This window comes from Xenopus laevis, chromosome 6L (genome assembly GCF_017654675.1).
Source record: "Xenopus laevis strain J_2021 chromosome 6L, Xenopus_laevis_v10.1, whole genome shotgun sequence".
NCBI lineage: Eukaryota > Metazoa > Chordata > Amphibia > Anura > Pipidae > Xenopus > Xenopus laevis.
Genome location: NC_054381.1, coordinates 25,942,339 through 26,086,517, shown reverse-complemented (window position 1 = coordinate 26,086,517; position 144,179 = coordinate 25,942,339). Strand labels below are relative to the sequence as shown.

At 39.6% G+C, this 144,179-nt stretch overlaps 1 protein-coding gene across 2 annotated transcripts; it reads right to left on the bottom strand.

Moving 5' to 3' along the window:
* Positions 1 to 43,456: 43,456 nt before the first annotated feature.
* On the bottom strand, positions 43,457 to 134,206 carry pip4k2a.L (phosphatidylinositol-5-phosphate 4-kinase, type II, alpha L homeolog). Of its 2 annotated transcripts, none has more exons than XM_018267276.2 (11): positions 134,014 to 134,206; positions 132,915 to 133,525; positions 76,743 to 76,840; positions 66,230 to 66,326; positions 55,927 to 56,079; positions 55,018 to 55,164; positions 53,356 to 53,394; positions 47,556 to 47,669; positions 46,184 to 46,427; positions 45,615 to 45,718; positions 43,457 to 44,309 (listed from the first exon to the last, which is right to left on the bottom strand). In XM_018267276.2, the coding sequence occupies exons 2-11, from the start codon at positions 133,053 to 133,055 to the stop codon at positions 44,229 to 44,231; spliced, it is 1,218 nt and encodes a 405-aa protein (XP_018122765.1). In that variant the 5' UTR covers positions 133,056 to 133,525; positions 134,014 to 134,206; the 3' UTR covers positions 43,457 to 44,228. The 2 variants fall into 2 exon arrangements, with proteins under 2 accessions (XP_018122765.1, XP_018122766.1); XM_018267277.2 differs by lacking the exon at positions 134,014 to 134,206 and adding an exon at positions 97,501 to 97,618 and having other exon boundaries at positions 132,915 to 133,004.
* Positions 134,207 to 144,179: the final 9,973 nt, after the last annotated feature.

Below are 144,179 nucleotides of genomic sequence, written 5' to 3'. Positions count from 1 at the left end.
CCCCAGGTCCCAAGCATTCTGGATAACAGGTCCCATACCTGTATTACCTGCCCCCAGCAGCCACAGGGTTTCTGTTTCTATTCTTTTGCCCTTGTGGGGAGACATTGTTTTAGGTACCAGAACAACTGTATTAATAAACTAGGGAAGAAATGTTACAATTTCCAGTCATTTTCAACCTACAGGCCTCCAGTTGCTGCTATGTAGCTGTACGTGTGTGTGGGGGGTTCGCACTAGAGTCCTGCAGCAGGTCGGGTACCCGCGGGGACCTGCGAAAACCTGCGGTACCCTGCGGGTTGTGGGTAGAAGTTCTGGGTGCGGGTATAGACGCGGGTCGGAGGTTCTGCGGGTTTGCGGGTTGGGCTGCAGGTCTTCTCAATAATTTTTACTCCTTTTTTCTGATCATGTCTACTTCCAATGATGTCACTTCCGGTTTACAATAACAGCACTTCCTGTTTTACTCCTTTTTTTCTGATCACGCCTACCTCCGATGATGTCACTTCCGGTTTACAATGGCAGCACTTCCGGATTCTTGATGGTCAGCGGGTTGCGGGTCCGGATTGTGGATAAGGTACTTGCGGGTCGGGTAGAGGGTCCAATCGGGTATGAATGCGGGTTGCTGGTCAAGGTTGCGGATTGCAGGTACGGGTCGGGTACGGGTTCCAAAAAATGGACACACGCAGGACTCTAATTCGCACACTAAACATTCTTGGCATTAACAGAAATTTTGTAAAGTTAGGGCCCCAAACTTCTGATGTTACAAGGGGCCCTTTATTTCATCTGACTCATGTCCTGAATATGGATGCATTTTGGGACAAGGACTTTGGCAGAATGTATGTAACAAGAGTGCAGAAAGCAGCCAGGAGGAGATTATTATGCTGAACATAACCTTATTATGCATAACTGTAATACCTCATTCCTTGGGAGGTTCTGACCCAGAGGTTGTAGTTGAGCAACAGAGAGAAAGAATTCCGATTTGTGAAACAATAAAGTGACTGTGCACAGAAATGTAGCGAGTGTTCCAGAAGGAGTTAACTTGCTTGTGTTCATGAGACTCACGTACTGAGGAAGTGATCCAACGTGTGGGACAAGATCCAGCTCTGCTTATACTCACTGCTGCATTTCAGGATTCCAATGGCAAAAGTGACACAATGAATTTTCCCACTGGAGACAGGCCCGGACTGGCAATAAGTGGGTTCTGGCAAATGCCAGAGGGTCTGCTGTAAGTTTCCATAGACAGTAACTATTTATTGGGCTGGTGGGGGGCTGTTTGGGCCTCTGTGTTAACTGTTTGGGTCTCTGTGTACCTGAAATGCCAGTTTGATTTTCAGTCCTGGAGACTGGAGACTTTCCCATTAGGCCTTGTAACTGCACATAACTAGTGATGGGCGAATTTGACCCATTTCGCCGAAATACATTGAAGCCAATGGGAGACAAATATTTTGGACGCTCAACAATTTTTTTCACCCATTGGAGTTCATGGGAGTCATTTTCACTGGAAATTTGTCTACAATGTTGTTGATCACTACACATAGCGTTTAGTGCTGCCCAGTTGCTAAATGCCAGGGGATTTGTACCCACTAGTGAGGACTAAAGGCCCGGTCATTCCAGGGGCACCAAGCATTTGCGCAATACTGTAAGTTATTTCCTTCTGCAATGAAACCAACCAATGTGTAGCACATGCAATGGCAGCCACAATTGTAATCAACATCTACTAAGGAAACCTCGGTAATAAATGAATAATGTGTGTTTTCCAGTTGCTGCGTAGTATATCTATGAAAGGGCAAAGAGTAATCAAATCCCTCTTCCAGGTAATACAAATCTACCCTTATTTACTTAACTAAAGGAAGTATTGCAAATTATCAGGGAGAAAAATCCCCAGTTCTCTCCTCATCATGATGTTTAACAGTGTGTGTCAGTTGGAGAGAATGGTTTTGGGAAAAGATAAGAAAGAAAGAATAATGGTACCTTAATCGTTGCACTCCTTACATGCAGTAGACTGCCTTGCCTGCCAGGGGGCATGTCCCATTTAACTGATATATATATATATATATATATATATATATATATATATATATATATATATATATATATATATATATATATATTGTATATACAAATGTGGCAACTTCATTGTTAAAGATTTAAAGTATATTCAAATTTAGAAATCTATCAATCTAACAAATTTGGCAACTAAAACCTAGTAATTCTGTAGAGGTCAATAAGAGGGGTATTTTCGAGCATTCATGCTATTTTATAATTCAATTTTTTTTTTTAAAGTTGGAATTTTTAAAAAAATTTTTAAAAAAATGGAATATGTTTTCATGACAAATCAAATTTTTCTTTACAAATTAAAGCAAATTTTTCCAATTCGAGTGTTTCAGTTGAGAAAAAAGGCTTTTCTTTTTGCAATCAAATTTCACTTTTGAAAATGTATGAATTCTTCATTATAAACCAGAATTTTAAAGACTTCAAAAAAATGGGGAAATATCAACCAGTTCCTTAAGAAAAATTGGCAGTTTTTATAGGCCTAATTTTGAAGTGCTAAACATTTGTGTTTGGTCTGGAATGACACCTACCTAAATGCAGTTTTATAGTTGCCACAGGGTGCAATAAAACCATGGTTCCTTTGTGTTAAAAAAAAAAACTGTACAATAGTATCACATAAAAACAAAAGTTAATATCACGTAAAAACAAGGTTTTTACGTTTATATTTAATGAAAAGTGAGAGAGAAAGAGGTCTTTTCCTCCCCAAGTCTTATTAATACAAAAAGGTTCAGTGAATTGGGAGTTATTATGCCAGAAATAATATAATTTCAGTACAATTTTGAGTGCTAAACCTGCAGTCATTTTTACCGCTCCTTAGTGAATTTGCCCAATACTGTTTTTTCTTTTGTGCTCTGATTAGAGCGGCTAATGTGCTAAATTTCATCTGACATAATGCAGAGGCTGCAACTGAAAGAGATCCCAACTGACTGTGTGGTTAGTTAGCCTAACTGAAAGTCAATTAGCAAACTGCTGCATTATGTCGCTTCAACAAACGTCAAACAAAAAAAGCCACCTGTGTGGTTTCACCTAAGGTAACAAAAACCTGATGTGTTCTTTAACAGTCACATGCAGAAAACAGCTATTCAGGCTCAGATTAAGTCTAAGATTAAGCGCTGTCTCTCTTTGAAGAATTTGCCTTTATATATTCAATAATATATATAATATTTAATAATAATGTAATATGTAATAAATATACATATGCATTTATTTGTTACTATTGTTATGGTTTATATTTGTTTATGTGCAGTGTACTTATCAGATCATAACCAACTGGATAGTAATAATGTATTTAAAGACCCACAATAAGCATGTTAAACCTAGTGCAAGATTGTTTTACAGTTTGTATATTATTTAAAATAAATTTTGCTTTTGTACAGGAACATTGCCACTTTAATGGAATGCTGCACTTTGTAAAATGATGTTTGGTTATGTGTCTAATTCTGGCATCAAGAAGAGGCGTCGATATAGAGCTGAAGCTTTATTCATGGCTTTTTACACAACTTTGTATTTCTCTGGCACTTGATTTTGTCCCACTGACTTCAGTCTAGACTGGTGTAAAAATAACGGTGCAAATGGTGTAAAATCAATGACCTGCCTTCAGAAATATTGCAAGCACCTTTTTGCAGTATAGATTTCTGCACCTTAAACACAAGAAAAATGATATTTTCATTAAAGTGGACCTGTCACCCAGACATAAAAAGCTGTATAATAAAAGTCCTTTTCAAATTAAATATGAAATTCAAACTCTATTTTTATTAAAGCACTCATAGATGTTTTAAACTCATTTTCTCTCTTTGCCGTTTAATTGTGTAACCGGTGCATGGGGATGGAGGTCCCCCGTTCTGGTGCACAAACAAGATTCTGAGATGATCCAAGGCTTGTCTTAATAACAGTGTCCCCAAAATGGCTCCTGCCTGCTTGTTATAATTATGAAATCCCAGACTGATGAAAACAAGATTCAAATAATTTATACAGTGTAATTAAAGTTCATTTTGCTTGACTAATGTGATAAAATAGGATTTGGAATAATTTTTTTTAGGTGACAGGTCCCCCTTTAATAGGAGCTCATCATCTTATAAAAAGAGAATGTGAGAGATGTTGGGGGATAAGTAAGGCCCATGAACATCACAGGGAGAGAGCCGGTTTGTTCTTCACCACCATGAAACCATCATTCATGTACAGTTTGCAGAGCAGGAGATAATTTTTCTGGTTAGGGGTCTGTAGTAGGGATGCACTGAATCCACGATTCAGTTCAGGATTCGCCTTTTTCAGCAGGATTTGGATTCGGCCGAATCCTTCTGCCCGGCATATGCAAATTAGGATTCGGATTAGGATCGGTATTCAGCCAAATCTTTTGCAAAGGATTCAGGGGGTTCGGCCGAATCCAAAATAGTGGATTCAGGGCATCCCTAGTCTGTACTGTCATGTGATTCTGTCGATAGCAGCTGCTGATAACGTGCAGGACCTCACTGAGAGCCACCATTTTCTAAGGAGCCAACGAAAAGAACTGCTTGGAAATGTAGCTTCTCTATTGCTGCAACGCTATAAAGCGTAATTGGAGATGTATTTATCAACAGGCACACAGTACATCTGCTAGGAAATTCAGCCTAAATCGACATTTACTGATGGAAAAATATTTATTCAGCAAAAGATTTTTTTTGGAAGGAAAATTTAATTATTTTCTATCTCCTGAGGGCTCTGGGGAGACTGCTGCGATGAGAGAACCTAGTAAAAGTGCATAGCTGATGGCCAATGCCACATGTTCAATCTTTTGTGACACAAAAGCACTGACAATTTTATGGAGTAACCCTGAGTGATTTATTGCAGCCTTGGATAGGTGTTACTATATTACTTTACCACATAATATTCTGTTTCCGTTGCCAAGAACACTAGAACTTGGCATATCATTTATATGAACTTCAGCAAGTAGCTTGTCTGAAGCAAATACATCCCCTCAGATAAGAGAAAGGATGGGCCCAGTAACATCACGGTGACACCAGGGTATTTCGGGATGGCAGGAAAGCCAGTCTACGTTGGTGCGACTGTAGCCGGCCCCGCTAAAGCCAAAGACTACATTAAACAGAGCGTGTATCAAGCAACTAGCGCGCCTAACAAAGCGCCTCTTGTCATTGGGAGGAGGAAGGGAAACCAGCTTATAACCAGGCAGCGCATGCGCAGTAAACGCTTGCCTGTCACACAGCCCTCTCTTTGCTTTCCCACAATCCCCCGCCCCCCATAAATAGGAGCGATCAATCACTCGCCTCGCCTGCCTCCGTCCCACCCCCCACGGCCAATAGAAATGGGAGCAGTGAGAGGGCGGGAATATATGGGGCGGTCTATGATTCTGTGGCTTTTATAGTTCTGTTGTGTGGCTCAATGGCAGTCCTAGCGTGAATAACGTGCGGTCCACTGGCAGTGTTGAGCAGCTACAACTTTCACAACCTGGGGAGGTGTATTTCAAAGCAGTCTAAGTTAATAGTACTAACACGTGGCTTCACTAGATGATCCTGGGCCCCACTGCAAATTCATTTTAGGCCCCATCATATCCAGAGGTTGCCCTGTTTTAACAATATATGTTGAAATGGCTCATTAATTAGGGCCTCATGGGGCCCCCTGCAGCTAAATGGTCTGCTTCCTCTGTAGTTAAAGGACCGGTAACATAAAAAAAAAAATGTATTAGTATACATAGAATAAAAAACACCAAGACAAATAAAACTTTAAAATAACTTACCGAAACTCTGCTTCCGCTCCTCTTCAGAAAAGGCGTCGATCCATCGTGCGGTACTCAATTTCTCCTCCCTGGCTATCCCCTAAAGTACTCAATATTCCAAATTTATAATCTAAAGTGCAGTTTATCCCCAGCTTGTAGCGCTCCATCACAATATATATTGCACTCCTCCTCCACTACATAAGCCACATCTCATGGTACTACATTACCCAGGTCTGGACTGGGAGTCAAAATAGGCCCTAGCATTCCAAGTACAGAGAGGCCCAATCAGCTCCCTACAAGCCCACTAAATAGTGACTTTCTATGACATCTTATGGCAGCCCCTCTGGCATTTGCCAGAACCCACAGATTGCCAGTCCGGGCCTGAGACCATTATGTGCCCTAAAGTACAGGGTATGCACCAGGTTATATAGTTAATCACCCAGCCTGTACCCATATTGTACATCAATCGGCTTGCACCCATCCAGGACAGTATATCATATATTTCAAACTCCAGGCAGTAGCGTAACATGATTTATCCAGACCTTCCAGCAAAAACGTTTTTGGGGTCCCCACCACCAGTGATGACTTGCACCCTCAACTGCTTTCTGTCTACCTTCCCTCTCCCCCTTCAATTGTTGCCCCTTGTGATGCACCAATGGCATGAGCCTCTCCTACCTATACCTAGCGGCAGATTCGATTTTTCCATAAATCACAATATTCCAAATGGCATTCACATTACATTGCAATGTGCAATCAATGTGCAGTTTTATTCAAAATCCCAGCAAATGTTTCAGGGCAACCCCGACTTCAAGTGCTCTTTTTTAGTGCTCTTTTTATATTTTACCACAGAAAAATTCACCCACTGTCTATTCATTTACTATAATCCTGGCCATAGATGGAAGATTAAGTCGTATGAAACAAAGGTTTTTTTGTGGCATGGCGATTGGTTGTTTAGTGGATTGGACAGGTTAGAAGATTTCTGCTGATATCAGTGGGTAACTGTCACTACAATTTGTCGGACATAACTTTCATATGATTGCGGTTTGTTAATTCATGGCCAGAACATCATCTGATACTTTGATCCCTCTAAGAAAGCTTTGCACCAGTTGTATGCTAGCTTGGTCTCTGGGCCCCTGGTTTCCACAGGGCCAAGGCTAATGTTACCAGATGACTTTGAAAATTCAGGCAGCTTTTTGTTAACGGATCTGCACACACACAAATTTCTGCAGTGGGGAAAGTGCCCCTTCTTTATTGATTTATATCACACTGATCAATGTTTCGGGGAGTACAACCTCCCTTCATCAGCTTGTACCCACCGAAACGTTGATCAGTGTGATATAAATCAATAAAGAAGGGGCACTTTCCCCACTGCAGAAATTTGTGTGTGTGCGGATCCGTTAACAAAAAGCTGCCGTTGCTAAGGGACCGTGCCAGGTCCACGGAGAACCAGCACCACTGCTGCAGAGTGAGTAAATTCTGGACATGCAGTGTAATATTTACATTTCATTTGAAAATTCAGGGACACCTCTAATAAATGTACTAAATGTCCTAGTTAGGGATCGTCCTTCATACAGAGAAAGATGCCTATTAATCAAGGTGTGTGGTGATTCATTGTGCAAAAGCAGTGTGAAAAGTTGGGTGAAATAAGTGAATAATTTATAAGGCTGAGTTCATCATACTGATATTAACATGTTCCTTAACATATATCATAGAGAAGAAAGGAATAAACAGCTTCAGGCAGTACTTAATAAACTGCAAGTGTTCATTTATTAGCAGTGTGCAACACTACATGTTTCGGGTACAAACCCTTTTTCACTTGAAAAAGGGTTTGTACCCGAAACATGTAGTGTTGCACACTGCTAATAAATGAACACTTGCAGTTTATTAAGTACTGCCTGAAGCTGTTTATTCCTTTCTTCTCTATGATATATGTACTTCGGGAGTGTGACACAGACTCCAGGGAATCTACAGCAGTACCTTTTAATGACCAGGACACACTGGAGCCAGCAATCCTCCTTCCATGTTCCTTAACATCACCTGATAGCTATAGACATAACACCACCTCAAACATAGCATAACCCATTTAAGGAAATTACGGATGCTCCGTATCCAGGATTCGGTTCGGGATTCGGCCAGGATTCAGCCTTTTTCATCAGGATTCGGCTGAATACTTCTGCCCGGCCTAACCGAATCCAAATTCTAATTTGCATATGCAGGGCAGGGCAGGGAAAATGATGTGACAAAGAAGTAGAAAATGTTTTCCCCTTCCCATCCCTCATTTGCATATGCCAATTAGGATTCAGATTCGGTTCGGTATTTGGCCGAATATTTTGCGAAGGATTCAGGGGTTCGACCGAATCCAAAATAGTGGATTTGGTGCATCCCTAGAGGAAATGGAAAAAATTCAGACAAAAAAAGAAAAAGCAGCCACGGCGATTGCCAATTGTACACATTTCTACTCTATTTTTATTCTGCTGTTGCAATTTAAACTGGTATTTTACCCCAGGCTACACAATTGCCTAAATGAAGCCCACTGTTTGATGAATACAACATCAGCTCTTATTGGGTGATGTCTGGCCTTCAGATAGTGCCGTGTGGAGAATTTGATTTTTTAACAGCAACAGCCCCCCCCATAAAAGCAACTTGTCACGTGACAGGACCCCATTATAGAGAGCACAGACCTTTCAGAAAACTAGTGTTTATTAATTGATTAATGGGCGAGTCAATGTGTGTCACAAAGGCAAGTCACCCCATTATCCTAAACTCAGCAGCTTGACGATTGGCACATGATCAGGTCCCTTCCAAGACGTTCTGCAGCAGCTGCACGAGGTCTGCCATGGTCAGACACGTGATTAAGAGGCTCCATTTGCGCCCCTCTAACAGCTCAGCCTCAGCCCAGGCCTGATATACAGCGGCGCTCAGCAGCAGCCATTTTCTCTCAGCTCCTTCCCTACTGCTGCTGCTGCTGCTGCACAGAAATGGAGTTCCCTGGCGCACTCCCAGCAGGCATAATGGCACTCGCACTGCCCGCCCCTCATACACTCGTATTATTATTAGTTTTATTATATTCGCCGCATATCAGGCAGGACGTGTCGCTGTGATACTGGCGCTGAACTACTCGCAGCTCCTCTTACAGACAAACCCGAGTATGAACATGAGAGGGGAAAATGGCAGCAGAGAATTACATTTGTGCTGGAGCCGCAATTCTCAAACCCTCCTCCGACTTCTGCTGCTGGGTGGGAAGGAAAGCGGCGGGGAATTGTATTTTTGTTTTCATGTCATTTTTTATTCCAACACCCGTAACTGGCTGTGATCCTGCCCCGCTCTGTACCATCAATACAGTCTCATTCCTTTATCCCATTAGTCCCCCAATTTCTCCTCCCCTAGTATCCCCCTTTGTAGATCTGTAGAAATTATTAGGAAATATCTCTCTATTAATTATTATCAACCCTCTCTACTAATTATTACCCTCTCTATTGATGATTATCTACCCTCTCTATTAATGATTATCAACCCTCTCTATTAATGATGATCTACCCTCTCTATTAATGATTATTTACCCTCTCTATTAGTATCTACCCTCTCTATTAATGATTATCAACCCTCTCTATTAATGATTATCTACCCTCTCTATTAATGATTATTTACCCTCTCTAATAGGGATTATCAATCCTCTCTATTAATGATTATCTACCCTCTCTATTAGTGATTATCAACCCTCTCTATTAATGATTATCAACCCTCTCTATTAGTGATTATCAACCATCTCTATTAATGATTATCAACCCTCTCTATTAATGATTATCAACCTCTCTATTAGTGATTATCAACCATCTCTATTAATGATTATCAACCCTCTCTATTAATGATTATCAACCCTCTCTATTAGTGATTATCAACCATCTCTATTAATGATTATCAACCCTCTCTATTAGTGATTATCAACCCTCTCTATTAATGATTATCAACCATCTCTATTAATGATTATCAACCCTCTCTATTAATGATTATCAACCCTCTCTATTAGTGATTATCAACCCTCTCTATTAATGATTATCTACCCTCTCTATTAATGATTATCAACCCTCTCTATTAATGATTATCTACCCTCTCTATTAATGATTATCAACCCTCTCTATTAATGATTATCAACCCTCTCTATTAATGATTATCAACCCTCTCTATTAGTGATTATCAACCATCTCTATTAATGATTATCAACCCTCTCTATTAGTGATTATCAACCCTCTCTATTAATGATTATCAACCATCTCTATTAATGATTATCAACCCTCTCTATTAATGATTATCAACCCTCTCTATTAGTGATTATCAACCCTCTCTATTAATGATTATCTACCCTCTCTATTAATGATTATCAACCCTCTCTATTAATGATTTTCTACCCTCTCTATTAATGATTTATAACAAGAATCATCAGAAATTATAATCATGAACTAGCTGCCCAAAGAACTAAATCCCCCTAGAAAGTATTAGGAACAGCAATTAGAATCACTGCTGAGTAGAAATTATAATGAAGTAGCTGCCCAGAGAACTAAACATTCCTCTCTAGAAAGTATTAGGAACTAGCACCGTTCTCTATTAATCATTGTGAAGTTAGGAACTAACTCTCCTTTCTATTTATGATTATGAAATAGAACACCCCTTTCAAGAAAGCAGTGTGAACTAGTACTCCTCTGTATTAATCATCAACCCTCTCTATTAAAGTAGAACTAAACCCTAAAAAGAAATATGGCTAAAAATACCATATTTTATATACTGAATTTATTGCACCAGCCTAACGTTTCAGTTTCTCAATAGCAGCAATGATCCAGGACTTCAAACTTATGACAGGGGGTCACCATCTTGGAAAGTGTCTGTGACACGCACATGCTCAGTGGGCTCTTAGAGGTCGTCACTAATTATAAAGCAGAAAATGAGGTTGATCTGTAATATAAGGTGATGCTACAGGGCAGATTATTAAATTCTGATGCTAATTGCGCTGGTTTCTGTGCTGCCATGTAGTGATTTTCTGTATAAATTACTAATCAGCCTTATATTGTGACATTCCTATTCTATATGTACTGTATATTGTGAGTGGGTCCCTAAGCTCAGTAAGTGACAGCAGCACAGAGCTTGTGCAGTGAATCAGCAGACAAAAAGATGGGGAGCTACTGGGGCATCTTTGGAGACACAGATCTTTACTGCTAAAGGATTGTGGTTGCCTTGGGCTTGTACAGAATCTCAAAACACAATGTATAACATTTCTAGCCACTTCTTTAGTTAAGCTTTAGTTCTCCTTTAATGATTATGAACTAGAATCCCCCTCTCTAGAAATGATCAGCTACTAGAATCTCCACTCAGTACAAATGATCATGAACTAGAATCCCCCCTCTCTAGAACTGATCAAGAACTAGCAATCCCTCTGTAGAACTCTAGAAATTAATAGGAACTAGCTTCTCTCTCTAGAAATAAGCATGCACCTGCAATTCCTCTGTAGAACTCTAGAAACCATTAGGAACTTGCTTCCCTCTCTAGAAATAATTCCCCTACAACATAGGACTGTTCAATGAGCCAAAATCCCATCTCTTCCGTAGGAATTTTAGCAACCCCCCCCCCAAGAAATGTTTGGAAACTAGAACCCCCTCTCTAGAATTGGAGAGAAGCTGATACATGATGAGCCCGTGTCCCTTGCTGAGGACTATACCCGGAGAAGCCACACACTCGAGAGAAAGGGCAGCTGAAGATTTTCTCATTGATTTCATTCAGTTTATATTGCGAGTGCAATTCATTTCGAAAAATAAATCACGAAACCCGCGCAGAACGCGAGACAAAGGGATGAATAAATCCGAAATAAATGAAAGAAAGGGGAGCTGGAAAGAATGAAAGACACAGGGAAGATACACAGTTAATAAGATGAATTCGGGCTGCACTGGCAGAACATAATGAGAAGTGAATTGCCCCAAATATTTTATTGCTACAAAAACAGCACCCACTTACCCAGCTCTACTTTTTAATTGTATCTTCTTTGGGTCAGGTCACTAGTATGACAGCTCCCGGCAAATCGTACAGACAGAATCGCATCTGCAACTGCAGAATACAAATCGCTTTGTTCATTTGTATAGGGAAAACGCTTTTTTTTCTCCTATTTGTAAAAAATAGAAATAGGTAGAATCCATAAATGGTACTGACATAATGAGGCAGTGAAACAGTTACAGAAATATCAAATCTTGGAGACTTTTTATTTGCCGCAAAGTACAAACACTGATAAATCTTCTGCGCCCCCTGCCGGTCACTGTTGGCACAGCGCCCCGATCAAAGACGCCTTTACACCGAGATGCATTTTCGGGTGTGGAACGATTTCCTCCCAGTTTGCTTTATTCCTATCGGCCTTTGCAGGGTCACACCGAAAGCAGCAGAACGAACTGCAACGAAACTCAATGGGGCAGATGTATTAAGGGTCTAATATCGAGGGTTAATTAACCCTTGATATTCGACTGGCGAATCGAACAATTCGAAGGATTTTAATCCAACGATCGAAGGAATATCCTTCGATCAAAAAAACTTAGGAAAGCCTATGGGGACCTTCCCCATAGGCTAACATTGAGTTCGGTAGCTTTTAGATGGCGAACTAGGGGGTCAAAGTTTTTTCTTAAAGAGACAGTACTTCGACTATTGAATGGTCGAATAGTCGAACGATTTTTAGTTCGAATAGTTTGAGAATTCGAAGTCGTAGTCGATGGTCGAAGTAGCCCAAAAACACTTAGGGGCCGATTCACTAACTTCGAGTGAAGGATTCGAAGTAAAAAAACTTCGAATTTCGAAGTTTTTTTTGGGCTACTTCGACCATCGAATGGGCTACTTCGACATTCGACTACGACTACGACTTCGAATCGAAGGATTCGTAGTAAAAATCGTTCGACTATTCGACCATTCGATAGTCGAAGTACTGTCTCTTTAAAAAAAACTTCAACCCCCTAGTTCGCCATCTAAAAGCTACCGAACTCAATGTCAGCCTATGGGGAAGGTCCCCATAGGCTTTCCTAAGTTTTTTTGATCGAAGGATAGTCCTTCGATCGTTGCATTTAAATCCTTCGACCGTTCGATCGTACTATCTGCGCTAAATCCTTCGACTTTGATATTCGAAGTCGAAGGATTTCAATTCCCAGTCGAATATCGAGGGTTAATTAACCCTCGATATTCGACCCTTAGTGAATCAGCCCCTTAGAAATTCAAAGTTTTTTTTACTTCGAATCCTTCACTCGAAGTTAGTGAGTCGGCCCCTAAGTATGATGTAGAGAGTGATATTCTGAGACAATTTGCAACTGGTTTTCATTTTTTATTATATACTGTTTTTGAGTTATTTAGCTTTTTATTCAGCAGCTCTTTAGTTTGCATTTTTAAGCAATCTGATTGCTAGGGTGTAATTTATCTTAGCAACCATGCATTGATTTGAATAAGAGACTGGGATAAAAATATAAGTGGGCCTGAATAGAAAGAGGAGTAATAAAAAGTAGCAATAACAATACATTTGTAGCCTTACAGAGCATTTGCTTTTTAGAATGGGTCAGCGAAAGCTGAAAAGAGTCAGAAGAAAGAGGCAAATAACTATCAGGCTATAAAAAATAAATAATGAAAACCAATCGCTTAGAATTGGCCATTCTATAACATACTAAAATGTAACTTAAAGGTGAAGCACCCCTTTATCACAAATAAGCAACTTGTTTTAACTACAGTATAATGACATTTCAAGCGTATTGTATTTCTTTCTAGCGCCTCTGATAAACGTATAATTGCCACTGACCCATTCTCAAAAGCATGCGTTTATTTAAAGGCACAGTAACACCAAAAATGAAAGTTTTTTTTTAAAAAAGTATTTAACATATAATATGCTATTAGCAAGCACTGGTAAAAACAAAAAGCAGAAAGACAGGCTGCTGTGTAGCCATGGGGGCAGCCATTCAAGCTAGAAAAAAGTAGAAAAGGCACAGGTTACATAACAATGGTGTTTTATCTGTTACCTGCTATGTATCCTGTGCCTTTTCTTATTTTTTCCAGCTAGAATGGCTGCCCCCATGGTCACACAGCAGCTTATTTATATAAGCTATAGTAGTGTTTCTGAAGCTAAAACTCACAGCTTTTATCAGTGCAGGGCAACATTACATTATATTTTAATTTCTTTGATACACTTTTAGTTTTTGGTGTTACTGTTCACTTAGGGGCAGATGTATGAAGGGTCGAATATCGAGGGTTAATTAACCCTCGATATTCGACTAGGAACTAAAATCCTTCGACTTCGAATATCGAAGTCGAAGGATTTAACGCAAATCCTACGATCGAACGATCGAAGGATTATTCCTTCGATCGAACAATTAAATCCTTCGAACCGAACGATTCAAAGGATTTTAATTCAACGATCGAAGGAATATCCTTTGATCAAAAAAACTTAGGCTGACATTGAGTTCGGTAGCTTTTAGCTGCCGAACTAGGGGGTCGAAGTTTTTTTTTAAAGAGACAGTACTTCGACTATCGAATGGTCGAATGGTCGAACGATTTATAGTTCGAATCGTTCGATTCGTAGTCGTAGTCGTAGTCGAAGTAGCCCATTCGATGGTCGAAGTAGCCCAAAAAACACTTCGAAATTCGAAGTTTTTTTAATTCGAATCCTTCACTCGAGCTTCATGAATCGGCCCCTAAAAGTAATTATGAAGATATTGTACATCAGATATTCATATATTACATTAGAGCGACGATTCCCAACCAGTAGCTCACAAGCAACATGTTACTCTCCAACCCCTTGGATGTTGCTCTCAGTGGCCTCAAAGCAGGAGCTTATTTTTAAATTCCAGGCTTGTACTGTCACAATATGCTGGCAATCCACATAGGGTCTAACAAATAGCCAATCACAGCCCTTATTTGGCACTCCTTTTACATCAGAATTTTAAAAAAGGCTGGGGACTCCTGCATTAGAGGGAAAATGACTTCCCCTTTAACACAGAAACTTTATTCACGCAACAGCTACAGTTTCAGACGTTGCAACAGCCGAATCTGATAAAATAACAGTTTCCCATTGTATGGATCCATGAACCGCAGATGACAGTTGACCCCCTGTGGATCACCAAACATTTGTGTCAGTTACATTCATTGCAAACTGACAACTTGAGCCGTACAATAACCTGTATGGCAGCTTTCAGAGCTAAAAGGAGTTTGTATGAAATAAACAAACAGTTGTATGTGCACAGAATAAGGGGAGTGGGCATCCTTCAAACGCCAAGAGCTGAAACCTGTGATGACTAGTCCACTATTGTCACTGATCCATCTGTTGTATTATTATAACTAATTAAAGCCCCATCCTAATTGGTTGCTATGGCCAGTAACTAAAACCAGAGAGAAACCATCTCTATGTTTGTTAATTCCACCATAACGATGAGTTATCCATATCTATAAAGCCAATTACTTTTACAGTTTCACTCCTCCTCTAATTGAGATATTTTTCCCTTGCTTTTGTTGTGAGGTTTATACAGGTATGGGACTTGTTATCCAGAATGTTTGGGGTTTTCCGGATAACAGCTGTCCATTTTTTGAGCCACGCTGGACCCTTCCCAGGATGATACTGGGCCAGTAGGATACAGGGAAAGATAAATTAATAAATGTTGGTAAATGTGGGAAGGATTTGTCCCAGACATGAAACAACTTTAATAAATATGGCACATTTGCCCTGTAATAAAAGAGAGAAAGGCAGGCACATGGGTACTCTGATCCAGTGACGTAACTAGAGGGGGGTGGGCCCTGGCGCGGGACCCCCGCCCCCCTCCGTACACCCGGAAACAGCCGGGAATCGTGGCGCGTGAGCTGCCGGGGGGGCACTGAGGGGGGGCGGGCCCTGGCCCAATCGCACCCCCTGCTCCCCCGGTAGTTACGCCACTGCTCTGATCAGGATATGTGGGTAACTTTATAGGAAGACCGATTTCAGCTCTAAAGCTCTTAAAGAGCTGCAAGCCCCAAATCTGGCCAACAATTAAAAGAACAGCAACACCAACAAATGAAACTGTTTGAAAGTAATGAAAATATCATGTAGTGTTGCCCTGCACTTTTAAAACTGATCAGTTTGCTTCAGAAACTCTACTATAGTCAGCACCGAATTAAGTGGGTGGGCGACCAAAGGGCAGCTCAGTCCTGGCACCTGGCCATGTGGTCCTAGTGCCCGCATACCCCTCTCCCGTGCGAAAGTGCTCCCCGGGAAGCAGCTGGGCCTCTAATATTCTGCTGCCCTAGGCCCAGGCTTTTGTGGTCTCGCCATAAATCTGGGCCTGACTATAGTTCATATAAAGAAGCTCCTGTGTAGCAATGGCGGAAATTGAACAAGCCTATATGGCACAGGCTAAATAGTGGATAACAGATAACATTATGTTCTACAGAGCTTATCTACTATCTGCTGTGTAACCTGAGCCTTTTCACCTTTGAATGTCTGCCCCCATTGTTACACAGCAGCTTATTTATATAAACAAAAGTAGTGTTTCTGAAGCAAACACAGCAGTTTTACCAGTGCAGGGCAACACTGCATTATATTTGTATTCCTTTGAAACACTTTAATTTTTTGATGTTACTGTTCCTTTAAGTATGAGTTTTTGATCTGCATAACACTTTCTGCTAAAATAATCCCATATGTGTAATGTGCAGGCCTGTTTCTTTTATATTCCCAACCCTGGCACCTACAGGGATAAGATACCTTGGGGTATATTTATCAAAGAGTGAAGTTAGAGATCGCCACAGTCCTGTAGAGTGAAATTCCGCCACTCTCCATTAATTTCTATGGGATTTTTAAAAGAGTATTTATCAATGGGTGAAAGTGAAAGTTCATCCTTTGATACATACGCCTTTCAAAATCCCGATGTAGTTATCTCTAACTTCACTCTTTGATAAATATACCCATTGAGTGCAGGAATACAAGGCTTGGTGCTCTCTGCTTTCAAAGGGAAAGTCTTATGTCAAAACCCAAATGTGAACATTATGTAAGATGTTGTAACTCTGCGTTGCAGCACTGAAGGGATTTGTTTTCATCAAATTAAAGGGGAAATGTTTATACCGAGATGAAGCATTTATTTATTTTAGCTCAGATATACAGCTTGTAAGGATAATTATGGGCTGCACAGAGCATTCATTGTTTTTTTTGGGCATATCTGCATTAGCTCATGCAAGCGGTAGCTGACATTTTACTCACCTCATCTAAGGAATTCTGGACAAAATAGCAGCCCCTTTATTGTCATGAACACGAAGGGGTGGGATATTGTAGACTATAGCATGGGCCATACCTGAAATAGAGCCAAACAATTGGGTTTAGCTTGGTGCGTGAACAGAGGAAGGACAAACATATTCCTTATTCCATATGGGACCCCATTGCACAAAAGCACAAATAACTATTTACTGTATATGACCAATGGTAATGTTGTCCCTTTATTATTACTTTTAGGAGACATTTAGCATACACAGGGTATGGTATAAAATGCAAAAAACAGGCACAAGCCACCATGTTTTCCACACTTTGCACCCTACCTCATGGATGAGCACCCAAATGTGCAATGAGGAAACTTCGGGCGACTTCGGGAAACGAGGTGCTCCGAGTGCCATCCTGCCGGCGATTTACATCCTAGCCGGCGGGAAGGCAGGGGAGGCAGTTCGGGAAGATTAGTCGCACCGAAGAAGAGGCAGAGACACAAGCTGTGATTCGGGGAGATTAGCCGTCCTGTGACAAATCTCCTCTTCAGGGTGACTAATCTCCCCAAACTGCCTCCCCTGCCTTCCTGTATGTAAATCGCCAGCGGGAAGGCAGGGGAGGCAGTTCCAGGAGATTAGTCGCCCCGAAGAAGAGGAGATTTGTCGCAGGGTGACTAATCTCCCCGAATCGCAGCGTGTGTCTCTGCCCTAAGCAGAAAGCGTAATATTTCCCAGAGAAATCCCTCAACAGTATTATGATCAGAGTGAAGAAGCCACAGGCGTTAGATTTACTGGCCAATAAAGCTTTGTACTCATACAGCCTTCAACTTTTCCTCCCTTGTTGCACCTTGTATGGCCAGACTACAATGACACTGCCCTAAACATAGAATATTTACTTACCTGGTGGATATGGTGCACATGGCTATATTTCATTATTTGTGCGCCGTGTGTTACTAGTAAATGTGCAGTGCAGTACAGGTGAAAGAGGAATACCAAACCATAGACTTACGTACTTTATTGGCTGTATGGCGCATACTGTACATGCTGGTGTCCCAGATTCCTGACTTCATTAAAGGAACAGTAATACCCAAAAATGGAAGTGTTATAAAGGAATGACATAATATAGTGTTGCCCTGCACTTGTAAAACTGCTGTGTATGCTTTAAAAACAAACAACTATAGTTATATATTGCAGATACGTTCTGAAGAATCCTATTGTATACTACAGAGATTATCTGTTATCTGCTGTGTATCCTGAGCCTTTTCTCCTTTTTCCATCTTGAATGGCTGCCCCCATGGCTACACAGCAGCTTGTTTACATAAACTATAGTAGTGTTACTGAAGCAAACACACTAGTTTTACCAGTGCAGGGCAACATTACAGTATATTTCCATTACTTTAAACCACTTTCTTTTTTTGGTGTTACTGTTCCTTTAAGGGCAAAGTCTACCAAATAGGACTGCACAAAAACTGCATTAATAGCAACCATTGTAGGCTTCATGTACACAACAGACTTATGTAGTCAATCTAACAATCTAACAGAATTACATAGCCCTGGATGAGGGCCCGGCATTAAAGGAACAGTAATGTTCTGTTCTGTTATGTTAGACATCCAGTCACTTCAGCCTTTATACATTACATTTTTGGCTTTAACTAGATTAGAAACATTTTTTATTTTTCACAGCCTATCTAAACTTTACCCAGTTTTTATTTGTATACAGAACAATTCCTTTAAGGGCAGCTGGGATGAGATTTATGGTGTAATTGGGCTTGAACACGTACAGTATTTGCTCTCATATTCTCTGAACTATAACTGAATGACTAATATGACAATATTTCATATAATTGTTTGTGGATTTAAGGACAAAGGGCCGTTAATAAATATGGCAGGCCTGACGCAAAAAGTCCAAAAGTGGAAACAGGGCCGACACTCACGGCAAGGAATACAGAGTTTGTGATAAATGACACATTAGACATGTACCCAGTGACCCATTAGATGATGAAGAATTACACCTCCCAGCAGACGGGTCATTTATGGTATCTACAAATGAGGCTGCCAGTCACATCAGGTAGATCCTATACAATTGTACATTGTCCATGTGCCTTTCTTATCTTAATTTCTAGCCCTGGAAGGGTTGTACTGTATACACCATATATCCCTTGTCTTTGGGATCTGTCAGGCTTCCTACAGGAGCACTATGGGTGTTCTCTTATTCTGAACTGGAACATAACAATCTGCAGGCATGCATGATGTCATGTTAAGTATTAAGTAGATATTATGATGTACAGACTGTCACTGTGTCTCTGGTGAGGGCAGTTCATATTCACATACAGAAATATTTAGAAACTACACAGCTACGCATATAGTCATATCTTAATATTATCCTTTTGTACACAAAAATATCCATATAAGCACATATGCAATGGCTGCCATATTGCTGGCCCAAGCACAGACACGTTTAACGATGCATAGAATATTCTATTTATGCATTTTGGTGGCATTTTAGTCACCAAATTCACCAATACCACATTCACACACACACTACGGACAATTGCATTAGACGGTAATTAACGTCTCACCTTTGTGTATGTTTCTGTAGTGTGGGAGCCTGGGAGGAAACCAGAGTATCCATAGGAAATCCATGCAGAGAATAAATTAATTCCTTGAAGATCAGGGCCTGGCTGGAGTCGAACATAGAAAACCAATGCTACATGGCAAACCACGGTGCCACTATGCTGCTCATAACTGTAAAACCTCAGATTTTTCCTTCTCAAACTTCTGGAGTGAGATCCTCCAATTGCTTAATTCATTTTATTGCCCTTCTCTGAACTTTCCAGTTCTTGAGATGATGTGTGAGCTCACCATGTAGATGGAAATCTATGGAGACCAAAGTGTGGCCATTACAGAAACTGTAAAACTGTAAAGAGGGCACTTGTATTCATAGACAACATTTGTCTTTTGCTGTTTCAAGTAATCCTCAGTAAAGATCAGAATTCAGGGAAGAAACTTTCTGTTTTCATGAAGAGAGTCTATATGGTGTACTTTATCCTCTGATAAGTGAGCCTGCCCAGTAATATGGCAGATAAGAATCACTAACACAGTCTTCAGCCAAAGAGCAAGAACTGATCATTTTCTGAGCAGCTTGTACTGTGGGACAGAATGTGCCATTTCCCCCCAAACACACACAAGAACGGGCTCTTATTTCATTCTTGCATTTGGCATCGGAACTAGTGAGGTTTGGATGTGGAGTTTTAGGCACAATATTCATCAAGAGCCCTGATCAATAAGAGTCTTTCAAATACTTTAGATCAAAGGGTGACATTAATAAAGTATGAACATTCATTTATAATTAATTAATTGTACACTGTAGGCTTCTATACAACACAGAACAACCACACAGGTAAATATAATGGATACCATATTGTTATTATATCATAGTTTTATAATTAGCCAAGAATACAGAGGTTACTACATCATTTAATGAAATGAAGAGAACTGTCGAACCCATGGAGATTCGAGTAGCCCACTGCCTACATTGCCTTCTTTGTGTAACAGCATCATTTTAGCATAACCAATTTTTTTTTTTACTGACCTCCTACATGGAGAACGTTGCACAATTCTGCTCTAAACAATCGTTATAAAAGCTTCAAGGAGACAATGGTCCTCTTCTCTCCTAACATTATTAAGCTATTGTATAAAAAAATTAAACAATGTCTCAAGACCAAAAATGTTAGAGGACGCCACCACCTAACGCATGCTTCTCATAATTTGTGGCTAACAGGGCTTTTTATCCTCCCTCTTTCCGAAAAAAGAAATATGGGGCAAATTTATTAAAGGACGTAGTGGCTAACGCTGGTGAAAATTTGCCAGCGTGACGTCATTTCAGCAATTCGCCGACGGGAGCTGGCGTAATTACTTCGCACTCTAACGCCAGGCGTATTTTTCGATCTGGCAAAAGAGTGTTACTACGCAAATTCACTAAGTTTTTGATTTTACTGGGTGTTACCTCTATCGCCAGATTTGCCTTCACCACCTCAGACCAGGCCGAATGCAATGGAGTAGATCGGACTTACTTGAAATTTTGTTTAAAAATGTTCCCAAAAAACGCTAGCGTCTTTTCCTTTTTACAGCCTGAAAAAGATCGAATTTTTTTTTGGGGTACCCTCCTTCCCCCATACATTTGATAACATATGGCACCTAAACTATACCGTGGACACATGTGTAGGGCATTATATCAACTCTATATAATTTTATTAAGGTTCCCTGGCCTTGTGTAGTGTTATGTATTTGCTGCAGCATATACGGCCATTGTACTTAAACTGTATGCCGTATGCAAATTAGCCAACGCTAGCGTAACTTCGAACTGCTGATCGTATTTTCGATAGCGCAACTTCGCAAGCGCTCTGTACCCTGTGCGCAACTTCGGATCTTTGTGAATTAGCGTTGTCCAGACAAATTTACGCCTGTCGAAATGCGATGTTCCCGAAGCCAGCGCTGGCGAATTTTCACAGGTAAGTAAATTTGCCCAATAGGATTTACCTTTGCAAACAGGCATCCTTCACAAAGATAATGCAAAACTTGATACAGCTGTTCAATATTCAAATCTCACTGTATAATAATTAAATGACACCAATACATATATCAGGATTGCATGCTACTGTTTGCGCAGAATGAAGAAGAAAGAGCCCTATGTCTCATTGCCTAAGGCTGTTAGACCAGGTAGTTTATTGCCAAATACCGTCTGCAAGTTGGTGGCCATAAAAGACTATGGTAGGCAGGATGGGCGGTTTCAGGCATTTCCAACTGGCCTTTTGTCATATATTTCATTGTTCCTCCTTCCAGTGGTAGAAATCTGTCTGTCCCCATAGGCTGAAAATCAGCCAATCAGGAGTGGCCTTTGCAATGAGCTGGGTGCAGACACATGGAGCGGACTTCGGAGCAGAAAGCATTTTAGTGCAGCATTTTAGTGCAATTCTCAAGGTGCTGTGCATATAATATCACGTTTACAATAATAAACATTCTCCCAAGTCTGGAACTGCTTTACTTGACCAAGCAATAACTTTGTGAGCAAATGGCTTTCTTGGCAGCAAGCTGGTTAAAAGACATTTGTACATGTGCAAGACATGAGGCTGCACGAAAAGTTGGAAGAAACATCAAAGAATATAATTAAAGTGTTTCCTTTGCCTTCAAACAATGCTAAATGTTACTGAGAGAGTAACTCCGGCAGAATGGGCTGCTGCTTATGCTGTTGTACATGTTGCTTTGCTCTGTCTATTCCCGGCTCTCTGTATCATAAAATTCACACATGCAAGATACATTCAGATATTTAAAGAGCAGCATTAGGGCAAGGCTAGATGTGAAGTTTTTTCTGCGTTTTTACGTTGCGTTTTCAAAAAAGAACAGCTAGGCATAAATACGCATAAACCGCACTACCACTGAAACGAATGGAAAACTCACTATGGCAATTCACACAGGGCGCTTGCAAGCTGAAATCCGCCACAGGACGCTAGTATTGGCATTTTTAGCAGAAACGCCAATACGTCAAGAAATGCAGCGAGAACAATGAAAACAATGAGAAGTGCATGTTGGGAAAAGAATCCTACATGCTGAAAAAAGCATGAAAAATCGCATGTGGTTTCAGTGGTGTATTTACGCCTGGCTGTTCTTTTTTAAAAACGCAACGTAAAAACGCCGCAAAAACGTCATGTCTGGCCTTGCCCTTAGCATACGTGTATTTTATGTGAAAAATGTAAAAAGCAAATAAAAGGAAAAACATTCCAGAGACCCCCTCCTCTTTCTTTCATGGGATCAGTTATGGCTTTTAAGTGTGCAGCTGAAAATGATGATGTAGAGTTTGATATGCTAAGAGAACTTGCACTTGGTCTTCCTGGAATTTCAGCAGCTATCTGGCTACTAGGGTCCTTGGCTGCCATTTGAAGACTGGAAAGAGGCAGAACAGACATAATCCAAAAACTATAGAGTTAAAGATGATGGTGTTGAGACACCAGAACTGTGTTTAATGAGCTACTAATAGTGGTGACTGCACTTGCCCATAGCTCAGCAGTTGGGGGAGAGCAAGTACAGGTATGGGAGCTGCTATTCAGAATGCTTGGGACCTGGGGTTGCCCGGATAAAGTGTCTTTCCATAATTTGAATCTCCATACTTCCGTCTGCTACAAAAATTATTTAAAAGTTAATTGAACCCAATAAGATTGTTTTGCCTCCAATAAATTGTAACTATATCTTAGTTGGGATCAAGTACATGGTACTGATTTATTATTACAGAGAAAAAGGAATTAATTTTTCATGTGAATTATATTCTATGAGAGATCATGTAATTCAGAGCTTTCTGGATAGCAGGTTTTTGGATAATGGATCCAATACCTGTATAGCAGACCAAGATGACGTCAGTAGTATAAGGTGGCGAATGTGTATCAGTTTCACCCAACCTGCAGCCCTTTTAATGTAACATTCCAAAAACCACGACATCTGAAAGTCCTGGCAATTGCATTTACTGTAAGTATTACCTAAAGGGCCATAGGTGGGACCTATTTTTTAAATAAGTAATCGGGCCACAAAGTCTGTTTTAGCTGATGCCTTCCTAACAACTAAAATGTTCCTGGACACCCCCACAATTTATTCCCCAGTATCACATTTCTTCCAAAAATGCATTACTGGGTTCACTGGGCAGCTGGCATGATAGCTGCAGGTAATTTGTTCCTGCAAATGCTATTGTTAGTTCTAACCCAGTACACACTGACATGCCAACATCTGAGACTACAAAACAGAACTTGTTCTTCTATCATTTTCAGGTGGAAAATCCCCTTCTAGAACACTCCCCTGTCCTTACTGAAAATGGAGTCCTAGTCAACATCTTGAAGCATAGAATAAAAAGAAAATATTTGATATCACAAGTTGCCTTCTCACATGAAGCTCTTGTGCTGTCTATGGTTATAATTTGTACATTTATATTATTTCTTGCCTGCCGCTGCTCTTAGTTAAGCTTTGAATTTAGTTGCCTGGATCATTTGTATATATGAGTTTGGGTTAGGCAATAAACTATGGCGCAGATTCACTGAATAGCGAATAGTCGCCATCGTCAGCTTTGCAGGCACATCGCACCACTTCGCCAGGCGCAAATTCTCTACCACTACACCAATTCATATACGAAGTTGCGCCCTGGGCGCCGAAAACTGGCGACTTTTGTCTAGCGTTACTTTGGCAGTAATTTGCTAGTGATCTTGCGCTTAGGTAAATTTGCATATGGTGGGTAATTTAAAGTTGTATGGAGGTCTTTATTATAAATGTTGGTGCAAATGTTTGAAGTTACCACTTTTTCAAGTTTAAGTCAGGATTTTTGTAGGCAATTCCACTTCAAAAAAGGAAAAGTCGCCAGCGTTTTTGGAACTTTAATGCATTTTCGGCATGCAGGATATGATGTAAGTGACAGAAGATTGAGGAAGATCTAGCTTCTTTTTAGCACTTCGTCTGGTCTGAGGTGCCGAAGTCAACTCTGGACGAAAGAGGTAACGTTCAATAAAATCTGCACTTCAGTGAATTTGCGGAGTAGCGCCTGTTCGCCAGCACAAAATACGCCTGGCGTTAGGGTCCAAAATTGCGCTAGCGATGGTCTGGTATGCTAGCAAATTGGCGCATGCACCTGTTAGTGAATTGGCGACGCTACTGAATTGTCGCTAGCGTTAGCCACTTCGCTCTTTAGTAAATCTGCCCCTATATATTTTTAAGCCAATGTGCATAAAATGAAAATGTACTGGTTCCTTAAAAATATAATAAAATGAGCTTTAATAATATCTTATTTATTCTTTCACCAAAAACAATTATACTTTCTTTCTTTAAAATAACCACTTTGCTTTTCATGTCAACACCTTGTTCCTTGAGCCAGTCAATTCATCTATGTAAAGAATGATACTGAACTTTGATGGTAAGCTGTGTGCAGCAATATGGATGTATAAAGCACTACATACACTGTCCCTTTAAGATAGATACACAGGCTGGATAGGGGAAGGAGAGACAGAAAGGATTTGCCGTACATGGAGGAAGGAGAAATCAATAAACCTGATTAATTATTTTTGTCTGCCATCTCTGAATAAAACATGAAAGCATTAAAGCTCTTAGGGTAGAGGCAGACGGGCAGATTCGGGGAGATTTAGTCGCCTGGCGACTAATCGTCTCTTCTGCGTGGCAACAATCTCCCTGAACTGCCTTCCGCCTGCTTGAATGAGAAACGTGAGGCAACTTCGGGCGATTTTGGAAATTGAAGCAGTGCGAGTGCATTGCGCTGGCGTTTTCTCATTCAAGCAGGCGGAAGGCAGGAAGAAGGCAGTTCGGGGAGATTGTCATCACGCAGAAGAGGCGATTAGTGGCCAGGCGACTAAATCTCCCCGAATCTGCCCGTCTGCCCTTAGCCTTACCTTCTAAAGTGTAAACTTCCAGGGGCCCTCTGTGCATTTTGGATTTAGGATTAAACAAAATTCTTCTTTGTTAAAGGGCATGTAAAGTCTAAAATAGAATAAGGCTGGAAATGCTGTATTTTGTATACTAAATATAAACATGAACTTACTGCACCACAAGCCTAATCAAACAAATAATTTATGCTTTCAAAGAACAGGGGATCACCATCTTGTAACTTTGTTAAACATCTTTGCAAGACTAAGACTGTGCACATGCTCAGTGTGGTCTGGGCTGCTTAGGGATCGTCATAAACGAAAGCTGCTTGAGTTCTGCACGGCTGGGAAGTAAGGCGGGGGCTCCCCCTGCTGTTCATAAGTATGATTGTTTCCCTGCTCCGCAGTTAGGGACTGTCTGACAATTCCTATCCACAGGAGTAAATGAAGAGAAAATTTCACTGCATACAGTCAGGTTTCTTATAAAAACGGTACACATTTTTTAATTAAAGTATATTGGAGATATGTTTCTTTTTCATTAAAGAAAGTAAAAATGGGATTTTATTTTTTTGCCTTTACATGCGCTTTAAGGGCTGTAGAATGCGTTGGTTCAGGTATGGGAACTGTTATTCAGAATGATTGGGTCCTGGGGTTTTCTGGATAACTGTCTCTAATTTGGATCTTCATAACTTAAGTCTACTAGAAAATCATTTAAACATTAAATAAACCCAATGGTCTGGAAGGAGAGACAGAAAGGATTTGCCGTACATGGAGGAAGGAGAAATCAATAAACCTGATTAATTATTTTTGTCTGCCATCTCTGAATAAAACATGAAAGCATTAAAGCTCTTAGGGTAGAGGCAGACGGGCAGATTCGGGGAGATTTAGTCGCCTGGCGACTAATCGTCTCTTCTGCGTGGCAACAATCTCCCTGAACTGCCTTCCGCCTGCTTGAATGAGAAACGTGAGGCAACTTCGGGCGATTTTGGAAATTGAAGCAGTGCGAGTGCATTGCGCTGGCGTTTTCTCATTCAAGCAGGCGGAAGGCAGGAAGAAGGCAGTTCGGGGAGATTGTCATCACGCAGAAGAGGCGATTAGTGGCCAGGCGACTAAATCTCCCCGAATCTGCCCGTCTGCCCTTAGCCTTACCTTCTAAAGTGTAAACTTCCAGGGGCCCTCTGTGCATTTTGGATTTAGGATTAAACAAAATTCTTCTTTGTTAAAGGGCATGTAAAGTCTAAAATAGAATAAGGCTGGAAATGCTGTATTTTGTATACTAAATATAAACATGAACTTACTGCACCACAAGCCTAATCAAACAAATAATTTATGCTTTCAAAGAACAGGGGATCACCATCTTGTAACTTTGTTAAACATCTTTGCAAGACTAAGACTGTGCACATGCTCAGTGTGGTCTGGGCTGCTTAGGGATCGTCATAAACGAAAGCTGCTTGAGTTCTGCACGGCTGGGAAGTAAGGCGGGGGCTCCCCCTGCTGTTCATAAGTATGATTGTTTCCCTGCTCCGCAGTTAGGGACTGTCTGACAATTCCTATCCACAGGAGTAAATGAAGAGAAAATTTCACTGCATACAGTCAGGTTTCTTATAAAAACGGTACACATTTTTTAATTAAAGTATATTGGAGATATGTTTCTTTTTCATTAAAGAAAGTAAAAATGGGATTTTATTTTTTTGCCTTTACATGCGCTTTAAGGGCTGTAGAATGCGTTGGTTCAGGTATGGGAACTGTTATTCAGAATGATTGGGTCCTGGGGTTTTCTGGATAACTGTCTCTAATTTGGATCTTCATAACTTAAGTCTACTAGAAAATCATTTAAACATTAAATAAACCCAATGGTCTGGTTTTGCTTCCAATGAAGATTAATTATATCTTAGTTGGGATGAAATACAAGGTACTGTTTTATTATTACAGAGAAAAAGGAAATCATTTTTAAAAATTTGGATTAATTGGATAAAATGGAGTCTATGGGACTCCCATAATTCAGAGCTTTCTGGATAAGAGGTTTCTAGATAACAAATCCCATACCTTTACTTAGCAATTAAATGATCCCTTCATTATCACACAGAGTAGGAGCTTTGGCACCCAAGGCAAGGGTGGTAATCTGCACTGATGGAAAGGTATAGGTGCAGTACATGAGGAATACCAAAGGAACAATTTTTACAACATTTATAAACTCCCAATTAACATTTTCTAGAAATGGCTTCTCGGTGCCAAAATGGTTGCACCCTAGGCAGGTGCCTCTTTGTCTATGGATGCATTTAATATATCTTTTTGTTCTTTTGCCCGGCATAGCTACATAACTGTTGTTTGTGACACTAATGCCTTGTGGGTAATTAAGGGCTTTGGTGAATTGAGCTGCAGATTTCAAGAGAATTGACCTCTCGGTTAGTTACATTTAATGCAGCTTGAATGTTTTCGTTTTTCTAGAAAATATTGACTTGGCCAATCTTCCCATGTTCTACTTAATGGATATGGATAGAGAGCATCTTATGTAACTCTTCAGCCTGACCAAGGTTAATGGACTGAAATTAAAGATATTACATAAAAGTGTCCCTTTAATTTTTCTTTTTAAGGTGGATTAATGGATTTCAAGGAGCTGCTTTTGGTCTGTAATTACCTTACCAGGTTCTACATATTGGTTACTGAGATAAATGAATGTGAATGCTACTTAAATGATCCATATTGTTACCAGGAATAGAGATCACTATCCATGCATGTTGTTATGTAAATGCAGCTCAGTCATTAAGAGATGCATTAAAACATTTCTAAAGGCAATTAAAACCATTTTAGCGTTTTATCAACAGGATATGTCATACACACTCCCTTGTTTCGTAAGTAAATACTTATTGAATACATCTTTACTAAGGAGGGTTAATTATACATTGCTTTGAGCAAATTATAATCTGCTTTCTACTGTGCCTTTCAATTGCCTCTCAGAATCCAAACCTCTATGGTTGCTTAGCTTCTTGCATTTGTCTTAAAAAAGGTATATACATGTGTGCAAATTTGTTTATTACAAATATATAATTTGCTTTATCAATAAATACAAGCTCCATTTAAATTAGCCTCTAAACATGTTTCTCTCTTCTTAATGGATCTGTCTGTATATTGGTATAAACAAATTGGCCAGACATGTACCGATTGTGCCTACAAATTGCGGCTTTATAATGACATGAGCTGGGCAAGATGATCAGAATGCTGTGGACAAAAGAGATGACAAGGGAGTGACTGTCACCTTTCAGCATGATTGACGTGGCTGCTCTTTTCATGACCTGCTAGCTGCCTGATGTTAATTATTGTTGAGGCTGGCAATGAGATTTGTTTATCAGACAGTCAAAGCCTCACAACAGGGACAGAATCATTTATAAATAAAGACTGATTCCTGCAATAAATACATATAAATCAAAATATTTCAGACAAATCAGAGGCAGACATTTCACATTGTATATAATTATGGTCATTCATTAAAATTGTTGAGGGAAGTATTTAATATGAATAATACAAACCTTTACTCTAGGAGTAGACCGTGTCTGTGGGATAGCAGGTATAGTAGGGAGAGATGGTGCCTATAGTAACAGTGGATAATAGTCTCTGGAAGGGAGTGTGACTGTGGGATAGCAGGTATAGTAGGGAGAGATGGTGTCTATAGTAACAGTGGGGATAATAGTCTCTGGGAAGGGAGTGTGACTGTGGTATAGTAGGGAGAGATGGTGCCTATAGTAACAGTGGGGATAATAGTCTCTGGGAAGGGAGTGTGACTGTGGGATAGCAGGTATAGTAGGGAGAGATGGTGCCTATAGTAACAGTCGGGATAATAGTCTCTGGGAAGGGAGTGTGACTGTGGGATAGCAGGTATAGTAGGGAGCGATGGTGCCTATAATAACAGTGGGATAATAGTCTCCGGGAAGGGAGTGTGACTGTGGGATAGCAGGTATAGTAGGGAGAGATGGTGCCTATAGTAACAGTGGGATAATAGTCTCTGGGAAGGGAGTGTGACTGTGGTATAGTAGGGAGAGATGGTGCCTATAGTAACAGTGAGATAATAGTCTCTGGGAAGGGAGTGTGACTGTGGGATAGCAGGTATAGTAGGGAGAGATGGTGTCTATAGTAACAGTGGGATAATAGTCTCTGGGAAGGGAGTGTGACTGTGGGATAGCAGGTATAGTAGGGAGAGATGGTGTCTATAGTAACAGTGGGATAATAGTCTCTGGGAAGGGAGTGTGACTGTGGGATAGCAGGTATAGTAGGGAGAGATGGTGCCTATAGTAACAGTGGGATAATAGTCTCTGGGAAGGGAGTGTGACTGTGGGATAGCAGGTATAGTAGGGAGAGATGGTGCCTATAGTAACAGTGGGATAATAGTCTCTGGGAAGGGAGTGTGACTGTGGGATAGCAGGTATAGTAGGGAGAGATGGTGCCTATAGTAAGAGTGGGATAATAGTCTCTGGGAAGGGAGTGTGACTGTGGGATAGCAGGTATAGTAGGGAGAGATGGTGCCTATAGTAACAGTGGGATAATAGTCTCTGGGAAGGGACTGTGGGATAGCAGGTATAGTAGGGAGAGATGGTGCCTATAGTAACAGTGGGATAATAGTTTCCGGGAAGGGAGTGTGACTGTGGGATAGCAGGAATAGTAGGGAGAGATGGTGCCTATAGTAACAGTGGGATAATAGTCTCTGGGAAGGGAGTGTGACTGTGGGATAGCAGGTATAGTAGGGAGAGATGGTGCCTATAGTAACAGTGGGATAATAGTCTCTGGGAAGGGAGTGTGACTGTGGGATAGCAGATATAGTAGGCAGAGATGGTGCTTATAGTAGCAATGGGATAATAGTCTCTGGGAAGAGAGTGTGACTGTGGGATAGCAGGTATAGTAGGCAGAGATGGTGCTTATAGTAGCAATGGGATAATAGTCTCTGGGAAGGGACTCATGCGCTGGGACAAATTTTGTTGGTCCATATAATATCCCACTGTGGGCCTAAGCCAACAAGATTTTTTAAACCTACCCATCAATATGTGGTTGATAGCAGACAGACACAAGGTCCCTATACACAGGACAATTAGCTGCCAACTCAGTCTGGAGGGACCAGTAAAGTCGGCATTTGCCCAATGTGTAAAAACTGGCTTCAATGTGCTTCACCTGTCACTTGCCACAGGGGGTGATTTTAGCCAGAAAATACACATACAAGTCTAATGACACCCAAAATGTTTTCCCCTTTGGCAATAAACAACTGTTCATGTATACTGATGTATTGCTTTTGTTTCATGTGTGTGATATATGTCTAGTTCACACTGCAGTCTGTGTGGGGATGTTTATCAAATGGACTGACTGCTGTATGTTTGTATACAATCACTTACCTGTGTTAGTGGCAGCATTTGATCTGTCCCAGACCAAACAGTTATAGCGAAGCACTTCATTTATATAATGTTCAGAGTTGTTTCCTTAGCAGGGGGAACTGAATCTGCAATTTTTAGGGACACAGAAATTTTCATCACAGTAAGGGATTTTAATCATGCTCTGTAGTTACTTGTGCCAATCCCCACTGTAGTCCAAGGCAAGGTTACAGGGTGTCAGGCAACAGCAGAATACAATGTGAGAATTCTGTATTAAACTTGCCTGTAATTAAGAATGTATGTCAGTTATACTTGAAATATATATAAATGTGAAAGAGGTCTACATATGGACCAGAACAGGGGAGAATAACTGTATGGGACAGATATTACATGTCACACAAAGCATTTTTATGTTCTATAACCTCGCCATACTTTTCATCCCCATTAAGTTCTTTTACAGACTGTACACCAATGTCTCTACCTCTACCCATTGTAGACAATTTAGTGGCAACTAGAGCTGCTCAGCACTTATGTACAAGAGCCTAAGGGGCAAATTCACTAGGCGCTGAGAATTCGCCAGCGATGGCTTCGCAAGCAGCGCAACACTTCGCCAGGCGAAAATTCGCTCAGACAACGCTAATTCACTAACATGTGAAGTTGCATCTAGGCCTCTGAACGATGGCGAAGTTGCGCTTGTGTTAATTTGGCAAGCAGAATGAAGTTGCGCTAGCATTGGCTAATTTGCATACGGCGGGAAGTTAAAGTTGAATGGACGTATATGTTGCAGCAAATAAATTACACTACACAAGTCCAGGGAAGCTTAATAAAATAGAGTTGTTATAATGCCCTACACATGAGCCCAGTGTATAGTTTATGTGCCATATCTTAGGAAATGTAGTGGGGAAGTCAGTTACCCCAAAAAATTTGTACGCTCTTTTGCAGCCTACCACCCTGAAAAAAGTAAAAGACGCCAGCTTTTTTTGGGACTTTGGAACATTTTTCAACTAAAGTTTGAGGAAGTCCTATCTACTCTATTGCACTTCGCCTGGTCTGAGGTGGCAAAGGCAAGTCTGGCTCAGAAGGTAATGTTCAGTAAAATCCGCATCTTAGTGAATTTGCCCAGTTATGTCCCTTCGCCAGGGCACAACTTCGCCTGGTGATTGAGTGTGAATGAGCAGCTCCCAGGGAGACCCCAACTTCTTGCTGCATCCATCACTTACAGAAGAGCCCCAGGCTGCTCTTATTTCTTGATCACCGCTAGGGAAGTTACGTCTGTGCCCATTAGGAAATCGGCAAAGTACCGAAATGACCGAACTTTTGCCGATAGTCACTTCGCCCTTTAGTAAATTTGCCCCTAAGCATGATGGGGTTTGAGATTTCACCTGTGCCCTGGCAGAGGGAGGTGTTCAGTTACACCTAGTGGTAGAGTGAAAATGGTTCTTTAAATTTGGACTCCATTCCAGGAGTGGGTGGGTGTGGCTGGGAAGCAGGCCCGGACTGGTAATCTGTGGGTTCTGGCAAATGCCAGAGATGCTGCCATAAGATGCCATAGAAAGTCACTATTTCTGGTGGGGAGCTGATTGGGCCTCTCTATTATTGGAATGCCAGAGCCTATTTTGACTCCCAGTAACATATCTGTGCCATATAGGAAGAAGGACCCTTAGTGAAGTCAGGGAATGCGTCGAGACCTGTCAACATTTACAGATTTCTTGGGAGTTTCCCAGTTTTTAACCCCATGCCGCGGACACTATATGCCATTCCCCATTTTTTTCAATTTCATAAGGTGCGCACATTTGCAGTGAGCGACCATTGACGTGATCAGCCTTCACCCAGTATACATTCTGTGATGTCATTCAGAACGCTCCAGACTGACCACGCCACATCTCTCGGAGGGACCCAGTAAACAAAGATTAAGGAGTAGATATCAAATCCTGTAAAACAGTGCTGACCAATTTTTTTTTCCATGTAGATTAATTCTCATCCAGAGTGTTTGAGGACCAGATTATATTGAAATGATGATAAAGTCTATAGAGCCCTAGAGCAGACTGGGGGGCATATGAAAACCTTTGGAGGGTCACATCCAGCCCACATACCTTCAGTTGGACAGCCCTGCCTGTAAAAGAACACTCCAGGAATGTTAGATAGTTAGGGAAACTAGAACGAGCATCTCCACCGAGCAGATTTTGTGTAGTTATAGTCACCCAGTGTAGTGGATCAAGCCGGTAATTCCTTGGACCACCCATGTGGCAGCCAGTATCACTAGAGGACCTGTGGTCTGCTACATGTTTAATACATTTTTTGGTTCATAAGCTACTGGCACCCATCGTTTTGTTAAACACTGTGTGCGCTGTGAGTTACAGGTCAGGCGCATCTGATCCCTTCCCCAACTTTAAAGGGACAATATAACGATAGGGACTGGTGACCATGTGTGGTTTTTATCTGATTGCCACATGAGATTCTGCTTTGAGTGCTTCCAAGTACATGGGCTCTTGGATTGTCATTTCTTCTACCTTACTATACCTTCCAGAGTGTTCATCTGTAGGTTTAGTGGGCTTGTTCACTTTTTTCCAACCCATGAACCTGCATTGTTTTATAGCACTGAGATACACTACAGGTACTAAAGTCAAACTGAGTCAGTTCCCATTCAAACTAAATGTGACTCCCTGAACTGCACTCTGTATAGATTCACTTACAAATTTTATAAATGAAAACATCAGAAGATCCAAATTATGAACTGAATGTTCCACTAATGGCAGGGAAGGAGTTTAATGTATAGCCTGTAATTGGATTTAATCTGAAGGAAACTTTGCTAATAATAAGGCATTCAGGCCATAAACACCCAGTCATTAACTACTAGTCAATCAATAATGCTGGGATAGACAAGTACAGAAGGCAGGGAGTCCATAAACAAATATGAACTCTCTGCTGTTACAAGTTCTTGCCATAGTGTATAACATGTAATTACTTAGTGTTTTACACACTCCTGGCTGAATTCATTGACTTCTCTGCAAACTTTATTCTTTCTTTGGTAATAGAGAGAAATCACAATTTCCTGTTGCACCAGGGAAAGAATTGTCCTATAATTATTGGAATGGATTGAGATAATCATGCAGAGCTGATATTTTAGAATGCGGTGGCAGTGTAACAAATATATGTCATTATATGTCTGGTTGTCCAGCGTGTGGCCTCTTGTTGCACTACAACTCTCAACACCTACTCACAGACTATCGGGTCTGGCAATTGTAGTTTTACTGGAGGGACCCTTATTTAAATGATGTTCCCCTTACATGGTTTGGGGTGCCCTATTCTGCACAGTCTCTTCCCATTAGCTTTGTTGGGTGCAGTTTGGAATGCCATGCATTGAATCCCTTAGACAGGAGACCCAAACTTCCTACCGCTGCTTATCAAATGCAGGTGGAGAATGAAAATATTTAATGGGATATAGGGTGAGGGGGTGTGAGTGCAAGTGAGCAGAACAGAATGAATCATGTAGATTTTTCTGGGATTGTGGCCTGACATGTCAGGAATTATGGGCTTGTGTTTTTTCAGCTGCTCTTGGATATTTCCATGGGCATTCGGATCCCCTGCTCCCGACACATATAGTACTGACTGCTTGTTCTGACTTGCAAGGAGGAGAATGTTTTGTAAATTTACCGGAACTCTACCCGCACCAGCAAGGCCCTATCACATTTACTGGATGTACTGTACCCTGGCACAACTTGGCACAGGGCTCCATCCTCACAGCCTCTGATCTTGATAGAAACAGACTTGCCCAGTATGTGTTGGCATCGGCAATGTATTAGAACTATGTTCCCCTGTATAAAGCAGCATGGCTGATCGTTCCCTGACTGTGAATGTTTCTGCATGAATGGGCACAAGATGGCACAGTCCCTGCAATGCCACAATAGCATTCAACATTCAATTCTACGCCCTCATTTAAGCATTCAAGTGTTATCTTACAGCATTAAATTGCAAGCTGGAGAGAGAGGCAGTATAGGAAGGCAAATATTTCAACAACCATACAAAAAGTGTTACCGTTGCCATCTTTCTCCTGCAGTACCCGATGTCCCCGTCTCTTCTACTGGATACTTTGCCTGAAAAATATTCTTTTGGATATCTTGCAAGCCTACTGGAAGGAATACCATGTGGCCTATCCCTTGGGTTGGTTGCTGTGATCAGATGCACATAACAACAGGCTAATAAAACACCGGTACAATAAACAAGCCATTCAGATAAGGATTAATAGATTTTGTGCTTTGTCTGTTTGTTTTATGGAAAGTACAAAATGCATAATTTTTGAGGATTGGAGCGGAATCCTGGATTCAGTACAGTCCTAGTTTTTTCAGTAGCAGTAAATTGAATGTGAGCCTTAGTGCCCCGTGAATGACCTGAATGTGGGGTGATGGCAATGCAGCTGCGGACATGAGTAGCTCCCCTTACTTTCTTCTGCAAGATCAAAGTCACCTGTTTAGTCTGGAAACTGATTGGCCTCCCCCTGGGGTCCCGTTGCTCATGTAACTAAGCAATGGTTCTGGCACATCTGGTCACAGACAGGAGGGGCCACATTGTCTCTACCTGATGTGAACACATTTCATGCTGAACCATTAGCCCCCTGATTCCTAACCCTGGGTCCCCAGATGCTGAGGAACTACAACTTGACCCTGACAAGTAGAAAACAGATTGAAGCCCTCACCTACGTATCTATCTTGACCACCATGCGTTGTTGAACTACAGTCTCTAGCAAAGGTTAATAATTGCTGATGGAGCACAGGTTATTAATACAGAATATTAAATATGGCTCCAAAATCTTTTAGAACCTACCACAAGTGTTTGGTGGCAGGCTGAGGGCTTAAAAAAAATCACAGATTTTTTCTTGAACATACAGGCAGTCAGGAGAGCAGTGCAGGGACTGCTGCTCTAACTATACAGAATATATGACCTTGCTTATTTCCCTGTCTATTGCGCCATAATCTAAATATAATTCTAATATTCTAATATTCTAATTATTCTAATAAAATGCCCACATTGTACTGATGAATGCAGCTTCACAGTGCGGCCTTTGCCCCATCATATATTACTGTACATATAGGGGAACCCGATTAAAGGAACAGTAACACCAAAACATTTAAATGTTTAAAAGGATTGACAATATAATGTAGTGTTGCCCTGCACTGGAAAAACTGATTTATATGCTACATATATAAACACTACTTATAAACACTACTATAGTTAAACAAGTTGCTATGTAGCCATGGGGGCAGCCATTCAAGCACAGAATACAAAGTAGATAAGTTCTAAAGAATCCCATTGTATACTACAGAGCTCATCTGTTATCTGCTGTGTATCCTGTGCCTTTTCTCCTTTTTCAGCTTTGAATGGCTGCCCCCATGATTACACAGCACTTTGTTTATAAAAAAAAAAACTATTTTAGAGATTCTGAAGCAAACACACCAGTTTTACAGATCAGAACAACAGTACATTAAATTTTTATTATTTTAAAATACTTTAATTTTTTATTGTTACTGTTCCTTTAAGACTGGCCTGTATGGGAGGGTGACATTAAAAGCCTGATGACAGCAGGTCTGGAGTTTACCAAACTTCATTAGAGTGACACAACTGCTATGTGGGAAAAAATAAGACGTTTTTTTTGGACAAAGTTTAGAGCAATATCAGAAGTTGATGACTGAGAAGAAAGGTGGAGAAATGACCCAAAACAAAAAAAGCAAAGTGGAGCACAGAAGTGCCCAACAAGGACCCAGCCATAACAAGCTGAGAAATGCATGGTGCTATTTAGAAATGGAGCTGCACAAATATTATTCAGCTAATCTGAACAACCTGGAGAAACAGGACCAATTCACTCTCAAATGGTGTGCCAAGCTGGCAAATACCCCAATAAACTTAAATAGGCACATTTCAGTTTTGTTTTTCGTAAAAGCTTTTCCAAAAAAGGTTCAGTGTCATAAATCTCCCAAAATTTCAGTGCTGAGTTTTTCACTTAGATGATTGCACTGGACAAGGGTCTGGGCACTTTTGCAAGGCACTGTGGGTGATGGCATTGTAGTTCAACTGACCTCCCAATTGGATCTTCAATCAACAGACACTTAGGTCTCATTGACACATCGTTAAGTCTGAACTTGAAGTCATTACCCAGGCCAGCAAAGGCCATTTAACTCATTAATCCTGAACTAGGGGCCTAGGCTTGGTGTTGCATTGAGAACATCTGGCATCAAAGGCTGATAGGACCAAGCCAAGGTTTGGCTGATCTTATACCAGCAGTAAAGTGTAAGAAGGCAATATAAACTGCAGCATTAACTTATGAGAATTAAGGAAAGCAACTGGCATTTTGCAATGTACTGTAATATCATAAGGCTCACAATTGAACTGAAGATTTAAATTGCACATAGTAATGTATGGGAAAAAGCCAGTGGAGTTGATAAAATTAAACCAAAAGAACCATAAAACGTCTTTTACAATGAAAATATTTTCAATAATCTGATCCAAAAAAATAAACATTATATCCCTTCCATTAGGCTCACCACCAACCCCATTCCTAGTAACAAGCCAGCTTGCTCACCACCAAACCCACCACCCCCACGCTTGCTCACCCCTTTTGTGTTGTACAGCACTGCTTCCTGGTGCGCACACAAAACTCGAGCTAGAGAAGGCAGAAGTCCCATGTAGCTAAGGTCCTTGTATTCTCCCCTCCCAGTGGTCCCCTACCCCTGGTTTTGGCCTTGAAGGAAATGCACATTTACAATTAAATTCTTAATTCAGGTTCAGGCACGAGATCAATTATTATATATATATATAGAAAGCTTAATAACCAGAAAGCTCCAAACTACTGCATTGCCATCTCCTAGAGTGCCTTTAAGCAAACCATTCTTTTTCATTTTTAATTAATTTAGCTGTACTTTGTAAGGGTACGGGATCTCTTATCTATCTGATCTGTATTGAGTGGGACAGTTTCTATGCTGCTATGCGTGCTACATGTAGTTAGGAAAATGTATAGTTACTAGGTTCCTAAACACTTTTCCTAAAGACACCAATTTCAACTTGGCAGACTTAACTCCCCCCTACAGTTAAAGGGATCCTGTCATCAGAAACCATGTTTTTTTCAAAACGCATCAATTAATAGTGCTACTCCAGCAGAATTCTGCACTGAAATCCATTTCTCAAAAAAGCAAACAGATATTTTTTATATTCAATTTTGAAATCTGACATGGGGCTAGACATTTTGTCAATTTCCCAGCTGCCCCCAGTCATGTGACTTGTGCCTGCACTTTAGGAGAGAAATGCTTTCTGACAGGCTGCTGTTTTTCCTTCTCAATGTAACTGAATGTGTCTCAGTGGGACATGGGTTTTTACTATTGAGTGTTGTTCTTAGATCTACCAGGCAGCTGTTATCTTGTGTTAGGGAGCTGTTATCTGGTTACCTTCCCATTGTTCTTTTGTTTGGCTCCTGGGGGGGGGGGGAAAGGGAGGGGGTGATATCACTAAAACTTGCAGTACAGCAGTAAAGAGTGATTGAATTTTATCAGAGCACAAGTCACATGACCTGGGGCAGCTGGGAAATTGACAATATGTCTAGCCCCATGTCAGATTTCAAAATTGAATATAAAAAAATCTGTTTGCTCTTTTGAGAAATGGATTTCAGTGCAGAATTCTGTTGGAGCAGCACTATTAACTGATTCATTTTGGAATTTTTTTTTTCCCATGACAGTATCCCTTTAAGTTACTTTTATTATATAGCTATGTCATTCAACAATGTGTTCACTAAAACTGAGGTTGTCAGATTTTTTGGGTTCCAGACCCTGTTGGAGGTTGTACAGGTTTGACAAGGTTACAGAAAAAATTGCTGTATCAGCCCTTAGGTCATATTTCCAATAATATATATAGACCAACAAATAAATCACCCCCCTATCTGACCTTCCTGCTAGACTTTTACAAGTATCTAGCTAGCACAGCAAATAGACTTTGTCCCCAAATCCCACCATAAAGCTGGCCATATACGTGCAGATTCTTAGGCTTTATCGAACAAAGGAACTTCTGTTCCAATCTTCCGACCTGCAACTAACCATTCAGATTAATTATCTAGTTAGGCTAAGGCCACACTAGGCGATAGCGCCGCGATTTGACTCGCGGCGACTTTTCGCGGCGACTTTTAAGCCGCAATCGCTGGGGAAACTTTTGCGCTGGCGTCTATGGGGAATCGCGAAAAATCGCCAGCGTAAAAACACACACGGCGATCTTTTTTCTATTGTCGCTCGAAATCGCCTAGCGAGGCAATTTCGAGCGACAGTAGAGAAAAGATCGCCGCGTGTGTTTTTACACTGGCGATTTTTCGCGATTCCCCATAGACGATAGCGCAAAAGTTTCCCCAGCGATTACGGCTTAAAAGTCGCTGCGAAAAGTCGCCGAGAGTCAAATCGCGGCGCTATCGCCTAGTGTGGCCTTAGCCTTAAGTAGTAAAGAGAACAAATCACACAATGCTCGGGCCATTAATTGACAGACAGCAATCGTATGAAAGTTATGTCCAACAAATAGTAGTGACAGTCTCCCAATGATATCGACAGATAGGCAATATATGCAGAGATATTATCTTAAGCCAACAGAAATCTTTTAACCTGTCCGATTGACTAAACAAACGCCATGGCATGAAAAATATCAGGACACACGGTCCGAAAATTGGACAAATCTTCGTTTCATATCATAGTTTCTTTGCGTCTATGGCCTTTTCAATGTGACTTTCTTAGCATTGTACATGCTGGAGCAGTTATTTAAACATCCCACAGACAGCAACACGGCAGCTATGTGAACGTGCTCTTAGGATACTATGCCACCCCTCTTTGCCTATGGAACCACCATTATTTTCAGGGTCACATGGGTCTGACAGATGAGCACTTTGTTTCCATGAGAAATAAATGATGCAATGCAAATGCCAATATGTGTGAGTTATTGCAGTTTTCTTTTAGTTTTTTATTTATTTTTGTTTGCGTTTTACTTCAAAAATGAAACACAAATGGGCAGAATGCATATGTAAACAAGCCTGCAAGTGGGTCTGACAGAATTGCTGAACTGAACAATGCAAATCAGGAATATTGAGGAACCAGTTGTAGAGGCTATGGCTAAAGGAACGTTGCTCTTACATGAACAAAGAATTCTGGAACATAGTTTGTGGCGCAAGTAGAGATAATAAAATAGACTTGTATTATTCCCCATCTCCTATTGTAAGGCTATTGTGTATCATGGGGTTTTACTTTTCCTTAAACTACCAGAAAACTATTCCCAGTACACACAGATGTCTTTAGTTTTGCTATTGCAGTAAAAAAGGGTCCAAACGCGGCTCCTATTTTATATATTGTGATTTTAGAATGGTATGGGATCCACTACCCAAGAACTGGTTATCCATAAAGCTCAAATAGCTGTTAGCACCACGTCACCCGATGTCTTAATTAAAGGAACAAATACTTCATGATAACAGATTCTCTTTTCCTCCACTGTAATAGTAAAAATTCCAGCGTAAGTTCATATATATCAGAACAGTCTTACTGGGATTTTATCATTGAGTTTAAAATTTAGGCATACATTGCTTTTTCCTTCCCAGGAGGCTACAAGGTACAAGTATAGATAATAGACCCAGGTATACCTGGATTTACTCTTCTATAACCTGGAATTTATCCTCCTGTTCAGGATAAATGAGAACTGAACGCAATGCTAGATTTGGATCTTTTAGTTACCCTTTCTATACATGCTCTTCCTATCTCTTAGCTGAGCCAAAGTGTTAGAAAATGCCAGTGTGCTTTGGTGTCATGTTTTTCACTTACTTAAAAATGCAGCATAGGTGTGTGCTTGTCAACTCTTTTGTATTTGTTCTATTGACAGGATAGGACAAGGCCAAAAACTTGCTATTAAACGGCAGCCACCCTTCATCTGCCCAATATGTTAATGTTTTTGAAAGTATCCTAAATTGCTCCAGGGGCCCTGGAGAAGACAAATATGTTGGATTTTCCTGGTGATTATAAGGATACAGCCATTTTGGGAGATGCTTTGTTGTGTTATTGCATTTCAAACAACATATATTGGCACATAGTTATCAAAGGGTGAAAAGACACTTTCCCTGAATTTTCCAAACAGCTCTAGTCCCCTGTAAAGGACTTTGGGATTCTCTTTTGATGCATTTGGTGGCAAATTACATGTACACTCTGTAAGTATTACACCGTGTCTCCATTTTATCAATAGGTGGTGGCCCTGTTTTAAAGGAATTGTTCAGTGTAAAAATAAAAACTGGGTAAATAGATAGGTTGTGCAAAATAAAAAATGTTTCTAATATAGTTAGTTAGTCAAGAATGTAATGTATAAACGCTGGAGTGATTTGATGTATAGCATATCAGTCAGAATCCAACTTCCTGCTTTTCAGCTCTCTTGGTTTACACTGACTGGTTACCCTGGCTACCAGGCAGTAACCAATCAGAGACTTGAGGGGGGCCACATGGGTCATATCTGTTGCTTTTGAATCTGAGCTGAATGCTGAGGATCAATTGCAAACTCACTGAACAGAAATGTACCATGTGGCCCCCCTTCAGTCGCTGACTAACTCAGAGTTATAGAGCTGAAAAGCAGGAAGTTGGATTCTGGCTGTTTTATTAGACATCTGTTCACTCCAGCCTTTATACATTACATTATTGGCTAACTAACTATATTAGAAACATTCTTTATTTTGCACAGCCTATCTATTTACCCAGTTTTTATTTTCACACTGAACTGTTCCTTTAAGACACACTTTGGAGAGCACTGGCATCTACAAAAGGTCTGCATGTGACAGTGATATTAAACCGCAATATCCTACAAATAAAACATCTCCCAGAAACCCCTACCATGAATTCTCTTTTCTCTAGCATAGCCACTAACTGTCACACAGAGCAAGTAAATGGTTATTACAAAATCACTCTTTCATATAAGAGCAACATGTGCCTTAGCTATAATTTCCTTTACATCAAGGGGTGCCAGTGTTATGTACATTGTGAGGGCAATAGAGAATGTGACAGAAAAAGGCTCACAATGGTTTGTGTCTGATATCTGTTGTGTTGCAGGTGTGGCCCAGACAAAGGCAGCATGAGTTGCTTCAGATGTTGGCAAACTACAACACACCAACCAACATCCTGGAGGGCTCCAGGTTGCCCATCGCTGGTGAAATAGCAATATAGTTTAGGTTGATCTTTACCAATAACATTCCCCTTCCCAAGCATCCCTTTTACATATAAATGCATTTTAATAGCAACAGAGGGGGCTTGTTTGTGCTTTAGAATAGAACAGTTAGATACACTATCTGGGAACATGAAAAAAATGCCCTTATTCTCTTACCAATGTAAACGTAATTTGCCAAAGATTTATTTTTTATTTTTAAAGAACAGTTGCAATGAACCCTTTCACTAGCGGCGAGAAGTGCATCTGGCATTAAATGGGTTAAAGGACACACAAGCCTTTAATTAATCTCTCCCGTGGGCTCCCCAATTCTCTATACCAGGCAGCCCAGATGTATTTACCAGTGGCGTGGGTTGTTTCCAATGAAGAATGCTGCCGACCACAGCTATGTCTGCCCTTCTGCTGTTATCTAATGCAGGGAGATTACTGAGCATGTCTGGCTGCCAATAATAAACTATAATGAAACATCCAATGGGCAGACATAGTGCTGTTTAGGTGTTTGGATCACAGGAGTGAAGATGAGACAGCTGGGTGTCCTCACTGGAGGAGCCTCTTGCACTAAGTGCACTGCTGGAGCTGAGGAAAGGCTTTATTAAACAGTGTTGCTTCAGTAAGACAAGGTTATGTTGCTCAGCTACAGCACCAGAATGCTTTATGGCCACATTGACACATTCCGGATTATAACAGGAATAAGTCAGTGCCTCTTTCAAAATATCCTGATATTATTCTATCCTTGCTCAGGCCAGACTGGGTTTTCTTCTTGCATGGCTGTGGGGCAAAGGCTGGAGACGTTTGTTTATTGGTGCTCCAATCTACTAGGTCTTTGCCCGACTCCCAAGTCCAAGGTTACAGCAGCAGCCGCCATGAGACAAGAGTTGTGTTGTTGTCAGACACCAATAAATAATGGGGGTAAACAAGTTTCTGTTTACCCCGTGGAGAATCTTGGGCACTGCAGCCCATCAACATTAAGGATGATGGCACGAGTGTGATTTATCACCCCCAGGAAACCTCTCTCCCAATGGGGAGACAAAGATCCAACAATACCTTGCCATTGACCTGTTTAAATCGCTGCGGGTATGTCAGTCAAATTGTGTAATTGTGCCTGCTGATACATACCTGCAGCCATTTAAATTAAAAGCAATGTGTTTTTAGGCCCTTTGTTGCCTGTGGGGAGTAAGGTTTCCAATGACTGATGCAACATCTCGCATTCCATCACCCTTAAGGCACAGCAACACTCTTTCTGAAGTTTTCTGTCCTACTTTAACAAAGAAGTGTTCTGCCACTGCCTGTTTCTAAATGGCAAATCTCAGCAGTGCACAAGGGCAGATGAAGGGCGGCTGCAAGTTTGGGGCCAAGGACCGGACACTGGAAAGTGAAAAAAGTTGTACATTTGTCTCAGGATGTCAAGCAGTTAAACCAATGATTTTTAGAATATTGCCTACAACTGTGTGTCAGCGAGAAGAGATCTTACCCGTGATATTAAACTTCATTGTACGGCAACCTGTTTAAGATAAAAATCTATCAAAAAGTGAAGTGCAGATTTTTTTTTTTGTGGCAGACAAGTATATGACATAGAGGCGGAAATATTATGGCATTACCGATTCCAAGGTGCAGATTTAAACCGGAGTCTTTTTGGGTGCCAAAGCAGAGTGCATTGCTTCTTTGGCACTCAAAGAGCATTGGAGCGACTGGGGCCTGTGACACTTGTCTATGATCCTCGCCAGCATCTCAAGTCCTGCAATGAACTGCGTCGCATTATGTTGGCTGAATATGTTCTGCTGAGAGCAACGTTTTGCAAAAATAAAAAGATAGCGCTTCTCGAGTGATTTCCATGAATACTGCCTTGCCCCACTAAGTTAAAAAATAATATTAAAATAAAAATAAACTGATCTACAGTTTACGTCTTGACGTCGCTTTAATCCGTTCCTGGCAGATGGGCAGAGAAAGCATGCAGGTTGCTTAGCCTGACTCTACCGTTCCTTAGCTGTCCATTCCTTTGTTTTGCTGGCAATAGTATCTGTGCATTATTCCTGCAGAGTGGTCAAAGCTTTCCTTCTTTACGGGGACACAAAAGAGTTAGAAAGAAAAAAAAACATATCTAGGGCGATGCCAGGCAGCGAGTGAAGACTGTGATCCCCAGGCGTACCATCTTTGCCAGAAGATGTCATGTTACAAGGGGTGGAGGAGTGATCACCGCAGGGGAAGCATTAAGTAACAGCAAGTCCTGTTGTTGGGGTCTCTATCCATGCTGTATCCATAGCTGTCCTCTCTTCTATGACCTTCCATTGCCGGCAGGTGAGGCTACGTCAGAATATTGTTAATAAAGTCAAAGAAACGCTTAGAATACTGTTCTGGGTTAACAGTGGAAATTTCTGCACCAGCCTGTAGGAGAGAGAATATAGTTAACACAGGGGCATTGTAACCTGCACCAATGTATTGGCCTGGTACCAGAGTGCAGCACCTGGGATTTTTGAGGAAAAAGGATTCACATAGCCCTTGTTTAAGTGGGTAGGTCAGCTCAGGTAACAGCTAGGAGTGCTCACCTCCCAACTTTTGGAATCTGTGGTTTTCTGTAATCCTTGATGTGATGCTCAAAGTCCAAATTAGAGACTGTTTTTCAATGCCCCCCCCCCCCCGGCTTATTTTCCTTCTCACCAGTTTTTTTTCTGGTTGGAGACTGCAGATTTGGCATGCAATTTCCCCACTCATGCAGCATGGAGGGAAATCCAAGGTGGACTACAGTGCCAGCCAGCAGCCCTGCCCCATTATACACTGATTTAAAGGGATACTGTCATGGGAAAAAAAATTTTTTTCCAAAATGCATCAGTTAATAGTGCTGCTGCAGCAGAATTCTGCACTGAAATCCATTTCTTAAAAGAGTATACAGATTATTTTATATTTAATTTTGAAATCTGTCATGGGGCTAGACATAGTGTCAGTTTCCCAGCTGCCCCCAGTCATGTGACTTGTGCTCCGATAAACTTCAGTCACTTTTTACTGCAGTACTGCAAGTTGGAGTGATATCACCCCCCCCCAGCAGCCAAACAACAGAACAATGGGAAGGTAACCAGATAGCAGCTCCCTAACACAAGATAACAGCTGCCTGGTAGATCTAAGAACAACACTCAATAGTACAAGCCCCACTGATTGAGATTGGCCTGAATAGCGAGGAGAGTACCCCAAAATTCCAAGTGAAAAGGAGGGGTGCTAGGCAGAAACAAAACAGGATTTAATGATAAGGGAACTTACTTTCATTAAATGAATGTTGGTTAATAATGTGATGCTTTTCTGTTTCTGGAATGTTTATATAATTTAATGTTTTTACTTTCAATGAAATTCCCTAACACAAGAGAACAGCTCCCTGGTAGATCTAAGAACAACACTCAATAGTAAAATCCAGATCCCACTGCGACACATTCAGTAGGAGAAACAACAGCCTGCCAGAAAGCAGTTCCATCCTAAAGTGCTGGCTCTTTCTGAAAGCACATGACCAGGCAAAATGACCTGAGATGGCGCCTACACACCAATATTACAACTAACAACACTTGCTGGCTCAATTATATTTTATATTGTAGAGTGAATTATTTGCTGTTTAAACAGTGTAATTTAGAAATAAAAACTACATCATAAAAACCATGACAGAATCCCTTTAAGTTTCCAACAGCAGACAGGGAATCATCTACTTACACCATGTTTAACTGTTTTCGCTGCATGAGCCGCTTTCTTTTTTGCATCATAGTGTGTTAATATGTCAATAATAGCCATGAAATACACTTCTTTCCTTGGGGCATCTGTGAACAGACAAAGGAGAGTGAAACACATGGAGCTTCATTCGGAAAATACTGGCTCATCATATACATAATAATAAGCAATGGCAAATAAGCAGTTAATTTAAAGAGGACACAATTTGGCAGCAGGCCATGAGCAAGATATATTATTGCTAATAAAAAAATTGGCAGATGAAATAACAGGGGTAGAATTTGCTCAGGGTCTGGTAACCCATAACAACCAATCAGCACACAGCATTTACCGCTCTACCGCCGTTTCTGCTGCAATACTTCGGATGGGTTGCTATGGGTTACTGGACACAAACAAAATCTTCAGACTGAATCAAGTCTTAAGAAATCCAAATCTTTTTTTTAATTTACACCAATCAGAACCCTAGTTGTGATAACACATTACAATTCTGGCTGATATGTCGGCACTACAGCTCTCAGATTTTAAGATACACGTAAAAGAAAGGAATAGATACATACTGTCATGGCATTTAATTCCGTACACATCAATCGCAGGATCGAATTCCCCAGGTGCCAGTGGCCGTGTGCTATTCAGTGTATTCCCTGGGCTGTCTGGTGGTGTGCCGACTGGATATGTCCCGTCACTCTCCCCTTCCTCTTCCCCATCATTGTCCTCACTATCCACCTCCTCCTGCTCCGCTCTCTCCACGTCATGGATCCCCACCAGTAGGCTGTAGTCCATGAGCTTTAGTTGTGCTAGAAACTGAACAGGTAAAGGAATGATTGTATTTCTCAGTGCTTGGTGTATCAATCATTTTAATTATAATGTATTTAAAGCAGAAGGAAAGGTTAAAACTAAGTAAGCTTTATCAGAAAGGTCTATATAAATGCACTAGTAAACCCTCAAAGTAATGCTGCTCTGAGTCCTCTGTCAAAATAAAGAGCATTTCTTTCCTTCTATTGTGTACACATGGGCTTCTGTATCAGACTTCCTGTTTTCATCTTAAACCTCCAGGGCAAGGGATTGAGCATGCTCAGTTTGATCCTCTCTCTCTCCCTTTTCCTACTCCCTGTTGTAATCTGAGCTCAGAGCTATGAATGAGCAGGAGAGACTCAGGCAGGAAGTGATGTCACAACAAGCTAATATGACAGCTGCTATCCTAAACAAACAGAGAGCTTTTAGAGCTGTTTACTTAGGTATGGTAAAGAATTCTACAGAATAAATATAGTCTTATAGCTTGCACTGTTGTGTCTAATCTATTGGCAATAAGCTGCCTTGTTAGCTTTCCTTCTCCTTTAATATTAAATCTAACCTACCCACTAGATATTTGGCTGGTTTTCCAGACTAGATAGGAAGTAATATAATAAAAAGCATGTTTTTAATATATGTCATATTATAAATGCAATAATGAGGTTTATTCTATATGGATACCCTCATTGTTAAGCCAAATTCTAAAGTAAGGCTTTCTACTTTTACATAGGATCGAAGCTTTGTATACTTGCAACTAAAGTTTCTCGGCTGACCCATACTACCTTGCCAAAACCTCATTTGTGTCTCAGAACAGATATGTTGGGGAGCTCATTAAGCTGATTGACACACATCTGCTATTTCTGGCAATGACTTTCCTAAGCTGCATGAATCAATATTGGGGGTAAAACAATTCTATTGGGTTTGTTTAATGTTGAATTTCTTTTTTTAGCAGACTTAACGTACAGTGATCCAAATTATAAAGCAATCCCTTATTTGTTAACCCCACAGCTGCATTGTGGGTAAAAACCATGGTGATTTACATCTGCTTGTGCTCTTTGCACTAAGGTTAGCAATGGACCCTGATGATTACAGGATGTGCAGCCATTGGTACTACATTGCTTGTATTGCAGAAGAACCCACCTCCACATCTTTTTTAAGTTTTTCACGAAACATCTTTTTATTATTTTCATCTATATAGATCTTCTGCCCGTCATTAATGAAGTCATTGTCCTTGTAGGTTGGCAGCTCTTTGGCCTTTGTGGAAAAACACAGAAAAACGCCATTATTTATTGTGGGTGGGCGAGTCACGATAAGCATAAATTCCAGCAAATACCCAGAACACATCTACGCACAGAATCAGACCCTGAGCCAATTCTATTGAACCTTCAGCATACTCTTGCCACCTGGATTTATTGCCGGCCCAAACTAGGATATAGGTGTGGATGGTTTTTGTGTCCAGTCAAGCCACTACTTACAAGGAGTTTCAATGTTCTTCCTCTGTTCACTTGGGTTTCCTCCCACACTCCAAAATCAAACAAGTAGGTTCATTGGCTCCTGATAAAATTAACCACAGTGTGAATGTGATAGAGACCTTAGATTGTAAGCTCCAGTGTGACAGGGATTCATGTGAACAATGTATAATCTCTGTAACAAGTTGTCGAATATTTTGTCGCTATATAAATAAAGGGTAACAATAAAATGAAATGTTCTCATGGTTGTGGTCTTATGTAATGCTTCGGCTGTGGGTTAAGAGGCTTTTGTTAGTTTTTCAAGGCACCAGAAGAGCCGGTGTTTGAGACACCCATTTCCCATGCTCTATAATCGCATAGGAGCAGAGGTGGAATCAGAATGTACAGACAGATATTTCTCCCAGCTGCTCTGCAGTCAATCAATATAAACGGAAACAAACTATTTCTTGTATATTGTATGTTTCCTTTTATCTGGTTTGCTCTATGCATCCCAGGCTTCTGTAATAGCCAGAGACATACCTAATCATTGCAGATATGGGCAGCATGTGCAGACACCATGACACCCGGTAGTCTAAATAAGAAATACTTGTTTGAAAGGCTTTGAATCATGGTGTTATCCGTTTAGTAAGACGTTCGCTCTTAGTGGAATCTGCTCTGTCTGCAAACAGCTTTTTTCTTCCTCCTCTGCTCCCTTCTCAATCCCCACTGGGCCACATGCTCCTCATACGCTGGCTGCCTTCCCAGACTGTCAGTAAAAGGAAAAGAAGCTGAACTATAAGCACTCATTTTATATATTGGAATTGCACCTCTGCCGAAAAGAAGGGCCACCGGGGAGCTAAATGCTTCCCTATCAAACTTTGGAGAAGGCTAATCTGTCTGAGCCATAGGGTCCTGGATGATTTCCTATCAATGAACAATAAATCTTCCTGGGGGGGGGGGAAGAAACTCAAAACAGATGCAAGAATGTGACAACTGTTGAATTTCAGTGTAGAAGGAGGAGACGCCTGCAAGGGAATGTTGTGACATGGAAATAACGGATGGAGTGAGCCAGGGAATGTGATTGGGCTGCACTGCTGCACAGGGAGTTCTTCCCTCCATAGATAAGCAGAGCTATTACATGTAATACATCACTTTATCCATGCCATCCCCTTGGTTATAAGATAAGCACAAGCCTTACAGTGCACTGGGTGGTTCTTACCTACATTGGGAAGTACTTTCTTTCTGTACATGCACATTGTATTATGACTATGAAGATTTTTATTCAAAGTAATTCTAAAAACAACTGGACTTGCTCAGTAATCATTGAAGACGTTTCACCACTCGTCCGAGCAGCTTCTTCAGTTCAACTGACTGGTGTGGGAAGTCCTCGGCACATAAACTCTTCCACTCAAGTCCAGTTGTTTTAGAATTACGTATACTAGATGTAGTATAAGTATTTTTTAATACACATTAATTTTCCATTTTTTTGTGTTTTTTGGTATATTGGCACGTTTAGACTGTTATTTCCAGGATTTAGCCTATTTCAAAGCCTTGAAAAAAGCTTTTTTTAAAAGCAAGAATAAGCTGGCTGCTAGTGGTGCACAGCTTGGCCCAAAACCCATGGGTTGGGTGGGTTAAGGCCTACAAAATCCTCAGTTGACAGGCTTAAACTTTGCAAGGGGCTTCTGTTTTGGTGATGTCGCAGTGCTGTCCCCTCTAGTGATGTCTGCTCTGTCTATGTCCAAACCCCTTGAGGAGCATGTCTGCCAAAATCCTGCCCATCTTTTATGCTCAGACATAAGGGGGGACAAAGGGGATGGGTGATGATGTTAGTGTCAGGACTCTAAAGTTGGTGATGGATGGGGCGGCCAAGTGATGTTATAGATGGGGCTATGATGTCATGCATGTCTGCCAAAATCCTGCCCATCTTTTATGCCACCAGAGGGGAAGAGCTCAGACAAAGGGGGACAAAGGGGATGGGTGATGATGTTAGTGTCAGGACTCTAAAGTTCGTGATGGTTGGGGCGGGCAAGTGATGTTATAAATGGGGCTATGATGTCATGCGGTTGGGTATTTGTCTAGGTATGACAACCCTAAAAATCAGACAGGAGGTTTGGAACTGGACAGTCCCTTGTAAAACCAGGCAGGTGACAACTCAGGGGAGCACACTGGACACATCTTAAGCTACAAATAGCTAGGAAAATATTTTTAACAGAAATTTCAATTGCCATAAAGGAGGAATCTCCTTCATTGTTAGAATTGAGGAAATAAACTTTACGTTCTGTAAAACCTCCATCTCTAAGCTGAAAGGTGATTTGTAATTTGCCCAGAGCCCATCCAACATTTTCCTTGAGAAAAGCCAGTGAGTGCTCAGAGCTCTCCAATAAACCCCCTCTGAATAATCTTCCCCTTCTGACAGATATCACATTTAATGAGCTTGAAACCAAGCTGTAAGTGACTGGATAAAGCCTCCAGTGAATGAAACCTGAAAAATGTCTGAATTAATCAATTCCAAGGAAGACATCAACATTTTATTAAGTTTCCTGGTTGAAAAGATGTCCAGAAGCATGCTGGGTAATTACACGGGGTACGGGCATGTGTAAGGGAGCACTTAAAGGATGAACCTACATGATCATTTCACAGCTTGCGGCACTAACAGCCAATCATGTGCCACTTTGGGAGCCCTGACATGATCAAGGAAAGTTCCCTACACAGTCCTGTCATTTTTCTACTGCAATAACTGTATCGTGTTTCTTACAGTAGAGACAGTTTTTTTCACCTCCATCATCTTTGTTTGCCATATATCGGGTCTCTATGATTAATAGGATACTACAAGGTACCAGAAATTGAGGATTAGAAAGGGGACTATCATAGCACTGCTTCAAGTGCTGCAGGACTGCGAGTTTCACCTGTGCTGGAGCCAGTCTAATAGAGTGAATATGGAACCTTAAAGGGATACTGTCATGGGAAAAAAAATTTTTTCAAAATGAATCAATTAATAGTGCTGCTCCAGCAGAATTCTGCACTGAAATCCATTTCTCAAAAGAGCAAACAGATTGTGTTATATTCAATTTTGAAACCTGACATGGGGTTAGACATATTGTCAATTTCCCAGCTGCCCCAAGTCATGTGTCGTGTGCTCTGATAAACTTCAATCACTCTTTACTGCTGTACTGCAAGTTGGAGTGATATCACACCCTCCCTTTTCCCCCCCAGCAGCCAAACAAAAGAACAATGGGAAGGTAACCAGATAACAGCTCCCTAACACAAGATAACAGCTGCCTGGTAGATCTAAGAACAACACTCAATAGTAAAAACCCATGTCCCACTGAGACTGATTCAGTTACATTGAGAAGGAAAAACAGCAGCCTGCCAGAAAGCATTTCTCTCCTAAAGTGCAGGCACAAGTCACATGACCAGGGGCAGCTGGGAAATTGACAAAATGTCTAGCCCCATATCAGATTTCAAAATTGAATATAAAAAAATCTGTTTGCTCTTTTGAGAAATGGATTTCAGTGCAGAATTCTGCTGGAGTAGCACTATTAACTGATTCTTTTTGAAAAAAATTTTTTCCCATGACAGTATCCTTTTAAAGCTTGTTTACCCTAATATTTTCATTATTAAAGGCCATCAAATTCCATTTGCATTTTGCTTTGAGGGAGATGCGAAGTAATTTATTTTAACACAAAATACCAAAAACATCTGGAATTGGATTTTTTATATATTTATTTATATAAAAAAATGTAAATCTCTTAAAGGGGATGTCCAGGTTTTGGGGAGATGCTCACCACAGACCCAGCTCAAAAGAGAATTCAATTTGACTTGCAGATCTCAAAGGTATGCCTGTGAATGGCTATACTGCTTAGATTAGCCAGATGATTGTTCAAAACTGTATGCGGAAATGGCCAATGAGCTGATATTATGTGACATTCATGTCTCCTCCTGATTTTTAAACTGGGATAGACTGGTGTCACTGGCCAACCCAAAATTGACAAGGTCCGGATCTCCTTGAAGTGCCAGTGGCCACCCATATACACTGATTTGTGTTCCCAGTTATATGCCTGTACATACTACACAATATATCCCTCCCCTACTCTCTACATCTCAGCAATAGTTAGTGACTTTATAATAGACGTATTTTTACAATTATAAATCATACACAATTGACATACTTTTTTTTCGTTTTCAAGATATTAGAATATTTTAATGATAAAATGAATTTGATACAACAGCACCACCTGCTGCTTTTTTTTTGCAGACTTTCTGGAGTCAGCTGAAAATGAACTGACTCAAGCCAGGTGGCCCATATGCCCAACAGATCGCACTGTTACATCAAATTCATTACATTAGCAGTTGATAAACTACTAATATCTTGAAAGATAAAAAAGACAGCTGCTTAGAAGACAGTTCCGAGAAATTTTACATTAATATTTTTGAGAGGTTACGTCTCCTTTAAATCAAAGTAAAATGAGAACCACATTTTCACTACACATTCAGGTTAGCAGACATCTGTATAATATATATAGTATATCTGTATAATCTATCTATCTATCTATCTATCTATCTATCTATCTATCTATCTATCTATCTATCTATCTATTGTATCTATTCATTTTCAATATCCATCTTTAATCAGTATCTATCTACCTACATATCTATATATAATTTCTGTCTGTCTATCTATACAGGTCTTAGCTTATTTTTAATGTCACGTATCAAAAATAAAGATTTTAAATTGTTAGACAGTACATCAGAACAAAAGAGTGAATTTTTGGAGGTAAAAACTGTTAATGTGAGTGACATAAAGGGATATAGAGATATGGAAGTTACATAGCAAGCATTCTGGACTCCTTTTCCTTGCACTCTATGTCCGTAATAGACTACGGCCATAATTGTGTGGATCAGCATATTACCCTGAAAACCAGGGGTGTTTCTGTTATGAGGCAATATATATATATATATATACTGTATATATATATATATATATATATATATATAGCCTGAGTCACTATTCCTTTAGAACATATATGTGTATTATGTGTATATGTTCACTAACTTGCCGTGAATCTGTGTTTATGGAAAAGCAACACTTGGGGGCAGATTTATCAAAGGTCTAAGTGAATTTTCGAATTTCGAAGTAATTTTTGGGTACTTCGACTAGGGAATATTCCAACTAAGATTCGAATTTGAAAAAACTTTGAAATTCGAATTTTTTTGAAGTACTGTCTCTTTAAAACGTTGACTTCGACCATTCGCCACCTAAAAGCTGCCGAAGTGCTGTTTTAGCATATGGGGGACCTCCTAGAACCTGTATGGAGGCAACTGGGGGAGTTTGGGAGATCGAAGGTCGAAGTAAAAAATACTTCGAATCAAAGTAGATCGAAGCAGTGTTCGAATTGTACGATTCGAAGTAGGCCCACTTCGACTACAAAAACCATTCGATTGGTCTTTCAATACATACGTATTGCATAACATAAAGAAAAGCACAATACCTTTTCTTTGTCACTAGCTTCTCTTGCTACAGTCGAGCCCTGGAAAACAGAAGGTTCCAATAAACCACATGATATCAATAATGCCATCATTAAGCCTAAAATCATTTATAAATAAAATTTCAAAGATGCTTAAAGAACCAGTGGGGCTCATTTATCAACACTGGGCAAATTTGCCCATTGGCTGTTACCTATAGCAACCAATCGGTGATTAGCTTTTTAAAGCCAGCTGCAAGAAGAACAATGAATTCAGCAATCTGATTGGTTGCTATATAGGTAACAGCCCATGGGCAAATTTGCCCAGTGTTGATAAATAAGCCCCACTGACTCTTGAAACTTTATAGTCTCCACCATAAAAAAATTGGTTGGTACCACAGAAGTTGGACAGCACTGGTATGATTCTATAATAGGTGGCATTTAAAGGGTTAAAATATTTGTACGTGCAGCTGTCTGAGCTTCCTACCACAGTCCAACTTCCCCTGCTAGTGGGAGAAGCATCCTGGGCTTTGACTGGGCATTCTGCCGAAAATACAGATGTTGTGAAAGAAAGGACACTGGGTCCTGGGGAGGAGACATGCTCAAGTCAAACATGCCAGAATCTATTTAAAGGGATCCTGTCAACGGAAAACATGTTTTTTTCAAAACACATCAGTTAATAATGCTGCTCCAGCAGAATTCTGCACTGAAATCCATTTCTCAAAAGAGGAAACAGATTTTTTATATTCAATTTTGAAATCTGACATAGGGCTAGACATTTTGTCAATTTCCCAGCTGCCCCTGGTCATGTGACTTGTGCCTGCACTTTAGGAGAGAAATGCTTTCTGGCAGGCTGCTGTTTTTTCTTCTCAATGTAACTGAAGGTGTCTCAGTGGGACATGGGTTTTTACTATTGAGTGTTGTTCTTAGATCTACCAGGCAGCTGTTATCTTGTGTTAGGGAGCTGTTATCTGGTTACCTTCCCATTGTTCTTTTGTTTGGCTGCTGGGAGAGAAAAGGGAGGTGGTGATATAACTCCAACTTGCAGTACAGCAATAAAGAGTGATTGAAGTTTATCAGAGCACAAGTCACATGACTTGGGGCAGCTGGGAAACTGACAATATGTCTAGCCCCATTTCAGATTTCAAAATTGAATATAAAAAAATCTGTTTGCTCTTTTGAGAAATGGATTTCAGTGCAGAATTCTACTGGAGCAGCACTATTAACTCATTCATTTTGAAAAAATGTTTTTTTTCCCATGACAGTATTCCCTTTAAGTTACTAAAGTAAAGTATTGCTTTATTCTTAGCAGTTGCTCTACATTTTTTATGTTTTCGACCAATTTGCCTTCCTATATTCTCCCAGTTTCCACCTTGCAATTTAAAATTCTAAATGGTTGTCATGGTCACTGACCCCAGCAACAGCAACAAAAAACAGATGCTCTGCAAGGCTACATTTTTATTGTTACTTTTTTTGCTTATATTTCCATAAAGAGACTTTCTCATATTCAACTTCCATTCTGACTTCCTAGCTATTCTCTGGTTGCTAAGGTAAAAGGGACTCTTAAAATTCCTAACCGAAGAGCTACAGAACAAAAAGTTAACTTAAAAAAACAGGAAAGAAATGAAGAACAACTGTCTACATCACGATCAATGTTCATTTCAAGGTAAACTTTTGAAAGAGTTTTACCTTTAAATCATATTTCCTATACACGGAGAGTCGATGGCTAAACACGTTCCTAGTAACAATCATGTATGTTTCGACGCCATCCACATTTAGCCGGTACATGCCGAGGAATTGTGGCAGAAGTGTGTTGCCATGGCATTCGACGATAAACTGAAGGCAGAGGAAAAAAAATACTATTCTTCAAAGCTTGCATACAGTATATGATAATGTGTGTGTATTGTATATTACAGTATAATACACGAGAGCCATGAATATACTGTAAATGATATCCTTATAATACACAAAAGCTATGAATATCTTGTAAATTATATCCTTATAAACGGTGAATTCTGATGTCATCAGTTATAAACGGTGAGTTCTGATGTCTTTTCTGTCACATGACTCACTGAAATTTGTGTATTATAATAAATAAAGTACCCCCAGTTGCAAAATATGAGGATATTAGAAGTTACCTGTATAAAAACACTTCCTGTATAAAAACACTTCGGCCTTGTGTATTTATATGGTCACGGAACGCCTCGGTAACTTATAATATCCTTATATTTTACAAGAGGGGGGTACTTTACTATATAAACAGTGCTTAGTGATGTCATTGGTTATAATTGGAGTGTAGTGATGTTATTTCTGTCACATGACTCACTGACACTTTTTATTATAATAAATAAAGTACCCCCTGTTGCAAAATATAAGGATATTAGAAGTCACCTTGGAGTTCCATTACCTATATAAATACACTCGGCCTTCGGCCTCGTGTTTTTATATGGTCATGGAACTCCTCGGTAACTTATAATATCCTTATATTTTACAAGAGGGGGTACTTTATTTACTATATATTTCACTATATTACTTGTTTCCTTAGTTCCCATGCTTTCCATTGCAGAACTGGCATTATGAATAAATAAATGAGATTACCTGATGGTACTTCTTTAGTATATTGTGCATCTCTGCCACATCTTCGCTGGTAATGGTTTTGATGATATACCTCTTATCGCAGGACGTATGGAATCGGGCACCACTGCGGGCCTGGGAATCATTGGCTAGGGGGGAATATCTAGTAAGAGAGTTCTGAAAAGGTAAAAAAAAAAAAACACAAGGGAATGTAAAGAAGAAAAGGGGCACAGAGGGAATATATTTATATACACATACATTTCAGTGCATGAATGCAGGAAAGGCAAAGTATTTCCAATACAGTTTCTCTGCTTGAATAAAAGTAGCCTAAAGGAGTCTCATCCATGTGAATTTCCCAAGGCAGATTAGATTTCCCCTCCAAAGAGGGAAGGAGGCACTGGAACCTCAATGCTACTTCTCACATTTGGGGTATGTTTATGTAGTGAATAAATACCCCGTGACCAGGCCAAAAAACATTATTTGCCTTATGAGCCAACAACCGGGTGCCTGTCTGTGCTTTTTCTTGTGAGTAAAACCACACGGGAGCAGTAAACAGGTTGCTAGGGGTTACTAGACCTGAAGCAAATGTGCCATCCATTATGTTAACCTTTACAATCTGTCCAGGCATATGATAAGTATGCATACAATAGGTTTTCTGTTTGATCCTGTATGAGACAAGGGTGCCTGGCAACAGCAGAACAGTGAGAACCTTTCCGAGAAAAGAGACAGCATGTGTGTGTGGGGACATTATATATACTATGTATAGGGTTGCCTTTATTTATTCTTATAAACTAGTGATACACAGAATCCAGGATTCAGTTCGGGATTCGTCCTTTTTCAGCAGGATCCGACCGACTCCTAGTGCCTGGCCAAACTGAATCTTAATTTGCATATGCATATTAGGGGTGGGAAGGGAAAATCACGAAACTTTTTGTCACAAAACAAGGAAGTAAAAAAATGTTTTCCCCACTTTTTTTTGCTCCCTGCCCCTGCATATGCAAATTAGGATTCAGATTCGGTTTGTTATTCATCTGATTCTTTCATTAAGGATTCGGGGATTCGGTGCATTCCTATTTAAAACACATTTGATCCCATGTAAACATTCACAGTAAAGGGGTGGTTCATCTTTAAGTTAACTTTTAGTATGTTACAAAATGGTCGGTTCTTTGCAACTTTTTAATTGTTCTTCATTATTTTTTATAGTTTTTAAATTGACTTCATCTTCTGATTCTTTCAAGCTTTTAAATGGGGGTCACTGGCCCCATCGAAAAACAAATGCTCTGTAATGCCACACAATTATTGTTATTGCTACATTTTATTACTCATCTTTGTATTCAGGACTCTCCTATTCATATTCCAGTCTCTTATTCAAATCAGCACATGGTTGCTAGGCCAATCTGGGCCCTAGCAACCTGATTAGTGAAATAGCAAACTGGAGAGCTGCTGAATAAAAAGCTAAATAACGCAAAAACCACAAATAATAAAAAATGAAAGCCAATTGCAAATTGTCTCAGAATATCACTCTCTACGCCCTACTAAAACACACACACAGTATCAATGTAACATATGTATATAATATGTGAATTATTGATTAGGGCCACCCAGTCTGGAGTCCCCCAACTGTTCTGCAAATCCGTTCAGTGTTCTGCTGTTACCCCCATGATGAGGGAATAGCCTTGACACCCCTGTAATGGGAAAGCATGTCACTTTCTCAGCATTTATTTAAGTAACACTTATCTTTTTAAATTCAATGGATGGGGTTTTTTTAAACAATTTTAGCAGCATGTTATTAATAACAATACTGCAAATAATGAATTGTGCAATGGGAGCTGTAGGCGGACAAGCTTAAATTAAATGCATTCATCTACTTTACAGATGTGATAGATAGCCTGCTGTAATAATAACTCACATCCACTGGTGCATTAAGCAGCATATAAATATTACTACGCAACCGCTATAGATTAGGAGACTGTGTAACTATAGCTTTAAGTGACTTGGATGTAAAATACAAGATGTCCAGTAGGTGGCAGTTGATTACACAATGTAGTGAAAAATACACATAACTGCTCCACCAGCATATGCTGCAACTCAGAATGGGATTCTGCTTCAGCTCCACTTGTCCTGAGAAAATTGTATCTCCGCATTCAGTTCCAAACTTCTCTGGACAAAAACGGAGTTTAAACCTGATGCATTGCTGCGTTTCATTTTCTTTATTGATTCTATATGGTTGTTATATACTACATGGTAATAAAAATACTAAAATGCATGTAAGGGTTAGGTGCTCTTCACAGCTATTTGTATATACAGGTATGGGATCTGTTATCCAGAATGCCCAGGACCTGGGGTTTTCCAGTTAACAGATGTTTCCGTAATTTGGATCGTTATACCTTAAAGGAGAAGGTCAGTCTTTGTGCATTAGGGGTGCCAAATTTTAGGCACCCCCAAATGATTGTACTGACTTACCTGAAACCCCGGGCCGGTGCTCCTATCAGCAGAAAACTGCACCGGCCCGGGGTTATACCAGTGAGCACCACGGGTGATCCTCTTCCATCTCTCTCTTTCTTCGCGTGGCTGCGCATGAGCAGCAGAACAAAAAGCTGAACTTTAACTAAAAAGTTGCCTATTTCGTTCAACTGCGCATGCGTCTGCCCCTGGGAAATTTGAAGAAGCCGGAAGAGGAACGCTCCGTGGTGCTCGCTGGAATAACCCCGGGCCGGTGCAGTTTTCTGCTGATAGGAGCACCGGCCCGGGATTTCATGTAAGTAAATACAATCATTTGGAGGTGTCTAACATTTGGCACCCCCAAGTGCAAGATGACTTTCCTTCTCCTTTAAGTCTACTAAAATAAAATTTAAACATGAATTAAACCCAGCAGCATTGTTTTTGCCTTCAATAAGGGTTAATTATATTTAGTTTGGATCAAGCACAAGGCACTGTTTGTCTTTGGAAGATGATATTTCTGTAATTTGGAGCTTTCTGGATAACAGGTTTCTGAATAAAGGATCCCATACCTGTACTGCAATAAATAGTTCCAGGGTCAGGACAGCAGGCACAGCGCTGAGTGTAGCAGGAGGGAGCTTACTCCACTGGATTGTTTCAGGGGCATCTCCATAAAGCGCTGCAGAATATGTCAGTGCTATATAAATCAGCCTTGGGGGGGGGGAAAATTTATGTTTTTGCCACCCCCCAGTGAATTTGCCTTTCCTTGTCCTTTAAAGGGATACTGTAATCGGAAAACATGTTTTTTTCAAAACGCATTAGTTAATAGTGTGCTACTCCAGCACAATTATGCACTGAATCCATTTCTCAAAAGAGCAAACAGAATTTTTTATATTCAATTTTGAAATCTGACATGGAGCTAGACATTTTGTAAATTTCCCAGCTGCCCCTGGTCATGTGACTTGTGCCTGCACTTTAGGAGAGAAATGCTTTCTGGCAGGCTGCTGTTTTTCCTTCTCAATGTAACGGAAGGAGTCTCAGTGGGACATGGGTTTTTACTATCGAGTGTTGTTCTTAGCTCTACCAGGCAGCTGTTATCTTGTGTTAGGGAGCTGCTATCTGGTTACCTTCCCATTGTTCTTTTGTTTGGCTGCTGGGGGGGGGGAAAGGGAGGGGTGATATCACTCCAACTTGCAGTACAGCAGTAAAGAGTGATTGAAGTTTATCAGAGCACAAGTCACATGACTTGGGGCAGCTGGGAAATTGACAATATGTCTAGCCCCATATCAGATTTCAAAATCGAATATAAAAAAATCTGTTTGCTCTTTTGAGAAATGGATTTCAGTGCAGAATTCTTCTGGAGCAGCACTATTAACTGATTCATTTTGAAAAAAAATTAAGTATCCCTTTAAGGTTGTTATGAGAAAATGTTCACACCCGAGTAATTGGCAATAAAGCAGCAGTGCGGTTCTTCTGTATGTGATGATTAAGAGCTCTATTGTACGGTTTCTAAATTTCAGGAGAAATGAGAATACGCTGTACTTGAAAACACCAACTATGATTTCACCTTAAATGAACCATTTCCTAATAGTGCGTACCCTTGGCGGAACATTCTGCGCCCCTCGAAGCATGACAAAAAAGTGTTTGTTTAATTGAAATTGATTGCAAAAAACCCAGTGAAAGCAAAGGGTTTTATTTATAGAGGTATGGGATCCGTTATCCTGAAAGCTTTGAATTACAGGAAGCCCATCTCCCATTGAGTCCAATATAAGCAAATAATTCTAATTATTAAAAATGATTTACTTTTTCTCCATAATAATAAAACAGTATGTTGTACTTGATGGTAACTAAGCAGCACAAATCCATATTGGGTTTATTTAATGGGATTTTTAGCAGATTTAAGGTATGGTGATTAAATTACAGAAAAACCCCTTATCCAGAAAAGCCCAGGTCCCAAGCATTTTTGGATAACAGATCCTATAGTCTATGACGCTTAAGGGGCACTTATGGGGGGGGGGGGTTCTATTGCATTTAAAGGTCTCTCTTGTGTGTTGAGTTGCAGAAGCAGGCAATAATGCCCCCAAAATCCTACAACAGAAAAACATACAGATTCCCATATATATCATGTTGCTTGGGAAGCAAAATACTGCAATGTGCACATAACACACAGATGACATCAAACATGAGCCAGTCTTTGTTCTGTCTGATAAGGAGACCTGCAATGCTTTAACCTTTGCTTTAAAGGCCAACTAACAAGTCTTGATATTTAGTATAGTGTTTGACATAAGCTCTGCTGTGTTCTAACCATCTTGTATGGGTTGCCGAATAGTATTAAATTAAAAGGAATACACACTAAGGGGCAGATTTATCAAGGGTCGAAGTTTCGATTTGAGTCCTTTAAAAAAATTCAAATTAGATTTTCGAGATTTATCATACACTGGCCCTTTAAGAACTCAAATTTGACTGTTCCCCACCTTAAACCTGCCGAATTGCTGTTTTAGTCAATGGAAGACGTCCTGGAATCAATTTGAAGTTGTTTGCAGCCTTCCCGACATTTGAGTTTTTTTCGAGGAAAAACTTGAATCAAATTTGATTCGAGTTTCGGGTCGATCCTATTCACCTGACTTTGCAAAATTAAATATATATATATATATATATATATATATATTTTTTTAATAAATTTCGATTGGTCGGATTCAGAGTTTTAAAAAACTTCCATGAACTTGAAATTTGACCCTTGATAAATCTGCCTCCTCATATTCATGGCCTGGCCACCAAAAGCCCTACAACTAAGGTTTCAAGAAGGAGGTGCCACATGTTCAAAAGTGCACAAAAGATGGTTATTGACATTTTCCAGGTATTTTCTCAGACTTTTGAATTTCATTTAATTAACCTTTTTCTGACATTCTGGATACTTTCCCAACTTCCCACACTGTTTTCTTTCCTATGGCAGAAATACTTTTATCACGGAACCAATTTAAGTTGCCATATTGCACTGATTTTAGTGGGAGAGGAAAGAGAATAGTTTTTATATAGGTCTTTTCTCCTGTGGGACCCAAAGCTTTACAGCAAGCACGGCAGCAATTATAGGGGATCAAACCAGGGCCTCTAACACGAGATCCCACATCAAAGGCTTATCATTAAAATGCCAGTCTGTGAAACTGATCTTTTTTTTTTCCCCAGCAATATCCATAAAAAAAAAAGGTTCCCAACCAGAAACCTAACAGTTTATTTCTGGCTAAATATGTCCACACAACACTTTATAAATAACAAAAATATACTGTACATAGATTGTGCCTGTAATTTGGTCATTTTCCAGACAAGATGGACATTAATCTGTATAGTTCTTTCTTTTACAACTTTAACACTTGTCCTAGGGCAAACCTCACAACATTTTGGAAATAGAAAGAGGGACAAAAAGATTTGCCGCGGAGCGAAAATTTGTTGGCCATGCCCCCTAATTACCATGCTCATTTTACAAAATTTTGCAGGTTACGAAAGTTTGAACACATTCCACTTTTTACAGTTTTGCTAATGAAAGTGAATTGCGAGTCTCAGTTTCCCCAACGGACCTACTTGTCTTAAATTTTCACAATTGTTTCTTTGCTTAACTTAAATTGTTACAAAAGTATCTAAGTGCACCTGCCACATGTTCTGGGCTCTCTGCCAAAAGCCAATTACGTTTTAGAAACATTGTATCTTTCTTCTGGCTGTTCAGTGCAAGAGATCAAAGAGAAAGTCAGGACATTTCAGTAACAAATCCGGGACTGCGGGCTGAGCTGTCAAAATTGGGACTGTCCCGCAAAAAATGGGACAGCTGAGAGGTATGCTAGGGCTTCTGTGCATGAATTAAAACATAGCACCACTGCCACTCAAAAGATCACCATCCCATTCCACAAGTTACCTTGTGCTCCCATTCATTTGCCACCCCCTTAATGTGAGGGCACCGTGCATATTATCCGACAGGTACATTCATCAATATGGCTTCCACGGGTCTACCGCTTCCACGTGTATTCCATATACAGATTAATAACTGAACATGTGTGCACTGCAGTTAAAAAGTAGGTTGGCCAATGACTGGAAAGGGAGAGATAAGGAGGCAGCATCAAAGGGTGCTGGGCTACACACGCATTTTGATTCTTCAAAGATGGAATGAATGTAAATGTCATGAGGATCAATCACCCTAAGTGTGGAGAACCCTGCCAGGAGTTGTAGGCAGGTGGTGAACGAGAGAAATGAACAGTGATCAGTTACATAGAAAGGGCTAATAATAAATTGAGAGCTCTGGGGAGTTGTGCAGTCACTTTATGACCAAACAAATATCCTTTATTATTTATATCCTGTGCCACTTACTGCTATAGGGTTTAACACCCAGGGGGTTATCTACTTAAACTCAATTTATCTCATATTCTATTAAACCAGGCTTGCCCAAACTCCCGTCCACGATTTTATCTTATCACTAAAATAACTCGAAAAAGTTGGATTGGGAAAAAATTCAATAAAATCAAGTGAAAACCCTAATTATACAAATTTTTGGGATTTGACGCCCGAATCACTGAATTTTTTCGGGTTATCGCCTGAAAACCCTGCATTTTTCAGATTATCGGATGAAACCCAGCACAGATCACGATATCTTCAAATTGTAAAATGGACATCTGCTATTGACTTCTACATGACCTTGACAGGTTTGAGATGGTGGATTTTCAGATTTGGACTTTTTGCAGCTTTGGGGTATAATAAATCTCTAAAAATGTGAGTTCTTTTTTTCCCACAAAAAATTAGTTTTTACCCAAAAAAACCCAACTAGAAAAAAAACCGAGGTTTAGTAAATACCCCCCCCCAGTGTCCTTTAGGAACTCTATTAGAGAGGTGTCACTTATATTGAGAGTGCTATTAGTATATAGACAGTGCTTGTTGTTTGTGATCTACCATAATATCATGTATATAGCAGCACTGTTGTCTTTATGCATGGTTTATTGAAATAATTGCTACACAGAAGGATAATCACTAGTGATGTGTGGGTTGACCTGAAACCTGTGGTAATGTATGGGTGAATTCAAGTTCAAATTTTGCCAACCATTGCAGGTTAGATCATGGGTTGGGTTTGGGTCAGACTGGGGAAGTACAATCCTCCACTGCTCCCCAAGATTCCCTGTCTTGGAACTAGAGGAGCGCACAGAAGTAGTGTACAGGGCAAGAAGATGTGGGTACGTGTTGGGCGCATGTTCTACAATTGCAACATTATGCAGCTTAGGGTCGGGAGCGGGTTAAGGTTGTGCAGCTTAGGGTCAGGTGCGGGTTAAGGTTGTGCATCTTAGGGTCGGGTGCGGGCTAATGTTGTGCAGGTTAGGGTCAGGTGCAGTTTGAGTTTGGCTTTTCAAGAGGGAGTAAGTAAATATGATGCAGACCTCATCAGAGCTCATCCAGTTCACCGTGTCCTTCCAGACGCTGCCCTCGCGAGATGCTGGCAACTCCGCGCCGGTACATTTCTTTTGCAGCAAAGACTACCGCATTAATGGGCGCTGTTCCGGAAATTCATGCAAGGACACAATCCTTATCTTCAAAAGTGGCTTCATTAAACCACACACTGTAGTACAGAGTCTCTGAGGAAGTGCCGAGCAGTTCGGCAAGAAACGTGTAAGTCCACCACACCCACCGCATAAGAATTGTACCACAGTGTGTGTTTTAATGAAGTCACTTTTGAAGATAAGGATTGTGTCCTTGCCTGGATCTCCGGAACAGCGCCCATTAGTGATAAGAGGGTTCCTGGTATTTTGTCTTTACAAGTGCCCCTACAGGATCAAATTAATGTTGGTGCTGTGGTAATGTCAAAACAGCCTCTTTGGTTTAAAGCCTTGTGTGCAAGGGTGGCCAAACATGTCCAAGAATGCTTAGGAAATTTGGTTGACTTTAGCCATACTGTCAGAATGTTTTAGCATATATTGTGCTTCAGTGGCAGCTTCACTGACCATTCTCTCCAATTCTCTCCAATCCCATCACAGATGTCTGTTGGTCAATTGGTCAGATACACCGCACTGTATATCCAACATAAGAATCATGTGCCTTGGTAGATCTAAGAACAACATTCAATAGTAAAATCCAGGTCCTACTGTGACACATTCAGTTACATTGAGTAGGTGAAACAGCAGCCTGCCAGAAAGCAGTTCCATTTAAAAGTGGCTCTTTCTGAAAGCACATGACCAGGCAAAATGAACTGAGATGGAGCCTACACACCAATATTACAACTAAAAACACTTGCTGGTTCAGGAATGAAATTGTATATTGTAGAGGGAATTATATGCAGTGTAAACAGCGTAATTTAGAAATAAAACTACATCATAAAAATCATGATAGAATCCCTTTAAATCTAGCACTTAAGCTAATTGTACAACGAGTATACTGCTGTGCAACAGGCCGGGCTATTTTCAAATGTAAAGACCTATAGCTAGAGATCCTCGAGTTTTCGTGCCAAGCTTAACCCAAAGTGCTATTACTCACCGAAACTCAAGGGGCAAAAATAACTCGTTCAGCTGTAGTCTTACAGTGCCTTAACCTTCAATATCTCCCTGGTTACCTCTATGAGATGATTATTTTTCTCCTCTGCACAATGCACACAGGAAACTTAAAGGGATACTGTCATGGGAAAACATGTTTTTTTCAAAACGCATCAGTTAATAGTGCTACTCCAGCAGAATTCTGCACTGAAATCCAATTCTCAAAAGAGCAAACAGATTTTTTTATATTTTATATTTAGTTTTGAAATCTGACATGGGGCTAGACATATTGTCAGTTTCCCAGCTGCCCCCAGTCATGTGACTTGTGCCTGCATTTAAGGATGGAACAACTTTCTGGCAGGCTATTATCTCTCTTATTTAATGTAACTGAATGTGTCTCAGTGGGACTTGGCTTTTACTATTAAGTGTTGTTCTAAGATCAACTAGGGAGCTGTTATCTTGTGTTAGGGAGCTGCTATCTGGTTACCTTACCATTGTTTTTTGTTAGGCTGCTGGGGGTAAAAGGGAAGGGGGTGATATAACTCCAACTTGCAGTAAAGAGTGACTGAAGTTTATCAGAGCACAAGTCACATGACTGGGGGCAGCTGGGAAACTGACAATATGTCTAGCCCCGTGTCAGATTTCAAAATTGAATATAAAAAAATCTGTTTGCTTTTTTGAAAAATGGATTTCAGTGCAGAATTCTGCTGGAGTAGCACTATTATCTGATGCACTTTGAAAAAAAACATGTTTTCCCATGACAGTATCCCTTTAATAAGCTCATAAGGAAACAGGAAGATAAATGAAAGCTGAAATGGTTCATAATTTCTATTTCAAGTTTATGTACTGTTTGAGGGCATCTATGACCTTACTATATATACAATGCCACATCTTTGCAACAATTCTGTATTTACTTGAAATAACAGTCAACCCAGGAACGTCCAGTTTATATTGTCCTTGTATTGTGGTGCTACAACTTCCATTGCCCCCTGCTATCTATATCATCTAGAACTTTCATGTATTTTCCATTAAGATTTTTCAGCAACATAAAGTGTGTATGCCACTTGTGAAATGGCCTAGGTTCCAACTATGTGAGGCTGCGTTACCTAGTAAAATTACACATTGGCAGTTGCCCTTGGAGAAGGATGGGAGGATGATTAAGGGCAATTAGCAATTTCTCTACTGGCTCGTTTCAGCTGGTGCCAACTAGTGACCTCCATTGGCAATTACAGATTTAGAGCTTTATCAGTTTTCTCAACTATAATATCTGTATCCATGAACAAAGGGAGTTAAATGGAGAACATGAACCAAAAGGTTTGAGACATCCTGGTTTAATGCAGTGGAAGATCCAAATATTTATCAGGAAAGCAAATAAATCAATGTAATTCTCTTACCAGAAAGTCTTGATCATCTATTCCAAACCTCTCCCTCAGATTTCGGAAAACCATCGGACAATATTCTTTGAACTTGAAATGGCTTGGCATGTTCTCTCTGTAAAAGCAAAGGGAAGATAATGTAGAGACAACCAGGTCCAGGAATAAAGGTAGGCTGCCCTTCACCTAGAAAACACCCAATGGTTTCAAAACGGTAGAGCATATGAATTGCAAGTTGAGTATTTCAGAATACAAACATTAAAATGTATCCAGAAAATCAATGTGCTTTCTGGCTACCAGGTGTCAGTGAGAGGCAAGTCCTTCATTCAACAGAAAAAGTTGGAATGAATAATCCCAGTAGGAGGGTCCTATGCTGTTGCTTGGATGGGTTTGCCTGACCGTGTTTGCTTAGGTGTGCCACTAACATAACCGCCTGCTTTATACATGTTTGTAGCCAAAATTGTAAACTACATTGTGCTCAAGGACTGCACATTCCATTCAGCCATATGCTACTATAATAACAAAGAAACCTAACACAACATCATATTGTCTGAATGTGCCACAAGGAAATGCTTGCCCTATAATAAGGAGAACTTCATATAAACCATGTACAGTACTACTGCGGAACTGCAGGTACTTTAACACCAGAAAAGGAGTTTAAGGAGTTGTTCACCTTCCAAACACTTTTTTTTCAGTTCAATAGTTTTCAGATTGTTCCCCAGAAATAAAATACTTTTTTCAATGACTTTCCATTATTTATTTTTTACAGTTTTTTTTCAAAATCTATGTTTAAAGTTTAATGTTCCTGCCTCTAACCTTTGAGTCTTGAGTAATTCAGGTACAGATTCTAAACCGTTACAAGCTGCCTTTAAAGGGGTGGTTCACCTTTAAGGTAACTTCTGGTAAATTGCAGAATGACAAATTCTAAGCAACTTTTCAATTGGTCTTCATTATTTATTTTTTATAGTTTTATAGTTATTTGCCTTTATCTTCTGAGCTTTCAAATGGACGTCGCTGACCCCTACTAAAAAGCAAATGCTCTGTAAGGCTACAAATGTATTGTTATTGCTACTTTTTTTTATTACTCATCTTTCTATTCAGGCCTCTCCTATTCATTTTCCAGTCTCTTATTCAAATCAGTGCATGGTTGCTAGGGTAACTTGGTCCATAACTACCAAATTGCTTAGAATGCAAACTGGAGAGCGGCTGAATAAAAAGCTAAATAACTCAAAAACCTTAAATAAGGTACATCCCAATTGCTCGAACTGTTCTCACACACGGACCATTATAAATTCGGTCAAGTTAAACATTTTTTCCAGAGTATGGGAGGTTCCTCTGCATTCGAATCCCTCTGCTCCACTGAGACAGCTCCTAGACACATAATTTCTATAATTTATAAACTACTACGTCAACCTCACCAATTCACATCTCCATCCTACATAGCTCGCTGGTCTACAGACCTAGATTTCCAGTTCCAGGAAGAGACCTTAGCTAACTATATGATTAAATTATTTAAAAGCTCCAGATGTTGTAGACTACAAGAAACTAACTATAAAATAATCTCCAGATGGTACTTAACTCCTTTCAGACTTAAACGCATCTTTAAACACACGAGTGACAGCTGCTGGAGATGTGGAATTGAGGAGGGAACGTTGTTACACATTTTATGGTCCTGTCCACTTATCGCTCCATTTTGAAATACCATTAGACAAACCATGAACCATATCCTACATTTTGATACTCCTGACGATCCGGCATTTGTGTTGTTGTTCCATATGGATAAATCACTTCACACTTTCACCTTTACTATTGAAGCTCTCCTGTTGAACGCAGCTAAAATGCTGATCCCGCTAAAAATGGAAACAAACTGCCTCCCCCACATTACAAGACTGGTATAATAAGATAGAAGAACTACACAAATTTGAACAATTATCGTTATTTGATACTGATCAAAACCTCAGTTACAATACTAAATGGTATAGATGGATTTCATTTAAGGAGTTGGATTACTATAAACAATCACTCCCCTAGGAGTTTATCGTAGCCTCCTTTCATTGTCATGACCATTGTATAGCCTTGCGATTCACGTTTCTTACTTATTTCACTGCTGTTAACTCAACGCATTTTTTGATGGCTTCGCTTTATGACCCTATGTTTCCATTTATTACTGTAATGGCGATACCGATGTAACATGTATCTATCATACTGTATTTCCTTCCTCCTTCCTTGCCATATCCCCCCCTCTGTTTTATCCCCCTTTTTATGTGTGTATAAAATTCTCAATAAACAGTGATTTAAAAAAAAAAAAAAAAAAAGTACATCATACTTAAAAATATCTCAAAGGTGAACCACCCCATTAATGCAGAGTTCTGACTGATGCTGGCTCCCCTAAGCAGCCCACGGAGCAAACAGTTGAATGTCTGGGTTGCACAAGTAAGGTTTTTGGTTTTTTTCATCTATGCCCTGCCAAGTATTGATCAGCAATAGACCTCCCTGCCTGGACACAAAGTGGGTAATTTTTCCACAGGGCAGAAGTGGAAGAAGACTAAAGGACGCAAGAGCTTGATCCCCTAGCGCTCATCTAAAAAGCATTTGCACTTGGGGGACTGCTGCACTCTCCTTCTCATACCACATTTAAAATTCAAGTATGAGGAGAAGACCACAGTCTCAAGAGGAGTCATTCAGGTGCTCAAGTTAGGGGGGCCTACAAGCCTTCACCTTACCACCCCTCATAAATAGAATGACGGTCAATAGCACACAGTCACATACTTTATATGGGGCAGCTGCAGGCAACTATAGTTTTTGTAAATAGGCTAGTGTGTAGCCATGGGGGCAGCCGTTCAAGTTAAAAAAATGAGAAAAGGCAGATAACAGATATGCTCTGTAATAGAATACAATGAGATTCTGCATCTCGTATCTGCTATGTAAGCTGAGCTTTGAATGGCTGCCCCCACGGCTACACAACTTGTTTATATAAACTATAGTAGTGTTTCTAAAGCAAACATGCCAGTTGTTCAAGTGCAGGGAAACCTTACATTATATTTCAATTACTATAAAACACTTGATTTTTTTTGGTGTTACTTTTCCTTTAAGTTGAGGGATTCAGTACTCTTCTTTGCTCCTTGCTCTAAATTTGCACTCTGGTGTAAGGTGCAGAGCACAAAGGTATGAACAATGTGCAGAGGCACAAGTGGTAAGTGAATAGGTTCCAAGGGGCACAACTTTGCACCTTTTAGTGCTCCAGCCCTCAGGCACCTGCTCACCCTAAGGGTAAGGCCACACTGGGCGTTTTGGGGAGATTTGGTCGCCTGGCGACTAATCGCCTCGTCTTTGCGGCGACCAATCTCCCCAAGCGCATTCCCTGACTCTGCGCCGGCTAAAATGAAAAAACCCCAGCGCTGATCACATGCTGCAATTTGTTTTCTGAAGTCGCCCGAAGCGGACAAATCTCCCCAAAACGCCCAGTGTGGCCTTACCCTAAAGGACACTGACAGATACTCCCCACTTTCTGTATTTGAGTTCCAGTGTATTTATGAATAGTGCCTCCAGTCAGCTGAATGTTAATGATTATTGCTTTGAAGTCAGACACATTAAAAACCATTCATATTTAATGATAGAGCAATTTAAAGATGAGTATACAGGAATTCAAAGAGAATATTTGAACATTTGGATGCCTCAGTAAAATGCAGTCCAAGTCCTGATTATGATAAAGTGCACTATAACAATGCACAAATTAACAAGCACTGCCAAAGTAGGTTAGAAGGAGCAGGGAGTTCTACTTTGGTAAACGACTACTGCACTGATCTATCAAAAAAGTATATTTCTATGTACAGTCTGTTACAGGGAGGTGGAATACAGCAGATAAACAAGTACATTTTGACTATTCCAATGTTTAACAGCTCTCATTACAAATAATCTAAAATCCAAGAATTTCCAGTGCATTAAACTGTAATATTAATGTAACTATAATTATTTGTTACACAGGGCTAATTGTGCTTATATTGAATTTCTAAGTCAAAGAGATGCAATAAAACCAAGCAAACAAGCTACACCATACAACTCCTCCCACAGCATACCTCTCAGAAACAAGATTTTCAGGTCTCCTAAAAAAGCTGATTTCCCCAAAAGAATCCAATTCTCAGCACAAAGATCAAATTAAAAAATGAAAGTGACATTGGGGAAAATGGAATTTCTTGTAGCATTGGGGAGCAGCACCAAATTGTTGAAAATGACCCCCCATTGCCTTGCTGGGCTTCTTGCAAAGGCCCCCCGCCGTGCGCCAGACTACTGGGGATTATGTGTACAGGAGTAGGTGTCCCCTTACATTGCGGCTGCGTGACATGCTACCCCCAAAATTTTAATCCTTTCTTTTCTTGTTGGGATAAATATTTTTATAATACCTGTCTGTATTTGTTTTGTTTAGGACAGCAAAGTTGCCAGTGATTGTAAATTGACGAAAAAAAAATCAAGAAAGTAAGTAATTCAGCTTCTTATTCTTTAAAATATGCCATGACAGGGAACTGATCTTGTTCCCCTCAAGGGCACGTCCACCCAAAAAGGTTTTGAAAGTGGTATCTGTTGAACTGACTTCTGTGACATTGCTTCAAGAGTCAGAACCAGAGAACAGAAAGGGACAGGTACTGCTTTAAATAGCAATGACATATGTAACTGTAAAATATATACAGGTATAGGATCCATAATCTGGAAACCCGTTAACCATCTCTCATAGAGCTCATTTTAAGCAATAATTATAATTTTTAAAATTGATTTCCTTATCCTCTGTAATAATAATACAGTACTGGATCCCAACTAAAATATAATGAATCCTTACAGGAGACAAAACATTCCTATTAGATTTTATAATTTGTTTTAGCAGATTTAAGATATGGTGATCCAAATTAAGGAAACATCCCCTATCCAGAAAACCCCAGGTCCTGAGCAATCTGGAAAACTGATTCTATACCTGTAATTGAAAGTTGAGATACGAGAATTACATTTGATTTCATTATAGAAATAAAGTGTCTTTTAAAAGACAGAATAACATCATTACTTACAAGTCAAAAAGGAATTGTTCTTTATTGGCAGATAAACAAAACGGAAGAATATAGGATATACAATATTTTACAAGGGGAAAAGTCCATTATTTGCACCCCTTAAGTGCTTCTGTGCTTGTGCACCTCTACAAGAACAAAAATAGGTCAACCTTAAACTGCCTACAAAACCCTTCCTGAAAGCAGTGCATATATCTCCGGATGACAATACAGGGATTACAGAAACAACTGCACTCTGACATATTCTTCTGTCAGACAGAAAGCTGTATTTTGACATTTATGTTATAAATATCTGGTTGTAATTAATATTCGTTTTACTGTGACTCACCGCAGACCTAGAATAACTAGAGACGCCAGACACATGGTGCTCTGCTCTTCAATTTACTTCTGAACAATGAATATGGTTTTATAGCACATTGACCCTCTCCTTCCCTTATGATTATTAATATTGTTTTGAATGTGATTTAGTTGTAGAAACACATTTACTTTACAGCGCTGCGAAATATGCTGGCGCTATATAAATAAATGTTAATAATAATAATAATAATACTGTACATAATGGCATCTAAGGATTATTCAGGCAAGAGAATCTGAATTGCAAATGATGCAGTTACTATACAGAATCTTGCTTCCGTCTAACTGCAAAGAAATATAAAGGGGCTTTTGAACTGTATGTACAGGTAAGGGATCTATTAGCCAGAATGATTGGTTTATTGTGTTTTCATATGGCTTTTCTGTAATATGGAGCCCAATTCTAAAAAAGAAAAAAATGTAAACACTCAAAAAAGCATGGGGTTGTTTTCCCATAAACATAGATTTATGATCGCTCTGTAACATCATGGTATAGCTATGGGATCTGTTATCAAAAAACATCAAGCATTGCCAAATGTCATGGTTTCCTATATGATTTCCTCTTTGTTCTGTAATAATAAAACAGTACCTTGTACTTGATGGTAACTAAGCTGCTAAACCTATAATGATGGCAGAACAATCATACAGGGTTTTAAAAAAATATTTAAATATCTTTAAGTAGCCTTAAAGGGATCCTGTCATCAGAAAACATGTTTTTTCCAAAACACATCAGTTAATAGTGCTACTCCAGCAGACTTCTGCACTGAAATCCATTTCTCAAAATTCTTTTTTATATTCAATTTTGAAATCTGACATGGGGCTAGACATTTTGTCAATTTCCCAGCTGCCCCTGGTCATGTGACTTGTGCCTGCACTTTAGGAGAGAAATGCTTTCTGGCAGGCTGCTGTTTTTCATTCTCAATGTAACTGAATGTGTCTCAGCGGGACATGGGTTTTTACTATTGTTCTTTTGTTTGGCTGCTGGGGGGAAAGGGAGGGGGGTGATATCACTTTCATCATGCTTATGATTAAGGGCAGCTGAGCCCGAAACGCGTCAAGCAGCGTGTGTTTTAACATGGTCGAATAAAGATGATGTTTTTTAATTGACGAGCTGGTGTGCGGAATTTACCTTCCTTTTCGTTTCTGTCTGTTTATGGCGTGGGACGCCGAAGTTCCTGCACCCGGACTTGTACAACAATTTGCCGGCTTTTGAAAACTACAGAATCTGCGGTGAGTCGGAGCGGTTAATATATTTCCCTCGTTTGTTATGAACGGTGATATCACTTTAACTTGCAGTACAGCAGTAAAGAGTGATTGAAGTTTATCAGAGCAAAAGTCACATGACTTGGGGCAGCTGGGAAATTGACAATATGTCTAGCTCCATGTCAGATTTCAAAATTGAATATAAAAAAATCTGTTTGGTCTTTGAGAAATGGATTTCAGTGCAGAATTCTGCTGGAGCACTATTAACTGATTCATTTTGAAAAAAAAAATTTTTTCATGACAGTATCCCTTTAAGGTATGGAGCTCTGCATTACATAGTTAAATCGGGTTGAAAAAAAACCAAATTCCATCAAGTTCAACCCCTCCAAACGAAACCAAGCATCCATATACACATCCCTCCCTACCCACTTTATGGGTAAAAAGGTCCCCTGCTATTTGTCTATAATGTCCTCTAATGTAAGTGTAATCATGTCCCCTATCAAGCGTATTTTTTCCAGAGAAAACAACCCCAACCTTGACAGTCTCCCCTCATAATTTAAGTCTTCCATCCCTCTAACCAGTTTAGTTGCACTTAGTCTTTGTACTCTCTCCAGCTCATTTATATCCCTCTTAAGGACTGGAGTCCAAAACTGCACTGCATACTCCAGATGAGGCCTTACCAGGGACCTATAAAGAGGCATCATTTTGTTTTCATTCCTTGAGTTAGTGCCCTTTTTTATGCAAGACAGGACTTTATTTGCTTTAGTGGCCACATAATGACACTGCCCAGAATTAGACAAATTGTTATGCACAAAAAAACCCTAGATCCTTTTCAGTTAAGGAAACTCCCAACATACTGCCATTTAGTGAATAACTTGCATGTATTTTATTTTTGCCAAAGTGCTTAACTGTGCATTTATCAACACTGAACCTTTTTTCCAGTCTGCTGTCTAGTTTTCCAATTTAGTCAAATCACTCTGCAAAGTGGCAGCGTCCTGCATGGAACTTATAGTTCTGCACAATTTTGTATCATCAGCAAAAATAGAAACAGTACTTTCAATGTCTAGTTGTATTACTAGAATTGGGACTATTAAGAAGGAAACCTTCATTAACTGGTTCCTCATTTGTGTAGACAGTTCAGAATCTCTGCTTTTTTTCTGTTCTCATCAACCAGCTGCCCCCCTCTGATATTAAGGGCCCCCTTCTTGCTTATGGGGGTTATGTAATAAAAGGCACTAAGTTGCCCAGGAGCAGTAACCCATAGCAACCAATCAGATGTTTGCTTTTAAACAGGTGACCAGTACATTTGACCTGATTGGTTGCTATGAGATACTGCTCCTGGGCAAACTTAGTGCCTTTTATTAAATTACTCCCATATAGTTTATGTGAATAGTAACCGATATGCAATTGAGGAACAATCTTGGCTACCATCTAGAGTTATGGGGCCCCATACTAGTTAGTGGAGCCCATCCTCTATGGGGCCATCTGGGGCCTGCCAAAAAGTAGAATGTGCTCAAATAATAAAAAAAATCCCACAAATGCATTGCCAAGTCTCTGATCCACCCCAGTCATGTTAAATATACTAAAACACTGTCACCAATCCATCTAAACTCTACCCACTCTCCCGTAAGCCACACCCCATAATCACACGTCTCTAGGGACCTCCTTTACCAAGGGCCCGACTACAGCACCCCTGATGGCACTGCCTAAACATACTGGTGTGATATGAATAAAAACATGCTCTTTAGATATTTAGCAGACTGCTCATTTGGTTTTAATAAAAGGTCCACTGTCCCGAAGGGAGATAAAGCATATTTTTTTCATTTCAGTCCTTAATATAAAACATATTTAATATAATTAAGGCCCCCCTTTACATTTCCAGTGACTCTTTAAGAAGAAACAGTTTTTAGCTGGATACTACCTTTCTTTTCTTTTTCATGGGACACCAGCCGCTAAAACTGCTAATTCAAGTCCTTGATATTGCACCTAAGGTGACAATTACATTCAGCTGGCATTATTACCATTATGAAACTGCAGAGGCATGGTGACAAATAATTATACTCTCATTGGCAGGAAACCGCTGTATAAAGTAACTACTTGGACATTAAAATGGAAAATGTAATACAAACCAATAGTATGACAAAATAAAGCTTAAATGTTGGGAAAGAAAATTCATGTTCCATGTTAGGATAGGTTGAATGAACAAGAGATTTAAAGTAAAAAAAAAAAAAAGCTGGGGAGGGGAATTAACATACAGCAAGCCCTGTGATCTGGGCCCTCCCGTATGGTAGCTTAACTGAAGAGAAGGAAGACAGGAATGAAAGAAAGAAAGAAATATATATATATATATATATATATATATATATATATATATATATATATATATATATATATATAAAATACAAGAGTCCTCTGCACTCAACCCATTATCAATATATTAAAGACAGAGACATTTTGTGCATACTGCTACTAAAAAATGCCTTACCCTTTAAACAAAACAGGGGTTGTTTGTCCATATATTGCAATATATTTAAGATGGCCAAATAAGTCAAAGTCATCCTATATCTGGCCAGTCCTATGCTCAGTTTTCATCTGATTCATTAAGAATTTAATTGCTTAATTATACATTTTACAAAGGGACTAAGTTTAACCTGCAACTTACTTGCTGCTTTCAAAGTAAACCTCCATACTTGGCTGCCCTTTTATTAGACACCAGTGGGATCACCTGACTATAGCTGGGAAGGGTGGGAGCTACAACATGGAGCTGGTCACTGCTCCTGTATAACTATAACAAACATTTTTATTTTGTGGTCACAGCCTCATTGCACCCCCACCTAATGGTTTTAGAAATTAGTGGTGAGCACAACTTCCCCTTGTTTATATATATATATATATATATATATATATATATATATGTATATGTATATGTATATATATATATATATATATATATATATATATATATATATATATATATATATATTATAGCAACACCAAATTTGTTGGATTAGCTAGTTAAGCCTTGAACTTCATATGCAGTGTCCAATCATGAGAAAAGGTATTTAAGGAGGCCAAGTTGTGCTTCTGTTTGACTCAGAATGACACCATGGGATCCTTAAAGCAACTCTCAAAAGATCTGAAAACAAAGATGGTTAAGTATAATGGTTTAGGGGAAGGCTACAAAAAGCTATCTCAAAGGTTTGAACCATCAGTTTCAACTGTAAGGAATATAATCAGGAAATGGATTGCTGTAAAACCCAGGTCTGGCAGGCCAAGAAAAATACAGGAGCGGCATATGCGGAGGATTGTGAGAATGGTTACAGACAACCCAAAGATCACCTCCAAAGACCTGCAAGAACATTTTGCTGCAGATGGTGTATCTGAACATTGTTCTACAATTCAGTGCAATTTACACAAAGAACATCTGTATGGCAGGGTCATGAGAAAGAAGCCCTTTCTGCACTCACGCCACAAACAGAGTCGCTTGTTGTATGCAAAAGCTCATTTAGACAAGCCACATTAATTTCGGAACAAAATTGGACTGACGAGACAAAAGTTTAGTTTTTTGGTCATAACAAAAAGCGCTTTGCATGGCGGAAGAAGAACACTGCATTCCAAGAAAAACACCTGCTACCTACTGTCAAATTTTGTGGAGGTTCCATCATGCTATGGGGCTGTGTGGCTAGTTCACGGACTGAGGCCCTTGTTAAAGGCGAGGGTCGGATACATGGGGATATAATAGCAACGAAAAAGGAAAAAGATGATCACATGAAAGAAGGGGTGAACGAACAAGAGAAGGGAAGGGGGAAAAGAAGCCTCAGATGAACAAAAAGAAGAAACAATGAATGAGCAGACAGACAAGTAAACTGGAATGAAAAGTTTGACAGATAGAGAAACCAACAAGGGCTGGTCATTACAGTGTCACCTACTTGTTAAAAAGGTGATTGTCCACCTTGATTTTAGAATAGGCTTTGAAGTCATCTGGCATCAACATGATGGGTATCTGGACATGGCTGAGTTCATTTATCTGTGGGAAGAGAGACACAAAAAAATTAAAAAATTGTATTAATCAAATGTGAAAGAATAAGCGACTATAATTCAGAGCCAAGCTGGTACTTGGGTTCCTATGTAACCTTTATATCAAGATATCTAACAGCTTTAAAATTACGGTTTAGTTGCCTTTTTATTACTCTGGTATCTCGCACGACTCTGCTTTCTATTGGGACATATATAGATGGAGCGGACTTTGTTGATATTGTTAATACAAATAGAATACATGGGCGTTGGGGTGTGCATCCCAGATGTTTCTAAACAGTCTGCTCTAATCGCACTTATGGTGAAGTAATTTTTCAGAATCTGTTTATTGACTGTAAGCTGGTCATTGCATTGTTCCTTCTCTTCTGGGCACTGAGCCACTTCATTAGGCTTATTTACTAACATAGGTTAGAGAACTTGTCAGTTGCAACGACTATGACTAAGGTTATTGCATCAGAATTACAGACCATAGAAAGTAGGCAATGAATAAAAAATAGAAAGCTAAAGAGTCAAGGGCATTTCTGTCACCCAGGGGGATAGAGCATCGTATTAAGAGCCATACAACATGTTTATAGTAAATGGGTACAATTAATCTCACTATTTCCGCTTTTCTTCTGCAAGTGTTTCACAGCTTTCTAATGTTTTACAACCTGTTTCCATGAACCTACATGGCAATGGGTTTTTTCTAAGCCACTTTTTGGTTTTAGTTGACTGTAATAGGCAAAGTAAGGAACTAGAGTCCTTAGTGGAAAAGGTCTCTTGCATGATTCAGTATAGCAGCACTGTGATATCCATAAGAGTTAATAGACAGTTCAACAGTGGGACAGAAGGTGACCTAGAGGGCTACAAGAGAACATGAGAACCGTCTCTGCTAAAGACAGCATCAAACTGGCAAGTTTCCATCAACTAATCAGCATTATTTCCTTTTCCTCTGTCAAATGAATATAGTACCTTGCCCTGAACATTCTGGATAACAGGTCTCATGCCAGTACTACTGCACTTTTTACCTGTATCTGTACAGTACAATCCTTGTTTGGATCTCATAACAATTTAAACAAAAACTAGAGGTATAATGGGTATGGTATGGGTCAAAATGATAATCTATTCGATTTAAGGGGTATATTTATGAAAGAGTGAAGTTAGAGATCACGACAATCCTCTAGAGTGAAATTCTACCACTCTCTATTCATTTCTATGGGATTTTTAAAGAAGTACTTACCAATGGGTGAAAGTGAAAGTTCACTAAATACGCCTTTCGAAATCCCATAGAAATGAATGGAGAGTGTCGGAATTTCACTCTAGCAGATTGTGGCGATCTCTAACTTCACTCTTTGATAAATATACCTCTTAGAATCTCTGGAATGAACACAATTCCCCTCACCCTTGTTACTTTTGCTGCCTGGAGCTGTAGTTGCACAGTAAATTCCAAATATTCTTTATTAATTTTCAGAAAGAAAAATAAAGCAAGTTGGGTATACAGCATACTTTCATACATCATACACATTTCTTTATGCATTACCGAGTACACCGTTGGGGAAGGGAGTGTTGTTAGTAAGGATAAGGATCCGGGTACAGGGGTAGAGAGAAAAGGGGTGGTGAAAAGACACTTGCTTCACTTAAACCAAGATGTAGTTGCACAGTAAATGGGGCTTAGTGAACTGTGCTTAGCGATGTCATCAATTAAAATAGGTGCTTAGTGATGTCATTTGTTTCACATGACTCACTATTGATGTACCGCCTGTTGTAAAATATGAGACCATAAGAAGTCACTGTGATGTTCTCATGAACTGTACGGTTACTTTATTTAATGTATATAGAAGGATGCACTGGAATGTACATGGTAATAAACTAAATGTAATCAGTGAATATGTTAACCTGGGCATACTCTATAATGCACCTGTATGGGATTTGTTTATCTTGCTACCTATCTTTGCATTGCTGTCTTGTTGCATATGTAGACCAATGTCTTGTGCTGTATGAAGACTGTCAAAGCAAACAAAGACCTATTCTGGTTGGGGAGGTTACAAATTCAGGATATTGCTATGGACATAACCAGGAAAGATGAAAACATTTTGGTGGCAATCATGGTCTAGTACATTGAGCATTAAAAATGTATTTTCATGTCTCACATGCACAAGTTCTACAATCAGTCTTATTTTATATAAACTGCAGCTTTGATTCGGGTGACAGAAGCTGAGATAACAATACTGGATGCCGTTTTTATCTATATCAAGGAAATCACTTGCAGTCTGTAAGAAGCTCTACTGCAAGATTAAATTATCAAATGTTTTAAATGTGGAGTGATCTGGGCAAAAAACAATTACTTAAACTACTTCCCTTGCACTCCATATAATGAATCAACCAGATTAAATCAGATTAGATTAGAGTGGGATCCGGCCTTGCAGACTAAAACAGTGGCATAACTGGACATTACTGGGCCCCGCAGCAAATAATTTTTCAGTCCTCCAAGTGTATAGAGGTTGACCTGTTTTACAAATATTTATTGTAACTGTATATGAATTGGGGCCTCATGGGGCCCCTATGCCTCCTGGGCCCCCCTGTCTGCTTCTTCTGTAGTTACACCCCTGTATAAAAATACAGCAAGAAGCCGCAAAATGGTTAAATCCGAATATGGGTTTTTATGAAGTTCAGTAGATTTTTGGTCTTTGCTAAATCATATAAAGTAAAATGTAAGTATAAATGATAAATAAACTGCCGAAGCAATAATAATAGCCTCTGAATGTCTTCTTTCCCCTGGCATGAAAATGAAATCCCTGCATAAAAAAAACCTATGCTGCTGCATGATACAATGGTCGAACACGAACGGAAATACAAAGTGGCACAATTTGTAGTAATTAAAAAAATTTAAGAAAGAGATCTGTTCTTTGAACAAAAGATAGTGGTGCCAGCAGGGGAAGTCTCTTCTATTTGTGCCAGAAGTTCTCAGATCTAGAATAACAAAACAAAGGCCCTAGATTATTCCATTATTCCCTGCTGGCTGGCTGGCTTTGAAACACAGCAGGCATTAGAGGCATCGGCCACACCACTTTTTCCACTAAACAGACTCTGTGGAATATATATGGAGCAGACCTGTTTCCCCAAGGACACTGTGTGATGTACAGGTATGGGATCTGTTATCCAGAAAGCTCTAAATTATGGAAAGGCCATCTCCCATAGACTCCATTTTTTCCAAGTAATCCAATTTTTTAAAAACGATTTCCTTTTTCTCTGTAATAATAAAACAGTAGCTTGTACTTGGTCCAAACTAAGATAACATTAATCCCTATTGGAAGCAAAACCAGCCTATTGGGTTTATTTAATGTTTACATGATTTTATAGTAGAATTAAGGTATGAAGATCCAAATTATGGAAAGATCCATTATCCGGAAAACCCCAGGTCCCGAGCATTCTGGATAACAGGTCCCATACCTGTATCTTTTATACATATTCAAAGAAAAGATGGCCATACCTATCCTAGTTGTATCTTTCACTAACAAGTTCCATGCAGTACAATAGTGTATTTAGCCTTCAAGCATGCAAGATAAGTCCTGCACTGGATGGTTAACAGCAAAAAAGTAGGTATAGCGGGAAGGACTAGCAGATACAAGGCCTCTATACTGCAAATATGCATCTTCTTAAATGAAATATTAAAATATTAAAGCATAACTATTTTCCATTTCCATTCATTTCCTCCACATTTTCGTAGAGTTATTAAAGGCTCATCTTGAAGGTCTTATGTGTTTTGGGCTCTTAAAACCATAGGCGTAAGAGCACAACAACCCCATCGGGAATAATTAAAACGGACTGCTAACAACCTAAACCCCATACAAGTGTGCATTGTTAACAATATCAAGGAAAGGGGGTAATGACATTCTTACATGGCTACAACTACCCCTTAATTAAAGAAACATGACCACCTGAAAACGGCATAACAAGGAAAATTACCCATGTTAACACCAACTAGGGCAAATTTCCCCACCATTTGAAATACAAGTTACAGAGTGATGGCTGCTTGAAATACCTTTGCAGGAGCACATAGAGATTACCATACCTCCCAACATTTAAATAGAAAGCGTGAATGGCGGAGAACTTTTTTGACCACGTCCATTTTTATGGTCACCCCCCCTAATTACATGTCCATTTTACAATATTTGACAGGTTATTAAAGTTTGAACACATTTGTGTAGTTTTTATGTGTTATTATAGTTTTGCTAATAAAGATGAATTGCCCTTTAAACGGAAAGTCAGTTTCCCAAGAGACTTGTTACAAAAGTATCTAAGTATTACTATTCTGAGCTCTGCCAAAAGCTAATTAAGTTATAAATTTTGTATCTTTTTCTGGCTGTTCAGTGCAGGTGATCAAATAAAAAGTCATGTAATTTCAACAAACCCAGGACTGTGGGTTGAGCTGTCAAAATCATGACTGATACAGCGGGACAAAAACGGGACAGTGTATGGGTTACTGCCACTGCAGGCAATGTGTGGGCAATTTTTGGAGATTTGGAAATGCCCCCAAGTTTCTAAAAATGTACCACTGAAATTGCAACCTTGTGCCATTGCACCTAAAGGATGATCAACCAGGAATTCTGGGACTTACACACCTGTATTAAATATAAGCCTAATCAGTTTGGCTTATGGTAAATAGGTGCATTGACATCTCGGCCTGTTGTTTTTAAATATAAAATACCTGACTTGAGAAGCAGCCAGCAGATTTCTGGGGAAGAACCAGGACTGTATTTAGTTGTTTAGGCTCCAGCAAAAGAGAGGGGTACAACCAACTCCCCTCAGCTCCCCTCAGCTGGATTTAACTGCAAGCGTCTGGTGGTGGGTTCAAGATAGTGGGTTTTTTTCTATGTAGTACCCAAAGGCCACCTGCCATGGGTGCCTCTATATAAATTTGAATATAGAAAAACTGTGTGCAGGAGAAATATGGTAAATATGCATATGGTAAATTAGCCTTCTAATCTTTGTCCTTTGGCCTGTGTAGACTAACCAGCGGAGCACTAAAATACTTCAAAGCCCCTGGCAAAGTGGAAAACAAAATGTTTTCCATTTACATGTTGTAAATAAAAATATATCCTCGTACCTATTCGAAAATGATATACAGTGCTTACCTTGACTTTAAAAACACATTTGCTTCAGATGGAAAAAGCAGAAAGTGCAGGTACATACATGCAGCCCTCACAGGAATACTAGCAGGTAAACAGACATGGCATTGTAAATAGGAAATTATAGAAGCCCAAAATATAAGCATGGCATCATAGGATAAAGAACCTTGAAGACAAATAATATATATGTTAAGGCAAAAACGACACTAGTGTTTAAATGGGATCAATAACCCCTGTATATGACTGGATGGGTAATAGAGTTCATGTGAACTTGGTTATTACCTTGTCCTACCTTGGAGGGCCAAGGTAGGGGCATGTCACTCCACGAGTTACAGATTTCAGTTTTTTAAACTGCCAAGCATGGATAAAATGTTTTAGCTCTTTACAGTATTTTAGTAACACAAAATTTACATCACTTACATCATCCCAATTTGTATCAGCTGAGTATTTTGGCAGGAGGGTTGCAAGGTGCTGTACCTGACACCAACTGTGAAGCAGTACAAACGCTCGATGCGTTCATCTATTTTATGGTTTAAGTTGTTATTGAATATGTTTTTGGTATTGGCAGTAAATATAATATACATGCGGCTAACAAATAGCCAATTACAGCCCTTTTTGATATCCCATAGCACTTTATTCTTGCTTAGGTGGCTCGCCACTCCATTAAGAGTAAAAAAAATAAAAAAAATTAAAATATAGGATGATGCATCTCCACCCACTGTATGGTATGGGATCTATTATCTGGAAACCCTTTAAACCCAGAAAGCTCTGAATTACGGGAAGGCCATTTTTCAACAGACTCCATTTTATTCAAATAATTAAAAATTTTAACAATATTATTTTTCTCCGTAATAATAAAACAGTATCTTGTACTTGATCCAAACTAAGATATAAGTAATGTTAAGTTTATGTCATGTTTAATTTATTGTTTAGTAGACTTAAGTAAAGGATATCCAAATTATGGAAAAATCCCTTATCTGGAAACACCCAGGTCCTGAGTATTCTGGATAACAGGTTCCATACCTGTATCTGAATAGTGCAATATGCCAACTCCTTCTACAAAAAAATAGAGATTCAGAGCCTTTCTCCGCAAACGCACAATTATGCCAATTTACAAACAGCTGGATCTCAGCTGGTGTTTTTTTTTTTTATTTCCTGCAAAGTGATTAATTATATTTTTGAACTGTAATTACACTAATTAGAAACACAAATAATCTTCTGTACCACAGAAGTAAAAAGTCTGTTTTACCACATTCAAAATCTTGGAAATGTATTATGGCTGTGAAAACGAGTCAAAACTTGTCAGGTTAATTATTTGGAGCCCTTTATAAAATATCTGAGATTATAAAAGAAAAAAAAAGGGAAACAAGAAAATCATATATATTTTACACAACGGGCTGTACTTGTAGTCAGATATGAGCAGCACATTTTCTGTACTTTAAGGGGCCACATACACCAATGTTAAATTTAGTTTTAATGAATAAAGGGAAGACAGACTAAAGCTGGCCATAGACGCAAAGATCTGATCGTACGAATCGCGGATTCATACGATTTTCGGATCGTGTGTGGAGAGTCCCGTCATTTTTCGTCCGCCGGAAATCGGTCGTTTGCTTGATCGGAAAGGTTAAAAGATTTCTGTTGGCTGCGGGTAATATCTCTGCGTGTATTGTCGATCGTACGATTTTCAGAGGGAGACTGCCACTAGCTTTCGTACGATTGCTGTCAGAGGCAGAACATCTGATCTGTTCTTTTGTGCTTTATTTGATCGGAATGGTTAGTGGCAGGTCGGGAGATGGGGAAGTCCGATTGTATGTTGATTCGTATGATCTGATCTTTGCGTCTGTGGCCAGTTTAAGAGATTAGTTGCCCCGCGATTAATCTTCTCTGAATCTGATCTGCAAGCCTCCACTACTCGTTGTGTCTGCACTCAGGTAGGGTTGCCAACTTCCTGTATTTTAATATTAATTCCATATAAATAAATATTCTTTATTAATAACATTGGCATCAAGCAGCAGTTATAACCAGCCAGGTGGCTACCCTACCCACAGGCACACAGTTCACCTGTCTTTGTAGCTTTAGCAAAATTAACAGCAACACAATATCAGTGTCCCCCTAAAAAATTCAATGCCACACAATGTGTTTTTCGTTTTAGGTGCCAAAACATGTGGGCCAAAATGCACAAAGTTGATCTCTACTGGCCCCTGAGATTTAACGCACCAATAGCAGAGATCCAGTAACAGAGATCTAGTTAAGTGGCCTCAGTTTTATTGCCACCACAAGATCAAAGACACTATGGGGCCTATTTATCATGCGGTGTAAAAACTGGAGGAAAACATCACCGATTGGTTGCTATGGGCAACATAACCATTGATGTTTTCCTCCAATTCTTACATAGCATGATAAACAGGGTCCTACGTGTGCAGTGGCCCTAACAGTAAGAACATTTTGCCTCTTTGAGTGTATAAAAACACTCAAAGAGAATAAAGTTGTGTCTCTGTGGTCATTTTCCTTTGCTTTCCATCTCCATTTCCCGTCTCATTTTGACACAGAACAGCACAATATTCACTGACAGGAAATAAATTCTCTGGCACATTGTCAAGTAGTGTAATCCGGGCAATGCTCACTCGCCAGGGATCACACGCTTTCTTCTTGTCATTTCACATGAACACTAATTCAGAAGACATCATCCCACAGAGAGCACTGATACGAGAAACCGAGACCTATGAGGCAACCTGAAGACAAGACTTGCACTTAAAGGGGAGGTTCACCTTTAAGTTAACTTTTAGTATGTTATAGAATGGCCAATTCTAAGCAACTTTCAGGTTGTCTTCATCATTTTTTTTAAAATTAGATGCCTTCTTCTTCTGGCTCTTTCCAGCTTTCAAATGGGGGTCACTGACCCCATCTAAAAAAGAAAATGTTCTGTAAGGCTTCATATTTTATGTTATTGCTCATTTTTATTACTCAGCTTTCCATTCAGACCCTCTCCTCTTCATATTCCAGTCCCTTTTTCAAATCAGTGCATCAATTTGGACCCTAGCAACCAGACTGCAGAAATTGCGAACTAGAGAGCTGCTGAATAAAAATCGAAATATCTCAAAAACGACAAATAATGAAAAATGAAAACCAATTGCAAATTGTCTCAGAATATAATTCTCTACATCATAGTAAAACTTATCTCAAAGGTGAGCAAACCCTTTAAATTTTGTCATTCACTTCATTTGGATTAACCAATAGGATGCCAGGGGTCAGATATAATCTCCTAAAATTGTCAATGGATTTTACTTTGCCAAGACTCTTCCATAAATTACTGTCATTTTGATAGTATTCCGCTAAAGAAGATATGTTCCATAGACACTGTAACACATTTATGACTGGTGCCAAATCTCCTTCTTTGACCTTATTGTCAGTGACGGGTCTATCAATCTATCACATGGCCCAGGTATTATTGTGGGTTGTTAGCGCCTCCACGCTCATTATAATGTGCATCTCTTTATTCCTTTTACTTAACAAGGGGAGGTAGGATTCTCTCCAGAACCTGGGGGTACACCTCCAAGTTGGGAGGCTAGCTTGTTTGAAGTTTTGCTGAGGCCCAAGGGAATCCTTAGTCCTTATATAAGTCTCGACTGGTCATATGATAAAATGGTAATTTTTCATTTTAGGGTAAAACATTATATTTCAATCACATTTTCTGTGGAGGCATGTGAAAAATGTATATGACAGACAGATGCCAATAACACCATAATTTTGAGTTATGATGTTCTAGATGTGTTTCCAAAATATTACCTTACTTACAAAGAGGTTCTACTGGGGTCAACATATTACTCAAAAAATATACATTTCCCTATATGGTAAAATACACAACAATAAAGTTGAAGCTTAACAGCCCCTTGCAGAAACATTTACAAATTCCCAATTTATGTGCACCATCACTAAAAGTAGACCTCTCAGTAGTAAAGTATGGGCACTCCAGGTCTAAGGGAAGCTGTGAGTATATTGTTGTGTATCTTATTATACAATATATATTTTTAAGCAATATGTTATACCCAGCAGAACCCTCTTTGAAAGTAACTCATGATTTTGGAAAGGATTGGAAAAATTCCCCCTCCCCCATAGGAACTTATTACCATGCCTGTGCCAATCAATCTTGATTCATTTTTTAGATGGGTTGATGTCTGGGTATTAAATGCACTAAATAAGTATGGCCTTAGCCTCAGCTGCGTTATAAGCAATGGAAACCATCATTAGATATGGTTGGTATTTCAACATCATTTAATACAAAACTATGGAATATGGTCTTTTATCTTTCTGAAACTAACAATGCATTAAAACAGGTAAAGGACTTATAATCGAAACATTCCAGTACAGGTTATGCCTACTGATCTTAAACACTGGCACAGATAGAAATGTATTTTTAGTATCAACTGAGCAGAGAAACGAGAGACAAGAACAATTAAGATTTATGCTTGATTTAAATAGCCTATTGTATGCACCAATGCTTGATGTGTATGAGTTAATGTCTATTACAGGATGCCTATTGTAATAGAATTCAGGGAATGGCATTGCTTTTCTTGAAGAGTATAAACAGAACTCAGCAAATACTAGATACATGTAGACCCTTGTATAGGGAAAGGTTAGCTACTCCAATTTACTATGGGTTTTGAGGACCAATAAGTCTCATAATATTCTGTTACAACTACATGATGTCGCATTTTGCCCAGGCTAGGCTTCTGGACAGATTTGTTTAAAGGGAAAATAATGAAAAATGTATTCTCCTTAGCTTAAGGCTTTTTTTCTTTTTTAATTCAGCCAACAGCAGCATAAAGACAAGATGAGATCAAAAGTGTTTCATTAAACCCCATCATCTTGGGTTACTTGTAGGAGTTTTGTGGTATTTTGACTGGTGTGTTTTCTAAGCTCAGACCAAAATCTCCCCAAAGGCTGCCAATGACAGCAAGAGAATCAAGTTCAAAGCCAGTATTGGTGAGTTACACAATTCTTACCTGAAAATACTCCCTCCTCTCCTTAATCTGTACCACCAAGAACACTCCTAATACCACACTTGCCAGCTAATACTTTCTGGTCTAAACATGTACATAGGTATTTGTCATGTTGGGCTGTATTGTTTGTTCCACACACCGATGAGCAAAATAATCTAATGTTTAAAAGCTTCTATCTTGTAAGCACAATTTTATTTTTGAAATAAAAATGTTTAAGCTTGTTACACTAGGGGAGTGCACCTTTCTTTTTCATTTGCTTAATAGATATTGTTGCAGATTGACCAACCATTTGAAGTGGCAGCTCCCATTCTATATCATTCTCTATGACCTACCTGGAGTCCAAACCAGAATTGTGAGATAAAATGAGGGAAAACCAACTTAAAATCCAGGAAATGCTAGCACTGAAATTCATTAGAACATGAAAGAACTGTAAAAAAACAAAACAAAAAAAACCCTACTAAAATCCAGAAAATGTAAAATCAGGGTTTTGAATGAATTTCATAATAACTTTTTCAACAACATCTACAATATTGTTGTCATACAAATTGTCTGCTTAGAGTGGTGGGTAGAAGAGAATTTGGCAATTGTTGGAGGGCTATAAGTCTGGTAGATTTAGCAAGAAGTAAACAATTACAGGAGAAGGAAAGTCGTCTTGCACTTGGGGGTGCAGAATGTTAGGCACCCCAAAATGATTGTATTTACTTACCTGAAACCCCGGGCCGGTGCTCCTATCAGCAGAAAACTACACCGGCCCCGGGTTCTTCCAGTGAGCACCATGGAGTGATACTCTTCCTTCTTCCATTGCGCGTCTGCGCAGTAGAACAAAGAGTCAAACTTAAACTAAAAAGTCAGCTATTCCGTTACTGCGCATGCATCTGCCCCGGGAACTTTGAAGAAAGAAGAAGCCGGAAGAGTATCGCTCCGTGGTGCTCACTGGAATTACCCCAGGCCAGTGCAGTTTTCTGCTGATAGGATAAGTAAATACAATTCCTTGGGGTGCCTAACATTTGGCACCCTCAAGTGCAAGATGACTTTCCTTCTCCTTTAAAGTAAAATTGAAAGTATTAAAAATGCTGGTTACCTGTATGCAGTGAGCGCTTACTATGTAATGCTCCCAGTACACATTTTATACAATCCACAACAACATGTACGATTTGTATTTTGCAACAGACATCGGATGATTCTTGGCACCAAAATGAGACACAGTATACAGGCCCCATAAATGTGAAGGAACGGTGCATCATAATGTACAAGTGCAAAGCATGAATCTCATCAGTCACCTCTGTATTCACTGTTCTCCTGCCAATATCTCTCTCTCATCACTTTCATGCCTCCTGAAAAGCTTCCACTCTCAAGGAGCACTTCAGTAGCTCATAGAAGCTTACACACACCTACGGCAAAATTCTTAAAACTCTACAAAGAGCTTGCACTATAAATACGGACCCAGCTGTGATCTCGTTTACCACCCAGTCAGAACATTCTTTAGATCTTTGGAGGAATTTTATGGATATTTAATTTGAAGTTCAAGGAAGTCACCATAAAGGAGAATTAAAATCTTGTACAGACAGCTGTACGTATCTCTCCCCTGACTCACTCTGATGACTGACATGGCACATCACCCTATGGGTGCCAACTCAGAAAATAGCTAGACAATGTATTAGTGTCTTTCAAAATAACCAACTCTGACACGAAGCTGCATGGAGAGAGATGGAGAATGCTGAGAAAGGGCTAGTGAAGAGTAACTTGATTATCTCCATTTTTTCAGCATTCCCATTTAACATTAAAGCAGAGAAAAGAAAGGCATTATTAGCTACAAGACCAGCAAATATTGTAAATGTTATGAGTAAAATACAACAGAACCCATAAGGCATTTAGCTTGGAAGTGTATCTAGACTGATTATGCAGAAGAATATTAGGGCTTCCTTCTATTATCGCTGTATCCAAACATATCAACACTATGCCACTAACAGTAGCAAGGGGGTAACTATATAGGAAGCAGACCTCAAGGCTGCAAGGGGCTCAGGGAACAGGGGGGCCCGGTCTTCTTCCTCTATAGCAGTGCTGTCCAAATGGGGGCCTGCCCCCCCCCCCGGTGCGGGTGGCGATTTAAAGAAAAAAACTACTGTAACCCCAACCAGAGTGCAGGCTCTTTTACCCCTGACCTTTGGTTGGGGATAATATTTTTGCCCAACAGGTGCCCTTTAAGTGGGTGTTAAAATCCCACCGATAATATGCAATGATTTCATGCCCCATAGCATGTCAAGCCCTGATTTTTTTTTAGCCTAATCTTGTGCTCTGAAATGGAAAATTGAGAATGATTGTCAATTTGTTTGATAAACAGGGACCTAAAAATGCTAGGTGAAAAAAAAAACATTATGCAGATCATAATTTATGAAACACCACAATTCTATATTTAGTCTACTGCTAAAACAGCACACATCCTGATTTAACAGATGTAATCATACAACTGTCAGTGAGCTACTGCCGATAATACTGATTCTTTATAGAAGAGAAGAAAGGGGGGAAAACATATTTTTGTATATTCACAATAATTACCTAATCTATTAAAGGAGCTGGCACGCAATCACATTTTACACCAGACTGGATTATAAATTCTTAAAGGAGAACTAAACGCTTAAAATGTAAAATCAAGAAGGAATCAGATAACAGCAAGATAAGAGCAAAGCTAAATTAGTATTGTAAAGAGAAGTAGATGCAGGCTGGAGTATGTAATTCATATAGGGCTTATTTACAATGCACTGTGCCAAGTGCCTGAGGCAGGTGTTAAAGGGATCCTGTCATGGGATCAACATGTTTTTTTCAAAACGCATTAGTTAATAGTTCTACTCCAGCAGACTTCTGCACTGAAATCCATTTCTCACAAGAGCAAACAGATTTTTTTATATTCAATTTTGAAATCTGACATGGGGCTAGACATTTTGTCAATTTCCCAGCTGCCCCTGGTCATGTGACTTGTGCCTGCACTTTAGGAGAGATATGCTTTCTGGCAGGCTGCTGTTTTTCCTTCTCAATGTAACTGAATGTGTGTCTCAGTGGGACATGGGTTTTTACTATTGAGTGTTGTTCTTAGATCTACCAGGCAGTTGTTATCTTGTGTTAGGGAGCTGCTATCTGGTTACCTTCCCATTTCTTCTTTTGTTTGGCTGCTGTGGGGGAAAGGGAGAGGGGTGATATCACTCCAACTTGCAGTACAGCAGTAAAGAGTGATTGAAGTTTATCAGAGCACAAGTCACATGACTGGGGGCAGCTGGGAAATTGACAATATGTTTAGCCCCATGTCAGATTTCAAAATTGAATATAAAAAAATCTGTTTGCTCTTTTGAGAAATGAATTTCAGTGCAGAATTCTGCTCGCGCAGCACTATTAACTGATTCATTAAAAAAAAAAAAAAATTCCCATGACTGAGCTGAGCTGGGCCTCCTGAATCAGTATTAAAATAAAACAAGCATAGTTTGTCACAAGTCTAGTAACCCACAGCAACTAGATGTTTCCTTTCAAATAGAAGAGCAGTAAATGCTATGTGCTGAATTATTTATGTAGGTTAGTACAGGTTGTGCAAATGTTGTGATGATTTTTTTATGATGTAGAGCAGAGATCCCGAAGCAGTAGCTCATGAGCAACATGTTGCTCACCAACCCCTTGGATGTTGCTCTCACTGGCCTCAAAGCAGGTGCTTATTTTTAAATTTCAGGCTTGGAAGAAAGTTTTAATTGCTTATAACTAAGTATAGTGCCAAGTAGAGTCTCCTGTAGGTTGCCAGGCCACATAGGGTCTACCAAATGGCCAATCACAGCCCTCATTTGGCACCACAAGGGACTTTTTCATGCCTGTTTTGCTCCCAAACTCTTTTTACATTTGATTGTGGCTCACGGTTAAAAAAGGTTGGGGACCCCTGATGTAGAGAGTGATGTTCTGAGACAAGTTGCAATTGATTTTTATTTTTTATTGTTTATGGTTTTTGAGTTATTTTGCTTTTTATTCAGCCGTTCTCCAGTTTGCAATGGCATCAGTCCAGCAACCATGCATTGATTTGAATAAGAGACTGGAATATGAATAGGAGAGGCCTGAATAGAAAGATGAGTAATAAAAAGTAACAATAACAATAAATTTGTAGCCTTACAAAGCATTTGTTTTTAGATGGGGTCAGTGACCCCCCATTTGAAAGCTGGAAAGAGTCAGAAGAAGAAGTCAAATAAATCAAAAACTTTAAAAAATAAATAAAGACCAATTAAAAAGTTGTTTAGAATTGGCTATTGCATACCATACTAAAAGCTAACTTAAAAGTGACCCGTTAAAAATCTAGCTTCAATTCCACAGATTCTTTGCTAGCATTGCAGTCTTTCGGCACAGGAGAAAAAAGGACAGTCCACAATAAGTACCCAATTAATAAATAATGTACAATTTACAGTCAAAAAGAAACTAGGCTGAGCTCTCCTAAACCGAATGATGCTGCCTTAAAGGAGAACTAACCCCTAAAAATGAATATGGCTAAAAATGCTATATTTTATTTACCAAACTTTTTGCACCAGTGATCTTGGACTTCAAACTTGTTACATGGGGTCACCATCTTGGAAAGTGTCTGTGACACTGTGGGCTCTGAGCAGCTGTTGAAAAGCTAAGTTTAGGGGTCGTCACTAATTATCAAGCAGAAAACGAGGCTGGTCTGTAATATAAGCTGATGCTACAGGGCTGATTATTAAATTCTGATGCAAATTGCACTGGTTTTTGTGCTGCCATGTAATAATTATTTGTATTAATTACTAATCAGCAGCTTTGAAAACACAGATCTTTACTCCTAAAGGGCTCTGGTTGCCTTGGGCTGGTAAAGAAACCCAAAACATAATGTACAACATTTCTAGCTACTACTTTATTTAAGCTTTACTTCTGCTTTAAATCCCAAATACAACACATCACACCATCAAATATATCATTGATAAAGAACATTTCAGCCATCTGGCTGAATATTATATTCAGAAGTAATATCATATGTTCAGAATATAGCATGAGTTGGTGGTACAGGTATGGTCTGTTATCCAGAATGCTTGGGACGTGGGGTTTTCCGGATAAGGGTTTTTCCCCCAATTTGCACCTCCGTTCCTAAGGCTACTAAAAAATCATTTATACATTAATTAAACCCAATATGATTGTTTTAGCTCCAATAAGGATTAATTTTATCTTAGTTGGGATCAAGTACAAGGCAATAATTTATTATTACAAAGTAAATGAAAATAATTTTGTAAAACTTGTATTACATGTATGGGACCCTTTTTTCCATAATGCTTGGGACCTGGGGTTTTCCGGATAACAGATCTTTATGTAATTTGGATCTTCATGCCTTAAGTCTACTAGAAAATTATGTAAACATTAAATAAACCCAATAGGTTGGTTTTGCTTCCAATAAAGATGAATTTATCTTAGTTTGGATCAAGTAGAAGTTACTGTTTTACTATAACAGAGAAAATCTTTTTTTAAAAAATTTGATTATTTGGATAAAATGGAGTCTATGGGAGACGGCCTTTCCGTAATTCTGAGCATTTAGGATATATTTTTAAGCTTTGGCACTGATCAAATGTATTGTGTGTTGTATACAGGTATGGGACCAGTTATTCAGAATGCTCGGGAGCTGGGGTTTTCCGGATAACGGATGTTTGCATAATTTGGATCTACATACCTTAAGTATACTAGAAAATCATGTAGACATTAAATAAACCCAATAGGCTGGTTTTGCTTCCAATAAGGATTAATTATATCTTAGTTGGGATAAGGTACAAGGCAATGTTATAATACTACAAAGAAAAAGTAAATAATTTTTAAAAATTTGGATTATGTGGATAAAATGGAGTCTATGGGAGACGGCCTTTCCGTAATTCGGAGCATTTTGGATAATGGGTTTCCAGATAACGGATCCCATACCTGCATTTGATTAAAATGGAGTCTATAGGAGATGGCCTTCCTGTAATTCAGAACTTTCTGGATAACGGGATTCTGAAAAATGGATCCTATACCTCTATCTTTATTGCACAGGGCAATGACATTTCCCATAGAATCAAATTTCTGGTAAACCTTTCTTTATACAGTGCCGAAATAGTCTGGGGCACTTCACAGAGATTATAAATCATTCACGGCCGGTTACTATTATTGTCAATTTAGTTTAAGGTAAAAAATTGATCCCCAGTGTGACTAATTAAACCTGCTCATAGCTCCAACACAACTATCGCCAGCGCATATAAAGACATAAGAGTCGCCTAATCCAGCATGCTATGTTGTGTACCCTGGGACAGCACATAAAAGCTCTACAATTGAAGGGAAAAATATATAAACAAAGCGTTTTGAAAAGCCTCCTGCTCCGGCCTGAAGAATAAGTACAGCGCAGCGTGCGGATTAAACTGTAAAGCTGCCTGATCACGTCGATTTCCATTTACTCAGAATTCTTGTGGAAAAAGATTCTTCCATAAATCACAGTGATGCGAAAATTGCCCTTGCCCGAGAAAATAAAAATCAGCCGAGTCAGACGCCATTCCGGATTCAATGCCCTTGAAAAATACATGCCAACAGAGTGTTTTATGTGGTTAAGATTGGCTGAAAAATTAATGAAGGAAAGGGACGGAGAAAGTGCAGTTTAGTTTAAAGGAGAAGGAAAGGTTAAAACTAAGTAAGCCTTATCAGAAAGGTCCATCTAAATATACCAGTAAACCCCCAAAGTAATGTTGCTCTGAGTACCCTGTCAAAAGAAACACAGCATTTCTTTCCTTCTATTGTGTACTCATGGGCTTCTGTATCAGACTTCCTGTTTTCAGCTTAAACCTCATTGCCCTGGGCAAGAGCATGCTCAGTTTGCTCCTCTCCCCCCACCCCTCCCTTCTCTACTGTAATCTGAGCCCAGAGCAGGGAGAGACTCAGGCAGGAAGTGATGTCACACCACATTAATACTGCAGCTCCTATTCTAAACAAACAGAGTTTCTAGAGCTTTTTACTCAGGTATGGTAAAACATTCTACAGAATAAATATAGCATTCTAGCTTGCACTATTGCAGCTAATCTATTGGCAATAAAATGGCTCTGTAGCTTTCCTTCTCCTTTAACCGCTTCAGGTTAAATCATCGCCGGTATTTATCACTAGTATTGGCTGAGGAACGATCGACTGAATACCCAGAATGCTTTGCTTTAATCATGTTCTCAAGCAGGAAAGGTGCAAATATAATCAAAGTTTCACGCCTGCTTGCTGCTACAAGTCATATGCAAAAGTTTGGGAACCCTTCTCAGCCTGCATAATAATTTACTCCACTTTCAACAAAAAATATAGCAGTGGTATGTCTTTCATTTCCCATGAATATCTGGAGTGTTTTCTAAACAAAGATTTTTAGTGAAGCAGTATTCAGCTGTATGAAATTAAATCAAATGTGAAAAACTGGCTGGGCAAAAATTTGGGTAGCCTTGTAATTTTGCTAATTTGAATGCATTTCACTGCTCAATACTGATTACTGGCAACTCTCAAAAGATCTGAAAACAAAGATTGTTCAGTATCATGGTTTAGGGGAAGGCTACAAAAAGCTATCTCAGAGGTTTAAACTGTCAGTTTCAACTATAAGGAATGTAATCAAGAATGTAATCAAGAAAATGGAAGGCCACAGGCACAGTTGCTGTAAAACCCAGGTCTGGCAGGTAAAGAAAAATACAGGCGCGGCATATGCGGAGGATTGTGAGAATGGTTACAGACAATCCAAAGATCACCTCCAAAGACCTGCAAGAACATCCTACTGCAAATGGTGTATCTGAACATCGTTCTACAATTTGCACAAAGAACATCTATCTGTATGGCAGGGTATTGAGAAAGAAGCACTTTCTGCACTCACGCCACAAACAGAGTGGCTTGTTGTATGCAAAAGCTCATTTAGACAAGCCACAGTAATTATGGAACAAAAATGTAGTTAATTGGTAATAACAAAAAGCACTTTGCATGGTGGAAGAAGAACACCACATTCCAAAAACACCTGCTGCCTACTGTCAAATTTGGTGGAGGTTCCATTATGCTGTGGGGCTTTGGGGCTAGTTCAGGAACTGGGGTCCTTGTTAAAGTCGAGGGTCAGATGAATTCAACCCATTATCAACAAATTCTTAAGGATAATGTTCAAGCATCAGTCACAAAGTTGAATTTACACAGGGGTTGGATATTCCAACAAGACAATGACCCTAAAAACACTTTTTCGAAAACTACAAAGGCATTTATGCAGAGCGAGAAGTACAATAGTCTGGAATGGCCGTCACAGTCCCCTGACTTGAATATCATCAAAAATCTATGGGATGATATGAAGCAGGCTATCCATGCTCGGCAGTCATCGCATTTAACTGAACTGGAGAGATTTTGTATGGACGAATGGTCAAAAATACGGCCATCCAGAATCCAGACACTAATCAAAGGCTATAGGAGGCGTCTAGAGGCTGTTACATCTGCAAAAGAAGGCTCAACTAAGTATTGATGTAATATCTCTGTTGGGGTGCCCACATTTATGCACCTGTCTAATTTTGTTATGATGCATATTGCAAATTTTCTAATAACCCAATAAACTTATGTCACTGCCGCATTCCATAAGCCATGTTATATATTAAAAGGAAGTTGCTACTTTGAAAGCTCAGCCAATGATAAACAAAACTCCAAAGAATTAAAAGGGGTTCCCAAACTTTTTCATATGACTGTATAAGTCACCAAAACAATATTTTTTAAATGTTGTTTTGCTATTTGGGTATGTAAAGCAGAGATGCCAAGTACTGTGTGTGAAGTCGTTACTTACTGTATATACTCAGTATAAGCCGAGTTTTTAACCTTCCAAAATGTGCTGAAAAAGTCTACCTCGGCTTATACTCGGGTCAGCGGGCAGTAGCCGAGATTGCAGTCACTTTTAATTATTCCTATACCAACAGTTCACTTTGGGAGAGACTGCAATAACACACAGCGCCCTCTGTTGGTTATATGAAAGAATAACAGTGCGCCCTCTGTTGGTTATATGAAAGAATAGGAGTGACTGCAATATCACACAGCGCTATCTGTTGGTTATATCAAAGAATAACAGTGACTGCAATATCACACAGCACCCTCTGTTGGTTATATCAAAGAATACCAGTGCGCCCTCTGTTGGTTATATCAAAGAATAACAGTGCGCCCTCTGTTGGTTATATCAAAGAATAACAGTGACTGCAATATCCCACAGCGCCATCTGTTAGTTATATGAAAGAATAACAGTGCGCCCTCTGTTGGTTATATGAAAGAATAACAGTGACTGCAATATCATACAGCGCCATCTGTTGGTTATATGAACGAATAACAGTGCGCCCTCTGTTGGTTATATGAAAGAATAACAGTGACTGCAATATCACACAGCACCCTCTGTTGGTTATATGAAAGAATAACAGTGCGCCCTCTGTTGGTTATATGAAAGAATAACAGTGACTGCAAAATCACACAGCGCCATCTGTTGGTTATATGAAAGAATAACAGTGCGCCCTCTGTTGGTTATATGAAAAAATAACAGTGACTGCAATATCACACAGCGCCCTCTGTTGGTTATATGAAGGATTAACAGTGATGGCAATATCACACAGCACCCTCTGCACATGGTAGTGGGACAGTGGGACGATGCACACAGTAATCCATTTGGCAATTCTCTGTCACCATCAACTTTGCAAAGAAGTTCGGTTGATCGCTGGAGGGTCTCTTTGGCGGAATGTGCGCTGCTGGGAAACAGGGCTGTAGTTGTGTCTAGGCTTATACTAGAGTCAATAAGTTTTCCCAGTTTTCGTAGGTAAAATTAGGTACCTCGGCTTATACTCGGATCGGCTTATACTCGAGTATATACGGTACTAAACTACAAACATGTGCCCTTCCCTAATGAGGAAAACATGTACAGCAAATCAGAGGGATAGCTTTAAATCTGAATAACAACACAGCTGAGAAATACAGTACCCATAGCTTTACAAATGCTCACAAAATTCTGTTTACCACCACATTTACCTGGTTTACAGGGAAAACCCAAACAGCTCCCACAAGTAGAGTCCTGCTCGAGGTTGGGTACACTCAGGTATCCAGTAAAGGTTGCAGGCAGCTTTAAACTTAAAGGGGTGGTTTTGATTAACTTTTAGTATGTTATAGAATAACCAATTCTAAGCAAATTTTCAATTGGGTTCATGATTTATGTTTTAAAGTTTTATAGTTATTTGCCCTTTTCTTCTTCTTCTGTAAGGCTACAAATGTATTGGTATTGTTACTTTTTATTACTCATCTTTCTATCCAGACCTCTCCTATTCATATTCCAGACTCTTATTCAAATCAATGCATGTACCCTACTTACCAGATTATTTAAAATGCAAATTGAAGGGCTGCTGAATTAAAATCTAAATAACTCAAAAACCACAAATAATAAAAAATTAAAACCAATTGTAAATTGTCTTAAAATATCAATCTCTACGTCATACTAAAAGTTATCTCAAAGGTGAACAACCCCTTTAAAAGCAAGCTTGCTGATTTGTTACCTCGATTCTTGTTCCCGAGTCAGTTCCTCCCTGAAATACTGACGTAGCCGGTTTGCAGAGACTCTGTAATGGGTTTGCTAGGATCACAGGTGTGACGCTTCACAGTATAGCGACAAATCTGAAACGAGGTTTGGTATTAGGCCATATTCTCAACATTTTTTGCAGGATGCAGGTTTGGCTGGGTCCTCGGAGTTCAACTGAATCAAATCCAAGCCAGGTGACATTAAAAGCTCTAGAGCGAATCCCACAATTTGTTGTTCACAGATAATGGAATTTTTAAATCTTTCTAAAATTTTAATATGCAAATTAGAGTTGCATTGTATGTATTACTATATTTATAAAGCACTACAAGGATACACAGTACTGTACAATCTTAACATATACAAAGGTACACAAAGAGGACAAGTATATATAATACAATAAACAAGCATAAATACACAGTGATTCAAGGAGAAGGAAAGCTACGGAGACATTTTATTGCCAATAGTTTAGCCACGATAGTGCAAGCTATATGACTACATTTATTCTGCAGAATGCTTTACCATACCTGAGTACACAGCTCTACAAGCTCTCTGTTTGTTTAGGATAGCAGCTGCCATATTAATTTGGTGTAACATCACTTCCTGCCCGAGTCTCTCCCTGTTCATAGCTCTGGGCTTAGATTACAGCAAGGAGGGGAGGAGGGAGGGGGTTTAAAGGGGCAAACTGAGCATGCTCAAGCCCTGCCCTGGAGGTTTATGCTGAAAACAGGAAGTCTGATACAGAAGTCAATGTGTACACAATCGAAGGAAAGAAATGTGGTGTTTCTTTTGACAGAGGACTCAGAGCAGCATTACTTTCAGGGTTTACAGGTGTATTTATATAGACATTTCTGATAAAGCTTACTGAATTTTAGCCTTTCCTTATCCTTTGAGTGCCTTTTGGTATGAGACACAGTAGGAAGGAGGTCCCTCTCCCAAAGAGCTTACAGTGTAGGAGGATAACAGAAAAAAATTGAAGGCATTTGGGTTGGTATGGAATATTCAGTATTTGTGATTCCAAAATAGGTATCCTGTACAGCATACACCCACAGGCTGGACCAGATTAGGTCAATACGTAACAGCTTAACAGCACTCAGATATCTATCAGGTTGGTAAGGTATTTCAGGAAGCGAAAGCACTAATGTGCAGATGCAGACTTTCCCCAATGGTATATTCTAACCTGCCTTATAGAGATGTGTTGGATTTTCTGCCAGATATCGGTCGGGGGGGGGGGGCATACACAGGCCAATAAGTTGAAAACTCAAGTCTGGGGCCGCGGAGTTGGCAGCTTTTATTGGCCCATGTATGGCCATCTTAATAGGATTGTTTGTCTTTGCAGCCACATAAGGAGGATAATGGGAATATGAAAAGACAACAGCTAATACAAGACTAAGTCTATGAAGGAGCAACACCTTTAAACAAGCTATGCCTTTTTTAAATAAAATATATTAGTTCCATTAGCTAAAGGGAACATGAAAAGCTTCATAGTCTTTTAGAATAAATGAGGTATAAACGGCAAAGACCACCGTAGATAATTCTACTCCCGGCATTTATTTTGCTTCAAAGGTCTTTGTTCCATTTCAGGCACAAGTAGAAGGTAAATAATTTTGCCTCAAGTTTATATAAATAATATTTTATCCTTTAAATTATGCACATCAATTTGCTGCATAAATGTCAGTCAGCCGGGTTCATGCACAATTAAGCAAGCTGCTTTACACTGAAAGCAAACGCATTATACGCAAACAACGCGCATTCCAAGCTACATGGCAGGTAATGAACCTCAGATAAGGGGGAAAGATCAGCCTTTAAATTCCCATTTTCTTTGCTTTTCTGTGGTTTAGAAAAAAAAAGGACAGTAACAGAGGCAGAAAGCATTGCACATCGCTCCACTGAACTGTTCTTATCCTCCCTATCTCCAGCAGGGCTGACATTTCCCTGCAAATTCTGTTGACATTTAAAATTTAGATGAGACTGTACGATTTGTGATGAGCTGGAAAAACCAAATAATGCGAAACTGCAGATTATATTTGCCAGTGATTTCACAAATGTTCCTAATTTGCTTTGCTGCAGAACATAACTCTGTGGAAGAATTTCTACGTATCTGAACTACAAACCCCACAATCCTTTTCACAATTCTGCAGTCAACAAGTTTCAAATTAATATTGAACTAATTAAAATATGGAACCATTGTATCATGCTCTAAATTCCTCAGCTTCATCAAAGTCCTCCTCTGCAAAAAAATTCTACGAGAATATTACAGTATGATGGAGCACATAATAAACAACTGAATAATTAAACATTCTTTAGCTGAAAATTAGAACTTGAATCACAGCCCTGTCCCACCTTGACCCCTTGATTGTGATCTAAGACAATTTGCAACTAGTCCTTTTTTCCCTTTATTATGTATTTTACAATTAATTTTATTCCACAGCTATCAGGCCAGGAACTTGAACTGCTACTCCGCTGCTAAGGCTTAATTACCCTAGCAATAGATTGAAAGTCAGGATAGATGGTAAAGGGCAGAGTTCTTGCATAAAAGATTGGAACTAAGAATTATCCTAAAAAGTGGGTCCGCGAAGTTTATCCGATTTTTGGTTGTCAGGCCCAGTGACCCCAACAATCAGAGATAATTTTCATCTGCTTGCTGGAAAGAGGCATAGTATGAAAGTTTAGGAGTTTAAACCCGTAACGAATTATTGAAAAGCTGCTTAGAATAGGTCATTTAAAAGTGAGCTTCCCCTTCTAACTGTTTTCCCAGGAGACCTTGATTCATGTTGGGAATCAGCTTTGTGACATGAAAAATGTATTTAAACCAGTTATGCGTTTTAATAACTAATTTCTACTGCAGCCAACATTCCACTACGTCCAAAGTGGATCCTAAAGACCCATCATAACAAATATGAAGAAAATACAGTACAGGTATAGGATACGTTATCCAGAAAGCTCCGAATTAGCTGTCACCCACAGACTCTATTTTATTGAAATAATTCAAAATTTTTAAAAATTATTTCCTTTTTCTCTGTAATAATAAAACAGTACATTGTACTTGATCCCAATTAAGATATAATTAATCATTATTAGAACTAAAACAAGCCTTTAGGTTTTATTTAATGTTTACATGATTTTCTAGTAGATCCACATTATGGAAATATCCGTCAGCTGGAAAACCCCAGGTCCCATGCATTCTGGATAACAGGTCACATACCTGTAATACTCTCAATATTGAATGTGAAACTGTATGTAATGATATGGCAAGTTGCATCGTGTACCGCCACCCTAAAGGGTCTACTACAGCACATTATAAACAAGTCTCACGAAATTAACCTAGTACGGTGTGTTTCACTTGGCACTTTATTATACATAATTAAGGGTACTGCACCATAGTACCTATTTTTGTGCTGCAGAGTTTTGTTTTGGGTTGGAGAGTCCAGCAAAGTGGACTAGTGAAAGGCAACTGCAATCAAGAAACCTAATACCAGTTGACCACAGTATAAGCACTGAATGAACTTTGTTTCTATCCCCCACCTCATCTTTAACCAGGCTCTATCAACCCTCTTGGTCTTTAACAAGGCTCTATCACACCCTGGTGTCCCCTCTAGTCCTGTAAACTTCGAAGGGAACTTGGCTCCAAAGTAAATCCCTTTTCCAAACGAAGCACTGTAAATGGACACTACATGCCCTGTTAGCATTGAAACACTGATTTGGTGGGGTAGTCTCTGCATCTTTAAAAGTTAACTCTAAGGAATCGAGTCAGTGTTTCCAAAAGGAACAGAAGGGCAAGCAAAGCCAAGACTGAACGTGAAGATGCAAGCTCAGCACATTTTTCCAGGATGCAAGGCCATGTTACTGCATTGTTTGCAATCCTGTAGAGCTGAGCTATGCCACATTCCTGAGAATGCTGTAATGCCCTTACAGAGGATCCCTAACTGTTGCACTTTTGTCTCAGTGTTATTAATATAGGCTTGTTAATCTAGCATTACTTCGGAACTGATAAACAAGATCTATTCTAATGTGGCTTCTGGAAAGTGTGTGTTGCTGCGGTGGAGACAGTTCGTTAGCAAGTACAAAGCCACGCAGACAGACTGACTCCCCGCATAGAAAGCAACAACTTCTGAGCAATAGTTTCAGTCACAGTTCTGCTGACAACAAGATTTACCAGGCCTTTAGTCTTCTGTAGTGTTATTTCAACAGCTGTAAAGCCAAAGATTTGGCATCCAAGAACTGTAATAGGGAGTTTAGATTCAGAATCAGGAGTCTAACCTTTATGGCCTTGGCCAAGTGACTCCAGCTTTTAAAGCCTCCAGCTTATAAAGATTGAAAGGGACCTCACTGTGCCTGAAAACAGAGTGTTGAGTAATTACTTCCGTCATGTATTCTTGCAATAAAATACAACCGCAAACTCACCAAAGATCATTACAAGTACATTAGAGGACATTATAGACAAATAGCAGGGGACCTTTTTACCCAGAAAAAGAGGATCACTGTACCAGAGGCCACTCCTTCAGACTAGAAGAAAAGAACTTTCATTTGAAGCAACGTAGGGGGTTCTTCACAGTCAGGACAGTGAGGTTGTGGAATGCACTGCCGGTGATGTTGTGATGCTGATTCAGTTAATGACTATAAGAATGGCTTGGATGATTTCTTGGACAGACATAATATCAAAGGCTATTGTGATACTCTATAGTTAGTATAGATATGGGTATATATAATTTATGTAAAAGTAGGGAGGGGTGTGTGTATGGATGCTGGGTTTTCATTTGGAGGGGTTGGAGTTTTTGGATTCTGGCTTTTTGCAGCTTTGGGGCTTTTCTACTGATACTACCCTTAAAAAACTCAAATTTTTCATGGGCCCAAAGATAAAATACCTTAATGGCCATCAGACCTGCCATATGAGGTCTGAGTAAGCCAAAATATACTTTACTTATACTTATTGACTTGCGGGGCATTTTCCCTCAAAGCAGTGATCCCCAACCATTGGCTAATGAGCAACATGTTGCTCATCAATTCCTTAGATGTTGCTCCCAATTACTGACTTGGAGGCACATTTTGGAGGCATATAGAACGTGTATACTGCCAAACAGAGCCTTCTGTACCCTTCCAATGGAGGGGCTATCAAACAGGAATTTTTTCATGTATGGGTTACTCCCTATTCTGTTTGTTCTTTTGAATGTGGCTCACAGGTATAAAAGGTTAAGGATCCCCAGTTGGCTCTTTTTCTGGAGCTAAGAGTTCAGGACCTATGAGCCGGTGTATAGATGTCCTAAGAGTCAAAAATGTCCCAAGAGCCGACAGTGAAGATATTAACTACAATATGTTAACGTGAAGCCACTGAGCCTTCAGTAATGTCTTTCATCCCTTTAGCCAAACAATTTAATGCCATTTGAGCAATTTCTTTGGGTAGGATATGAGTTGCTTAAATACAAACCACCATTTAATAAAGGCGTGCAACTAGATCAGCGTTTTGCTGAGTTTTTCCATTCATGGCCTACTTTGTGGTTCAATGTTTTCTGACATGAAAAGGAAACAGATCCAGATATTATACTAATCTTTAAACCCATTTGGTTACACATATATATTTAATTCTCAGGGATCAACTTAATGTACATGCAAGACACATACAAAGATGTTAGAGAAGACCACTTGCCCACAGACCAATTAAAGCACATTTCCCACACCACAAAGAAGCAACAAGTGCAGTGGCGCCCCCTGTGCTGATGTAATATTAAACAACGGAAAAAGTAAAAGCTCAAACTGCACCATAGCCTCAATATACAAAGGCACATATACAGAGGAAGATGCTTCAAAGTATTTCCACATAAGGGAAAAAGAAGTGTAGTCATGAAGTGGTAAATTGGGCCCACCGCTCATCTAAATAAGAGGGTGGGGGGAAGCACATAGACCACTAAACAAGAAGTTTAGCTAGAACCAGAAAGTAGAACTATGTGTATATTTCCCTTTTCACGCTTCCCAGAGCCGACTGTCTAACACCACAGAAGGACAGAACTGTGAAGCCTAAAATAATCATTCAAAACAATAAATGTACCTTTTACAAAAGGCACTTTCTAGCATGATAAAAAAAAAACTGCAATGCAACTGCAAACTGGAACATATAATGCTACACTGACAGGTGAAATGTGTCTTCACAGGACAATCTACCTCAAATAAGCTCCCTACTTTTTTAAAATTTTGTTTAAATTTTTGTTTAAATTGAATTGAAGTTTGTACTGATGTTAAATTCCACACGTACAATGTCTGTATTGGCATGGAATGGAGGACATATCTGGCACTGACCCTCTAGTAGCAGGCATACTTGTAATTGTAATTGTAGTTCTGTAACAGTTGATGTGTTGTATAGCGTTCACTAACACTTAGATCAATTTCTCCTTAGCTCATAACAAGGTTACAGGTATATGAATCATTGCTGTACAACCCATTCAGCCATACTGAATGGTGCTCACCCCAAATACCAATATATTCGACCTTCATGCTAAACCTCGAAGATTATCTAGAAAAGCAAATAGATACTCCCCATCCTAATCACTGATCCATTGCCAAACTGGGGGTCAGCCTGAATGTTTGGGAACCACTGAACTAGAGGGACACAAGCTGGATATTCCTAATATACCTGCCCCCCCCCCAGTTGGCCACTAGGCTGATCTGTTTGTTTGACACTCATTCCAAGCATCATATAGGGAATCCATACAGGCAATATTTTATATTTAGGTGCAAGACCCCTTTAAATGGTGCATGCATTGAAAATGTTCAAACCAAGTCTCAGCAATGGATATGTACATACATCATTTCCTACATGCTCTACAAATTTTTGTGTACAGCTCATGTAAGAATATTAATTCTCACCAAAGCAAGATCAAGTTTAGACAGGTATCAACTGGATAATTCTCAAAGCTGCAGTTCAGCAGCTAGAACCCCTGGCTATCCATCACTGGCTGCCGCCATGTCTACTACCACTACCAATCAGCAATAGGAGGAAAAGCAGACATTGTTGTTCCAATAAGTCAGCAGTTTGGTGCTGCACTAACATAAAGCAAACCTCACTTTGTTCTGATGCCTTCCCTCACCCAGCACTAATTTAGCCCAAACCGGCACATTGAACTTACATATACAGCTGTCATATGTCATAAACATGTGTCACGTGTAGCTGGCAGCTGGTTCTGAAAAGAAACAGTGCCCTTTCTGTAAGTAGTATGGATAAAAACTGTCAGAAGCACATTGTTTGATTTATGGATTGATGATGTGTTTGTGTTAAATCTCCTCTCCTTTAGCTAAAAAAAAGATGATTCAGTGCTAGTAACATAGTTCTGGAGAATGACATGCACAGATCTTGTATAAATGTGTACTCAATCATTTTTCAGCAACTTTGCTTCTAATGAAAACAAAGCTAGTTTGGCATGTCTATCTTCTTATGTCAAGGCAATTCGTTTTCCGAAATCGCCCGAAGTTTTCTCACAAGAAAACTTTGGGGCGACTTAGGAAAACAAAGCGATCCGAGGCAGCTCGGGGAGATTAGTCACAAGCGTGTGTCTCTGTGTTTAATGTTTGCTGTCCTTTCCTCAGCTATTTCAAGGTCATTAATGCACAGTGTTGCCTAAAACGGAGAGAAAACCCTATTCTGAGGGTTAGAATGCTAGTTACATGTGTAGTTTCCAGTGTTAGCAAGAGATTCTGCCTCCTATGTTAAAGAGAAATATAGAAATACAGGTATGGGACCTATTATCCAGAATGCTCTGGACCTGGGGTTTTTCCAGTTAACAGATCTTTCCATAATTTGTATCCTCATACCTTAAGCCTACTAGAAAATCATGTAAATGTTAAATAAACAAATAGGCTGGTTTTGTTTCCAATAGGAATTAATTGTATCTTAGTTGGGATCAAGTACAAGCTACTGTTTTATTATTATATTATTATTTATATTATATAAAAATTCTAATTATTTGGATGAAATGAAGTCTATGGGAAATGGCCATTCCGTAATTCTGAGCTTTTTGGATAACTGGTTTCCGGAAAATGGAGCCCATACCTGTAACACATTTGAATCATAAAAGTTGCTTTTTTAGATGATCATAACCTCTAGTAATTTCCTAAATAGGTGTGTGTGTGTGTGTGGGGGGGGGGGTTACTTTGAGAATAATTCCCACACTAAGATTGTACTGTACATGTGGATACAAATTGCCTGTACTAGTATCTTATGGTCCTGCAAAGGCTTGTACATACACAGTACTATACAACTCTTAAGCTGGCCATAGATGCAAAGATCCGATCTTACGAATCAACGTACGATCGGACTTCCTCATCTTCCGACCTGCAGCTAACCATTCAGATCAAAGTCTTAACAGTCAGATCAAATAAAGTACGTGTAGTAAAGAACAGATCAGCAATGTTCTGTCCCTGACAGCAATCGTACAATATTCTTGTCCGACAAAGCTAGTGACAGTCTCCCACTGAAAATCATACGATCGGCAATACACGCAGAGATATTATCGGCAGCCGACAGAAATTTTCTAACCTGTCCAATCGACCAAACGACCGATCTCCGCCGGACGAAAAATGTCTGGACTCTCCACACATGGGCCAAAAATCGGATCTTTGCATCTCTGGCCAGCTTTATGGAGACATGAAGGAGATCTTTTCATGTTCAGAGCCACCATATAGCGAGCCGGAACTGCCAAAAGTTGCTTGCAAAAACATACTCAAACTTCTGCTCTTGCCTATATTTACAAGGTTACAGGTAATTTTGGTTAAAAATGTTTTATTTCAAATCTTAAGAGTATCTCCCAGGATCAATGACCCGTGTTTGGGGGGGGGGGAAACACACAGAAAATTGATTGCCTTTCTTTCCCTGTGTATATATACTTAAATGTCTATATATATATATATATATATATATATATATATATATATATATATATATATATATATATATATATATATATATATATATATATATATATATATATATATATATATACACACACACACACACACACGCTGTATACACAAATATACAGACATACACACACATATAGGTTTACACATTTACGAATATACACAAAAGTACCTTTAGCCCTGGATATTTAACCTGTCAGGGAAGAGTTATGTCCCTTTGCAAGTGCAAGTCCCACTGGCTTTCCTTGTAGTTTCTTTATTCTATTCCTTCCATCAGTTTACTTACACATTTCTGCCCTTTTCCAGCCTCACTATATGGATTGATAAATAGGCAAAATTATGTTTTAAATGCCTTTTTTCTACAAGAGAGAGTAATTTATTAGCTTAATCAGAAACTGACTGACTGCCTAGAGTTGCACAGTTGCCATTCTCAATTAAGGAGACGCCCAACAAATCATTTTTGTGCAGAGCCAGTACTATTGTTTTTGCCCAAATACCTTTATCAGTACTAATGTATTCACATTTCCAATACACATTAATTACAAATATTTGTTCATTTTAAAAAGTATTTGTAAATATAACTGCTATTGAAAGCAGGGTCTTTCTGGCCCCCTTCTATTCTCTGCTCTAACAGGAAGCCATAACTTGCTTCTCATTGATGCAACCACAATTGGTTCAAAACATCTGCCTTCACCCTGTTTCCATCAACCATTTTATCTGATTCCAACGCCAATTTGCTTCATTGTTTTTTTATGCATGCTCAATTGACCTTCTACTTTTGAAATTTCAGAAGAGTTGTTGCTAACCTGAGAACGATGGCAGAATAGCCAGAAAAACAAGGCAAAGCACCAAACTTTCAGTTGAGTGACCCCCATTTGGAAAGGGAGTTCACTTTAAAACAGGGTCATTCGAGTTTAGTCCTAGGGCACCTGTTTTACTATTTTGGGAACTGCAGTTCAGCAAATACAGGAGAACAAAGGTTGGCCTAACTTTAAATTTAAAGGGCAATTATAAACCAGAAAATGTATTTGTAGTCATATGGTCATCACCCTATCCTGGGGTGATGACCATGTTGAAGAAATCTAGAGGGTAAGTGAAAGATTCTTTGATGAACTATGCCAAGAATCTTATATAAGAATGCAATGTGTCTGACCTTCCCTTCCAGCCAGGGTTTCAAGAACACCTTTGGCTTCATATAAAGACTGATCTCATAAAAAAGAAACCAAGGCCTAACTCCTCTCAGGATTTCCATAATATTTTTCTAAAGACTGAGCATGAGGCACAATCCAAGCCTGCAGCTCCAAGCTGTGTGCGCATTCCAAAATCAACAGAATTGAGGAAGTCCAATTTTCAGGCTGAGCTGAGCAATCAACATTATCATCGTGGGATATGACTGACGATGACACTGCATCAACAAACCTTGGTTTGGCAGGGGGTTCTGACAGCTAAATATGTTGCACTGCTGTGAGAGCAAGTGCAGGATATGGAAAGACATCTCGCACCGGCTTAATATAGAACACATTTCCTTTTTGCCTTTGACTTGATGCAAAGCAGCTGCTTACAGACTACTTGAAGGGGAAAAAAATATATAAGAATGCGTAAAGCACAAAAACATTCTTTATTTTATCAGTAAAGCTGCTTTTAAGCCACAGAATCTAGAATTGTAGTGCTGTACAATGAAATAGTTTATATACCAAACATACAGATTACTTGCCATTACTCATTAATACAGGAGGTAAAAGTGGCCCTGCTCAATACAGCTTACAAACTAGGAGTAGGGGTATGAGACACAAGGTTGTGCCATCTTTCCTGTGAGCATCCATGTGCAAGGCACTTTGGAACTGTAACTCTTGGGGGTTACGTTTTAAATTCCTATTCTTGGACGTTCCTGTCTCTGCTCTGTGTTTCAGATGGGACACTTTCCATTTACATGTGTTAGGAGTGATGACAGGTCGAGAGGGTCCACTGCTGTTTTCAACTACATAGAAAAGCAGACAAAATGCACCATGCCCCATAGCCCTAAAACTATAGCCTTGGTCAAATCTCTATACTAAAGAGTGCTTTATGGTGTTGGGATCCTGAGTTCCATTTTGACCAGGGCACTGTCTACATGAAGAGCAATGTTTTTATGCTCTCCCTGTGTGATTTCCCCTGGGTGCTCCAGTTTTTTTCTCTCACTTCAACACACACTGACTGGTTAATTATCTCCTAATTAAACTGACCCTAATGTGTTTCTGAGGTAGAGAAATCAACTTTCTTTCTAAAGTGATAATATTGTATGTTGGTATAATATGAATAGACTGAGCATGTATTAAGGTTCTGTGCAAGTTTGGTGGCAAAGAACCCCAATACTTCAGAGAAGTTTTTCTTCCTTTGCGAAACACCCCATTTTATTCTGCGAGCTAACTAAACATTGTGGACTCTAGTGCCGAGACATTTTCAGTGACCTAGCTACTCTGATTTAAAATTGCAAGACAGTGTTAGAGGGTTAATGTGAGGTGAACACAAGAGGGGAGTCATAGGTGATAAAACAATACATCAGGTGGGTAAGGAAAGAAAGGAATTGCTATGAATAAATTTGGCTATGGCTATACACAGGCTGACATTAGGTTCTTCAAGTCAGCAGCTTGAAGGCCCATGTATTGGGTAAAAATAACAGATTGCCTGACCAATATCTTCCCCTGGCTTGGCCAGATACCTATCTGGCAGGTTTGGAAATCCTGTTGGTCGAGGACCATGTCAAACTGCTGATGCAGCCCTCATTATTGTTGGCTTAGGGGCCCAGCTATCATATAAGTCAAGCTTGGTCCACAACTAGGGTGGCCACAGCAGGCAAACAACTGCTAATTTGGTGCCATCACCAACAAGTGGTTCTTTCCATACACATCAATTTTAAGATGATGTTGAGATGGTAGTGTGTTGGGAGGTTGATGAAACTTCCGTCAAGTAATGCTACAACTATAAACACACGTTGGCCCTCTTTACCTCTTGTATCAGTTATCTATCGCAAATAGATAAGGGGTAAAAGATACAAAGAGCTCTGTGGAACATATTGGCGCCCATTATGTTTTACCACCTGCAATTCACTTTATTGCCAAAATGGGAAAACATTTGGAGGAGGAATGCTCCTGTTCTCACTCTTTAATACACAAAAAGTCTGTACTTCTTCTATATTACAGGCTTTCTGTTTTATTTACACTCTAAGTTTAAAGATGTGCCATACTCTATGCCCTCCAACAACTGCTGAACTAAAATTTCCATCACCCTCTGCCAGTACTTGTGACAATGACAGTACAGTGCAGTTTAGCGAAATTGCCAATTGCTGTCCTGGGTACATCTAAAAGAACTGCATTAAAGGTCAATTAGGGAAGGAGCTGAGATGAACGCATAATTGCTCCTCCAGATGTTCTTGGAACCAAAGGCCGATAATACTAACTGTTTCCTGTATCTTTGACCTTGTTATGAGTCAAGGGGAGCTCTGACAAAAGGTCAGACCTTCAAGCAGGGCCTGAACAACCACTGCCCTAAAGTACAAAGTCATATATAATAGGGAACTGAACCGAGCATATTAGAAATTATTAAAATTTTTAAGGGTTTACATTAACCCCATAATGCATGAAACATGATATGAAAGGACCTACAACTAAAAACTGTTTATATTCGTATTTTCAGGATTATCATTCTACATGTAAAATATTTCGGAAGAATAAAGATTTGCCTGAGGTTAATTTTCACACCAAGGTGATTTTTAATAACTACGAAGAAGCAGGTTTTCACAGCAGAAGCGATAATCCACCAGAGGGCAATTTTTGCTCCATCCTTCAGTAAATCTAGTCTGAAAAGTTAATATTTAAATGACCTTCCAATTTTAGCCTGTGGTGCTAAACTGCATTTCCCAGGTTCCTCAGCCGGCGTCTGGCTATGAAAAGAAGCTAGGAGTGGCTGGTCAACAAACGCTGCTCAGTCACAAGCTGGAGGCTGCTTATCCTTGAGTAAATATACAGCTATAATATTGTATTCTTTTGCTAAATCTGTAAGCAGAAGTGCTTTTTCTTTAGCAGGGCTTCTGTTTGAGTGGATCAAGCAAAGAAATTATATTGTGTTTTTTACTGCCAGAGGAGAAGGCCACAGAGGACATCAACCCTTCTTTTTCAGCTGTAATAACATCTGAGCGAGGCATCTCCTAGAAACAGAATGACCATATTTTCACTCAGCAGGAAAAGCCCATCAAACAATATAATTGTTCACTGAAAGGATTAAACGGTACACAAAAGAGTTATAATGCGTAAAAGGTTACTGAATGCCCTGAAGTGTACACAGCAAAGCAAATACTATTCAGCACGAGGTGACACACCTAAATAGTCCTTTTATTGTGTCCACCCACAATCCATAGAATCAAACGGATCTGTGAGTCCTAAGTATATGGATACAACCTAAATGTATGCATCATACACTGCAGTGGTTCCCAAATCATGGGGTTGGCCCTTTCTGGAATAAAATACTGGCCTTCCTATATGTTTGTAAAGCACAATTTCTACCAGTCAGGTGGCAATTCTAGATGGTCCACCTAGGGAGACCCTGAAAAGTGTCTGATGGGAGCCTTGGATGAAGATTACTTAGGGTAAGATTTAAGGAAAATGCTTGTTTGTGTCCATAGACGGTCTTAGAAACTTAGCCTGAAGGTCAGTTAGGGTGACATTGATGATTTGATCACTGATGATTTGTTTTGATTGTGCTTCTATGAGCATGAAATAGAGGAAAATTAAAATATCAAAAACCATATATATTTCAGAATTAAAGCAATAGGCTTTAAGTATCTTCAGCACATTATCCTTAGTCAGACCGTGTGACAGCAAGGTTTTGAACTTACCAATAAAAGTAAATTTTTAGTGCCATAATTGCATGAAGTTACAATTACACAGTTACAGGGCTGTTGCCATTCATATCAGAGATACTATAGTGCAACAGTGAAAGTGACTAGTCGAGTGGACCATTTAGTTTTCTCTAAAATGCTGATTTTATTTTTATAGAATTTTCCTGAGTTTATACTTGTCTAGAAAAAAAAAAGGGTTTGGTCACTTTTCACAGTATTACTGTTGGCACTGGCAGTAGACAAGGTTAATCCTTCCTTCCTAATTTTTTATAGTGTTTGCACCAAAAATAACATTTAACAAATAACAGAACAGTGTATCCAAGCCAGTTCTGAATTGTGTGTGTGCGATAAAAATGTTCTGAGCTTTAATGTGTGTAAATACATTATCATCATCATTTATTTATATAGCGCTGACAAGTTACGCAGTGCTTTACCTTAGTTATAACAAACGGGGAATAAATGGTGAATAACAGACAAGGGTTTACAGAGTACAATAGGATTAGAGGGCCCTACATGCGAGAGTTTACAAACTAAAGGTTAGGGTACAATTGAGACATTAGGATTTTAGAAACAATTTTGTGATTTATGATACAGCAATGATTGATTGATTGATTAATTAAGGTACATTGAATAAGATTCTTTAAAAAGGTGGGTCTTTAAGCAGCGTTTGAAAGTTTGGAAATAAGTTGAAAGTCTGACATCTCGAGGCAGAGAGTTCCAGAGAAAAGCAGAGGCTGAGAAGTCTTGTAGACGAGAATGGGCAGGAGTGATGAGAGGAGAAGCGAGGCGAAGGTTCAGAAGCAGAGCAAAGGTTGCGTAAAGGAGTGTATTTGGAGATCAGAGATGTAATATATAGGGCTTCATTATTATGGACCTTGAATGTAAGTGTGAGTAATTTGAATTTGATTCTAGAGGAGATTGGGAGCCAATGAAGGGATATGCATATGGGAGCAGCTGATGTTGAGCGGTGAGATAGATGATTGTCTAACAGCAGCATTTAGAACGGATTGGAGTTGTGAAAGGTGACTTGTGGAAATACCTGCGAGGAGTAGGTTGCAGTAATCAGATGATGAGCAACTGAATCAGTCAGAACTGAAATATGGTCGTATTCGGGCAAAGTTGCACAGCTGAATACGACAAGATTTTGCAAGTGTTTGGATGTGTGGTGAAAAAGACAGATGTGAGTCTAGGATAACTCCTAGGCAGCGTGCCTGTGTGGTCAAATGAAAGGTGGTGTTGCTTACTGTGAGTGATATCTGAGGGACAGGGGAAGATCTTGGAGGAAATATAATGAGTTCCGTTTCTGAAAGATTCAGTTTCAGGTGGCGCCGAGACTTAATATGAGCTGCAGATACTGCTAGACCTGCAACCTTAGCCCTAGTGCCTGCCTTAGGTGTTTTACTATGACCACCTTCCTCTTCCATTAGCAGCAGATCCTTTCCTCCACCATTAAGTCAAGTACAGGACGGGGTCACAATTAAAGTCGATTAATAAAGGTTTCAGCATGCTTAGGATTGGTAAATTGTGGTTTACAGTCTTTGTGACCCATGCACTATTAGAGAGAGCTTTTAGAGGGGATTCTAGTCAGGGTTACTTTTCAGATTGAGTAACCTCTGTGCTGTGTTTAGAGAGGCTACTCCATCCCTCAAGAGCCAAGAACAGTAACAGAATAGCAAAGGGACAGAGAAGCCCTATGCAAGGAGGCAAAATCATTCTAAATAAGCCTTCACCAGGACACCTTGTTCACTTTAGTGGCTGCCAGAGAGGGTGGGGTCCAGGAGTTAGCTGTGCGACCCATAAAGATTTACTTGTCAATTTGGTCTGTTTGGATTTATTGATAATGATTATCATTCCCTTTATTGAAATCCCAGCGCCCTTCTACACACATAATATAGCTCAGAACCAAGAGTTGGAATTGTAGGCCGGCAAAAACAAAGAATACCAACCCAGATAGGAAAAATGCAATCTCATTCTTATAAAGGAAAAGCACCAAGTGGGAAAATAAGAACTTCAAAGCTGCAGCGAAACATGCTAACTACTCTACTCAATGTAACTACTCTACTCAATGTATCCACTGTGGACAAATGAACTGAGCGTCCTAGCGTGGCACTATGAATATTCTGGGGTGTAAAATCAGGGTTCTACTGTATATAGCACATATAAAAAGGATCAGCACTCCCAATTATGTTCAACCATGATCTTTATTGATACAACATGCTGCAGTATCGTTCCAAAGTTTTGGTCCTCCTGTTGATCCATTGGATAGGCTATATGACTATTTTGGTCATGAACCAAAATGCAGGCACTTTCTGGAGTTTTTAATCTCACTCACGTTATTTGATTCCATTTCTTTTTATACACAATCAAGTTTTTTCCAAAAATTAAAAAAGCTAGCTAGGTTTTAAATTTAAAAATAAAGACAATAAAAAAAAAGAGATGCAAGAAAACACCAGATCTTTTTTCTGTTTTTTTACTTTGTATTGCCCCAACCCGAGGAACGATCATTATTAAAGCAAATATTAGGCTTCGTCTAGCAGTTTCAAGATCCTTACTATGGTTTTAAGTCTCAAAATTTAGTGTACAATACACTTGTCTAGCTTTGCCCCAAGCCTCTCCATTTTAATTCAGATCATCTTTTGGCTTCTCTTTCCCCCACAAAATGGTGTGAAACATCCTGCTGATGATTTTCTCTGTGCTTTATCTTGAATGAATTCATTAGCCAGTTGCTGCAGCTCCCTTTCATCAATCTGTCTTAACTCAATTACCATACAACAGCTGCTGTGCTAGGCAGAGTATCCCAGGGATTTGCTTGTGACCTACTCACTGTTATTTCTTAAATTACTTATAGCTGCAATGTATTGTAATTTCCTTCAGCTTGTGCACCTCACCTTACTTAACCTTTTAAACAACCCCATCCACACATTTCACAGGCACTATAACATCGATCAGTTTTAAAGAATGTAATTTCTATGTTTCCATTTTTTTGACCATCAGTCTGTACATTAATCCAACCAAAGGAGAAAGCATGTGCATGGGATCATTGTCCTATTCACATCTGGATAAAACCAAATTTAATCCAGCCATCCAAGTAACTGTCTGGAATCACCACCATCTGGCCATCTATGTTCAACCAAATTCTACTTCTGGCTTTGGCAGTGGCTTGGCTTTTGGAGGGTAGAAAAAAAAGGCAAAAAAGGTAGTGATGAAGATAAAGGAGCTTTGGGTGGCAAAAGAAAATATGGAGAGACTTTAACAGAAAGAATAAAGTTAGCCATACACCTTAAGATTTGATTGTCTGATAAGGGTGCCACCTGTTTGGTTTTGACACTGTCGGTTTCAGTACTGCCTGTCCAGGTTTCAGAGTTCTGAAAACCCTAATTGGACCAGTCTCTGCCTATTGCCCCACCCACTGATCACTAGGGACGTATTTATATAGGCCAACATGAACTTATCCTTATGGTGGCAGCTTTAGGGGGTAACCCATGGGTACCTATTTATAAACAAAAAACAATTTAGTAGCCAATAAACCTGCCAATAGCTTCAAGGCTGTCACTGCTACTCAAAGGGCATGTAGTAACCATGCCACTGTCTGTTCAGGTGTACACCACCATAATACAAAAAAAGGCACATCTAGACATAAAAATAAAAAATTATGGAGGCCAGTCTGTAGGCAGTTTAATGACAACCCTTCGTGTTGCTAGAATGTAGACATTCTATGAAATGTGTTTTCCCATCCAGCCTCCTACATATAGGCAAGAAAGAGGCCAGTATGCTAAGCCCAAGGGACCAATGTTCAGCAAATTGGCACAATATGTAAAGCATTTTACTGGGGACACAGTACATATCCACTGCCGCAACGTGTAAACATACATGCACACACTTAATATGTAGCAGAGTGTTTTCTGAGGGGCACACATTCCATTTCAACAGACAGAACACATCTTGCATTATTAATACTAAATACCACTGAAAACTTGCTGAGCAGATCAAACACCCTCTCTATGTAGGCCAACTGTTTTATTAATAGGGTGCTAAAATGTTTTTCAGAATGACTCTCTGTGCTCATTTCATCTCCCTTATATGTGGCCCTATACCTGTCAGCATAAGCAGTTCCCAGACACAAACTGATTTCTGGTGACAGGGCCAAAGCAGGCTCAGAGCCATGTAGCAAGACTATGGCTCTCAAATCCCAGTACCCCCGTGAAAGTTGAAGTTCAGCTATTGTTGGGATATATCTCTGCCAGCGCAGCTTTGGCAGCCAGTGGGATGTGGGGAATTCTAGTTCACAGCTGGAGGGCAGCTTCCATATTCCTATTACAATTAAGCAAAAGGAGTAGGTGATGTTGGTTGGACACTAAAACAAAAATATAAAAAAAGATTATTAAATCTCTAATAACATGCAATTCGATTTGTACTGTTACCGGGGCAATTTTGGATAAGGCCACTCCTGAAATTAGTCTCCCTAAAGAGGGGCATTTGGTGGTTTGTTGTACTAATTCTCCCAACGTCAAATTCAGAACTGGTCTGACAATCTGCATGAACCGACTGTTTCCTGTTTTCACAGCCCATCCACTTCCCATACTTTTAATTTCCTAGGCCTGTGTGAGTGTGTCAATATAACATCCGCAAATGAGAATGCAAATCCAGTCACTGCATGTAACTCTCTTCATAGGAATCATCTTGATTTTTTTTTTAATGAAGCCTCCCCACACACACCCTTCCACCGCAATCCATTCACATCTCTACTTCCCTACCCAATACTCCTAATATTTCCACTCCATATTGGCCCCTCTGTCCTGCTGTGTCAGTCTAGGATACTGCCAGCCAAACTGCAGTGGCTTATCTCTTTCCATGTTTCACAACAATCTCTGAGGAGAAACAGTTCCAAGGAATCCATTTTGCTACATCATACAATCCCATGGTGCACCTTTTTCACAATTCCCCTTACATTCACACTATTTGCTCTGTTCCAAATCCCATGTCAGGTTAGGAATACAAAACTATAAGTGTGTGGGAATACTACATTATCTATACACAAGAAAATATATCACATCTTAGGACAATTTTCATAAGTTTTAGGTCAGTTGTCAGTGAGAGGGGACCCAGGGGTTTGCACACTCTAAAAGCTGTCTGCACATGCTCCTACTTTCAAGTGAGCCCAAGCATAAAGTCTCAAGTTGCCAATGCAAGCCACAGATTTAACTGACACAGGCTATTGCTCTCCTTTAGCATGTACTGAAGGCAGCGAAAGAAAGGGTCTCTCGAGGCTCATGTCACATTGTCTGAGCAAGCAGCAGTAACAGCTGCATGGGAATTGTTTTGCTCAACACAAGGTATGCACAATGCAACCCCAGCACAAATCACTAAGCTGGCTCCCACAGGAACAGATTCCCTTTCATTGTATATATTTGCTTAAAATTAGCTTTCTTATGAATATGAGAGGGCCTACAATTTTTATGAAATGAGATGGACACAGCTGCTGAAAAAACAAAGAAGGTTGCCCAAATTGCTAACAGCCTCATAGAATGGGGCTTTGAGTTGTAGGGATGATAAGGATCAGAAAGGTGTGAGATTTCAATCTATACAGCTGGAGCAGAACTCGCTGCATAAAATCACAGCAAAATGTGCAAAATGGCTATGAGGAGAAGCATGGGTGATTGTAATGTCTATACCTGGTCAAATTTGAAAAGCTTGCTTTGGCAAGGTAATATAATAGGGTCGCCAGCTGTCTGGATATATAATATATATTCCATTGTGGTAATGTACAGAAATAAAATTAGAAAAAAAAGTTGTCTGTCCAAATATTTATGGGCCTAACTGTATATACAGTATATATACTATTGGGATTCGGGCACTCACTAAATAATGTAGAACGACTGCCTGGGTGCAATCCTTAAACTTTTACTTTAATTAATAAGGTTTAACTTTGTAATTTAAGATGTACAATAGCGCCTGGATAGGTCATCCAATATGAGCAGTGCCCACTGTCTAATAGGGAATAGTTAATGGGTAGCGTTGCAATTTTCATTTTATTTTAATTGGCTGGGTAAAACCCCTGGTCACGTGGGTTCTCACACTGTGGATCTGGTCTTGTATGTCAGTTATACCACAAACAAACTTGCTCTTCACTGGGACTTTTTGCTTCCTGTAGCTCGGATACTTCAAACTGTGTCAATATACTTGAGAAGAGGTTTTATCACTGTATTTAAACACGCAAGCGATGTTTATGGTCATTTAACACTAGAACATTGTGATCTAGGATTGGCTCATTTGAATATGTTTGAGACACTTACTAACCAATCATCTGGCATCACGTCACACACACCCCCTGCCTGACACACTCCCCACTTGTCTGTTCCTGTATATGAACCGTTTGTTGCAGTGTTGTGTTCACTTTGAAAAAGGCTGGTGTTCCAGCTGAAACGTCAGTTTCTGTGCCCACATTATATAAAATTTTTTGATTATTTGTAAGTGCTCCTTCTTGAGGATGATATATACAGTATATAGAGAGAGAGAGAGAGAGAGAGAGAGAGAGAGAGAGAGAGAGAGAGAGAGAGAGAGAGAGAGAGAGAGAGAGAGAGAGAGATTGCAGGTACATAAAGGGGCAGATTTATTAAAGGAAAACTATACCCCCCCAAACAATGTAGGTCTCTATAGAAAGATATTGCATAAAACAGCTCATATGTAAAATCCTGCTTCCTGTAAATAAACCATTTTCATAATAATATACTTTTCTATTAGTATGTGCCATTGGGTAATCATAAATAGAAAATTGCCATTTTAAAAAATAAGGGCCGCCCCCTGGGATCATAGGATTCACTGTTCTCACAAACATACCAACAAACCATACATGTTAGGTCACATGAGCCAATTAACAGACAGAGTTGTGTCTTTTGCTTCCTCACTTCTTCCTGTTACAGTTAGAGTTGAAGTATTTCTGGTCAGGTGATCTTTGAGACAGCACACAGACCATCACAAAATGGTGGCACAAGGATGTAAAATGGCAAAATTTACTTAAATATATATTCCAGTTTGGTAAGATTCTTTAATATGCCACTTAATATGATATGATATGATATCTGTTGCTTAAGTGTTCATTTTGGGAGTATAGTTTTCATTTAAGGGACGAATTGAAAATTTGAATGAAAATTTTCACATTTTTTTATGGTCAAAACTCTCAAATTCGAATTCTGAATGATCCAAACTTGAGTCGAGTTTTAATTCAAATTCGAATTTCGAGATTTATCATACTTTGGCCCTTTAAGAACTATTTGACTATTGGCCACCTAAAACCTGCTAAGTTCATGTATAAGTCAATGGGAGAGGTCCAGTGACCATTTTTATGCTGTTAGTAGCCTTCCTGACATTTCGAGTTTAGTTGAATTCGAATCAAATTCGATTTGAGTTTTCGGTTGGGAATATTCGTCCGAGTTTTAGATATTTGATTTTATTTTTTTTTAAAAAAAACCCCATTCGAATTTGAAGTAAATTGAATTTAATAGAGTTTAAAAAAACGCACATGAATTCGAAATTCGAACTTTAATAAATGTGCCTCAAAATGTTATAGAGACTTATTTTTTTCTCTTTTATATTTTAAACTACGATTTTTAAATATAATCTTATCCAAATTATAAAATGTTTTTTTTGGAGAATACATACACACTGCTCCCAAGCAGGAAGTCAAATATTAATTAGCAACCTATTCATTACCCAAAGTTAAAATAACTTTGGAGATTATTTGCCTGCAGTCTTCAAAATAGAACATTCTGTAAAACTGCAAATTATATTAGCTGAGATAACACACAGAAGGCACAAAGTGAAATGACAAAACAGGGCTAACATAAAAATGCAGGAAAATAACTGATGTACTTGCAAAAATGAACCACTTATAAAATGAATTTATAATAGTAAAACCATAATCACATGCACCTAAAAATATAAATACACAAAATAAATTAAATTGTATCATAAGTACTGTTTCATCAGCGTACTGTATCGGTATACATAATATATGTTTTAGAGGCACCAAGGTCCTGCTTACTTGCTATTATTAACCTTAAATTTCATGTAAGCAGTGGAATATCTGTGTTTTTCAGATTATCACTGATCTTGCCCTGCTTATTTCTGTCTGTCTGAGAGCTCTATAATAAATCACACCCAGGCTCTTTGACAGGAAGCAGATATTAGTCACACATTTACTTAGAAATAGGGGATCCCCCATACAGAGTCGTCCTTGCTACAAAATACTATGTACGGTTTCAAATGAAAATGTTATATACTTTATTGATAGCATCCACATCAGAGATCATTGGGGAAAACTGGTTGGTTTAGTAATTGATCCTATTTCAAATTAGGAATGCAAAGCATGCTTTGGGTCATAAAAGTACATCTGTTGGTCAACCTTTTGCTCTTGAGACGGGAAACATTTGGCATGTCCTCCCTGGTATCCATGCTCTAAAAATTAACTGCAGGTTGAAAACAGATGTCAGGAGATCAACTTGCTCCCTTACTGATCTCTATAGGAGTATTAGATGACCATGTCAAGTTGGACAGCAGTGGAAATCTAACTAAAAGCAAAAGCAACTTCTTCAACAATGCTATGTTTTTCTTGCTAGAAATGGGATAAGCTTGCCTAGGCTGTATCCCTACTGGAGCTAATTTACTAACATGGTTACTATTGCAGTTATCTGTAGCAACCAATCAATTTCATTTACGTTTCTAACTCTTATACTAATAAATGCAGGGGCATAAATCTAGACAATGCAGACCCTGTAGTTACAGGAGTGTAAGGAGCCTACAAAAGCCAAAATTAATGAGCAACTTTAGAATATCTTGGTACAATAGGTCAACTTACCAATAATTTGGGGCCCTAATTTGGATTTGCTCTGGGGTTCAGTAACATCTACAGTATTTACGCCACTGACTAAAGGTCACCTAGGGCGCTTGGCCCAGCGCTGCTACCAACAACTACAGGGTGTAGTAAGACGGCAGCTAGGCCTCAATCAGGATCATTCTGCAAACATTGGCATGCATACTTTTTAGCTGGCTAAAAGGCCCCAGCATTTTGGGTCTGAAAAACAACACCGACTGTGCTTTCAGGCGTTTCCCTTTCAAGTCGATAGGTGGAAGTAAGGGTTGATTTCGGATGCCAGAGCAGTAAGTCATCTATGGAGATATTGTAGCTTATCTAGAAGGGAGTGATAATGCTTAGATAGCCTGGTTTATTGTTGCCGGTAGCCTTTGTATATGAAAAGAGATATTTCTCTAAAGAATGCATAATCTGTTAAATATTAATTTCAGTGGGGTTGAAAAAAACGAATGAATAAAAGTTTAGCAATAAAAGTAATAGTGTCCCTTTAGTCCTAAACATAGAGCAAAATGCACTTGGCTATAAAGCAATTATAACCTTGAACAGAGAAACAGCCATTGTGTTGGATACATTCAGTGTTAAAATTACAAATATATTTACTATAAATCTCTAACTGTAATAAAGAAGTAACCATAATACACTGTAAAAGTTTTGAAAACATTGCCTGTTGCTCATCAGCGAAGAGTTTTTAATTCCAGGAAAATTAACAGATCACTTTTGTTATTAGAACAAGGGCAATGTCTTGTCTTCAAGTCTATATTTAAACAGCTAAAAAAAAATGACTGTTACAATTTTCCTCAGTCACAACTGACCTATTGGAGGTAATGTAATGAATAACGGGAACAAGGCTTGTTTTGGGTCTAAAGGGTCAATACCAAGCAATCGAATATTTGGTTTCAAACAATACTTACAGTATACAGTAAAAGCACCTGTTATTCAGTCCCCACATTGTGACAAACAGCAACTGTGGCTATACACCAATGGATGCCAAATGACTGGGCCCTATTTTTCCACCTAATGGTGGACCAACTTTAACTGACATGATCATTGGCCTACAGGCTAGAATTCTAATATGGGCTTATGCAGACCCATTACAAAAGAGATTTATCAGCATCCCATTATTATTTTATTATAGGCAGGTCATCAGGAGGCTCCCATATATGGACCAATAAGCTGCTGACTCGTAGGGCAGAATGAGACAACTTTCAGGGAGATATTGGTCAAGCAGGTCATCAGGAGGCTCCCATACATGGGCCAATAAGCTGTTCAGCTCCAGTCTGGAAGGACAGAGTCAGCAGCATTTGTCAGTCCATGTATGGACACTTTTACTCTTTGAGATGCCCATCAAACAAGAATTATAAGTTAGTCTCATAAATGTTATGGTGAAAGGCACAAGACAGCATCTAATAAGACATTACTCAGTGATATCAATAATTATCAACCCTTGCAGGGGAGCTTCGTTTATTACTCTCCAGTTTTTTGGCTTTGGGTTTATCAGACATACAATGAGTCATTGTGATTCCTGTTAACGTTAACCGTTAACGCACAGTAGTTACCCCACATTCTATAATGTATGACACAAAAGATATGCAAGTCATACGATATTTTATATTTATGGGGTTTTTTTGCAGAAAAAAACAAACTTTATTACTATAGCATTAAAATATAGCATTAATGTTCTGTGACTAAGTTAAATTGGTAGCCCCGCTGGATGGACAATATCAATCTAACAAATCGTGCAAACTATATGCAGTAGTCATTTCCATCCACATTGCTCTGTGGGGTTGAAAGGCAGATGGAAATTTGGTCAAATGTATTCTTCACAATCGTATGCTTATTTTGAATGAACACCGTGTGCAGCTAATTCTCAAATGATATTATACTAGCCTTCTCTACAACCCTGGGTATATTTGTCCTTTAAAGGGATACTGTCATGGGAAAAACATTCTTAATTTTTTTTCAAAAAGAATCAGTTAATAGTGCTGCTACAGCAGAATTCTGCACTGAAATCCATTTCTCAAAAGAGCAAACAGATTTTTTTTAAATTCAATTTTGAAATCTGACATGGGGCTAGACATATTGTCAATTTCCCAGCTGCCCCAAGTCATGTGACTTGTGCTCTGATAAACTTCAATCACTCTTTACTGCTGTACTGCAAGTTGGAGTGATATCACCCCCCTCCCTTTTCCCCCCCAGCAGCCAAACAAAAGAACAATGGGAAGGTAACCAGATAACAGCTCCCTAACACAAGATAACAGCTGCCTGGTAGATCTAAGAACAACATTCAATAGTAAAAACCCATGTCTCACTGAGACACATTCAGTTATATTGAGAAGGAAAAACAGCAGCCTGCCAGAAAGCATTTCTCTCCTAAAGTGCAGGCACAAGTCACATGACCAGGGGCAGCTGGGAAATTGACAAAATGTCTAGCCCCATGTCAGATTTCAAAATTGAATATAAAAAAAATCTGTTTGCTCTTTTGAGAAATGGATTTCAGTGCAGAATTCTGCTGGAGTAGCACTATTAACTGGTGCGTTTTGAAAAAAAACATGTTTTCCGATGACAGGATCCCTTTAATTCGGGTTGAGTTGATGCCACAGTGTGGAATTTCAACAAAATTAAATTCAACGGAAAGGTTTATTATCATTAAACTACAAAGATACTCTTCCAGATTGTGCAGTACTGTGTAGTGTAGTGTATCACCATTTTTCCATTTGCAGGTAGAAAATGATATCCTTGTATCTAATGTCTGTCTGGGCCCAGTGTTTTTCCTGGCAGATACAAGTCACAAGGTAGGACCCATCAAAAAACTAAGTTGAAAAAAATGTAAAACAGGAAAAAATGGGGGGGGAGTAATCAGAATTAGATGTGTAATTATGTGATGTATGTCATTAGAGTTTCTAACCTGTCTATCGGACATCTGCCTGAATTTTGGACAGGCCAATAATCTGCCATCTCATTAAGGAGGGTCGGAATTAGGGCAGGGGCACACAAAGCTACTGGAGGAAATTAGTCGCCCAGTGACAAAACGCTTCTTGGGCTGACTAATCTCCCCAAACGCCTCCCCGCCGGCTAGAATCGAAATCGCCGGCGGGAAGGCACACGGAGCACTTTGTTTTCCAGAATCGCTCGACGTTTCCTCGTGAGGCAATTTCGGAAGACTTCGGAAAATGAAGCGTTCCGAGTGCCATCCTGCTGGCGATTTAGATTCTACCCGATGGGGAGGCAGTTCGGGGAGATTAGTCGTCGAAGAAGAAGCGATTTGTCAGTGTATTGCCAGCTTCACACAAGTTGACATGGACATCAGATGAACTTGCTGGACGATAATTCCAAACAATTTTCCCTACGTTTAACTACACAGGCAAAGCACTCACCTATATGATCTGCAGCACCTAATCTTTGTTATCACTTATGCAAAAGAACATAGATAAAGCATTCCCTTTCTTTCTCTCCTTTGATGTATTGAAGAAAGTGTGTTTGAAATAATCAATGTATTTTTTTAAATATCCTATTATACTTTTTTAAAAATATCATTTTATATGTAACAAAATAAACGTTTCATTCAGAGGCAGTTTTCCGGTACATAAATCGGAGTGTATCAAAATTAAAATTTCCAGGGACAGTATTTGCCTGATAATTCCATTCAATAACAAGTCACAAACTGTAGGTAATTGTTTTCATGCTCTGAATCAGACAGAGAGCAAATTGTGCCTTGTATCAGAACTGTAACTTTACACTAATTTAATGTTTGCCCATTATTCAATTCAGAGAAACTAGGAAGCCACTCATTCCAAGGACACTCATAATAAGAGTGATGTCAATGTTTATTTTTCTGGTAAAGCAGGTTCTAAACAAATAATGTGTGGCTGCCAGGAAATCTAATGAATGCCTTCATCCGGAATGTTCACTTCTGCACTGCAGAACCCAAACTCAAACCCATTCAGCCGAATGTGTATAACACTACTATAGATAACGACTAATGATTTAATTGCACTTACATTTCCAAATTGTTAACTCTTAAGATAATTAAAACACAGTTGTTTTTCTCTATAATACTGAATTAAAATGTGTAACAATTCGCGACTAATCTCCCTGAAATGCCTATGCGCCGTCAAGAATGTGAATCGGCAGCGGGATGGCATACGCGTCACTTCTGTTTCCTCGTGTGGCAACTTCAATCGATTTAGGAAGACCAAATCGACAAGTATGCCATTCATATGCCATATGATTCACATTCTTGTCGCTGGGAAGGCATTTCTGAGAGAGATTAATCGCGAAGTACATGGGCAGCTAAATCTCCCCATGCACCACCACCCTTATAATATTCTTCTACCCAGCCAGTTAACTTGAGCTCTGTATTTTTAAATGCACCATTTAAGGCAGCCGTACACTGGCTGATCCTGTACTGTGACCGGTCAAACCTTATAAATTATCTGCCTATTGTGGGCCCCCACCCAAACTACAGGAACAACAGGAAGAAGCTCCTATACACACTCATATGCTGTTATATCACACAATGGCCAACTTGGCACATCAACAAATTAAATTTTTAAACCTGCTTGATCAATGTACAGACCAATATTTATGGTGCACAGGTAACAGTTGGGCAGTCCAGCCAATATATATAAATATATATATATATATATATATATAGTGCTATAGAGTACTCTATGGGGCAAAATCACTAAAGTGTGAATTTTCACCAGCAACCGCTCCGCCACATTTCGCCAGGCATAAATTTTTTACCACTACGCTACTTCACTAAAATGCGAATTTAAGGCTCAGCAGCCGCACGTTGGTGAAGTTTCGCTAGTGTTAATTCGTCAGCACAAGCATTTCCTACCAATCTTGTGCTAGCATTCTGTCTAAAGAAACTATATTAGTACTCTTACTGATAGGTCAATTTGAATAGGGCAGTACATACAGGTCGTATATAAGTCTTTATTAGAGATGTTGGTACAAATACTTGAAGTGGCCGCTTATTATAACACATGTCCAAGAAAGCAAAATACAGACAAAAGAGATCCTCTAATGCCCACCCTAAAATAAATGTGGCATGCCCCTCAAATTGGATAAAACTGTTAACACAAAAATCTTTGATAGTTAGGACTTTTGAAGGCAATCCCGCTTTAAAAAATAAACAACTTTTATGAGTTTCTGGCATCCAGGATATGAAATCACTGACATAAGATTGAGGAGGATGTACTGTAGATTCATCTTATCAGTTCGCCAGGTCTGAGGTGGCGAAGGAAATTCTGGCGAAAGAGGTAATGCACTTTAATGAATTTGCAAGCAAAAATTCCTAATAGGGTTCGAAATTGGGCTAGCAACGGTCTCATTCGCTAGCGAAATGTCATCTACACCTGTTAGTAAATTGAGTGATTTCCCTGCAGATGAGATTTCGGCGCATTTTCGCTAACAGCCCTTTAGTAAATCTGCCCCTTTGACTTTAGACTGGTCCTGACTGAGCTTCGAAACAGGACCTGGCATTTCAAGTGCACAGAGGTCCAAACAGCCCCCCATAGGCTCAATAAATAGTAACTGTCATCTTACAGCAGCCCCTTTGGCATTTGTTAGAATCTACAGATTGCCAGTGCAGGTCTGGCTTTAGGGATACACTACACCCCTGGGTTCCACAGGTGTCCTCTGCTTTAAAGGCCTTGATCCACAACTATATTTGTACTTGTTTGTACCAAATCCATATACTCAGCATATGCCATTTTTCTAAATATATACTTCACCAGCCATGGAGACTAATACAATACAATTGTGTGTGTTGCTCTGTACAACCAACAGTGCCATCATCATTTTTAAAGCCACGAGCATACAAAAAAGACAACAGTTTCTAATCATAGTTCTCATTTCTAAATGGAAACAACTTTCAGTTTTTAATATCCTAAAAGAACAGAGAGAGTGCACTGAAAGCTGGAATTAGATATTTCTGCTCAGAATCAACATAAAGCGCACAGCAAAGAACAAGCAATTCATGCTGAAGCAACAAAGGATTACAGCTAAAACAACCAATGTACCAGCAAAGCCTGGAAGGTCTCAGGGAAATGTGACCACCAGGATTCTTCAAAAACCTCTATCTAAACAGAGATGATTATCATTTTAGTAGAAAGCACCAATATTTCATCCAGGCAGACAAAAGCAATCACTGAGGGCCAAACAAATACAAGCCCACTTGTCACAAACGGCCAAATTCCTGGATACCTGATCACATCTCATCATTATCATTTATTTATTTAGTGCCAGCAAGTTACATCTGATGGCCAGTCAGATAATAATGCAATAGGCCACACATGCAGATAGCCACATTACTTAGATTAGAGTGATCAGACTATGTACCTATTATCAAATCAGTGGTAGACTCCATACATTTGATTTATTTAATGTATTTAATGTATTTGGCCTATTAGTTTTGATGCAGCTGTGACTGTGTTTGGTTTGGGCACATTTTTGAGTCCCAAACAAGCACAAATGATCATACAGTTGGTTTAAAAATAACCAAATTACAGGTATAAGAAAAACCCAATTCTTTACTATGTATTCTTGGAACTGTAACTAAATTAATTTGCACAGATATTATTCTGTATCTGCAGGTTTGTTAAGAGATATGAAAGGCCCTGGCCCTAGGCATGAACTCCATGGGGGTTTTAATTTAAACTTTTTAATATTAGCTAGCATAAAAACGTGGTATATTCTCTAGTCCAGTGATCCCCAACCAGTAGCTCATGAGCAACATGTTGCTCTCTAACCCCTTGGATGTTGCTCCCAGTGGCCTTAAAGCAGGAGCTTATTTTAGAATTCCAGGCTTGGAGGCAAGTTTTAGTTGCATAAAAACCAGGTGCACTGCCAAACAGAGCCTCAATGTAGGTTGACAATCCACATAGGGGCTACCAAATGGCCAATCACAGCCCTTATTTCGCACCCCAAGAACATTCTTTATGCTAGTCTTGCTCCCCAACTCCTTTTACTTCTGAATGTTGCTCATGGGTTCAAAAGGTTGGGTATCCCTGCTCTAGTCTAATCAGCTGCCCACATGCAAAAAAAACCCCAGAAAGCACTGCTGTAGATATTCCATGGAAGTCATTTGTTTTTTTAAAACTAAAAAACATATTGGGTGCCGGTGCTAATGATAACGCTGAAGGTGTCTTGTATTCCTAAAAATGTTTTTACGGATATCCGGAAAGTCTGCTAACCAAGCAATAGGCAGGGCACAGGAAGAGTTAAACACCACAGAAACAAACACACAATCTCAAATAATTCTGAAAGGAGAGATTAAATAAATAGGGTGTGACCTACCAAAGACTATTTATAAAGAGGAGAGAATTTCAGGATAATGCTGGGATCACTAAATATAAGAACAGGTACAACAAATAAGAGAAACATAACTTGCAAAATTAATTCATGGAACACTACAATCAATTCTATGCCAACAATCCCACCATAACATTCAGTGAATGGTAAATTGCTGAAAAATATAACTATACAGTTATAGGATCCCTTATCCGGAAACCCAATATACAGATAGCTCCGAATTATGGAATGGCTGTCTCCCATAGACTCCATTTTATCCAAATAATCCAAATTTTTGTAACCAGAAAAAGGTGGTTCCAACAACTGCTGGAGGACTGCAGGTTCATCATTCCTGTTCTTAAGATAGGGTCCAAAACATTCCTAAATTGCTAGGACCCCTTGTGTCTGGCACACACTTACAGATCTGGTTCTCTAATCTGGTTATTAAATGCTCATCAATCTGCACCTGATATGATTAATCTCACCACCAGAATCTGATCTGGTGATGTAGAAAAGGAAATGGGGTTGATCAGTAAAGTCAGAAATAAAAGTCAAAACATATATGTGGCGTTGTCAGAATTTATGATAAGTCTCAAAGGGTGTCAATACCATGGAAAATGAGAAATAAACCAATATAATGACTCATCATTCTGTAGGTAAATAAAAAAAGATCACTAGTCACTATGCAGAACGTACCAACTGAAAACCACTTCCTCTTTACATTATTACATTATGCCTGTGCCATGGTGTAAATTATTCTAACATGGTCTTTCTGTACCTCATCATCCAGCATATCCACAATAAAATGCTAGTCATGTATTGCAGCCATCATACAGGCAAAGAACCGTAAAGCACTGGGAATATATCCATATGCAGCCCCCCTAGTGCAAACACCTAAACTATTTGAGGGGAGTTAGCAAAAAAAACAAAAATAAACATATACTTTAGCACCTGCTGGATTTCTCTTTAGCCCCAAGCACCAATAGATTTACAAGAAAACAATGGTTTTGTTTTGCAGAGTTAATCCAAGGGATTCTGTCAAACCCAGCGTTGCTAAATATTCTGGCATTTAGGAAAAGCTCTGAATTGTATCCTGGATTTAGTGTATCCTTTAAAATGCAACAGTAAATAGGAATGAAGTTCTCACAAGAATATTTAAATACCACTAAGTTCTCACAAGTATATTTAAATACCCAATACGGGGGAGCTGCAGTTCAATATCATAACTGGTACATGAAAATCTTCATGCTGAGCTATGCAGTGGAGCACGGCTATTGGGGCCATTTTTCTTGATTTTTAATAAACTAGATATACCATGTCATTAAGGTTACACTAGATATACAATGTCAAATAATCCACATATACTATCAGAAATAAACCATTTATACTGGCAAGAGATTTGTTTCATGATTATCCTTTGGGAGCAGAACATGGCACCATAGCTTTGCTACAGATTCCACTTGGAATACTCCGAGCATGGAAGTTCCAGTTGTTCTGGGATGGAATGGGCCCCAGTGAAACACAGAGGCAGAAAACAATTGCAATATGTCTTTCTGGCTTTGTATTTCTGTACGGAAATGATAGTTGAACCTGTGGGTCCGATCTATAAGCTTTTATATGCAACTGTACTCATCATTGTGCCTCTACCCCCCTTCATCTGTCTCACACTGTAGTTATAAAGGCCAAATGCTGGGCCAAACTGGCTGATCCAATTGTTGGCCCTAGGGGTTATTGAGGCCTACGGAGACCCGTTAAACAAGGACTGCATCAATGGACTGTAGCACTCCTTGTCCAACAGATTTTCAAAGCTGCCCGATTGATATCAGGCAGATTTCAGCCAGATATCAGTCAGGGAGGCCAATTGGTGGGCCCCATACATTGGGCAATAAATTGCCAAAACAGTCTAAGTCAGGGCCAATTCTTGAAATCACACAGAAATGTGGAAGAAGACTCTTGCACGATTGTGCAAGTTAACTGTTTTGCATGATTTACTTTCATCCCGTCACAAAGGTATTGTCAGGTGCTTTGAGTGCAATTTCACATGGGAAACAAACTGCCCTGTATGTCATTACCCTAAACTGAGCAGAAGCATTTTTGGTCCAAAACAAAGGCTGCTACAAGGAATGACAAGTGATAGTCTGGCAGTCCCTCTTCATGTTATAACCATAAATCTGCAGAGAAGTTTTATTATTATTCTTATTGTTGGCATTTTAACTTCTATCTGGTTGCTAGTGGTCAAATAACCTAAGCAACCACAAAGCAGACTAAGGGTAATGACTGACAGAATGGGAAAATTGCCTCTCCCACGGATGACAAAACACCCAAAAATACCATTTTGATCTGGGAAAATAGGTCCTCCACATTTCTCCCCAATTACACCAGATTGTTAAGGGTTCTAACACACGGGCGTTTTTTGCTGCGCTCCCCTGCGTTCTGCTTTCTTCCGTTCAGCCGCAGCGGAGCGCAGGAGTAAACGCACTCAATTATTGTCAACGGGGCTGTACTCACACAGACGCATGTAAGCACCGAACGCAGGTGGAATGCAACATGCTGCGTCCCACCTGCGTTTGGTGCTTGCATGCGTCTGTGTGAGTATAGCCCCCTTGACAATAATGGAGTGTGTTTGCTCCTGTGCTCCCCTGCGGCTGAACGGAAGAAAGGGGAACGCAGGGGAGCACAGTAAAAAACGCCTGTGTAGTGTTTAACATGCAGCAATCTCCATTTTTCCATTCAAGTGCATTGTCACTTTTCATTTGGGCGACAAAGCACTTAGTCTGTCATTTTCCTTAAAGTCAAAACAAGAGCAAAAAATAACAATAAAATTGCACCCTTAAGATCTTTTTGATCTTTGTTGCCAGGGTTCAGTGACCCAGAAAACCATATAGCATTATCAATTTCAGGCTGGAAATAGACAAATTAAACACTGAAAAAATGTACAAAAAATAATGTATACCAATTAAAATGCTGCCAAGAATATGGTACTCCTTTTCACCTTAAAATGAATTTAAAACAAACTTCCTTTTCAATAGAAATAGAATTTAGCTGAGCTGTAATAAAACTCCCAGAACCCTTAACTGTATTTTTCATTATATAGATAATGCTAGTGGCATTTGGCAGTCAAAATACAAGCAAGGAATATAATATTTCCAAATAATGCTGGTAAAACAGCTGCTAGAGTACAGATCACGCAGTGTGCCAATGTTCATGGTGCTAAACTCCAGCATGCAATTTCTTAATTTAAGGTAATGCAATGGAAAACATCCCATAATTACATTTGCTGAATGGCAGCAACATCTGCCTCATTTAATGAATACTCCAATCGCTTTGTAGTTAAGTTTTCCAATAACATTAAGTCCCCTAATAAGTCACAGCACGGGCAAAGACCCACAGAGATATTTAAACTTTCATGGGCCAGCCATCAGCAAGCAGCGATCATATTTCTCTCTATCTACTAATCAGATTAAAATGACACTGGGGTGACACTACGGGAGAGCCAAAGGCTGGGAGGATCGAGGCACAGGAGGGAACTCCGCAAGAGCCCTGGAAGTCAATGGCACTGCTGAGAATGCAGTAAGTAAGATTATATTACGATAGAAGTCATATCTATTCATGGACCAGGAGAGACAAAAGATGCCCTGCCAGGCGGATATAAGTGCGGTCACATATCAGCATTACCAGCCCTTTAAACTTTGTCTCTTCTTCACTGTTTTCAGCACCGAGAGTGCAATGTGCCCAACCATTCCCTTGGCTTTAACTTCATATAAATGCATAAATAAGAAGAAATTAAGAAGAAAGAAAAAAAAGCATTCCTTAAACGTATTTTAGTATTAAGGAGACTGCCACTTTTGTGGTACATGGTACACTAGGACAGGGACGATACATCTCCTATTAAATCCGTAGCCAAGGGGTCACAAAACAAACATCCAAGCAATGCAACAGGGATTCACTAAGCTATATTTTACCAGCCAAATATAGCCCGGGAGTTCCAGTTTCCACTGCATAAGAAAAAGGAGGGAGGAGATGCAGCACCACACAGACTGCCAATGTAATGCAGCAGTGTAAATGGGGGATTATGGCCTTTATTTCTTGAAGATAATGACAGTTTAAACCCATGGGTAGGTACCACACTGCTTTCCAATACCCCTGTTGGTAAGGATCACCTGCCACTGGTTCAGACAGAATATTAATACACCTATTGGAGAGACTGCAGCTGATGCACAACCTCTTTGCTTTTCAAGTGTAAAGTGATGATAATCGATTGCCCTTTGTAATATCTCTACAGTCAAAAAAAGATGCCAAGATGGCATATGCTTAAAGCTAGAGATGCACTGAATCCTGTATTTTGGAATACAGCCAAATCCCAAATTTTTCACGAAAGATTCGGCCAAATGCCAAACCAGACCAGAACCCTCATTTGCATTTTCAAGTTAAGGCAAGGAAGGGTTAAAATGAAAAAACTCCTTTAATTCCCTAGTTCATGTGAAGAACTGTCACATGACGTCAAGGATTCAGATTCGGTTCTGCCAGGCACTTGGACTGGGCCAAATCCTGCTGAAAAGACCGATTCCCTGCCATATCCAATCCTAAATTAGGTGCATTCCTATTTAAAACTAAGTCGTTCTGCCTTGGACCTCCAATTGTTTTAGGACTACAGGACAAATATAAGTGGGGGCTATAATTTTAAACTGCTGGAGGCACAAGTTTTTACTTAGACCTATGGCACATCACATCAGCAATGAAAATGCCCCGTGTGTCATCAGCTATAAAATCTTTCATGGCCCTGTGTCCGATTATGTGTAAACACACAAACATGTACTGTACATACTCCTGGACCCATTATGTTATTTCTTTTAAACAAATTATTCAACTTAAAAGCTTCCCCCCACATCCCCTGTGCAATTCATCAGATAAAGAGGGAGCACAAGCCGCCTGATTGGTCTTTCTTCACTGATGCACTGCCAAGGGGCAAGTAAAAGTCAAGCAGCTGCCTGCGTATCCATAGTCGGTGATGGTTCATAAAAACTGCTGTACCTTTAGCTCACCCAGGCTGCAGTGTATGAAATCTGCAGCTCTTAAATCATATGGGTTGCACAGTTATAAGAGGAAACCATCCCATAAAACAGCACAAGACTATAGAATACGCAACAGAAAATAATGACCTTTTCAAGAGATGTCTAACAAGGAACACTCTGGCTACTGTGTAAATACAAATCTCAAAATCCAGCTATTATGAATTCTGGGCAATGTAGTTTCACATTAACAGTAATGCTGCAGAACATACACCTTTGTTTTATCCCCACAGAGTGCCGCACACACATGAGAAAGAAGCAGCCAAGCATCATACCTTCACAGGTCACATACCCTTATACAACCATAAGATCAATAGGAAAGGACACTGACAGTGAGGGCTAATAATTAGCCATCAAACCACTCAATCAAATTCCCTTACCGAGTGGTTCACTCCCCACATCAGGACGCTCAGCAAAGGATCGCTGGCTCGGAACAATTTGACTTTCTGGGCCACAAAATGTTTTTTCTTAGTCTTGGTCTTACTGGCCATGGTGGAGATTGCGGTGCTTACAGCAGCCATAGCTGTCCCCTGGCAGAAATTCCTCCCACTTGTCCTTTAGAAGGGGAAATTGGATTTTTTTTTGTCTGTCACCACATCCAAAAAAATGGCAAGATCCAGGAAAGTTTTCTTCACAGGCACATAGAAGTTAAAAAAAAAAAGAAGAAGAGCACAGCCCAGAGTGCAATCTTCAGGCAGGGCTTTCTATAGCCAGCCCCGGAAAGGAAAGACTGCTCGGAGGAGAAGTGTGTGTGCGAGACACACAGAGAGAGAGATCTTCTGGCTCTGTAGGCGTTTCCCTCTATCTCTTTTCTCCCACATCCAATTCAGATCTGGCCCCTTCTGGTCTTTCCTCTGTCTCCTGCCAGGCACAGGGGTCTCATTTAATGCGCCTCCCTCCTGTTTCCTGGACTGGATCGTATCCCATCCATCTATCTCAGCTCGGCTGGGTGGCAGCGAAGGACGGACGGACACTGCAGCAGCTGCTCCAACTGCAAATAAATAAATAATAGCACGGATTTTAGCGAGGGACGGTTCACGCCACAGCTCGTTGAACTGCAACTCCCAAGCAAAGCATAGAGACGGGCATCTGAATAGCAGGGAGATGAAAAGCAGAACTGGGAGATATGGTTTCGGTGGGGAAAATTAAAAGGAGAAATTAAGACTTCCACTGAGAATTAGAGACATAAAAATCCTAATGCAAAGTCAATTGTGGTAGCAGCTGAGATGGACAGACAGAAATGGACAGACAAAGATGTACAGAGCCCAGGGATAAAGACCCAGCACACTGGCACCCTGCAGCATTTCCAGCTCACATCCTCTCCTGCAGCCAGAGCCCTCCCTGCTGCTGCCGCACATACAGGAGACTCAGCCTGCAACACTCTCCCTCCCCTCCAACCTCCTCTCCCCGGTATCTGCACCACTCACTCCTCTATGTCCTAATGACAGCGCTTCCCCTGTACTATCCTCCAGCCCCTACCGTGTCTCTTGCTGCTGCTGCTGCTGGTCGCATCTTTCCCAGCGCTTCCGGCCGTTTGCAGATTCTGCTGCTTGACTGACAGTCTCGGAGGAGGAGGAAAGAATAAAAGGAGGGGCGGTCGGTCCCAGCCTCACATGGAAAGGCGCCGGGGCACGGAGACTTTTTGGTTTCATCAGCCATAGCCCTGGGCAGAATACGTGCGGGAGGGTGTGTGTGTGCCTTACACGTTAAAGGGGTGGTTCACCTTTGTATTAACTTTTAACACGATGTAGAGAGGGATATTCTGAGGCAATTTGCTATTGCTTTTCATTTTTTGGAGTTATTTAGCTTTTTATTCAGCAGCTCTCCAGTTTGCAGTTTCAGCAGTGTGGTTGCTAGGCTCCAAATTCCCCTAGCAACCATGCATTTATTTGAATAAGAGACTGGAATACGAATAGGACTGGTCTGATTCGAAAGAGGAGTAGTTTAAGGGGTGGTTCACCTTTAAGGTCACTTTTATTATGTTATAGAACTGCAAATTCTAAGCCACTTTCCTTTTTTTTTAAAAAAAAAGGTTTTCGTTATTGAGTTTTCCATTAACATGAGACAGAAGAGGAAGAAACAAAAGAAGAAGAGAGAAAAAAGAGCAAGATGAGCTTTCCCAATTACACATCCTTTGTGTCCCTTTTAGTTAATACATATCATGCATCTGTTCAAACACGATCAAGGTACCATACCCCTTTGGGGGTCCACAAGCCATATGTCCCAAAGTTTCCCAAATTTTTCAGGGCATCCACGGGTAGCTTTGCAGGAACTAGGAGTAGGCAGAGGACCTAGGGTGCAAAGCTGGGGGGGCGCCAGGCACGTACATGCTCTGACGCCTACCCCCATTGTCCGGTCCCGTCTCTCCCCGACTGCCACGGATATTTTCTTGTAATTGCGCTTCTGTGCATGTGTGCACGCAGTTCTGTGCATGTGTGCTTGAGCGCAGTTTCACGCATGCGCACCAGAGCACGGTTTCGCACATGGACACCCAAGCATGCTGGCTGCGTGCCCTGCCAGGTTGCCTAGGGCGTCTGGCTGGGTTAGCCCGGCTCTGACGGGTAGCATATGTCAGTTTTTGCCTAGGGAGGGTGTCATCAATTAGTTTAGTGTAGTGTAGGAGGTTCTGAAGCTTTCCAAGTCAGTAAAATGGCTTTCCTGGCATAGTGGATAAGCTTTTGTAGGCACAGTCTATCACTGGAGAGGATGGTAAGTCCTTCAAGTAGTCAGAGGAGACAGAATTCCGGTGTCCTGATGTTGGGTAGTCCCAGGGAGATATTGATATACCTAAGTTTTGTGGCCCAATATTGTTGGATCTTAGGACAACCCCAGAAAACATGAAGGTAGGTAGTGGTACCAGCTTCCACATTACATTTAAGACTTACATCTGGGTGATCCTGATACATACATGCCAGCCTGTGTGGAGTTAAGTAGTAATGGGCGAATTTATTCGCCAGGTGCGACTTAGCGGTGAATTCCCACAATTCGCTGCCAGTGAATAAACTTGCGAAACCGCAGCGACAATTTGCTGGCGTAAAAAAAAATGGACGCCAAAACGAGACGCCGGCGCCGTTTCGCACATTTTTCCCCATTTCACGGGAAATTTGTGAATTTTTAGACAAAGCGAAATGCCCAAAATTCGCCCAGCACTACAGTTAAGTATACCCTGTTTAAGAATTTGGTGTGAATAAAGCGATCTCTGACACAAACATTGCTTTCTGGAATTTTCTCAAGTATACCTGCCCATGCTTCCTCATCCAGTGTTGGGAAATCAGAGGCCTATTTTTCCCCCTCTAAGAAATTTTTCAATTGGTTTTCATTATTTATTTTTTATCGTTTTTGCATTTATATTCCTTTTTCTTTTGACTTTTTCCAGTTTTCATATATGGGTCAGTGACAACATCTAAAAACATATGCTCTGTAAGACTACAAATGTATTGTTATTGCTACTTTTTATTAAACATCTTTCTATTCAGGCCTCTCCTATTCCAGTCTCTTATTCAGATCAATGCATGGTTGCTAGGGTAATTTGGACCCCAGCAACCAGATGCTGAATAAAAAGCTAAATAACTCAAAAACCTTCAATAATAAAAAATGAAAACAAATTGCAAATTGTATTAGAATATCACTCTCTACATCATACTAAAAGTTATCTCAAATACACAAAAGCCATGAATATCTTGTAAATTATATCCTTATAAACGGTGAGTTCTGATGTCATCAGTTATAAACGGTGAGTTCTGATGTCATTTCTGTCACATGACTCATTGAAATTTGTGCATTATAATAAATAAAGTACACCCAGTTGCAAAATATGAGGATATTAGAAGTTACCTCAAAGTTCCATGACCTATATAAAAACACTCGTGTTTTTATATGGTCATGAAACTCCTCGGTAACTTATAATATCCTTATAATTTACAAAAGGGGGTACTTTATTCACTATATATTTGTAGCTTTACAGAGCATTCATTTTAGATGGGGTCAGTGACCCCCCATTTGAAAGCTGTAAAGAATCAGAAGCAGAAGGCAAATAATTAAAAAAAATCAGTTGCTTGTGAATCGCCTTGCTATAGCATACTAAACTTGACGGTGAACCACCCATTTAAAAAAAATCGACTGTATTACTTATTGTTCTGACCCACAAGTCTTTTCAATGTCAAAACAAACGTTTCATAGTCAGTTCCAGACATTCTGCATAGTGTGTTACGGTCTTAAAATATGGTCACAGTCTAGCATACTGTAAGTGCAGAGGTTTTCCCCTTACAGAACTATAAACCACGGATTGAAGCATTGGCAGCTATGTGCAATTGACCCTACAAATGGAAGGTCACACTCTAAAACCCTGTTGTTCAGCTGAATAGCCCAGTTGGAACCACAGAAAGAAAATAGGTTCATATGTAATAAGACAAGCATTTTGGTTGAAATTGGACAAATTGCATTATCAGTCAGGCCTGTCTGTGTATAGCCGGCATTGCAGCTGTGGTTGTTTGATTATTTTAGGGTTCAGGTCATTTTTGGTTCAATGTTTGGTCAGAGGTCAGGGCCCCATAACCAGGCCTTGACTGGAATTCAAATTAAGCCCTGGCATTTCAGGTACACAGAGGTCCAAACAGCCCCCCACCAATGTTCCCTTGAATTCATTCCTGCCTATGTGCGCAAAAACATTGTTTTGTGCACAGTTTTTTGTTTCAAAATTTTGTGTGTACCACAGTTTGTTGTGTGTGCTGGCCTCAAAATTTGTGTCTGCGTACACGAGCGCACACCTTAGAACTGGGGTGCCCAAAAGGTAGATCGGGATCTACTAGTAGACCTTTAGCCATTGCCCCCTACAGGCTCAAGAAATAGTAGTGACATCTTAGAACAGTTCGGGCTTGTCCATACCCTCCTAAAAAGATTATTATAAAAAGATTATAGTGCTAGTCATTCTATTTAAGATTTACGACTATCTAAGATACTAGGGCCTCATTTAGTAACAGTTTCAGAGCTGTCAACCCCCCCACCCCCCAAATTTTTCGGGAGTTACCAAAATTTGCAGTCTGTCCTCTAGTCCAACACATTCCCCCAACTTCTGGATGACTTCTGATGATTTTCCACGATTTCGTCTAAAATGAAGGTGCACATGTTCAGAACATTTCAGTGACATCAGCTGGAGCGATGTGCACATTCGTAGCACAGTTTCTTTGGCTTCAGGAGCAGTTGTGTGCATACACGTGACAACAATTCTGCTGACATCACATCCGCTGATGTCATATACCCAGAAGTTTTTCGATGGCACGCTGAAACCTCTGCTGGTTACTCACAGTGTGTGTGAGACTAGCAACCAGGTAGCCACAGAACAAAAAGTGGAAGAATTAAAAACCCACAAAAACCAATTGCAATCTGTTTTAGAATTTCATTGCCTACATCATACTAAAGCTAATTGTAAGGTGAATGGTCCCCTAAAACAGAACATCCTAATGTGCGACATGAGGAAGCAACACAACAGCTTCAAAATATGTAATCTTATGAAAACTGTAGTTATATGGGTCTTAACAGAAAATCATCTAACACTCAAAAATTAAAACAAATTTGTTAAGGGAAATTTATGCCATTATACAAATATCTCTTTAAGAAACTGACTTACTAATCAAGATGTATTTAACATTTGTAAAAGTGAGTGTGTTACACATTGTTTGCTGTAATACCTCGCAAGGATCAAGTTCCAAATCAGCGCATGCTCCAGCGGGAACTGCAGCCAGTTCAGTTCTTAGCTACAAATAGCAAATGTTGCCAGCGTCAGGATGAACAAATCCTCTCTTTACTAATACATCTCTTACTAAGCTCAGACAATAACAGAATAGAATGCGCTCTGTCAGCAGTGAGAATAATACATTATGCATGTACTGTAATATGTGTCAGAGTGTCTGTGGGGAAAATAATCCCCCAAGAAGTACATATAAGAAAAAGAATGCCTACTTCTAAATGCAGTTAAATCATATATCCTAACAAAAGAAGCTAGATGAAAATGGTATATACTGTAGTGTACTGATATATATATAAGCTCTCATTGCAATACAAGCTCTCATTGCAAGGGAATATAAAGGGAAGAAGTGTGTTGCTTATTAGTGATTGGACAGTACCTCTGCCACCGTCACATGGGACAGAAATGTGATTTTCCCTATAGGTTGCGATACAGAATCAGTCGATTCTATTTAGTGCCCCTGTAGATTGTTATACCATGGAAAACTATTCATATAGTACAACTGCTTATTGCTGTGCCACCTTCGGGAGCAAGAACTAAGAAACAGGTACAGGAAGTCTAAATGCAGACATCCAGTATCAACTTTTATATATATATATATATGTCCATTGACTGTGTGCTAATTGTGCTAATTGTTATCATAACCTACAAGATGGACATGTAGGGAATAAGTGCAAAACCATTGCACTTATCCCTGTAAGAGATCAAGCACAGAGCCTGTGTCTGTGTGCTGTAAGCTGTTACCTAGCAACCAGCTGTTCAGTGATCTCAGTACAGCAGGAAGTGACTCAGCAGCTAGTGACAGGAAGAGGATGTTACAGAAGCTGGCAGAAGAGAAAAGCCTGGCAGAGACAACCACATGCACACCTGCCAAATGTCCCGTTTTCAGTGGGACAGTCCCGCTTTTGACAGCTCAACCCGCAGTCCCCCGTTTGTACTGGAAAGTTCAGACTTTCTCTATGTAAGAAGCGCCGGGAGACCGTGCGCGTTCTTACCTGCAGACGCGCCGGCTCCTGCACTTTTTACACAGCGCGTACAGCTTGACGTGCGCTGTGTCAGGACACCGGCTGGTGTGATGACGCCACTTTGGCACCAAATTCAGGTTTTCAGTATCCTGATCCTGCCTAAGCCTATTATTGTTGTTCCTGCCTGGTTTTTGACCCCTTGCCTGAATCTTCGCAACCCGCCACTGACCTTTGCCTGAATTGACCACAGAATCATGCCACCAGCCATTGATCTTGCCTGAAATTCGAGTATGCCTTGCCTGATCCTTTTGTTACCGCGTCTGAACTACCTTGGCCGAGATTTGAATCCCTGCCTTCTCTCGCAGCAGAAAGCCCGGGGCCCCAAAAGGGGGGGTTGGTAGGGCTCTCCTACTCCATCTACAGTCCATAATACTCTGCACTGAACAGTCAGAAAAATAAACAAAGTTTCTAACTTAATTGGCTTTTGGCAGAGAGCCCAGAACAGCTTACAGGTGCAAATAAGATATATGTAACAATTTTGAGATAAGTAATTGTAACAATTTAGATAAGGAGATCCCTTGGCATAAGTTAGACTAGCTTAAAGGGCAATTCAACGTCATTACCAAAACTGTAATAACAGAAAAAAACAAAAATGTTCAAACTTTCATAACCTGCCAAATTTTGTAAAATTAACATGGTAATTAGGGGGAGTGGCCACAAAAATGGGCGCAGCACTTTTTTTTGTCCCTCTTTTTGTTTCCAAAATGTTGGGAGGTATATACATGGGGCCCAGAGAGCTGAGAGGCTGGCACAGAGAAGCCAGATACTGTGCCTGGAGGGACAGAGAGTGTGAAAGGAATACAGACTGGAGGAACAAATAGCAGGAGATTCCTATCTGAGCATCCAACGGGGCTGCAAGTTGCACTGTATGTCTGAATGTGCTGGACTCGTCTGAAGAGAACGCTAAATCATCCAAAGAGCATTTGGGATGAGTATACTGTTTAAAGGGACAGTACCCTAAAGAAGTGCTTTAAGATACAGAGACTGTTTGGGGAAAGGACTTTGCCTTCTTTAGTTAGCGAGACAGATTGTGCAACCAAATTAGTTAGTGAGGCCCTATTGCCACCGGTTAGGAGTGCTGCATTTTTAAGGTGCATTTATTTTAGATAAACCGTTTTTCAGTTTAACCAGTACTGTGTGTGTTATTACTGTATACTTAGTGGGGCCACCCGTAGGTGCACTAGGTGGAGACACTGTGCTAGTAACTACCAGGTACCCAATCTCTCCCAATACCATTGTGGAGTGGCTCAGTTTTGTCCCATGCCATCAGATAAGTGCCACACTTGGAATGTAACACCGGTTACAGAAATTTTACATCATAAATGATGTCCTTATAATGATGTGCATTCTGATATCAGAACATGCAGATTATAACTCATAATAAAGTTTACATTGCCTAAATTTTTTCACACTATTTATTATTCAAAACAAGACAAAGGGGCAAATACGCACAGACTTTTACAGCAAAAATAATCTTTTTGGATACATAATTGGTTTGGGTGTAGCCTAGGTGACTGTCCCTTCAGGATGTTTTGGTACATATCTGGAGATTTATGACAAGAAGTTAGAGAGCCTTAGAAGGGAGTTCCTTAGAAAAAGCATCAATATTTTAAATTATTACTGTATGCTAACATCACATGGTTGGAATAGTATGTGTGGTATGTAGTTGAGTGGACTACATCGTCTAAGATGTAACTATGTAGTTCCTTCTCAAATATTCTGGTAAATGTCATATTAAACGTTCTGTATTTCTTTATTAGCTCTTTTCACAATTGATGGGGGATCATGGGAAATCTACACAAACTTTTAGAGGCCTTGGATATTTAAGAGTTTTAATAGTTTTTATAGAAATCTTTCATGTTTTGTGGATATGTTTGTTCCTTGTGATGTTCCATGTAGAGGTGGCTGTGAGGTGCTGCTTGATAACACTTGGCCAACTGCCAGACTACAAGATATGTTTTTAATAAAAAATGGGTATATTTTTTCTTTATAGTGATTGTTCCCCTTTAACTTTAAGTATGATGTAGAAAGTGATATTCTGAGATAATTGCAACTGGTTTTAATTTTTTATTATTTGTGGCTTTAGAGTTGTTTAGCTTTTTAATCTGTGGCTCCCAGTTTGCAGTTTCAGCAATCTGGTTACTTTAGCAACCATGCACTTATTTGAATAAGAGAAAAATAGAAAAATTAGTAATAAAAAGTGACAATAATAACACAATTGTAGCTTACAGAGCATTTCATTTTAGATGGGGTCAGTGACCCCATTTGAAAGCTGGAAAGAGTCAGCAGAAGAAAACAAATAATTAAAAAAAAACTATAGAAATAAATAATGAAGCCAAATTAGAATGGGCCATTCTGTAACATACTAAAAGTTAACTTAAAGGAAAACTACCAAGGCAGTTTATTGCCAATAGATTAGCCACAACAGTGCAAGCTGGAATGACATTTTTATTCTTTAGAATGCTTTTACATACCTTATTAAACAGTTCTAGACACTGTCTCTGTTTGTTTCGGGCAGCAGCTGCCATATTAGCTTTGTGTGATATCACTTTCTGCCTGAGTCTCTCCCTGCTCGCTCATAGCTCTGAGCACAGATTACAGCAGGGTGGGGAGGAGGGAGAGGAGCAAACTGAGCATGCTCAAGCCTGTGCCCTGGATGTTGAAGCTGAAAACAGGAAGTCTGGTACGGAAGCCCATGTATACACAATAGAAAGAAATGCTGTGTCTCTTTTGACAGAGGACTCTAAACCACATTGCTTTGAGGGTTTACTAGTGTATTTATGTAGACCTTCCTGATAAAGCTTACTTAGTTTTAACCTGTGTTTCTCCTTTACTAGCATTGCAAAATAGTATACCCTTGCAGGCACTGTATGGCCTAAACTGTAAACAACAGATAAACCTGATTTGCGATGGGCCCCTGCTTTATACACTTGAATGCACAGGCAGAAGTAAATTGGATTGTTAGTATGGCCTTCAGACTTTACCCCCTCAACAGATTTGAGTCTATGGGAAGGTTGTTGTTTGGGGGCCTCTTTGTTTATGCAAAATTAATTTTGAATGCTTCATAAAACCCATGCAGCAAAGAACTTGCAAGGGATGATATAGGTAAACCACTTAAATCACTAACAGTACATTCAAACAGTGCAAGGGTGAGAAAAACAAGGTTTAGCCACAAATACAGTAAATAAAATACACCTCTCCCCAATGAGCCACTTTTGCTATTATCACTTCATCCTTAAATCTGCACTGGCCTTTTGCACAAAGACAACAAATGCTATGATGCCATTGATCAGTTGACCTGAGCATCCAGACAGTCTGACACAGGCCCCTTATTGTTTTGCCAAGAACCAATATACCACACCAGGTGTTATCCACATTTGCCACAGTTGCACAACACATCTGCTTCACAGTTGTCAAGATGGCAGTTCTAATTTTATACTTTAGTTTACCGGTATGCTGATTCAGACTCTGAATCTGAATGTGACTTCGAAACAGACGCCTATGTTATCACATCTATTGTACCTAGCAGTAAGCACAAAAAGGCTGGTATTAAAAAATGCAGCATAGTGAAAAACACTGTTGAAGAATACGCAGGTTTCTGCACATTTCTGCAGGGGTTACAGTCATGTCTCCTACACTCTACATTCAGCATTTGGGAAATGGAATGCACTGACTAGTGGAACAATGGATCACTTAATCATATTATGAGTGCTGAGGAAGGGATAGCATGCATTCCAAAATGCGTAGGCTGAAGCTAAGGGGCAGCAGAATTTTGGGATTGTGGCTCTTCTGAATGGAGTATTAAGTTTCTTATAGGTGCTTGTTTGAATAATGAATGCTACCAGGGCTCATTTGATTCCGCCATTCAGCCAAAAGATCAAAAGGGGAACATTTGAATATGTGCATGTGCCAAGCATAGCCCTATCCAGTTTTATATATTGAATAGATTCTGGTGTTACTGAAAAATAGATGAAATATATATTGAATCATTTCTAAAAGTGAAATGAAAAAAAATAAATAAATAACTTGACAGCAAAAACAGCAATTTAAGTGGACAGCAATGTCTACCTGTCCTTTCTTCTATGCTGGGAAATTCCTTTTTGTCTTGCCATAAATCAACTATGCTGGATAGTCCCTTAATTTATGAATTGTTTATGTGCTTCTAAATACCATAAAGTGATATAAAGTATGTCCCAAGCAAAACCTGCGGCTGCTGCGGAGCACAATCATCAATGTAAATGTAGTGCAGGGTTTTATGCTTAGAACTGCAAAGCCTGAGAGTGAGCGCAAAGGCAGCTGCCTGTCTTGGTTCCAGCAGATTCCTAGCCCAACAGCTGTTCCTTGTTTTGCTTCATGGTTAAAGTCGCACAGTGTTTTTAATGATTAATGTCTGACAAATGCCAAACCGAACAGCGAGACAAAATAAAACTCAAGGGTGTTCAAATCGCCATGTTACAGTAGCTGCTGATCTACAGCTCCCAACATGGGTAACAGTACATAGTAATCTTATAACATATCAGACAGTGCTTCGGTTGCTGTAAAACCCAGGACCCCAATACTGGAAGGTAGAAGTGCCAACCACTGCAGTATCTTGCATGGATATATACCAGGGACCACTGCTGTAAGGCTAACACCACACAGGACTGTTTCTCGGCCTGTGGAAAAATACACACTTATTTCCGCACCAACATCTGCCATGTGTTCCTGTATCCGGACTGGTTTGGGGTGCAGGCAAGGAAGAAGACTGATGCCAGCATAGGGGTTGATTCTTGACCTGTGTTTTATCGCAGGCTGAGAATCAGCCCCTTGTGACTTCCATATTGTTTCCTTCACCAGAACTCTGGGCACAGCCCCACTCCAGCTCCAGGTGGGGAAAA

What these genes read in the sequence shown, in the direction of transcription:
- pip4k2a.L (XM_018267276.2), bottom strand. Translation starts at nt 133,055, where the DNA reads ATGGCTGCTGTAAGCACCGCAATCTCCACCATGGCCAGTAAGACCAAG. An exon ending in TGTGGGGAGTGAACCACTCG is followed by an intron (nt 76,841 to 132,914) that starts GTAAGGGAATTT and finishes CTCTTCCCACAG; the next exon opens with ATAAATGAACTCAGCCATGT. An exon ending in AACTTAAAAAAGATGTGGAG is followed by an intron (nt 46,428 to 47,555) that starts GTGGGTTCTTCT and finishes TTACCTGTTCAG; the next exon opens with TTTCTAGCACAACTAAAGCT.